General features: G+C 41.5%; 2 protein-coding genes and 1 pseudogene across 15 annotated transcripts; 1 reads left to right on the top strand and 2 right to left on the bottom strand.

Annotated features, from left to right (window-relative positions):
- The first annotated feature begins 27,291 nt into the window (after nt 1-27,291).
- Gpr151 (G protein-coupled receptor 151) lies at nt 27,292-29,063 on the top strand. Its single transcript, NM_181543.2, has one exon. It carries the CDS (start codon nt 27,333-27,335, stop codon nt 28,599-28,601), a length of 1,269 nt encoding a protein of 422 aa, NP_853521.1. The 5' UTR covers nt 27,292-27,332; the 3' UTR covers nt 28,602-29,063.
- A 2,095-nt stretch (nt 29,064-31,158) lies between these two features.
- Nucleotides 31,159-95,640, bottom strand: Tcerg1 (transcription elongation regulator 1 (CA150)). 14 transcript variants are annotated; one of them, XR_001782385.2, is made up of 24 exons: nt 95,359-95,557; nt 87,351-87,576; nt 83,878-84,030; nt 82,592-83,051; nt 76,054-76,314; nt 71,797-71,859; nt 70,566-70,766; nt 69,970-70,082; nt 68,888-68,976; nt 58,387-58,547; nt 57,050-57,106; nt 56,836-56,902; nt 55,784-55,834; nt 54,236-54,452; nt 53,447-53,536; nt 45,892-46,010; nt 42,711-42,861; nt 38,909-39,073; nt 38,334-38,516; nt 35,750-35,929; nt 35,037-35,120; nt 33,584-33,684; nt 32,691-32,784; nt 31,339-32,426 (listed from the first exon to the last, which is right to left on the bottom strand). XR_001782385.2 is itself a non-coding variant. In XM_006526111.4 (23 exons), the coding sequence occupies exons 1-23, from the start codon at nt 95,415-95,417 to the stop codon at nt 32,225-32,227; spliced, it is 3,354 nt and encodes a 1,117-aa protein (XP_006526174.1). In that variant the 5' UTR covers nt 95,418-95,640; the 3' UTR covers nt 31,339-32,224. The 14 variants fall into 14 exon arrangements, 8 of the variants coding, with proteins under 8 accessions (NP_001034563.1, NP_001276455.1, NP_001347810.1 ...); XR_386004.4 differs by having other exon boundaries at nt 54,317-54,452; NR_110344.1 differs by lacking the exon at nt 55,784-55,834 and having other exon boundaries at nt 31,159-32,426; nt 54,317-54,452; nt 76,054-76,296; nt 95,359-95,457.
- Nucleotides 119,289-119,864, bottom strand: Gm3631 (predicted gene 3631; annotated as a pseudogene).

Below are 131,562 nucleotides of genomic sequence, written 5' to 3'. Positions count from 1 at the left end.
CTGAAAGCTTTTAACTGTGCAGTCCAATGCAGACCTAGGATGCTTTCAGCCTCTGAGACTTGCTGTTCAATAAGCTCACCCCTTCCTAGCTATTTCTGAATTCTGGTAGGCAGGTCAACTCAGCTGTTCCGGCTCAAACTCTTCTCTTAGCTGACTGATTCGATCTGGCTTCTCTCAGCTTCTCACTGAATTGTTCTGCTTGGCCTCATACCAACTTTGGCAAGCTGTTCTAACCTCCCGGCTCCTCCTCATTCTCTGGCTTGTTCTGTTTTCAGCCTGTCTCTGTGTAACTGTCCCAGTGAAACTGCCTCCTCTCCTCTTTTCACTCTGTGCTGCTCTCTCTTAAGTGGCCTCTCTTTTCTCTCTGTTCTCATGAGAGTTGGGCGGATCCTGTTCTATCAAGTCTTTCTCTGATTCAACACCTCACCTGCCTCTCGTGTAGACATCACTTTCAAATATGGGCGCTTCCTTCTACAAACTGACTCTGCCTTCACTGTTAGTACATGGAGCATACTAAGGACATGTCTGTATTTCAGCCAGAGGAATTAAAGGTGGATGCCAAGACTTAGCCACACCACAACCAGAAGCAGGCTTTTTCCAGTAAACAACACAATCTCAGCATTCACAAGGTGATCAAATATCCCGCAACAGAAATTCAACTACCAGTAGGTTCAATGTGAGGTCCCCTTCCATATCCTTAGTAAATATCATTTGTAGCAGCGACTATCTCAACATATTGGCTATTTATTATGCTACTCTTAAAACATTTTACAAGATTAAAATTTATTTTCATGTAGATTAGCAAGATGACATTGTGAGTCAAGTATATGATATTATTGTAAGTCGAAATGTGACCACACTCAGCACAGATAATTCTAAAAGCCTAGAGGATCTTTAGGTCTAGATAGCTATAAAAATGCTAAAAAATCAATCCTCTTATGGAAAAATTGCTGCCTCTGTTTAATTAATTTAGCACCCTTTGTCAAGCACAGGAAGTTCTATGAGGAAACACGACTTGAATATTTTTATACTAAGATACTGTTGATAACTCCAAAGGATGTAAGGCATTACCACAGATGATCCACGACGCTGTACTTGTCTTTAGTGTGGTGACCATTGTAAACTGTACTGTGAGCACTGCCTCTGCTTTGAGGACTGTCAGAGCTTCTAAATCAAACCTTCCAGATGTCTCTACTAAGTTCCCCTATTAACTATGGGAACTACTGACCCGACTGCCGTTTCCTTTCGCTGTGTATGTTTATGACCTATGAGGTAGTATCCATTATGTAACTGTTGTGGTTGTTTCATCATGGACCAAAAAAAAAAAATTGTTAATTGCTGAAGTTGGAGTTATCTAAAGCATTATTCAAAAGCATGGCTAGATTTAATTGGTGATAAAGTTTCTGGAAACCAAATTTGAAAAGCCACAAGTGTCAGTTGTTACCAAATGGCATGTAGCCACTCCTGATTGCTGCTTGGATACAACAGAAACTATGCTCTATTACATGTGAAAAATCTTAACATCTGTGTATCAGTTTACAAAAAAATCATATACAAAGGTGCATTCTACACCATGCAGAACTTTCCACTCGTCTTAATAAACTCAAGTTGTAATCCAAGTTGGGATAGTAATAATACTAGGTCATGGTTATTAACCAATTGAACTTTAGTTAAGATTTAATGAAGCAGGAACTCATTCCCTCAGCCACGCACTATTTAGTGTCTGTTCCATGCCAGAAGCTGCACTAGGTTCTGGGAAGGTGATTAAGAGCAAAGGCAGCAGTTGCTTGGTGGTGGTACATGTCTTTAATCCCAGCACTTAGGAGGCAGAGGTGGGCAGATTTGAGTTCAAAGCCAGCCTGGTCTAGAGAGCAAGTTCCAGGACAGCCAGGGCTATACAAAATACCCTGTCTAGAAAACACAAAGACAGAAGGAGAGACAGAGACAGAGAGACAGACAGAGAGACAGACAGAGAGAGACAGAGAGCAAAGGCAGCTAGGACCTCAGACATTTTCAGGCTAAAGGAAGAAAAAAGCTGTCTGCAGATGCAAAGTAGCAAATGTTACCTGTGACAGCTGGAGCTACCCAGGGGAGAGGAAAGAGGCATGGCAAACACCCCAAAGTGGCTATGTCAAAAGGATGTGGCTGGAAGCCCTCCAAAGCTCTTAGTCCATGTACTTAGAACAGTGGTTCTCAACTTTCCTAATGCTGCAACCCTTTAATACAGTTCCTTATGTTGTGATGACCCCCCCACCCTAAAATCATTTCTGTTGCTACTTCATAACTGTAATTTTGCTAATGTTATGTTATGAATTTTACTGTAAATACTTGTGGTGTTTTGGTTTTTTGTTTGTTTTGTTTTTTGTTGTTGTTGTTGTTGTTGTTTCAAGTCAGGGTTTCTCTGTATAGCCCTGGCTGTGTTGGAACTCACTTTGTAGACCAGTATGGCCTCGAACTCAGAAATCTGCCTGCCTCTGCCTCCCGAGTGCTGGGATTAAAGGCGTGCGCCACCACGCCCGGCTTTGTGTTTTCTGATGATCTGAGACATCCCCTGTGAAAGGGACACAGACTTCCAAATGGGTCGCGACCCACAGGTTGAGAACCATTACATTAGAAGAATGATGCTTTATTCAAAACCTAGATGCTTGCAGAATCCTGCGACCGCTGAGTGGGATCTAAAGGCCACCCTTAGGCTTCTGAGAGATATATAAGGACTTTTTACCAAATACTCCTAACTGGCCTCCTCCCAGGGACACTTCCCATGTGGAAAGGAGGATGAACGGCAATCCTGTGCACTGAATTCTTTAGAGTAGATGAGATACCGTTTTTCAGACAGAGCATCTTATTGCCCCTGCACCTGTGCTTAGAGCACAGCGCAAACCTACCATCTGGGTCAGTGGCTTTCAACATGTGGGTTGCAGCCCCTTTAGGGGGGGTCAAACGACCCTTTCACAGGGTCGATATCAGATATCCTGTATATCAAGATGTTTCCATTGCAACTCATAACAATAGCAAAATTACAGTTATGAGGTAGCAACAAAAATAATCTTATGGCTGGGGGTCACCCCAGCTTGAGGAACTGTGTTAAAGTGTCGCAGCATTAAGAAGGTTGAGAATCACTGAGCTAAGGTTTCCAGTAGCTTGTTAGCACGACCAAACCTTTTCAGTGCTGACTAAAACAGGTTCAGACTCCAGGATCATACACTACCCCAGCCATGAAGATACCAGACTAGTGCTGTTTCCATGGTTACCACCACTGCTGAGACCACAGCTTTCCCACACCGTGAAGCTAAAGAACGAACAGGGAACATACAACCCAGCTGCTGCCAGTATTCACATGGACAGACATGACAAAAGTCAGAGGGAGAAAGTGCCCTCTGCCTTCCCTTCTGTCTTCCAAGTCTCCAGAGCTTTCACTCACCAGAAGGTAAAGTCACTTCTGAAATCCCAGTGACCAAGTTGCTTTTAGCTGAAGGCACGTGAGGGCTGCAACGGTGACAGAAACAGATGCTGAATGCCAACACATAAGATCTAGTTCTTTTTTTTTTTTTTTTTTAGATTAGCATAAAAAATAAGGAGTTGAAGCATGCTCCAGGGACCTTTGTCTGCCCACCCCAGGAAGGGGAGCATCTCACCACGTACCAGCCATTTATCGTCAGAACCTCGGGGTCTGTGAGGTCTTCAGACCCAGTGCATTCCAAGGCCCTCTGCCCCATGTCAAGGGTGATTCCCCCAAAGGATGAGAAAAAAAAATTACAGTAACTCCTACAAGAAAATGACAATTTTGACGTTCGCTGTGAGTTTCATAATTTTCACAAAGTTTAGTCATATCAAAATTATGGATCATGAGGATTCAGTGTGGAGTTTACAGAAAAGCAAAAACCCAACTCCTTAGTTGTATAATAAGAAAAGTGAAGCAATGTGAGGGTTATGAGTTTTTATGCAGATTAATTTTTTTTTAAGGAAACAGACAGTTGTATGAGAGCCATAGAAACCAAACGAGGGAGCCGGAGAAATGGTTCCGCGGTTAAGAGCATTTGCTGCCCTTCTAGAGGACCCAAGTTCAGGGGCCAGCATCCCCAGCAGGCACCTCACAGCCTTCTGTAACTCCAGCCCCAGAAGAGCAGTGCCCAGGCCTCTGCTGGCTTCTGCCTTCATGTGTGTATACTCACATGCAGTCCCACACACACCTATACAGAATTTAAAATCATAAAAATAAATCGTTTTAAAGATTAAGCCAAATGAATTAGAGGGGCAGGATCCCATGTTAAGGGCTAGCCTTAACTATATATACTGCACTGGGATTACAAGCATGGACCACCATATGTCTTTTCTATAATGCTATAAGTGTTCTTGAAGGCCACGGTAGCAAATCAGTCCCAGGGGCCATGCAGGTAATAAAGAAGAAATAAAGAGTCGAACCTGGGGCCTCAAGCATACTAGGTTAAATATCTACCAATTGAACTATACCCCTCACCCATGCATGCTCTTAACTAGCAAGCATGAGCATCCCTTGAGTATATCAGTCTACAGTAATCTATTAACATTTGAGCTGATGCTTAACATTTGGGAAATTTCACATTAAAATGCCATATATTGTGTTTCTGTGGCAGGGGGAGGAGGGAGGGGCTCTATAGTTCTTCATATTTGTTCCCGTTTCAGATGACAGTAGCCGGGCCCTGAGAGCAGCTCAGACTCTTACCTCCCACTACACACCTGCCCAGCCCCCAACATCCTGTCCAGTGGTTGTGGTCCTGTTTGCCACAATCCCTACACATCATCAGGGGTCTCCCGGAACCTCACTGCAAGGACTGATGGCCACTTATCACCATGCCTGAAATAATCTTTCTTTGCACAGATTCTCATAACCAAATTTGATCAAAAGTGACAAAACAAAGACCAATGACGATGTGTGAATTCTCACACCTTCCCATTTCATTCTTCTTTATTGCCTGCCTGGCCCCTAGGGACGATTTGCCACCATGGCCTTCAAGAACCCTACAGAGTTTCTGGCCGATGAGCTCCTTTGCATCATATGGCTTGAACTCCAGCTGAAGAGTGCCCCCACCTGGCCAACTGTAAAATAGCACCCTAGAGGGCTCGCTGTTGTTATATTTCTATTCTGGCAGGCAGGACAGTTAAGAGTGCTTTTCTATTCAGGATACCACAGCGCTGTGTTTGAGGTAATTAGTTTGGCTCTAAAATTAGCAGTTACATAAATGTTAATGAACAGCTGTTCCCAATAAACAGGATAAATTGAAATTAATAATTGCCATATTCATTTAACAAATGAATTACCCACTTTTTAAATACACTGACATAACACGTGTGATCATCTGCCAAGGGGATCATACTAAAAATTTTATTTTAGTGACAAAGAAGGGCAACGTGGGAGCTAAATGGGCATGTGCCCGGTCCACCTGCTCTTGCTCCTTTAACTATAAAAATAAACACCTGACTGTGCCCAAAACACCTTAAGAGGAATGGAATTTAATTTTTCCCCAGGGTGAGATGAAGCTAGATCGAGTATTTTTTAAAATAGATGGTTGATGACACACCTCACACTGTTCACAGCCTATTTTTTATTTGGGATATTATTCTTTACAGATATTTAAGGCACCCAACCTATGAAGTATTCCTGAGGCAAGACACTGCTGGGAACACTAGATGATTAAGATCATGGGAAGGGCATGAGCCTTAGAGGGGCAGATGGTGGGGGACAGGCTCTGAGAACACTAGAAAGAAAAAGACTCCAAGGAACCATGCAGCAACATATAAAAAATAAAATATCTAAAACTGCCTTGAACCGTAGCCAAAACAATAGCTTTGCCTCTTGCAGCTCACAGGTTCATGTTCTTGTACAACTCTTTAGATGAGTGCTGTCAAGGGAGAAGAAGACAATGGGAGAGTTGCTGGTGGCTTAACTGCAGAACCAGAGACATTTGTGAGGACAACTTCCAGAGCACAATTTTAGCTGGCACCTGGTGGTGATTGTAAGCCTGCTGTGAGATGTCCCAGGAGAACATTCTGGAAAAGGGACAAATGTAAAGATACTTAGTAGGATAGAAACTGGCGTGTTCCAGCAAGAGGTTCAACATAGTACAAGCTTAGCAACATTGTAGCAACAGTATCTGGCTTTTGTTTTAAAAAAAGCTCCTGTGCATGCCAAGCCAAATAAAAGTGGAAGATAAATTAGGAGGTTCTTACAGATTGTAGCTTCCTAGTACATAGTCTCTGCCCAGACAGGGGATCCTCCCATCCTATGATTTCCAATAGCATGTGATGTTGATTGTGAAAGGCACGGTCATTATTGACTAGGCAAGCCAGACATATTGCTCAGGTGAAGACCTGCACCTTGAAGGTAATGAGTATGCCAAACGTAACAACTTAGCTCCTCTCCATTGCCTCCTTTGTCCCTTTGTCCCCATCCTTACTTGCAACAATAGAGAGATTGCTTTGCATAGGGACGGATCCATTATTTGTGATGAGCCTTGATAATCTGTGATATTTCTAGGACAACCTAGAACATTTACTTAACCACCTGTGATGGCTTGTATATGCTGGGCACAGGGAGTGGCACTATTAGGAGGTTTGGCCCTGTTGGAGTAGGTGTGTCACTGTGGGTGTGGATTATAAGACTCTCATCCTAGCTACTTGGAAGTGAGTCTTCCTCTAGCAGCATGCAGGTGAAGATGTAGACCTCTCAGCGCCTCCTGTACCATGCCTGCCTGGATGCTGCCGTGTTCCCACCTTGATGATAATAGACTGAACCTCTGAACCTGTAAGCCAATTAAATGTTGTAAGAGTTGCCTTGGTCATGGTGTCTGTTCACATCAGTAAAACCCTAAGACACCACTTTTATGTGTCAGCTTTTCATGTCTGGATATAGGAATAAGAATTTAAAAGACTTCAAACGATCTCTTACGGAGAAACAACTGAACAAATTATACCTTTATGCTATGCATGCTGGGTAACAGTGAGTGAGATAGGAACTACATGTACATATGTTGAGATGCAAAAGCATATTAAACTGGGGCAGGGGGCAGGGAGTTCCAAAATTGTATTTTATGTAACAAAAGCAATACTGGGCCCTTCTATGCACATTTTCATGATGGATTCATTGTCTTTTCCCTTCTCTATTTAATAATAGAAACATTATTTGTAGGAATTACTTAGTGCCCAGCATCTCTTGTAGCTACGTGTGGCTTTATGACTGAATTATGCTCAATGAGATGTAATCAGAGGTGGGTATAAGAAAGAACCTTGGGTTTTTTGGTTGGTTGGTTGGCTTTTTGTGTTTTGTTTTTTTCTGCTGTATCTGGTCTGGTAGACAAAAGGAACGGCTAGATCTTTTATCATCACATTGGACCAGGTGACCTACGGGATGGAGACAACAGATACAGGATGACAACCTGAGACCTCCATTCCTTATAACAAGAGGGAGCTACCATCTAACCCTGAACCTCCGGCCTCCAGATTTTCCTTCCATCTAGCAGAAACTTCTAACTTGCTTGAATTATGATTATTTGAGATTTCCCAACTCCTGCAGGCAAATGTAAACAAAAGTAACAGAGTAGGTAAATCTCTCAGTCTGCAAGGATACACACTAATCTATATCAGTTGTAACCCCTGGGTACAAAAGAGAGAGATGTAATTACAGAAAATACCGAGGGAAAGCAGCTGTCTTTCATTGTTAACTTTTAGGAGAATTTTTTTTTTCAGAGAAGGCGATTGTCCAAATAAAAACTAGTTTTTGAAGGAAAAAAAAAAGCAAAAACAAAAAAACAACTTCTGTTAAATGAAAGGGGATGATTTTTTTTTTTTTTTTTTGAGACAGGGTTTCTCTGTGTAGCCCTGGCTGTCCTGGAACTCACTCTGTAGACCAGGCTGGCTTCAAACTCAGAAATCCGCCTGCCTCTGCCTCCCGAGTGCTGGGATTAAAGGCGTGGGCAACGTGGGGATGACGTTTTTAGCAGCAGCAGATGGGACTTATGACCTCCAGACCCTCCAGAGCAGCATTTCCTCAAACTCTACAGCAGCCGTGTGAGGGCCAGGCAATTTTAGCTAACATGGCTCCAAAGAATACGAGCAGGTTACTCCCTTCAGGGACACTTCGCCTGTGGATTGACCACCTGGAGCCATCTAGCAGGCAACATGGCTTCCTCTAGACCAGTGGGTTCTCAACCTGTCATTTATGAACCCTTTAAGGGTCAGATAGCTCTTTCACAGGGACTGCCTAAGACCATCAGAAAACAGATATTTACATTATGATTCACAATAGTTGCAAAATTACAGTTATAGAAAAGCAGCAAAAATAATATTATAGTTGGGGGTTAAAACATGAGGAACTGTATTAAAGGGTTGCATCATTAAGAAGGTTAAAATACACTGTTCAAAATTGGAAATGATTTGGGATAGCATTGGAAATGTAAATGAGGAAAATACCTAATAAAAAATATTTAAATAAAAAAAAAGAGTTGGAAAAAATAAAATAAAATTGGAAATGAATCCAGCTGAGGGATTTGTGCAGCTTTGTAGTCTTCTAGTCAGGAGCCCAGAACTCCAGAGCTGGATTGGATAACCTTCCCTGTCAAAGTTCTTTTCTCACTCGTAATCATATAGATGGGCCGTGAGGAGGAGGGTTCCCAGTAGGATCTCTCCTGTGCAGTAAAGCAAGTGAGGCCATCCCACCCTGTGATAGCCACGGGCCTGCTAAGGCCTGCTTAGCTTCACATTCTGATGGTTTCATGCTATCTTTCAAATAGAGACACGGGCAGGTTAGAGGAATAGAGGGGTGTGAGGTAAACTGCTAAAAGCTCAACTACAAACTCCAGCCACATTCACATCTTTTCACGCACAAGAAGCCCACCTGTATCAATGAGACAGAAATGGGAGGGAGAAATCTTTCCCTGGTGACAAAGCACCCTGATTTGTTAGCCCCAACAGGCCCAACCACACCCCTCTCCCTGCCTCAGCTGGAGAGCTGGCACACCAAGCAAATCATAGGCGTGAATTGGCTGTTGTTGGAAGTCAGTGTGGTAAATGGTGACTCCTGTAGGGCTCACTCAGAGGGAACTGCACTGTTAGGAGGTGTAGCCCTGTAGGCATAGATGTGGCCTGGTTGGAGGAAGTGTGTCACTGAGGGATGGGCTTTGAGGTTTCAGATGCTCAAGCCAGGCCCAGTGTCACTCTCTGTCTTCCTGCTGCCTTCAGATGCAGATGTAGAACTCTCAGCTCCTTCTCCAGCACCTGCACCATGTTTCCCTGCGGCTGCCATGCTTCCTGCCAGGACTACAATGGACTAAATCTCTGAACTGTAAGCCAGGCCCCCCAATCAAATGCTTTCCTTTGTAAGAGTTGCCATGGTCCGGTTCCTCAGAAAATTGGACATAGTACTACTGGAGGATCCAGCAATACCTCTCCTGGGCATATATCCAGAAGATGTCCCAACCGGTAAGAAGGACACATGCTCCACTATGTTCATAGCAGCCTTATTTATAATAGCCAGAAGCTGGAAAGAACCCAGATGTCCCTCAACAGAGGAATGGATACAGAAAATGTGGTACATTTACACAATGGAGTACTACTCCGCTATTAAAAAGAATGAATTTATGAAATTCCTAGGCAAATTGATGGACCTGGAGGGTATCATCCTGAGTGAGGTAACACAATCACAAAAGAACTCAAATAATATGTACTCACTGATAAGTGGATATTAGCCCAGAAACTTAGTATAGCAAGATATAAGGTACAATTTGCAAAACACATGAAACTGAAGAAGAATGAAGACCAAAGTGTGGACACTTTGCCCCTTCTTAGAATTGGAAACAATCACCCATGGAAGGAGTTACAGAGACAAAGTTTGGAGCTGAGACAAAAGGATGGACCATCTAGAGACTGCCATATCCAGGGATCCATCCCATAATTAGCCTCCAAACGATGACACCATTGCATACACTAGCAAGCGTTTGTTGCAAGGACCGTGATATAGCTGTCTCTTGTGAGACTAGGCCGGGGCCTAGCAAACACAGAAGTGGATGCTCACAGTCAACTATTGGATGGATCACAGGGCCCCCAATGGAGGAGCTAGAGAAAGCATACAAGGAGCTAAAGAGATCTGCAACCCTGTAGGTGCAACATTATGAACTAACCAGTACCCCAGAGCTCTTGACTCTAGCTGTATATGTATCAAAAGATGGCCTAGTCAGCCATCACTGGAAAGAGAGGCCCATTGGACAGGCAAACTTTATATGCCCCAGTACAGGGGAACGCCAGGGCCAAAAAATGGGAATGGATGGGTAGGGGAGTGGGGGGTGGGGGGGAGACTTTTGGGATAGCATTGGAAATGTAATTGAGGAAAACACGTAATAATAAAAAAAAAAAAAGAGTTGCCATGGTCACCGCCATCAAAACCTTAAGACAATCAGTCTCCCCAGTACTAAATGCCACTCTACTAAACCAGGCCTTAATCTGCCCCATTAGTTCAAAGCAACCACTGTGTGCCCCTTTTCGTTTGATGGACTCACCCCACATTCCATGAAGAAAGCGCAAGCCATATAGCAATGCCCGTATTTTGCCACTTCCCAATATAAATCCCTTCTGATGTTCAGTCTCCTTTTCTATATCTGCTTTTTATCACAGAATGGCTGTGTCCTCTTGCTTGAGGCTGAGCCACACACGCAAGGCCTGAATCCCCAATACTTTTCATTTTCCCATTTTTTCCCCTGGGATTAGATCTCAATCACGTCTGAAGATAAACCCTAAATTGGGGCCATGCATTCTCCTGGATGTCTAGGTAAAGAACATGGGAGAAGGAAGCTTTTGTTCTTTGCCTGCTTGCCCTCACTCTGGATTCACTGGCGTTAGAGCATACTGTCCCACACATACTAAAGACCTCCCAAAGCATCCAGCCTAGTGGATCAAACTACTAGATTCTTAAATGTTCTGTTAGCAGACAGCCATTTTTTTGGAGTGGGTAGACTACATACAGCAAGCCATTTTAATTTTAATAAATCCCATACACACACACACACACACACACACACACACACACACACTTTAAAAAATAAAATATATCTTTGTATTTCAACTCTATGCTGGGTATACTGGCATGCACCTGTTATCCTTGCACTTGAGAGATAGAGGAAGGAAAATCGGGAGTTCTAGGCTAGCTTGGGCTACATGAGACCACGCCATTAAAAATCAAAAACACAGAATGGAAAAAAAGAAAGAAAAATCAGCTTTATGTTTAACAAGGAAATTGCTGAGTCGGCTCAGCTCCCACGGTGCCTGGTTTTTCAGGGGTCTCCATTCTTCTTCTTGATTGTCTCCAAGCAAAACATAACCCAGGTCAAAACTCCTGCATCAGCACCACATGGCATCCTATTCTATACCAGCAATATCTGTGCCTGTGGTAGCTGAAGCTTCACCCAAAACCCTCGTGGGGTATGCCTAGAATAGGTTTGTCCCAAAGCTCTTAGGGCGGGGGCAGGGAAGAGGGAAGGCAAAAGGGTCTGCAGAGAAGAGAAGTAGTCATGGTAAATCAGGAGACACAGCTTCAGGCCAGTCTGTACAGAGTTCCACCTAAATTGTAGTTGGAAAAAATCGTTATACAGTATATTCTGACCATGCTTTCCTCTTCCTCCTATTCCTCCCAGGTCCTCTCTGCCCAGCCAACCCTACTCCCTTTCTTTCTTTAAAAAAAGAAACAAAACAAAACAGGAAACTCACATACACATACCCCACAAACCTACAAAAGTAGAAACCAAAATATACAAGTGTAGTGATTTGAATAGGGACGTCCCCCACAGACTCACTCAGTTGACTGAATGCTTGGCCCATAGGGAGTGGCATTATCAGCAGGTGTGGCCTTGTTGAAGGAAGTGAGTCACTATAGGGGGCAGGCTATGAGGTCTCCTATGCTCAAGCTACACTCAGTGCAGTACACAGTCTCCTTCTGCTGCTTGTGGATCAAGATGTAGAACTCTCAGCTCTTTCTCCAGCACCATGTCTGCCTAGACACTTGTCATGACAATAACGGACTAAACCTCTCAATCTGTAAGCCAGCCACAACTAAATGTTTTACGAGAGTTGCCATGGTCATGGTGTCTCTTCATAGCAATGAAACCCTAACTAAGACTACAAGCGAAACACTGGTAGACCAAACAAAGCAATCTGAGAGAAAAAGTTTACAAAAACACCACTGAGTTCATCTGGTGTTGGCTAACTAATTCTAGGCCTGGTTAATACACCCTGAAGTGTGGTTAACATACCCAGTGAGACTCCATTGGGGAACAGTAAGTTTTCCTTTGTCAGTGGGTACCAATTAGACATAGTTTCTAGGTTAATGGTAAGAGCCTGTGTTCACTTCTCCCTTTCAGTACTGAGAACCCATTGGGCTTGAACCTGTGTGAGGCAAGTCTTGTGTGTGCTGTCACAGTCTCTGCGACTAGAGTTCATAGTTTCCTTGAAGTCATCTGCCACCTCTTACAACTTAACTACCTCGTCCATCACATATTCCTGGGGGGGGGGGGAAGGGCCAGGGGGGATTTATGAAGGCATTCTGTTTAGGGCTGAGTGAGAGTTCCATCTTCATGCTGATACATGGAGTTGTGGAGGAGTTGGGGGATGAAGGGACAAAACATGGAGGCACAAAAGACTCGGCCAAACCTGAGTGTTGAAAGATGGCCTGGTTGCGGCATGGAAATACAGACAGACCTTTCAGGGGTGACACAGCCATGTGTGAGAGCAAACCCGTGGAAGACGCAGAGGTTCGCTGTAGTCCCCCAAATCAAAAGTCAAGAAAGCACACTGAGAGTGTGCACGCTGGAAGCAAGGCAGAGCATTTAAGTTAAAGCACCTGACGAAGGCTGGAGGCCATGGGCCCTCCCCATCCGTCAGCAGGCACAGTGACACGTATAATACCTGCCCACAAAATAACATGCTCTTGATAAAAAGTTCTCATCCAACAGGCAGGCTAGATTCCAAGATAAATCCATCATCATCTTGAAATTTTAATCCCAGTGGAGATAAAGTTACTCCACCCCCCCCCCAAAAAAAATAATATGCTGAAACACTGCTCCCTTTGTCTTCTGTGACCTCGTCTTCTCCATGAAACATTCCATTATAAAGAGACAAGCAGCTTGAAACGACCACATGGCAGTGAGCAGGATGTTGGTACGTTATATACACATGCAGAGGCTATTATATTATAAAATAATAGTATATAGATATACTAATAAATGATTAGAAACTGATTTCTGTGGAGGGACAAATTCAGGCCATATTCAACATCTCCAGGAGGATGTAGATCTTGGCAGACCACAGGACAAACTCAATACACTAGCATGGTTTTGTTTTTAATTCTTAGCCTTAGAATGATGGTGGTTTTTTTTTTTTTTTTTTTTTTTTTTTTTTTTTTTTTTTGAGCAATGCTTTTAAATTAGATAATCAAATAATGTGATGCTTTTTTCTGTTAGTGCATCAGAAGTACCAGCAACTCTGGGCACCCTTCCCATACACAGTCATCAACTCCAGCCAAGGGAAACAGATCCTCTTAGGCTGGCATCTCCTCCTACCTCTAGGATGCTTGCACAGCCTTGGCCTTACCTCAGCTAGGAGCAGAATTGACTCTCCCTCTGCTGGCCAAGTCCCTGCAACTGCAGAAAACTACCAAATTTCTCTGGCCTGTAAGCAGCAAGCAGATCTTTGCTACTGGGGGGGGGGGGGGGGGGGGAATCATCTCTGTTCCTGACCTTTCCCCAGAAGCAGAGGAGGTGACACAAGCCCAAGAGATGCAAATGAGAATTTGACAGATCACTGCTTCGAAAATGAAAGGAAGTACTGGATGCTAAATTCTCTCGTGCTATGCTGTACATAGGCTCACCTAGGAATAAGAACTGCTTGCAAATTTTGCTTTCACCCCAAACATTTAAAATATTAAATAATTTCATCACCATGTTTCTAAATATGATTAAAACATTTTTTGAGACAAGGTCTTACTGTGTAGTCCTGGCTGGTCTGGAACTTTCTACATAGACCAGATTGGCCTTGAACTCAGAGATCCAACTGCCTCTCTGCCTCCTAAATTCTGAGATTAAAGGCATGTACTATCATATCTAGCTGATTAAAATATATTAAGACAGTCCAGAAGTGCACAAGAATTATCCTGTATTTATCTAAGATTGCAATATTAGACTCCTTATCCCAACATGGTACTCATGGTAGCCATAGCAGAGGCAAAGAGAAGAGGGGGAGGAAGAGGAGGGCAGAGGTGGGGAGGGGAGAGGAGAGGAAGAGAGAGGAGGGGAGGGGAGAAGAGAGGAGGGGAGGGAAGAGAAAAGGAGGGAAGGAAAGAGAAAAGAAGGGAAGGAGAGAGAAAGGGAGGGAAGGGGAGAGGAGGGGAGGAGAAGAGAAGGGAGGGGAGAGGAAGGGGGTAAATGGAGAGAGGAGAGAAGAGAAAAAAGAGAGAAAGGAGGGGAGAGAAAGGAGGAGGGAGGAGAAGAATAGGAAACAAGGAAAAGGAAACAGATAGCCAGCAACTGGGAGCACTCAGGAGAGTCACCATCACTGAGTTTCTTCGAAGGAAACCATCCTGGCTCACAGATCAAGCAGTCACGACCTCATGGGCATCCCTAGTCTGTCTGCAGAGATCTTATAACCACAGCAATTCCACTCGAGTTGCCCAGCGTATTTTGACAGCTGCATTCCTGCTCCATTTTCAGACTCCCCATCTAGTTGCAGGAGCAGCCCAGGACAAAATGCACCCTGCATGTTTTCTGCAGCCCAACTGGACTGCACCCAAGCAAAGCCTCTCGGGGCATCTGACTAGTTCAGATCAGTGAACTGTCATTCCTACACAAATTCTGCCTCAGTCATTTCAAACACAACCCAGAACCCCAGCAGAGTTCTCGCCCACTAAGCAATTCATGCAAAAATAGGAATGGTTTGTGTTGGGTATGCGTGTGTTTACAGTGAAAAGTGTCTTAGTCTTTTGAATGCCCTTAGAATTTAAAGGCAGACCCCTTGGGCCCTTCCAGGGAAGTTGCAAGATAAAACCATTTCCTAATACTAGCAAAATCATCTCTGCTTTTTTAAAAAAAATTTCTCTCCTGCATGTGCATTGGAATTTCTACAGGTTGCATGATCTGTGGTCTTAACAACAGAAAATGCTGTAGACAGGCTTTTTAAACATTTGCAAGAATGCAAAACAATTTGACTCCTCAATATCTTGTCTATTTGTCCTCAATATTTGTCCTCGATTTGAAAGTCTATTGCTTACTCAAAAAACTCATTATCTGTGTTACCCTTGTAATGGGTGACTTGTTACTGTTGGTTGGTTGGTTTGTTTTGTTCTGGATTTTCAAGATGGGGTTTCTCTGTTTTTCCTTGACTATCCTGGAATCACTCTGTAGAGTAGTCTGGCCTTGAACTCAAGAGAAACACTTGCCTCTGCCTCCCGAGTGCTTGGGACACATCAGGCTTGGTTTGTTGTTGTTGTTGCTATTGTTGTTTTGTTTAATTTTTTAAACCGCATATTCATATATGTCTGAGCATTCACTTGTGCAGTGCCCTCAGAAGCCAGAAGAGGGCGCCCCATCTCCTGCAACTAGAGCTACAGGTGGTTGTGAGTCACCTCCCTAGGGTGTTCTTCTAGAATGTCTCACACTCTTAACCACTGAGCATCTCTCCAGCCCTTTGGGTTACTTTCAAGTGAACCAACACCTCCAGCGTTGGCTTCCAATCAAATATCAGGGGATGTAACCTAAGCTAAGTGTAGAAGTGGGAGCAGAAGACCCAGAGCTGAAAGCCATCTTTGGCTACATAACGAGTTTAAGGTTATATGAGACCCTGCCTCAGGAAACAAGAAAACCAAAAGCCCTCATTTTCTACAAGAGCCCAAACACGGCACCAGCCGTGGATAAAGTACTGTGGTATCACACACAATGGACTGCCCCTCAGCCAGAGGAAGAATAAAATAATGTCCCCTTCAGGCAGGTGGCTGGAACCAAATGTCATCAATGTCAATTGAAGTCAGCCCAATAGAATAGCCAGAAAGACAAATTTGCCCTCTCACGTGAGAAATCAAGATGTAAACATAGCCACCTATCTAGATTTAAGTTAATAAACACAAGACACGAAAGCAGAAGGGAACAAGGAGTGTGTGGGAAGGACCTAAGGGCATGGGAGAAACAGTAAAAGGGATTTGGAAAGGGCAGACAGGCAAAATATTGCACGTTTTCTTTCGTTAATCTCACCCATTAATATGGTGAAAATAAATATACACATTTATGTTTGTATATGAAGCAAAAGCAATCAGGAAGGGAAGGGACCAGTGAAGACAGAGAAGGAGTACTAGGAAGGAGAGTGGAGGCGAATGGAAGCTAAGCACAATGATATGTACTAGGAAATATTGTCATCTATTATTTTGTATGCTAACTGGAAGATAAAACTATTGGGAGGGGCATTGGCTAAAGTAAGCACTAATTAAAATACCAAACTAAGAAAGTGAAAATGCTTCAAGCATTGTCTAAGATGTAATAATCCCCCATTAAACCTTGAAGACAATGATGGGGTGGCTGTCTGCCAATAAATCCAGACGCTAATACTCATCGCTCGCAGTTAAGAAAACCGAGGCACACCTGGTACCCAGTTTCCCACAGCTGGTAAGCAGAATAGAGCCCGAGCCAACACTAAGTCTAGAATCCATGCAGCAGTCACTACCGCCGTGCTGCGCCACACATGTGAGTGCTTGAGCTGATCAAATTTGGGCTCTAAACTCGGGAGACCTGTGTGGGCCTGAGATTCTGTTTATCTAACAAGCCGCCGTGCTAGGCTGCTCCTCACCCTCGAACCACAGTTGAAGATTGTACACTTCTCCTCATGGATGTTGTGATTAAAAAAAAAAAAAAATGTGAAAGGCATGGAAGGGATGTGGGTTTGGGGGTTTGCGGGTGATGGTGGAGGTGGGGCTGTGGGAGTGTGGGGGTGTGAGCCACACTTGTCACAGCTAACTCAAGAAGCCAGAGGAGAGCTTTTGGAAGGTGATTCTTTTCCTCTGCCATATGGGCCTCGTTTTTAACCCATGTGCTCATTCTCCTGTTTATAAATATTCAAACATTCTCATGCTAATTTAAAAGTTCTTCAATAGCTCCATTCATGTCCCATTCCGTTGTCCCTTGTCTTCTCTGGACCCTACTTCTGTGCCACTCACTCCACTTCAAGCTGCCTTCTGTCCCTGCTCGGAAGTAGTATTTTAAATTGTCACAAGGGGGCGCCGCTCACCAATCTCTTGCTCCACCGCAGGGCTCTCTAGGATGCCGGTTGATTGTGTAATTACTTGAACGCAGTAACAGTGGATGGAAGCTGGGAAAATAAAAGGGAGAATGCTACATGAGTCCTGCCAAGAATCTCGGGCTGCACGCCCCACTGTTTCGCCGCTGCCTTTTATTTTCCTCCATCTTTAGAAATGGCAGAATCATTGAGATCGTGACAAGGAGGAAAGAAAAGCTACAGCAAGCTTTTAATGCCAGGGCATTGATGTCTTAACATCATTTGCTGTTTGGGGACCAAGATGCTGCTCTCTAAAAATAAAAAAACAAAAACAAAACAAAACAAAAAAATTGCTGTTTCTGTACAAGAAATATACCCAACACTGCTGTGGATGGTTTGGCTTACATCAGTAAACATAAGATGCTTAAAGAATACACTCATGTTCCCTGGCCTACCTTTTGTCCCTCACATTTAGGAAAGAGAACACTGGCCCTTTAAAAATGTATGTCAATATGGACAGCATAAAAAATTACTTATGTTGAGTGTGGTGGTACACACCTGCTGTCCCAGCACTTGGAGGAGGAGGAGGAAGAGGAGGAGGAGGAGGAGGAAGAAGAAGAGGAGGAGGAGGAGGAGGGTGAAGAGTTCAAAGTATAGCAAGTTTGAGGCTATCTATCTCTTTTTTAAAAAAAGAAAAAGGTCATCTATGACATAATAGAAAGAAAAAGAAAATCTTTACAACTCTATTAAAACAAGATAGAAGGGAGGGAAAATTGTGGGACATATGGAAAAGGGACCTTCTCCAGTCTGTTTGAACCATCAGGTAAGAAGCAAGAATTCCAGCATGATTAAGTACTGTGAAGACTGCAGACCCAGAGGCAGTGAGTCATTTTATGTGTTGATGTGTTAAAGCAGCAATGAAGCAGGCCTGTCTGAGATAGGGTTATCACTGCTGTGACGAACTACCACCAAAAGCAACTTGGAGAGGAACCGGGCTAAGTTGGCTTACAGATCCGTAGTCACCGCTCTTTGAGGGAAGCCAGGAAGGAATGCAAACAGGGCAGGACCCTGGAGGCAGGAGCTGATGCAGAGACCCTGGAGGGGTGCTGCTTACCGGCTTACTCAGCCAACTTTCTTATAGAATTCAGGGCCACCAGCCCAGGGTGGCCCCATCCACAATGGACTGGGCTTCCCCCCCATTAATCACTAATTTTAAGAAAATGCTGGGCGGGCAGTGGTGGTGTCCCAGCACTTGGGAGGCAGAGGCAAGTGGGTCTCTAAGCTGGAGGCCAGCCTGGTCTACAGAGTGAGTTCCAGGATAGCCAGGGCTACATGGAGAAACCCTGTCTTAATCTAGATAGATAGATAGATAGATAGATAGATAGATAGATAGATATAGAAAGAAAGAAAGGAAGGAAGGAAGGAAGAGAGAGAGAGAGAGAGAGAGAGAGAGAGAGAGAGAGAGAGAGAGAGAGAGGAGTCCCTCCAAGCTTGCCTACAGCCCCAGTCTCATGGAGGCATTTTCTTGATTGGGGAACCCTCCTCTCAGATGACTCTAGCTTGTGTCAACCTAAAGCTAGCCAGCACCACTAACCCCTTGTCAAGTCAACCTAACACACAAACGTATCATTAAGTCATAACCTGTCCTCTCTAGTTCATCTCTACCATCATATACCAATAAAGATATCACAATACAAAACATTTTACAAACATAAAAAGTCCCAGCTGTACAAAGCCAAACATTTTCAAAGTCGCCTCTTTTAAAAATAGCCAGTTTCTTTTAAAATCCAAAGTCCCTGTAAACCCCCAAATGTCTTTTTTAAAAGTTTAAAGTCTCTTAACTGTGTACTCCTGTAAAATCCAAAATACTTTCTTACTTTAAGAAGGAAGAACCAGGGCAGAGTCAAAGTTAAAGCAACCCGCACTTTGTAAATAACTCAACGCCCACTATCTGGGATTCATTCGTGATCTTTGTGATCTCCGGGGCTTCTCCAAAGGGCTTGAATCACATCTCTGGCTCCATCCTCTGCTTCACACAGAGCTTGTCTTTCAGGCTGCGGCAGGCTCCACTCCACCAATGCTACTGTTCTTGGTAGTTATCCCATGGGACTGGCATCTCCAAAAATGCTGAGATCTTGATGACATCAACTTTTTTCTACAGCTCCTGGGATCCTGGGCCTTCAACTTCTACTGAGGCTGAACCTTCTCCAGTGGCTTACCCTGTCCTCTCACAGTGCCAAGCCTCAGCTGCTCTTCATGACTCTCCATGCTTCCAAAACTGATATCAACTGGGTGAGTCTTACGGTACCACGTTCATATGCCAGTGCAAGGTACAACCGTGACCAGCTATGGAGCCCAGCTGTAAGCCAACTCAAATACTTCCCAAGCTACACCTCAGTGATGCTAGTTTCTCCTCAATTATTGTTAATTTCTTAGCTTCAGCTGACCAGCATCAATGGTCCCAGTAAAATAAAGGCTTTCCTTCAGTGTTTCTGGTCTCTTGCTAATCACAGCAAATTCTTTAGCCCCAGGTAACCAGACCCACTGATTCTCAACTCAAAATAACCAATAGCCCTGACAAGAGTCTTTGTGTGACTCTCAAGCTTCCCTCTGGAACTTCACAAGCAAGATATCTGTTGTCTGCATTGCTCTCAGCATTTGCATCTTCCAAGTTCCCACAGAGAAACTCACCAAGCTGTAAACACTCAGTGGCAATTCAAGCCCAAAGTTCCAAAGTTCTTCCACAAATCTTCCCAAAACCGACATGGTCAGGTCTGTCACAGTGATATCCATTATCCTGGCACCAATTTCTATCCTTTTACTATCTATGCTATGATCTATGAGGAAATACCTTGACTGAAAGTAACTTAGAGAGGGAAGAGTTTATTTGACTTACACAGTCCATTAAGAAAAACAAAAGTACAGGAACCTGGAGGCAGGAGCTGATGCAGAGGCAGGAGCTGATGCGGAGGCCGTGGAGGAGTGCTGGCTTGCTCCCCACGGTTTGCTCACCTGCTTTCTTATACCCAGTACCACTAGCCCCAGGGATGGCACCACCCACAGTGGCCTAGGTCCTCCCACATGAGTCACTAATTAAGAAAAATGCCACTGGGCCTTGGTTCCCGCCCAATCTTACAGGAGCATTTTCTCAATTGAAGATCCCTCCTCTCAGATGATTTTAACTTGTGTCAAATTTGGCATAAAATTAGCCATCACAAGGCCTGAATGTAAAAGGCTGTGGGCAGGGCCTTGTCTCAGGTAGCTTTTCTTATTGCAATAAAGCATCAAGACCAAAATAAGCTTCAGGGGGGAAAGAGTTTAATCCATCATACAACCTGGGGTCACACTCCATCACTAAGGGAAGTCAGAGCAGGAACCCGGAGGCAGGAACCCGGAGGCAGGAACCCGGAGGCAGGAACCCGGAGGCAGGAACCCGGAGGCAGGCGCTAAAGCAGGGGCCATGGAGGGGTGCTGCTTACTGTTTTGCTCCCCATGGCTTGCTCAGCCTGCTTTCTTATGCCATCCAGGACCACTGGCCCAGGGGTGACACCACCCCGTAGGATAGGCCCTCCCATATCAATCATCAATGAAGAAAACGTACCACTGGTTTGCCCACAAGCCAATTTAGTAGGGGCATTTTCTCTATTAAGGCTCCCTCTTCCAAAAGAACACTATCCTGTGCCAGGTTGGCATAAAACCAGCCAGCACAGGGCCCCTTCCTCTCCCAACCCACAAGCAACAAGGTGACTGTTGACAGTAAAGCCACCCAACGTCCCTGCTTCCCTCTGATCTAGAGTTTTACCTTCCTGATTACATTCATGTCTGTTGGCCTTCAGGGAGTGACGTGAGACCTATTTTAGTTTCCTTAGCAACCTTTTGAAGATAACTTCAAACTCTCCAAAATGGTCTCTGTGGCCCTTGTAAAGTCAGTGAGGTGCCACTGTCTGAGAAGCCCAGCCCCAGGCTCGCCAGGAGACTTTACTTCCTGAAACCCTGTGCTTCAAAGCTCTGTTTCAAAGTGTCTTTTAATAACCTTCAGATCTACTTCCTACTGGCTTGACCTGAAATCTCCTTCTGCATGGAAGCTACGGACCTGGTTTTATGAGTCGGGGTCCCTGATTTTAAGGAACTCTTCAGGCTTATGAGTGACTGCTGAGCCATGTCTCTGTCCCTGCCACTTCCAGCAGTACATCATAGGATTCAAAATCATATACAAGGGTAAAATGTATTTGAAAATATGCAAATGGAGAGATGAAGAAGGCTTCATATCTCACCGTTCCCACAGAGCCTCTTCTGATAGACTCAGCTATTCGCCTGTCTGTAAGCATTTAAAATTCTGTCTCCTTTGTATTTTATCTTTAAATCATTTTGAGACAGGTCTCATCTACCTCAGGCTAGAACTTGTGCCTCAGGCTTCTAAGTGCTGGGATTCTAGGCTTGTACCACCAGACTTTTCCAGAGTCCATGATTCGTTTGACCCATTAGAGTTTCACAGAGGGACTTCAGGGCTGCAACAGTAGATGAGTGGGACTTTAAAAACAGGGACAATGGATACACACACACACACACACACCTGCTTCATGTTGTCTAGACTCCCTCCCCACATCTGCTTCATGTTGTCTAGACCCCCCCCCACATCTGCTTCATGTTGTCTAGACTCCCCACACACACCTGCTTCATTTTGTCTAGACTCCCCTCCAACACCTGCTTCATGTTGTCTAGACTCCCCACACACACACCTGCTTCATGTTGTCTAGACTCCCCCCCCACACACACCTGCTTCATGTTGTCTAGACTCCCCCCAACATACCTGCTTCATGTTGTCTAGACACACACACACCCCTGCTTCATGTTGTCTAGACTCTCTCTCTCTCTCTCTCACACACACACACACACACACACACACACACACACACACACACACACATGCTTCACGTTGTCTAGACACCCCTGTCACCCCCCACATCTGCAAATTTTATCTGGGCAAGAAAAAAATGGCCTCAGTTCAGCATCTAAGCAGTTTTGTAACTATAAGTAGGTCATCAGGTCTGAGGCACTTCAGTTTCTTCCTCCTTCTCCCCCTCTCCTTCCTCCCCCTCTTCCTGCTCCTCCTCCTCTTCCTCTCCTCCTCCTCCTTTTTTAAAAAAGATTTATTTTATGTATAGATGAGTACACTGTTGCTGTCTCCAGACACACCAGAGAGGGCACCAGATCCCATTACAGATGGTCGTGAGCCACCATGTGGTTGCTGGGAATTGAACTCAGGACCTCTGGAAGAGCAGTCAGTGCTCTTAACCACTGAGCCATCTCTCCAGCCCCCACCTGCTCATCTTAATGTTTATCACCACCTCCTCTAGTTGAAAAGTTATGAAATAAAATTTGGAGCTATTTCGATTTCTCAGTTGTGTGTGTGTGTGTGTGTGTGTAGAATACAGCACAGAGTAAAAGGATGTTAGTGAAACAGCAGGACTTTTGTCTGTTTCCATGCACACCTGTATAAATGAGGCGAGGTATTTCAAAACCTGCTTTGTTTCGTTGTACTCAGCAAAAACAGTGTGTAACCCTTTGTTCCCTGGTAGGAAACATTTAGCAGGAGTTTCTACAGTTTTTTTTTCTCCATCAGAGTAGCCATTCTGATTTATTCCTGCCCCCACCCACCGCCTCCCTTTGTTATTTTGCCAATAACAAAAATAACATTTTGTTATTGGCAGTGAGCATTGAAAAATAATTGGCATTCCTTTACCTACTCAAAGGAATGCCAATCAGTAAAAATAGTTCTGAAAAAACTTATTCATGAGGTGGCCACAGGTAGAGAGCATAGAGTTTAGGCCTATATCAGGCCTTGAAGAACCTTGTCAATTGATATCCATCGTCTGCAAACCACCAATGGTATCTACAAATCATAAACGGGATGCATAGTAAGTCTCAAAAGAGGCAGCGAGCTTCCCTTCCTGCACCACCAAGAAACCAAGGACGTGAACACGCAACACTTTCAGCTAGTTATGTCTAGGGATGCTGGGATTGTGTGTCAAGATACCATGTGCCCCACAGGGTTTTGTAACCATGGAAACAGTTCCAGTTTGTCGAAGAGATCATCACACAGACTGGCCCCTCTAGCTAGGAAGAATAGGAAAATGAAACATCACCACATCTGGAATTACACAATGACTGAACTCTATAATATGCAAACTATAACTCAAAGGAAAATACGGCAACAGTTATTATACAGCAGTCATATCAATGGGCTTTTGGAATTCTGTGTGTGTGTGTGTGTGTGTGTGTGTGTGTGTGTGTGTGGTGTTTAGCGAGATCTTGCCATCAGGGCCAGCAAGATGGCTCAGTATTTATAGAAGCTACAGCCCAACCCTATGCAATCTCAGTCCGACCCTCAGAACCTACAGAAAGATAAAAGTAGAGAGCCGACTCCAGGAAGCTGTCCTCTGGCTTTCACGCACGCTCCATAGGACTCAGTACCCACCACCACACTAAGAGTAAAAACTAAAATACATTTTGAAATTTAACTTAAAAATACAAATAAAAATATTTTAAAGGGGATGGTGAGATGTCTCACGGAGTAAATTGCTCACTGCACAAGCCTGAAAACCTGAGTGGAATCCATAGAAGCCACATTAATATGAAGGGAGAGAACTCGACAAAGTTACCCTGTGAACTTCACACTTGTGCCAAGGCATGCTCAGATAACACACACACACATCATATACATATCATACAACATACACATCTCACACACATATACACACTCACACATACACACACCACACACATATCACAACACACATATATACACACATAACACATGTGCACCTACAACATACAAACACATCATACACATGCATATACATACATATATGCATATCATGCACACACAAAGTGAAACCCTCAGTAACAACGGCCATGACAGGCATGCACATATGAGGTCTGCACAGAGTTCTGTTGAATGGAGCAAATGAAAGGAAGTTTACCTCCCCATGCCCTACCCCAGACATATACAGATTTCTTATTCTTGTCCATTTGATGATGTAACTCCTTTCAGTTTCTATTTTAGCTTTAAGACAGAAGAAAGGGCTCAGATTTGAAAGGAGCTGATATGAGTAGGGGGAAAGCCAACAAAAGAACAATGTACTATGAGAAAAAAATGTGATTTTTATGTTAATAAATGTTCAATTTTAAATTCAATGTCAAAAATAACAAGATTTCATGCTCTAGCCCAAACCAACCTTGAACTTGTAATACTGCTTCGGCCCTAGGGGTGCTAGAATTCTGGGTGTGTGGCACCACATTGCCCTAGAAGTGGATTCTTTTTAACAATTAGATTGACCTCCAAATGACAGAATGTGTGTAAGAATACAAAACTAGGACACCCGTGTCCAAGGATAAGTTTATCAGGTATAAATCAGGACCATTCTGGGCCCATAGAAAGATCTTGGCATTTTGCTTCCTGAGAGGGTCCTAGGACAAGTCCACAAGAGAGACCCACCTCTTCAGGGTAGATAAACCATCTCCAAACAGGAAGTGCTGCTAAGAGCACGGGTTTTTCATATTTTACCACCACTTTGTAATTTTCAAGGGTGCCTCTCAGCAACACAGAGGTAGGTCATAGAAAAGTCACAGGGGACCCAGCTGAGAGAATCTGGGAGCTTCAGCTTCAGGCTAGGACCCGAGCATGAAGTAGGCACAGACAAGGCCTACTGCAAAGCCAGAGAAGCCAGGCAACCTGCCCACCAACTCCCTGCCTTCTAGGTCTGTCTTCCTGCTCCTACCTCCCACTGCTTCTGAGTAAAATGCACCTCCGGCCTGGGGCTGCTCAGCCATCTAAGAGCGTGGAAATCTCATCTTTACCTTATCTTAACTCCAATAACTGTATTCTTGAAAATAAAAATAAAACAAGCTGGGTGTGGTGGCAATTAATCCCAGCACTTGAAAGGCAGAAGCAAGCAGACCTCTGGGAGTTTCTAAGCCAGTCTGGTCTACAGAGTGAGTTCCAGGACAGACAGGGTTAAACAGCGAGACCCTGTTTCAACGATAAGCAAAGAAACACAAAACAAAACAGAATAAAAAAGTCAAGATATTATTCACATTAAACTAACATGTTCTGAATATACAAGCAAAGGTAAAATGGTACATTTAATTGCTCAGAAATCCCCACAATACAATTTTTAGAATATTTTCATTCTCAAAAGAATACCCATTGTGCCTTATAGCTCAAAAGATCTTTCCATTACTAGTCCCTAGGACCAAGGTCTACCTCCCATAAATAAGGGCAAGGAAGCAGAGATCAAGGAGGCCCAGCACCATGACTAGCTCTCCAAGCAGGTTTGGTTCTCTCTTCTCTCCTCTTTCTCTTCTCTTCTCTTCTCTTCTCTTCTCTTCTCTTCTCTTCTCTTCTCTTCTCTTCTCTCCTCTCCTCTCCTCTCCCCTCCCCTCCCCTCCCCTCCCCTCCCCTCCCCTCCCCTCCCCTCCCCTCCCCTCCCCTCCCCTCCCCTCCCCTCCCCTCCCCTCCCCTCCCCTCCCCTCCCTCCCCTCCCCTCCCCTCCCCTCCCCTCCCCTCTCCTCTCCTCTCCTCTCCTCTTCTCTTCTCTCTTCTCCTCTCCTCTTCTCTCTGTCTGTCTGTCTGTAAAGATTTGATTATATTTTACATATGTGGGTGCTTGCCTGCATGTATGATTGTGTTCCAGAGTTTTTAATGTGCCCTCCTTTCCCTTCCCTGGGAAAAACTGCAGAATTAGGACAAAGACCTAGAAGTGTGCCTCACCACCTGACCATTCTGATTGCCACACTAGAAGCATAGATCATCAGTCACACTCAAGCCGGACAGTTCTTCCTGCTCCCACCTGCCACTGCCCTTTAGACCTTGGACATTCTAGATAAATCAGACTCGGGATAAATTCTACCCTCTACTGGTTATCCAAGTCTCAGCGATACTGGCTCTTCTAATGGCCTCATTTCATCTGTTTCTTTTCCCCCAACCTGTTCCCTTTTTTGTTACTGGGTTTTGTGCTCTCTCTCTCTCTCTCTCTCTCTCTCTCTCTCTCTCTCTCTCTCTCTCTCTCTGTGTGTGTGTTTGTAGAGGCATGTGTGTCACAGGGCCCGTAGAGGACAGACGACAACTCTAGGGAGCCAGTCTTAAGTCATTAGGGCTTACAAAGCAACAACTTTTTAATCAGCCGTGGCACTTGCTGGCTTTTCGACTTTAAAAATGATACTTTCTTTCAAATCTCTTAAATGTCTTCAACATAAAAATTCTGAAAAGCCTAACCTATCATTTCGCCTCATCACTGCCATTCACTGAAGTCGTACTAGTATATAAACCAGTTCAGAGTACAGAAAGTAACTCGAAAAATTTTATAAAAGACTCAAGTCATCCATATTTGGATTTAAAAATACTCTTCCAACCTTTTCACTATCCAGCTGTGCCAGTTGTTCCTGGAACTGATGTGGTAGTGAGGGTTGGGAAGAGGAATGCTCCTGTCTGCAAAATGAAGAGGACAGAGAGAGCACTGGTTCTTCTTAAAGTGTGGTCTTGCAGTAGCAGCAGCAGCACCCCATGAGAACTAAGAGAACATACTCTTGGGCCCCGTCTATACATTAAGCTAGGAGGAGATCCTGATGCATATAAAAATTCAAAGGACTTGAATCAGCCTTAGTCTACTGAATTAGACCGGTCTGTACTTAGAAATCCACTCAAGAGTTTAGGAATAATTGAAAACGATCCTCCCCTCCCCTGCCTCCCCTCACCCCAGGGGAACATCCTACTGACTTGTTTCTCCTCATTTATCATTTATGGGAATGTGTTATCTACCACTTTATGGGGCTGGTACATAGTATTAGACTTGCTAATGAGTCATAGCAATACACTCCTGCTGCCTGTCATTCCGTGCACTTACAGACACTGTGAACAGCAAAAAGGCTCAGCAGCCAGCTTCCCACTGTCAGCCAACCAGCAAAGGGAGGGTCCAGAGGTGTCTTCAGTGTGGATGACGACAGAGAGAGTGAGAGAGACCAACCTAAACAAGAAGCTACCATCTGCAGGGAGGAGCTTGATGGGAAAGGCAATGCTGAGAGCTGGGTTTGCCGACACCAATTCCAGCAACATGAACGAGTCGTTTGCTCGCCTCCACTTTGCAGGAGGCTACCTGCCGTCTGACTCCAAGGACTGGAGGACCATCATTCCGTCTCTCTTGATGGCCGTGTGCCTGGTGGGTCTCGTGGGAAACCTGTGTGTGATTGGCATTCTCCTTCATGGCGTTTGGAAAAGAAAGCCATCCACGATCCACTCCCTGATTCTGAATCTAAGCCTGGCTGACTTCTCTCTCCTGCTCTTCTCTGCACCTGTCCGAGCGGCAGCATACTCCAAGGGCGTTTGGGATCTCGGCTGGTTCATCTGCAAGTCCTCTGACTGGTTCACCCACGTGTGCATGGCAGCCAAGAGCTTGACATTTGTTGTGGTAGCCAAAGCATGCTTCGCGTATGCAAGTGACCCAGCCAAGCAAGAGAGTATCCACAGCCGCACCATCTGGTCAGTGCTGGCGGGCATCTGGGTTGTAGCCAGCCTGCTTCCCCTGCCAGAATGGCTCTTTAGCACCACCAGACGTCACGCAGGTGTGGAAATGTGCCTCGTGGATGTGCCAGCTGTGGCAGAAGAATTCATGTCCATGTTCGGTAAGCTCTACCCTCTGCTGGTGTTCTGCCTTCCTTTACTTCTGGCTGGCGTTTATTTCTGGCGAGCTTATGACCAATGTAAGACACGATGTACGAAAACTCGAAATCTGAGAGACCAGATGCGTTCAAAGCAACTCACAGTGATGCTGCTAAGCACTGCAATCATCTCTGCTCTTCTGTGGCTCCCAGAGTGGATAGCCTGGCTGTGGGTATGGCATGTGAAGGCTGGAGGGCCGATGCCACCACAGGGGTTCATAGCCCTGTCTCAAGTTCTCATGTTTTTCACCTCCACAGCAAACCCTCTCATTTTTCTAGTTATGTCTGAAGAGTTCAAGGCAGGCTTGAAAGGCCTATGGAAATGGATGATAACCAGAAAGCCAGCAGTTACTTCAGAGGTTCAGGAGGCACCTGCTGGAAACACAGAGGCCCTTCCCGGAAAGGCTCCATCACCAGAGACCCAAACATGCATCCTAGACACAGACGGACGTGGGTCTCCTGATGACAGCAAAGAGAAATCTGGTAAGGTGGTGGCTCCCATCCTCCCTGACGTGGAGCAGTTTTGGCACGAGAGGGATGCTGTCCCTTCAGCACAAGACAATGACCCTATACCCTGGGAACACGAAGGCCAAGAGACAGAGGGCTGCAATTAACAGACTTGAGTTTCAAAGAAAAGCAAATTGTCGTTACTGTGTTTACTTGTACCACTGCTTAGCAATATTGATGAAGTAAATTGCCATTAGAAATTGCAAAGATTTCTGCTTTCAAACTATAGAACCTGGTAAGTAGAAAGGCATGTAGCAATTAGGCTTCAGAACTAAAGTCCGTCTAAAGAAATCAATTGAAGTGCTATGTAAAGAAAACTTTCAGTGATTATAGGGCTCACGCTGGCTTTCCCCCAGGGTATCCCTTAAATCTAGCCCTGTTCTGCAGTGGCTGGAGTAGTTTATCAGACTGAGCCAATGTACTCTGTTTCTTCCTGAAGCTGCTACCCTCAATGTACCAGCAAGTTATATTTCACCTAAGCATAGCTCAAAATCTCTATCTCCTTTGGCTTTTTAAAACTATAAATTTCACTTGTAAATTCTCTTCACTTGCTTAATAAATGTTAATTGACAAAAAGTTCATATAATTTTCCTGAGTAAAATTTAAAAACAAACAATGAATGCTTTCTTCTATTCTGCACTAATTTCAAAGCATAGCTATATGGGGCCCAAGTTTGAGTAAGTCCAAGTCTTACCTAACAGTATAAAAGCTGTCTCCGTCTTTAAAAATCCTCCTGAATGGGCTTTTTATCCAACATCTGAGAACATTAGCAACCTAACATGACATTATCTATTGTAATGGAAAACTGTCAAACATCCCTTGTCTTCCAAAATGAGAGTATTTCTCTACAAGCTGAAACGTATTCTCCTTGATCTCTGTTCTCTCAAGACTCTAAGTGGAAGCTAATGATACAGCTATTAGCCATTGATTAAAGGCAAGCATAAAGGAGAATGCTGGGGGCTTTCCTTAAGTATCATCAAACTTGGAACCCTCAACTTTAAAATATTACCGGCGTAAAGCAATCAAGCCTAACAAAATGTGGAAAAGCACGCACACAACAAAGAGAAACCCCAGCAGACAGCTGACTCGGGACTTAGGTGAGAACAGAATGATCACAAGGACAATGCGGAGCAAACAGCAGTAAGTAAAAGCATTCTGAGTTCCTAGATGTGGAAAACTTGATAGCAGAATGCAGCACACGCAGTAAAATGTGACCATGCATTTCTCACCCCTCTGAACATAAAAGGCATCACACATATACATGCGCATGATTCTTAATTGCTTGTTAATGGTATTCTGGGAATTCCCACTGCTCAGCTAAGAAAAAATGCAAAACAATGAAGAAATGCAGAATATTCTGTGCAGTACAAAGAACCGCCATTTATAATGTTCCGTCTTGGAATTATTTTACTATAAAAGATTGTAGCTTTTTTTTTTTTTTAAAAGCTGCCTTCTTTTTCACTTGCTTTGCTAGAAGTTGCATTTGAAGATCTCACATTCAAATAGTTTAGCCCAAGAATCCAAAATAACTGCTTTGTTGAATCCAGTTACATGAGGGGTTGCTGTTGAAACGGAAAATCAGAGGCAGCAAGCTTTTGTTTTCTATACACATACAGCGAGTCCAGTGTAAGCTTCCAGTCTATGACATAAAGAAGTAAAAGCAATGCTTTATTTCTGATTAGACACTTAATGCTGCTTGTGTCTGGAATTAATCATCTCCAAACCATCACACAGAACAAGAGGGCTTTAAGAGGTGGCCAGATGACAATGTCCCAGGTTTCTGGGTAAACTGCAGATACTGGAACAACATATTATAATGAATCATTCATTAAGAACACGAGAGTCCTGATCTCATCAATCTCCTTAAAAATCTGCACGGGAAAAGTTGACTCACTCCTATGAAAATTCCCACACAGCCAACTGATGTCAGAGTGGGAAAGAGATCTCCAATCTCTGCACTCTTTTCTACTATGGCAGGATGCCACGAGCACGGAGACACTACCATGTGGAACTCAGAAAATAATGAAAGGCTTTAGGGAGATCAGAAAGCTTCCAATTTGACTCCTTTATAAAAGTAAATTTCTAAGTGTGGGTGGGAAGATACAAATAATGTTTACAACTTTCACACTTTCAACCCTAGTCTGCTCCATTAATACCAGTCTTGAACATGTCATGTAATTTCTATGACACTTAATAGATTTATACTAGTAAGTAGTATGGATATGAATGTTATAGGTAACAAATACAGTTTGGTCAGTTGGTATTCCTCTTTCTAGGCTCTGTGGCCATCATAAAGGGTGGGAGACAATGGGGAAGATAACTAACATTGGGATCTTCCTACACGCCTTACTTATTATGTGGTGCTTTGCTAAGGGCAACCTGTGAGAACAACATAGGATTTATACACACTCACACCCCAGGCACTGGGAAGGGGTGTAAAGCCAGAAAAACTTGGCTGAGCGTCAGAGGTAAGTAAGTTCACGGCATGACATATGACAGGTAGAAAGGACGTCTAAAAGGTGCAAACCTTTGATATGCTAGAAAGACAAAGAACTACAATATTCTTGCTATTAATTAACAGGTAGAATTAAAAGACTGATTAGACACACATATAAACATACACACACATACAGGCACACAAAAGAAAGGGAGAATAGGCTTTCTACAAAATTTCTTGTCTTTTATATTAGAAATACAGCATTATAGTCAAGCCTTTAAAACCTATATTCTAAGATTTTGTTGTCTCAAATATCACATGCTTTTTTCAAAACAAAACAAAACAAACAAAAAAAAAAACAATGACCCAAACAAGAAAGCAAACAAAGAAAAAATAAAAAACAGGTCTACGAGTTTTTAAAAAATATATTGTGTAACAATAATCATTTACAATCCACATATATAAAAGGGTTGGTTTATTGTAGTTCAAATACATAAATTCAACATTCAAACATCTTAAACTTTTTAGAAACAAAAGTTCAAACATTCAAACAGGAGTAGTTTACAGGAACACCCAGAAAGGGAGTTTTGTTGTCTAATTGAGAATATTGGTAGAGATCATTCAATGGAGAATAAAGAATGTTTAAACCAGGATTCCACTCTGGCCAACATGTTAGTTATGAATGTGGTTCATACCTGAGAAGAAATTACTAAATACATCTTCTCCTGGGGTAAACAAGACTTGGCCTATAACTCCGGAGGGGAGAATCAAAGCACATACGTGAACAAATACAACTAAACTGCTCTTTAGAGACAAAGGTAAAAGTACGTCCATTATAATAACCATAGTCTCTGGAAGAATTCAATTCAGTGTTTTCTCTTTTACCCGCTTAAAAAACAAAATCAAAAACAAACTCCAACTTCAGTTTTCCTGGAGTCTGTGGTATTTCCAAGCTCCTACCACAAACTCTCCTGTCTTGCTGAGTAACACTGCTAGTAAGAACATCACCAAGTCACTGGCTTCCACACCTTATAAAAGGATGACTTTTAGCTTCGAGATTTTAAATTTACTAGAGACAGCCTATATTTGAGTATGTATGTCAGTCATGCCACACAAAGAAAAGCATTAACTATTTTCAAAGTGTTCCGTTCTGAGACTGCCCACAACCGCTTCTCCTTCTGTTCGTCAGGTGATTTTGCAATAGGTTGACTAATGCATATATGTAAAAACCTGAAAATCTGGCTCATGCAAGCATTTTCAATTAACAGCGAGCCCGTGGAAGGGTATTTAGAATTATTTTGTTGATCGTCTAGTGGGCTCTGATGCTGTGGGAGGTGGGGGTGGACCTCGGCGATCCAGGTCATCAACATAGGCCACAATTAGTTTCCTCCTCTCCTCGGGGACACAGTCCAGTACTAGATACCGTTTGTCATTCTGCAAAATCTTTTCTACATCTTTCAGGTGCTGATCAGATTCTTGGATTAACTTTTTGGATCTGAAATAAGAGAAAAAGCACAAGAATTACTGACTGCTGTTCGCTGGTCTTGCAGAAATGAGCCGGAAATGTCCATCTAGTTCCTAATTGTGTTTCCACTTTTTTAAAGAAAAATTTCACTGCAGCAGTCACCTTTGTAAATCGCCTCAGCAAAGACTCCAGGGAGTGAAAGGGCCTCAGAAGCTGAATTACCCTCCCACCCCTACTGGTGGTCCCTCCAGATCAGGGCTGAGGGTGGGTAGGTAAATCTTGCCCGTGCTGTACCTGTTCTGTGGATGAACAGAGGACTTCAGTCTGCGGGGCTGCCAATCCCAGCATCTTTCACAAGCTTTCACTTTCACATCTTTCACTAAATTAACTATAAAAATGTAGAAAGAAGTCTTACTTCACATCTAATTTAAAAGCCCAAGCTGATGCAAAACATTAAGGATCCTGACCAAAAAATCCAAATGACAAAACACCTATGAAGCACACCCTCAGCACTATCTATCCTCCCGGGCACACCCTTCCTCCTTCGTCAAAGCTGTCTTCTAAAGGAGGAAATGCTGGCGCATGAAGCCTAACTGCTCTCCTGCACACAGACTGTAGGCCATGCCAAAAACGTTTCCTGGTGAAAGGTTACTAGTGGTGATGGACCACTGGGTGTGCAACACCAAAACCTTTTTTAAAGGCTCTGCTTTTTAATCTTTTTAAAAAATAAGTGTATCCAGCAACTCCTTTCCTGTTGGAGGAAAATTATGTTTCTGCCTTAAGAAGATGAGTTCAGGCATTCATGGTCTAACCCCACTCAGCAGTCTTCAGAGGAGGCAAAGATAAGTTGTTATAGTGAAAATTAATTTAAAGTCTCTTTGTGAATTACAATTCTTAAAGAGTTGAGGGTCCTCAAAAAAGAAAAAAAAAAGCAGTGAAGTAAAAATAAAAGTGTATTTTAAAAACTGGATGTACATAACACAAAATGTGAATTGACATCTGGGCCCTTTCTTTAAAAAAATAAAAAGTACTGTGGAATGGCCTGTATCTGCCCGTGAGGAAAGCTGGCATCTTCTGACTCCTAAAATGAACACTGTCAACATGTGTGTGAGTGAAAAGTATGCTCTGGCCATTAGAGTACAGGCTAGGAGACAGCAGCTGCCAGTGGGACACCGGAGTGCACCTACCTGTATGTAATGAATTTGGTCTCTTTCAAAAGTGTCCTGAAGTCAGCTTTGGCAGTGATGTATTTGTCTCTGATGTATTCTTCAAACTCCCTTTGTTTTTTCTGCAGGGATGGGAAAAGGTAAGATTAAAAGGGAAGCTCACAAACTAAAACAACTTCTTTATTAACGTCACAAACCATGGAGTCCTGTAATAAAACAGAAAAAGACAAGGCAAGGATATGTCCTTTCTGTAAAACTTGCTGTAGTGTATAACATGCAAAGTTCATCTTTAAGGAAAAGTAAGAATATGAAATATTCTAGCTGAATATGAAAGCTTGCTATGTGTGTGTACTCCACTGTTCAATGGTCTACAGGGTCATCTCCTTCAGTCTCCATAATGTCCTCAGGAGGGAAGCACGAATGAGAAACTAAGGATCAGGCACTCACTTATTTCCTATAGAATATCTATCTATCTTCAAGCAAAGAACAATAAGACACAGAGTGTGGACATACAAAGCAAATCCGTACATACGGAGCATTTAGCTTCTGGTAAGGAAATGGTAATGACTGTTAGGTATTAACTATACACACCTTGCTATCAATTCCCTACAAGTTGTGGGGTAAATTAGAAACTGACAGTGGGTCTCAGCTATCAGTCTATCACTCTTTCCCAGCCATACATATTTTGTAGTCCACACATTAAAAATTCAACAAAATAATAAGTAAAAGCCAAAGGGATAGAACAGATTATAGTAAGCTTTTTTTGGTATTATTCTATATATCAGATATTAAGTAAATTTGTTTCCTATACAGAAGTCAGAGTGCGAGAAATGGAATGTACTTTTAACATCTCATGCGTTAAGAGATTCTGCTACACTAAAGTCTCCTCCCCAAGAACTTAGGACCTCTTACTGTTTTGCCGGTGACTTAACAGGAAGGTGCTGTGATAGCTTAGGACCAGCTGAAACCGACTGACTACAGTCTCATTCAACCCCACCCTTAAATTCTAAGCTTTACATTACTACTTCCTCACGACTACAGGGAACACAATTTAAAAGTCAGACATGTGATGCATGCCTTTAATCCCAGTGCTAGAAAGGCAGAGGTAGGTGGTTATCTGTGAGTTCAAGGCTAGTCTGGTCTACAAATCAAGTCCAAGGACAGCCAGGGCATTTACAGAGAAACTCTTGTCTTGAAAAACAAAACAAACAAATGAAATGTACTTAAAATCCTGGTCTACATTTCATATACTTTAATGTAATACACTTAAAATGGCCAGTTTCTCGGTTGGTCAAGCCACTAGTGATGAGTATGCTGCACCTATGGATACTCATCAAGTTCAAAGCAGAGTAGAGCACACACGTCTGTACTCAGCACTCTGTAGGCTAAGGCGGAGGTTTATTAAGAGGACAACCAACACTGCACAGTTTCATGTCTGCCTAAGCTCCACAGGAAATAGGACAAATCCCCTTACCCTGTCACTGGAGGAGAACTTAATGCACCGAGGATCTTCCTTAATTATTTTTTTCACTTCTTTCCACGTGGATGTTAAGGTAATCTTTGAAAAAACAAGCGAAGAAAAAACATAAATATCATTCCCTTTTCTGCAGGGAGTCAAACTGCAGCACATATGGTACATAATATTCCACACTGACCTGCAAGCTCTTGTAATGCCCAAGCGTAAGTGGACTAGTTAGGGGCAGGGAGCAGCTCTAATGCAATCTCTTTTTGCAGCTTGCCACAAGTTATTTTCATGGCCATACTTTCAAGGTGGCCTAAGACAATCACCTGCAAACCCTGTATTTACATGGGCAAACATCATAACTTCTGAAGAAACCATCACCAAAAAGAGCAAATAAAGAGGAAGAAAACCTGGATGACAAAGTGTACGACCTGCCAGATAAGGGGCTGCAGTGCCACACTGCAAGGGGAAGGAGGGGAGCCCACCCGTAACTCACAGCTAAGGGCATTCACCAAAGAAGCAGCTGCGAAAAGAACTAAGTCCTGACTAGGGAGAACATCGTGACATGTTTAAACAGAGGAGAAAACGCAGAAGAGAACGTCATAAAACCTAAGAATTCAAATAACAGGTCTAAACAAAACACTAAAAATCACATCAGTATTTTACATCAAACTATAAATGAAGATTCTGGAGGAGGAAAGGCGGGGACAATAAGGGACTCTCACCGCAGAGGTTTCGTCCAGAAGCTGCCTAAAGTGCTCCCTTTTCTTTTTGGTAAGCGCTTCAATATGTTCATTAAAAAGTTTCTCTTTCTCCTCTCTTTCCAATAAGGACCCAGATTCCCAGCGGTGGTCTTTCCGGAGGGTCCTCCTAGTATCAGACCAGGACACATCTGAAGAACGTACCTAGAAAATAAAAAAGGAACCAAGTGAATTTTGTATATTCCATAGTAAGAAGCTCAACACTGTAGTCAGGAGGTAGTCACATTTAGAAACTAAAAAATATTTCCTGAAAAATAAATAGATCTCTTCGACTAAACTACATCATAAATAAATCCTATGTTAACAGATAGGACCACTACTGTCAGCGAGTGAGTTTCTTCAGGACACAAGCTCACCATCAAGTTAACTAACAACCAAGCAATGTTCATTCCCAGTATCTTAAGCGAAAGGCTGTGATAATACCATTTTAGTTCAGAAGTCTCCTACAATCTACTTTAGAGCACAATCTTAACTCACACTGATCAGTTTCTTGATGAAATAACTACTCAGACTTGGGGAAGTTGACAAAGATGAGCAGCAGATTTCCATCAGTCACAACCCATAAGAGGTTTAAACTGTACTTTATATCTCTAAATGCTGTGTCATTTAAAAGTAATGTTAATTTTGTCTTCTTCCAGCACTAAATATCTCCTCCCCAAACACAGTACAACAAACCTTGTTTTGCAAGATGATTCAATAAGTAAAAGGCACTTGCAGCCAGGCTCAGGGACCTGATTGGAGTCACAGGAACCCACAGAGTAGGACAGACTCCTGAAAGTTGTCCTCTGAGGTCCACACATATTGCACAGCCCAAGGGCATACATGGATTCTTACACAAATAAGTGAATGAAAGAAAGTAGTTTTTATAAACTCAATAGACTGGGTATGGGGAATGGAATTCAGCGCAGTAAAGACCAGCCATGATGAGTTATAGTTCCAAAAGTGAGAAGTTGAACATTTTCTTCTATGACATGAGGTATTATGATAGCCACCCTCAGATCTCCTGCGCATCTAAACGGGGGGCGGGGAAGTTTAAAATGTCTCTAGGTGCTGATAGCTTGATCTTATATATAAGATCACGAAGACTCCACTGAAACACTGTTAGAAACAAGCACTTTAGTAAAGGGTATAAAACCGCCATACAAATATTAGTAAAATTTCACAAGCAATCAACATGTAAAGTATGAGAACAATCTCACAAGCTCGGAACAGTATCAACACTCCACCTTCAAAAGATAGTCAATATAAATATAAAATTAAGGAGTGAATTACTTGCATGCTAAAAACTATTAAACACTGATAAAAACTGAACAAAGTACAATGTGACTGATATTCTGTGCCTGCTGATTAGACAAAGTTCTTATATGCCTATGGCGTCACAAGATCCTAAGCACCAAGGCAATCTTGAGCACAAGAAACAAAGATGGAAACATCACATTCTCTAATTTCAAGATAATAATACTAACTTTGAAAAAAAAATATAGAGCACATCACGGATCTGGCTGGTTCACCAACACCACTAATAGCAACTAAAAGTTGTCACACTACAGACAATGATAGGAAATGGGAGAGAATGAAAAGACAGAGAGGAAAGAAGAAGTATACAAATACAGAATTTCTCTAACATTTAACAAACATCTAAATATGTGCTTGACATTGGAACTACAATTGTTTCTTTCAAAGAGCACACTTGTATTTTTGAACAGGACAATGTGGTAAGTGTTACAGTACTGTATACTGAACACCCAGATGTGGCTGCAGGCAACCTCAAAGGGAGGTCCAGTGTGCCCTCTTCAAGACTGAGAGACTGTGACACTGCAATGGGAAGGTGAGTAGTTGCCACAGACAGAAGATTGGCTTCATGTTCAACAAAGCTGCACACCAAGGACCAAGGAGAGCAAGGATGGCACACAAGGACTGAATGGTCTTTCCTTTATCCAAGGTGCTGAACTAGGTATGGTGGTACACTCTTCAAGGCAAGAGAATAAGCACTTGAGGCCAGCCCAGTCAAAGGAAAACCATATCTCAGAGCAAACAAAGAAATTGACTTTTAAAACAAAGTAAAAGCAACAAGAGTTAAATTTGACTGGCACACAACTGCTGGGTGTACGGAGAACCTTCACCTCTTTCAGGAGAGACAAAATGAGGTTTGCTGTCCCCTAAACCACTGCAACTGTAATTATAACAAATTAGGGGAGTGCCAGGAAGGAGAGTTCAAATTACTGAAAATGTCAAGAATGCAGAGCTCCCCCCTCCCCCAACTCCCAAAGCAGCAGAAAGAAGAGGGAAAAAAAAGTAAAAAAGTCTCAAGCGTCATCTCTTGTCAGTCCCCCACCAATCCTGTATCTCCTATCGTCCACAGTGTAGCCACCATCCAGAACGATAATGACCCTAAAGCAGCGTTTTCAACCTGTGGCTAAGAATCCACTAATACCAAGAACTCAAGTTTTAAATGCTCTAGAAATAACAAGTTATGTCATACTTCATTACAGAACACGGGTAAATACAATGAACGTCCAAAGTCCAGTAGTCAGAGGAAGAACTGTACCATGTCAGACAGAAGAGCCTTGAAGTTCTGGATAGCCTCCTCCCGTTTGTGCTGCTCTCTCTCCCGATCGATCTCTTTCGTCTGCTCAGAGCGCGCCTTCTGAACTTCTCTTTCCCGTTCTCGAAGGCTTGCCTCAATGCGGGCTTGCCTCTCCAGCTCTTTTTCTTTTTCTGAGTCTAAATTCTGTAAAAATAAAATGACATTATCCTCTTTACCAACTTCATTAAGATTTTCTCACAAGCTGGGTGGTAGTGGCAAACACCTTTAGTTCCAGCACCCAGAACTAGATAAATCTGAGCTCAAGGCCAGCCTGGTCTACAGAGTGAGTTCTAGGACAGCCAGGGCTACACAGGGAAGCCCTGGTTTGAAACTAAAACAACAAAAAATTTTTTCCATAAAATATCTTGTCAAAAGTATTCAAGTACTTTTCCCCAGAACATTTCAAAATATGTCTTCCCAATCAACCATGAGACTCATAATTTCATCTTCTTAGCCGCAGCATCAAAGCAACACACACTCTGAGACAACAGTAACAATGTAACATAGGGCATAACAGCAGGAGCGGTAACAGTTACCTTGGCTATTTTCTCGATGTACTGTTTGAAAAGGTCTTCTCTCATTGATGAACTATCCACCGCTTTATATCGGGGGTCACTTTCTACTTTGTCTTTTACTTTGCTCCATCGAGATTGACTATCCAAGTGATGATTAGATAACAGTTCAAAGAAATCTGATTTAATCTAAAACAAGTGAGAACAGGATGATGCACTATGAGAAATTCTCCATGTTTTGAGTAGTTAACAATCCAGTAACTTACTACACTGTAACAGACAGCACTACACAGACCACAGCATTGAGGTTGATTACAGCCGTTGTGCTCACTCAAACTGAGCTGCGCATAGCAAGAGCCAGGCTTATGAAGTAACAATAAAATACTCTAATAGGAAGATGTATCAATGGCTTATTTTATAAAAACTAGATGAATAACTTTTGTTCATAAAAAGTAAGAGAAAATTTCAAAAATCATTCAACACATATAACAAGTCTTTATGACTTGATGACAAATGCCTAAAATAAAAAGATAAAAAACTAGCCGGGTGTGGTGGCCCACACCTTTAATCACAGTACTTGGGAGGCAGAGGCAGGTGGATTTCTGAGTTTGAGGCCAGCCTGGTCTACAAAGTGAGTTCCAGGACAGCCAGGGCGACAGGGCTACATAGAGAAACCCTTTCTCGAAAAACCAAAAGGAAAGGGAAAAAAAAAAAAAAAGCTAAAAAACTTGTTACAGGGCAGTGGTGGCGCACACTTTTAGTCCCAGGACTCAGGAGGCAGAGGCAAGAAGATCTTTTGTGAGTTCCAGGCCAGCCAAAGCTACACAGAGAAACCCTATTTCAAAACCAAACCCCCAAAACAAAATAAAAACTTATATTTGCTTTTAAAAACACAGTATTTATACCGACCTTCATAAGAAAACTAATAATTCTGTAATTATTAACCATTAGTTTAAAAAAGTATTTCAGTGTCTGTGACTTTTAACTAGTTAAGTATTTATTCTGCTATAAACTCAGGGAACGCATCTGTCACATCCTAGCACACATTTAGTGTCAAAGGCCCTGAGTAATACTAAACTTAGCCCCCCAGTCCAAGAGCAGTCTGTTTAACAGAGAGGAAATGTAGGAGGCACTTGTCTCATGACTCTCCAGTGAGTCTGAATTATGGTATTAGGGCTACAGCAGAAGACACCCAAAGTCCAAAGGATTCTGGCCAAGCATCCCTTTACTACTGGGATTAAATATTTTTCCTTGCTGTCTGACCAAGGAGTGAGGAGTTAGGAAGCAAATTAGAATTTAAGATGTGTGGCACAAGAATTGTGCTTCCTACCTATTCCCATTACTCCCTCCTCTCAGAACTGTACTTTCCCCTCTCAGACAATTATGGGAGGCTATGTTCTTTTTGAAAATCATTTGTAAGGTTCTAAGACAAAAAATTTCACAAGCATTCTGCTTCAGAAATATTTTTAAATATCAGCTATGGATTTTTCTGTTATTAAACTTGAACCTTAATTAACCTTTTTATTAACCTTTATATTAATAAAAATGCTCAGAAGCCCAGTTTTTCAAGTATTAAAGTATTTGATGTAATAGCACGATTTTTCTATTCACCTTGCCAACTTTGTACCTAATAAATATCAATCGTAAGTGTGTCTGATAACTAGAAGGCAAAATTACACTAAATAGTATATATACTCTATGTCAAAAGATTTGTTCTAAGCCATGAGAATTTATATTAACTTAAAAGTCTCTAAACATGTGAACTATATAGTTAGTCTTTAATGTGTGTGATACTTTAAATAACCTCTTACATCATGACATACATGCTAGGGCTGCTAAGCACAACAAGTAGTCAATACCTGAATAAATGGAAAAAAAATGAAATTTACCATGAGCTTAATTCACAGTCCTGTTTTCTATCCTTACCACAGCAAAAATACTTACACCACATGGCATAACATTTTAATTAATTAATTAGTTAATTAATTAAAACGCCAATTGTCTAACAGGGTTAACTCCAGGCCTACAGCATCAAATGTGTGGTATGAAGAACGAAGTATTTACAATGAGTAAATTGCAGTAAATAAAAGTTTCAATATTGACTTTTGCAAACAAAGTGCACATAAGCCAAATAAAAGCAGACCAACTCTAGGGAGGTGGTTTTCATAAACTGGAAAGCTGCGCAGACGCAAACCTCACTACTCACACAGTCAATTACCTCCTGCTGCTGCTGCCAGTCTCACCACTAACAAGGCTACAATTATCTTCTAATTTTTTAAGTGTAAGATTAGCAGAAACAATACAGAGAGAGTGATAACATTTTTATTAACCAAATACTTCACAAAATGTGAACAAGAGATCTACTTAACCCTTATAAATTCTCTCTGGTCTAATAATCCATTTTGTATTTTTGAAATTAGCTCAGACTTTCAGTCTTTTATAAGCCAGAGGATAAAGAGGTCAGGGGGAAAAGTAAGACTAGTAAGTACCAGAACTGCGGACGTTAAAGCAACAGTACAAGTAGGAAATCTCTAACAGTGCACCAGTGATGAGCAGCTCTTAAAACTAAATTAGAAAACTGCAAAGACTAGCACTTATTATAAAAATAAAATCCATGTTATCTCAAACATGTTTAGAAAGTTATGCCATAAATAATCCAATTTGTAAAAGTGCAATGATAGACTATCAAATGATCATTTACTTGGTTTTCTTTAATTGAATATGTTATTCTAAAAGTCAAAGGTAGGGGATGGAAAGATGGTTTAGCAGTTAAGAGCACTAGTTTCTCGTCCAAAGGACCAGAGTTCAATTCCCAGCACTCACATGACAGCTCACATTAGTTCCAGAGCTTCTGACACTCTCACACAGACATACATGCAGGCAAAAGACCAGTGCACATAAAATGAAAACTAAATTATATACTTAAAAAAAAAATCAAAAGCAGCAATTTATGGGATTTTAAATGAACATATGAGATGTGATTTTTTTTGTTCACATGATTTTTCTGTATGTTTAAGAAGCATAATAATTTTAAGTCACCTGTAAAATAATTGTATAAAAATTTACTTTGAAGCCATCAGATAATCAGAATTCTGCTATTACTGTCAAAAGCTGTTTCATCTAACTAGCACTCTTACTAACTTAATTGAAAGAGGCGTCTTAAAAGTGAGCCTTCGGATTACTGCCCTAACAAGGTTTCTTCACAGAATCTGTAACATTTTAGCTTTCCACGGTAAGCAGCAATTCTGAATGTCAGGCGTGATTAGGCTCCAGACCCCCTTCCCCTATTACAAAGAGACCGGAACACTGAGGAGAGTGACTGTTTTGATGGCTGGGCACCACTGGGGTCATCTGCCCGCTGTTCTGCCTCCACAGTGCTGAGCTCTCTGTTCCTGGCATTGCTATCAAATGACATTTCAGATGCATTAATCTTTAATAGCTGACCTTTAATTCTGATAAGCAATAATTTATATGTAAGATACGTTTACTAAAAGATTAGAAACTAGTTTACTAAAGTTATATTTTTATAGAATACAAAGAGTAAGAAGTCCTTTGAAATTCAAATGTTAACATCTAAAAAGACTTCTGAAATCTTAACACACTTTAGTGATCTCAGAGCATGCAGTTCTAAAACCCAGTTCCAGGTTGACAAGGCACCTTATTTATCAGAATTTAAAGCAACTGTATATAGTTTGCTTACGTTCATAAAATAAGCATTATGAAAAGAGGTGATTATAAAGTGATTATAAATGTGTATGACAACTGTGCACATCCAAGGAACACACATGCAAGTGCTCCCCTCCCGCCTACAACTAAGCCGCCTCACCTTCTCCCCTCTCGTCTTCGAATCTTCTTTTTCTTTCTTCCTTGCAGCTGCCACAAACTCATTAAACAATGCTTCTCTATCTTTCATCTTTTCAATTGCTTTGAATCTTGAATCTTTAGCATGTTTGGCAGCAAATTCACTAAAAGTAGCTCTGTAAGAAAATGGTCAAGCATGCTAACTTTAATTGACTATTTCTGTTTCTAAAACAAGCATAAAGGAATTACCACTTTCCTAGCAAGAACATATACCACAGACATTCGGGTCCCAAATTCAAACTGACCCACAGGAAGGAATAGAAAGAGTGACGGACTGAAAATGTGGTTAGTGAGTGTATGCTACCAGCCCAGATTAGGGGAATATAATAAATTACTTTTTAATAAAGGCCAGGAATGAAGAACACGTGCATCTAGAGACTTAATGACTCATCATGACACTCCAGGGTGTAGCCAAGGCTTGCTTCAAACACAGTGGAAAATCTTTTCTGACTACTCTTCACAAACTAGACAAAGGACGTAGGGCAACTTATTTAAAGCAGATGACTAGAGATGAGATGACAGTGAGTTACCTGAAGGAGAGAACTCCTGAGGTACACCCTACTGGAATTCATGTACAACACAGGGCTAGAAACCTGCAAGAGTTTGGGCACTGAAAGAGCAGAGAAAACACGAGTCCCCAGAAGACTGACTGAAGGATAATTCCCAGTGGGGCCTCAAACACAACCCACGGTTGAAAAGCATGGCATAACCACTTTCTGTCACCAGGATTAGAGTAAAAGAGCAGGGCTGAAGAAATGGCTCATCAGTTAGGAGCACGAACTTACTACTGCCCTTCTTGCAGATGACCTGAAGTCGGTTCCCACCACCTACCTCAGATGGCTCACAAACAACTCCACTTCCAGAGGAGCCAACACCCTTTATGACTGTTACAAATGGAAAATGAGGCTTATTTAATCTCTTTTAAAATAATTTTAATTAGAAAAACTAAAATGCATTATCTATGTTAAAACAAAGATTATTTTAAATAGGATTGAAAATCTTGCCTAAACAATGTGTGCAACCATAATAAAATTTGAGTTATTGAGAATGAGTATCCCAGAAAAGTCAACCACATATACTCAGTTAAATGTCATCTTGTTCATGATACATCAAGCACCTTACTTTATAATTTCAAACTAGAAAAATAATGGTTTAACAATATTTTTAGTTTAAAATCAAAATTTTAAAGAATTTATTTGAGATATTTATGATACATAAAATACCTGGCATCTTTTACTCTAACAGACTACAGCGAGCTTTTTTAAGCATTAGATTCCTATGAAGTTTTGGGGATAGTGGCTTTGTTTTGTTTTGTTCATAATTTATTTCTCAATTTTCCAAAGCACTATTTTAAAACAGCAGATGGGGGGAAAAATCCTCTGTGGGAAATAGGTGGATAATTGGTAGAGAATAGAGAAGTATATTTTGGCCATAGAAAATACATTTGAAATTTTCATTATAAAAATGAAGCTTTCATTAGTTTACATACAGAGATATCTATGATACGTTTTCATTCTTTCCTATTTGGAACAATCTACAGTATTTTAGTACTAAAGAGTTTTGTTTTGCTTTTTTATATTGGTCTTCTCCAAAATAGTTCAATAGGTAATATCCTCTCACATTTAAGTTATTCTCGTTTTCTTCTATTTACTTGATAAAAGTGTTATTTATGGGCCAGAGTTACAAGAAGTCAATGAAGCAACATAGCACACCTCAGACATCTTACCTTTCCCCCACAAAATAACCTGCCGTGTACAGATACAAGCACTTTGACACTTCTATCTGCCCAGAAAGCACACTGGAGGGACCAGAAATACAGTGGGATTTACTCACCTCTCTAAGAGCACCACTACTGTTGCTTTTACAATTCTGATTATTCCCAGACCAATGAGGGGTTTGTTTAGTTGGTTGGTTTTTTTGGTCAATGTAATTTTTTGCTATTATTGTGCATACATGTGCGTGACGTGTGGCTGGGTGGGCACAGGTGGAGGGAAGAATAGTCTTTGTGGGAATCAGTTCTCCCCTCTATATTATGAGGGTTGTAGGGCTCACACTCAGGTTGCCAGGTTTGAAGAGTGCGCACCTTTACTTAGTGAGCCACCTCCTAAACTACCATTAAGGAGTTTTAGTCAATATCATTTTACTAATCATAATACTAAATGATTTTACTAAATCATTTGAATATACTATGGGCAGAAGCCTTAACCTAAGAACTTGTCAGCATATGGCTCCTTTGTTCTTCCATAGCCATATAATATATTAATATTCCAGAGAAATACTAATCTAACCTATTCACATTCAGAGTGTCTCACATATCCCAGAACGTCTCTTGTAAGTCAGTCTTAGCTATGACCCGTAATGTATGCTCTATGAAAAAGCTCAAGCCTGTTTGTAGTATGAAATTCTAACCCCCAAATGTTACACTCTTCAGAGCCACAAATACTCAATAGTTTCCTATACTTTGTACTAGTAAAACATTTCTTTTTACACTGTGGACTTAAAAAAAATTACATTAAATATACTCTAATCACTCTTCCATAGAGTTGTTTGTACCAAAAAAAAAAAAAAAAAAAAAAATTGCTTAACAAAAATAACGTGTACTGTAAGTGTCATTTAATCCATGAACCCATGCTTCCAGCCTCTCACTGTGGAGCCCCATGGAGCTGGAGTTGTAGCTGAGTGGTATACTGCCAGCCTAATGTAGAGCTCCCAGTTCTAGTCCTTTTGTTTTTCCATATAATATATTCTGACCATGGGTTCCAATTCTAATACCTTAAAACTTAAAACATATAAACACTTCCACAGCTACGCATGCAGTACAAATCTATAGACACACTACTTGGGAGGCTCAGCAGTCTGAAACACTCTTAGGCAAAATAGCAAGAGACACTGTGGCAGAAACAAAAAGAAAATAAAAACAAAAATCCCCCAGGTCACAAGCAACCATGAACCATTCTTCCTGTCTATACTACTCTGAGCAATAGCAGAATGAGGAGAGCTCCTGTCACAACTGCCTCATTTCCTTGCTTACTTTCTTTATCTATTAAACAGGTCTAACCTCATTACCCCAATCACCCTGTCGTACATCCACACTTGAGCTCAGGGAGAGCTGACCACACTGAGAGGTGACTACAGTAAACACATACCTTGGATTAAACTTTGCTTCTTCCATCATTTTTTTGAAATCTTCCTTGGCTTGCATTATTTTGTTTTTCTTTTCCCTGCGTTCTTCCTCTGCTCTGGTCTTGACATACTGATCAAACACCTATTCCAAAAAAAAAAAGTAATTTGATAAATCAGTCTTTTTATTAGAGAATTTCAAATTGAAGTCTCCATAGGAACCGTATAGTCGGTGTCAATCACTAACCATAGATTGATTATCTCCAGCAAGTCTCACTCTAAACCTTCACCAGAACAGTACAGAAGCACACAGCTCTCCAGAACCAAGGAGAAAAGAAAAGCCCTGTAGTTTGTCATTTTTCCCCAATAATATACTACATATTTCAAATCTAGAAACATAAAAGCTACAGTCTTCTTGAATTCATTTTAGTAAAGTCAGTAACACAGAACCCATAATTTAATTCACCTTCAATATTTAAATCTATGCTACAGCATTTTCCTCTACTTAGTACTGTACAGCTAAGATGACAAGTTAACTGAAATGTAAATGTCTGGTCTCTAAAATGTCTATTAAGCCTTATTTTCTTTGTCTATGGAGCATCTACACTAAACAGCAGATGTGGACCACAAAACCCCACATATCATGTGACCCTTAAAAAGCTTGCTGATCCGTTAAAAAGGGCAAAACAAATATCTCAGATAACTTGATTTCTGAATGCAGCATGCCAGACTAAGTTCCTCAGAATTGAGGCAGTTCTTTCTGAACTATGAGGGGTTCAGAAACCTCAATTAGGCTAATCTAAATAACCCCTCATAAGGACTTGCAGGGGCTCATCTTCCTGTAGAAGCTGCCTGAAAAAGACCCGTATGAGATCAACCCAGTGTAAGGACCACAGACAGACTTTAAGTAGCTCCATTAAGATGAAGGTTTTTTTGGTTTTGTTGTTTGGGTTTTTTCAAGACAGGGTTTCTTTGTACAGCTCTGGCTGTCCTGGAACTCACTTTGTAGGCCAGGCTGGCCTCAAACTCAGAAATCCAGTAAAATGAAGATTTTTAGCAATTGAAGACTGCCAAGTAGAAAGGCCACTGAGTTGCCTGTGTTCTAGTAAATGGCACTACATACAGGCTGGATAGCACCAAACTGGCCATGGTCTGAAGACATGAGCAAGGAGGGAAACTCTCAAGGGAGGGTATGGGAAGTTTGTAATAACAATAACAACAGCAAAGTAATGAGAGAGAATTTTCCATAACTGAAAGATAGCAGTTTTCGTATTGCACAATGCAATCTTCTACTGGGATGTATCTTAGAGGAACATCAGATCACAGAGGACTAATAGAGACTCTTCATAGGTACAATGTCTGGGGGGATTCAAAAACAGATGACACTATAGCATCAAAAACATCTCTGAATGTTTAAAACAAAGCAATACTTTCAAAACCCTTAAGAAACAATGCTTAGCTAGTCACACAATCAAAAAAATGCACAAACAAGGCTTCCTCAAATATGTAAAATGTAATAGTTATCAACACCCATCTCCACGTAAAAGCAGCAAAAACCTCCCACAAAAACAACCTCTGAGTAGGCTCAGAGGAGGTGGAGGGGCCACAACTCTGAAAGCAGCCCAAAATGTAAACACCAATAATGAGCTCCGTAGCAGAGCACAAAGAGCACCCTGGGCTTCATCTGCAGTACTAACTACCCCAATAAATACTGAGCAAACACCTCACGGGCTGAACAGCTGACATCAACCCTATACATGGCTGAAAAAGGGCTTCTAGATAATGGCAAGCAAGCAGGTGAGTTCAGAAAGCTCTGGGGGAAACGCTGAAGGTAATGAAGACAGCAAGGCTATACTATATACTCCACCATCAGTGTCTATAAATCCATGTCAGCATGTCTGCATGAGATAAAAGAAAATGTTTCCTAAAAGCGCCTCTCCAGGTCAGTCTACACACAAAACATCATCAAAGCCACACCCTGCCAGAGACAGACAACACTCCTTCAGTCACAGGAAAGCTTCCTTTCTCCCACTCTCTTCCTAACTCATTTCAGTGTTACGTGATCTACGAAAGGTCCTGTTTCCTGAGGCAGAAGCCTAAGTATAAAGCCTCCCTGCCTGCCTCCTGAGTTTCAGGACTATACACACACAAACACATATACATACACATACACAAACACATATACATACACACACACACACATATACATACACACACACACACATATACATACACACACACACATATACATACACACACACACACATATACATACACATACACACACACATATACATACACACACACACACATATACATACACACACACACACACATATACACACACACACACACACACATACACACACACACACACACACACACACACACACACACACACACACACACACACACACACACACACACACACACACACACACACACACACACACACACACACACACACACACACACACACACACACACACACACACACACACACACACACACACACACACACACACACACACACACACACACACACACACACACACACACACACACACACACACACACACACACACACACACACACACACACACACACACACACACACACACACACACACACACACACACACACACACACACACACACACACACACACACACACACACACACACACACACACACACACACACACACACACACACACACACACACACACACACACACACACACACACACACACACACACACACACACACACACACACACACACACATACACACACACACACACACACACACATACACACACACACACACACACATACATACACACACACACACACACACACACACACACACACACACACACACACACACACACACACACACACACACACACACACACACACACACACACACACACACACACACACACACACACACACACACACACACACACACACACACACACACACACACACACACACACACACACACACACACACACACACACACACACACACACACACACACACACACACACACACATATCTACACACACACACACACACACACACACACACACACACACACACACACACACACACACACACACACACACACACACACACACACACACACACATACACACACACACACACACACATATACATACACACACACACACACATATACATACACACACACACACACATATACATACACACACAAACACATATACATACACACACACAAACACATATACATACACATACACAAACACATATACATACACACACACAAACACATATACATACACATATACATATACACATATACAACAGAGACATATACAGGACATATACACATATACAACAGAGAGCAGCCTTCGTAACGTTTTTCTTTCAAGGTACTAGAAAGAATTAAACATGCCCTTCTTTGAGGTAGTCCAGATCAATGTTATGAATTACTGATATGAATTACTGGATTTCTTTTATTTAGAAATCCCTCCTTACTCCTGTCATGCTCTCCAATATACTTGGCTGAATGTTTCCTATTTTAAGCAACCAGTTTCTTTTAATTTCAATTCAAGAATGCAACAGTTACAGTCAGATTGGATGAATTTTAAAAGCAATTCCTAGTTATGTTCTGTTTATACACATAAGCAAAAATACATTATTAAGGGATAACTACTACCTAGGCCTACCTAGGTTCTGGTATGCTAGTAATAGTTCTTGAACTTGGTAACTTACACTCATCTTATAAACAGTCACTCATCATTTTGCAATTCTATGTGTATCCTTTTCTTCCTAAGTTAAGTTTCTGGGGCTGAAGACTTGGCTCCATCAATAAAGTGGAAGCGCAAGTGCCTGAGTTCAGATTCCCAGCACCCACAGAAAAGCCAGGAACAATGGTATGCATCTATACCTCGGCAGCGGAGGGAGGAAGGGGAGACAAAAGAATCCATAAAATTTGCTGGTCAGTCAGGCTAGCCAAACCAGTAAATTCCAGGTTTAATCAAAGATTCTGTCAGAAACTAAGGTGGACAGTGAGGAAGACACCCAGTGTCAGCCTCTTATCTCCACTTGCACACACACATTATACCAACAGAACACAGACCTGTTTACTGAAACATGAGACAGAAAAGTGTCAAGTCAACAACACTCATGCTGGAGCTGTGATCTTCTAAAGCTCTGTCTATCTTCTAAAGTTCTGAGTATCACATTAAAATAAAAGACAACCCATCAAAATATCAGAATTATCTGTACCAGAGCCAAAACTCCTGCACACAAACTATTCTGTAAAAACACTATTTTATAACATATTTATATTTATAAAACTATTGTCACAACATACAATAAAAACTTTGACCCTAGCCAGGCATGGTGGCCTACACCTTTAATTCCAGCACTTGGGAGGCAGAGGCAGGTGGTTTTCTGAGTTCGAGGACAGCCTGGTCTACAAAGTGAGTTCCAGGACAGCCAGGGCTACACAGAAAAACCCTGTCTTGAAAAACAAAACAAAACCCAACAACAACAAAACAAACAAAACTTTGACTCTTTAGGCTACCTTTTATCCAAAGCAACATGAAAGGAGACAAGTCATAAGCTAAAGTGACTGGTTAGTAACAAAGGATGTAATGTTAGATTAAGACATTAAACAACTTGGATTTTTTTTTAATCAAAATACAAACTTTGATAGGAAATTATATGTGCAAATGTTTAATGAGTATCTATTTGCTTTCTCCTCAACTTTTAAATAAAAATAAAACCAAGTCCTTAAGATATTTATCCTTGAATGTCAAATACGGATTTCTCTTTCCTCTCAGAACATAACTAGTTTATTTTTAACTTTACAGATTTATTTATTTTTATGTGTATTCATATTTTTTGCCTGCATGTATCTCTCTGTGAGAGTGCCAAATCCCCTGGAACTGGAGTTACAAATAGCTGTGAGCTGCCCTGTGGGTACTGGGAATTGAACCCAGGTCCTCTGAAAGAGTAGCCAGTGCTCTTATGTGCTGAGCCATCTCTCCAGTCCCAACACTAGAGTTTAAAGATAACTTCCTTAGAAAGAATCACCTCCACACAGAGGCTCTGTCTGAAACGTAGTCTCTTTGTTGTACTGTAACTCTAACAAGGAGCTCAATTTCTACCAAACTGGCAATGTTCTGGAAGTTAAAGAACTTGAATCCAAAGCATAGTTCTTAGATTTCACTTAGAAATTTTTAGCAACATAAGAATGCATTATAAAATGTTAAGTCTTCCAGAGTTTGTATAACAGGGAATGATCCAAACACCACAGACCAAGGAACAAAACTGCTGCAGGAGTATATATAATATGTACATATGTACGTATGTATGTAAAGAATGTGTGTGCACATGTATGACACAGTACATGTATGGCCTGCTTAGACTGGCTGTTTTCTTCTTCCATCATGTGGGTCTTGAGAAAAAAAACTCAAGTCAGGTATGGCAGAGGTTCCTTTATATGCCAACCCACCTTGCTAGCTGCAAACTCTTCATTTCAGGTGAGACTTATCAGTGCTATTTAAAAACCATACCAAAAAGCAAAGAAGATAAACACAGACTGGCCAGGCAATGGAAATGACAAGCACCAAATGTGCATGCCTTATTTAAAGGCTGTTGGTGTGACTATAGTAAACACAAGAGAAGAACTTTAAGAGGAATGACTACATATAAAACATTCCATGTCTAGAATCTGTTCTCTCTTAACTGAAATGAGATGCGTACTAGACAATTTTAAGAACAGCAACTTAATCTGATTTCTCTTAAACCTTAATTAAATTCTCTGGCTACTGTGTAGAAAACTTGAAACCACAGAAGAACTAGAATAGAAATAAAGGAAAAAGGAGGAAAGGGGACTCCTGAAAAGAAAACCAATAAGGAGCTGCAAGAAAAGAGTCCACCTTAGTGGCTTAGGGCAGAGTTACTGGTAGGGAAAATAATGAGTGAGAGGCTAGTTACATAATGTTTTGGAGGTTGACTCACTGACTGACTAGAACCAGGGAAAAGAAAGACTCAAGTTCATTCATGGCTATAATCCCAGCATTTGGGAAGTAGAAACATCTAAAACCTGGCCGGTTCATGTTTTAGACTCAGACAAAACACAACAGCAAGGCTGATTCACGGCCTGCTGACAGCTGATGTTGACACAGTATGTTACTGACTGTTACGTGCCGAGAATGAGATGATCACATCTGGACAGTTTAAACAAAGTATTCAAACGTAACAGCTACAAAGCTTAAAATGAGCATGCAAACATACTTGGAAAGTCATGGTGTTCTATTATGAATATCAAAGCACAGACACTACAAATATTCTCTCTTCATTAATGTTCACAAGTAGGTCTGCTTGCAAAATGATAGGACTGTTGAGAATTACTCCAATCGTTACACTGTAAATATTCAAAATGAATAGCACTGCTGCCAAAAGAAAGTTCACAGCTCAAGTGTACTACAGGACATGACTCAAGTACTCACCAATAGACGGTACAGAGAATTTAATTATTACATAAACTGCAAGCTTGCAATGCTTTGGAGCAAGAAGCAATTACCATGAGGTGATACTATGCCGAACCATCAGGAGAACGACAGCTAGCAGCGAGGAGACTACTTACTGCATGCACCTCTAGTTAGCAGACACCTTGAGGAGACCTCATTTCTCTACAATTATCAGACAGTTACTTTAACAAATCCTTAGTTGTTGGCATGCATGAGATACAATGCCAGGTGCTACACCTTCACAGTATTTATATAGTTACATGCATAGACATGTTGGCACACTCCTTTAAAAGGCAATAAACAGTGGTTATGTCTACTGGGAATTATAGATGAGTGCTTTTCTTTTTTATAAAAACTGTATTTTGCTATCTTCTACTCTAATAGCACAAACTGATAAATGCATTAGAAATAACTTTTAAAACTGCCACAGACATAACTTCATTAACTTTGAAGCCCAAGGACAACATGTTCTTATAAAAATAACAAAAATAAGCCGGGCGTGGTGGCGCACGCCTATAATCCCAGCACTTGGGAGGCAGAGGCAGGCGGATTGCTGAGTTCGAGGCCAGCCTGGTCTACAGAGTGAGTTCCAGGACAACCAGGGCTACACAGAGAAACCCTGTCTCGAAAAAACAAAAACAACAACAAAAAAAGTAACAAAAATAATCTGGTTTCTAAAGAGGGAAAGCCTGTGCACTGACCCACTAACTAAGCACTAAGATACAAAAGTATACCGTGAAGTGTTCTTAAGAAATAAAGTATCAGGTCTTCTAGAAGACCTGGGTTCAAGTCTCAGGACCCACATGGCAGCACCCAATGTCTAACTCCATCCAATTCTAGAGGAGCTGATATCCTCATACCAATGGACATTAAAAACAAGACAAAACAAAACATCGCGACAGTGGCTTAGTCTGAATAGTATGTTTTTACTGCAGAGAGAGACAAGGGCCAGAAGGACTGCCAGGTTAGCCAGCCTGGGAGTTTCGGTCTCAACACTTAAATACTAAATTTCAAAATGGTAAATTTTCACTGTTATAGCTCCTTTTACCTGTTTTCTTTCTTTAGGATTGAGAAGCAAGTACCGAGGGTCAAATACTATCTTGTGCAACTCTTTCTCCCATGTTGAAAAAGCAGACACCTTTAAAATAAAAAGAAAGCATTGCCTCATAATTAAGATACTCAACTCCAGAAAGGTCATAATTTTGCTTGAAATCTACAGGGCATCTGTTTGTAAAGGAGACATTAAAACCATAGTGAAGTTTCCATCACTAATAAATTAAAAGCAGTGGGAGGCTAGCAACAGCAAATTTCCACATTAATTGGCTCTGACCATTTCTTTGTTATAAAGAAATAACACACACTTCATTGCTCATTAAAAATAACCACTACTGTGCGACATTTTAAACTTAATACATCAGAAAAAGCCTTGAAGATTTGCATTTTGATTTCACATACTAACTGCAATCTTGTGACTTTAAAATTTAACAGTTTACTTGTTCAAATACATTTGTGAATACAACCAAAAAGTTTCTTTCTCGGTTAAGCTTCTAATATCATAAGTATCAGTTATTTCACCAAAAGTTGTTCTGAAGATATTGGAGAAATCATATATACCTTACCTATCCGAAGTAGTCCGCAATTCTGTAATGTTAATACTCATATGTGTTACCGAAATTATATGACCCAGCAATGTTAAATGCTACTTATACTTTAAAGGACAGTAAAATGCCACTTTGTTAAATATAATATGATAAGCCAAGTAAAAGGCCACTTCACAATGTGTACAATAATTTAACAGGTTCCCTTATCCTTCCCACCCCACTTAATGAGCACTAACCTTAGATTTGACCTTTTAGCAAGACATATTTATATTACTTATATAAAACAGAAATATCTCCCCCAAAGATTGTTTTCTGACCCCTCTCTCTAGCAGCATGTCCTTGAACTGCTTCATTCGAGCCTCCAGAGGGACAATGGCCCTTTCTCGGGCAGCTTTAATTTCAGCTTCCATGGCAGCTTCTTTCTCTGAATCAATGTCTTTATTATCATCTCTCCTATAAAAAATAAATCATAAGGAGATATTAATACAATGAATACAAATCTTACTAAGTTCTTAAAAATCAGTGGAATTTTCAAGGAACTAGAAGCAGCATATTTTTGACATAACAAACCATCCTGAGGATGTCATATAAATTATACGGTACAACTTCCATTCTAATAATAATAAAATTACAAAGCTTCTAATGTTACAATGGCTACATTGGTTAAGAAAAAATATATATATATATATATCTTTAATGTGCTTTCTCTCTCACTCCAGTGGTTCTGTAAGGTGAACTAAGAGAAAAAGGCTTCTCTGGCATTGCTTACAAAATATGTTAGAATCAAATAGAACAGAATATAGTTTTAGTTCTTGAGACAATATTTTTTAAAAATTAGCATTTCCCAAACTATCTTATTATTAATTCAGGAAATATTTTAAGATACATTAAAAATTATAAAAAAGTCTTAGTAATTTCAAATCTTTATCTTAAGAATAAAATTAAATAACTTAAAAGAAAAACACTGTGGCCAAGTGTATAGTGAGATAAACGCCTTACCTAACGGACACTGTCCCTCACCTTCTGGTGACAAGCTGGTGACAAGCTGATTTAAGTTGAAGGGCAGGTCTCAGAGAACAGGGGCACAAGAGTAGTTTGGAGGGAGTACTAGGAATTAGGATGGCTCAGCAATGACTTAGCCTACTTCTTGTTTATCCAAAACTACACCTCAGGGCTAAGAAAGGGCAGACTTATTGCTTGTGTCTACACAAGAAGACATAAACAGGAAATCATGCTATGTCTCAAAACATATACATTATTAAAAGAAGGCCTATATTTGTATAACTAATCCAAGAAATAAATCCAATGTACTCAATGTATTTGAACAAATCTTCCTTCTTAAACATGATCAACTACATAAAACTATTAAAGCTGGTTTATATTCTTGACATAAGTTACTGGAAGGTCAAAACCATTCTACATAGTAACCCAAGAGCTACAAATGGAGCTAAGCCTAATTAATAATGAGAGGAAACTGGCAATTGGGATGGCACAAAAGAAATAGAAAACACAATCCATGACCCGCAGGAGCTTAGGGAGATAGTCTGTGACCTAAGACATGCACAACATAAACAGGTAAAGCCATCTGCCAAGCAATATACTCTCTTTCTTTACAGAGGAACTACTTAAATAGTTAGAGGAGCTCAAAGACAGCTACGAAATATGATAAAAACAACCTTTACAGAATTACACTAAATGTCACAATACAAACTATCACTATCTATCTCAATAAAATACATAAAAGGAAAACTTAAGCCAGGAAAAACAGGCTTTTAGCTTTGTACCTAAATAGAGAAGCTCGGGCAATCCACATAAAGGACTTCTTTGACATTCTCCTGATAAAAGCAGTTAAAAACCTTACAGAGATGTCTATAAGAACAAACAATGAAAAACAACCTAAAAGTTTAACATCACAGAAATATCTAAAATTATGGTACATAAACAGAATGAATATATTTACAATTAATTATTAAGACAAATGACTTATTTTACAATTTTTAAAAACAAAAAAAAATTAGATAGCCAACAACTAGTAAAACTACATTTGATTAAGGAATAAAAAGGTCAACTATGCAAATGAGAACAGCTGCCTCAGTTACAGGATCATGGTAACTCTCTTTAATAAGATCTTAATTTAACATTGTTGCCAATAAACAAACAGGTATTGAGAGAAACCTCTCTTTACTAGAGTCATCCTACTCATCTTCTCAGCACAAGCAGGCTAAAGTCCACCTGTCCTCTTTCAATCAGGACTCTTATCAAGCAGTCCCTAACACAAACAGCAATCCCATTCCCATACACCCTCAATTCCAACTTTACTCCCCGCAGTAAAAGTAACCTCACATCTTGCCCCCACTTGCTCCTAACCGTTCTCTTCCCGTGTCTCTCAGTACTTTCTAACTGGTGAGTCCACTCCTTCCCAGGGAGGAATGAACAGTCTCTAGGGACAAGCAAGTCATAAGATAAACACTATAAGAAAAAGGTGTCCATTTTAATGACATTCCTTGAATGGAGTTTTTGAAGGTTGATATAAGAGAAATTTTATTTTTAATAACCTCTAGACCTATTAAAGTCTACAGAAAATTAGTCAATTAATGCCTAAGTTTCAGCTAGCTTCATAATATCTATTTGTATGACCAAGTATTCCTAATTTTAAGGACAGACAACACCATCTCTACATTATAAAAGCTAATTAATATCAGGTCCAAGAAAGAAATTATGACTACTGTTTCTTAATCACATAGATACTACACATTCCCTTCCAATCACAAACTGATAACCTCATCAACTCCATACTGGAAATCTACTGGAAATTCACAAACTATGCATTACTTACTTCCGCTTTTTTGCTTTAATAGGCTCATCTTCATTCATTTCTTCCATTAACTCTTGTTCTTCTTTAACTGTAAGATACAAATTCATTAAAACCCTGAGTAAAGCATACTCGGGCATTAGTGAATTCCCAGCCACTGATCTTTTGCTAACCACTGCTGGAACATTAACATTCCCTTCGATGCATGAGAGGTGCCGTTTACAGTCATGTCACTCACTTGCGCTCATTGAGAACTGCCACTTTTGGATGGACAGCATTGTCGGAGCCGGGTGCCCTAGCAAAGACAATTCAAACACTGTCATCAACGGTTACGCACACATATTCACAAGCTTTCTAAAGCTGTAGTTTGAATAAAATATCTACCAAACAATTCAAAATGTAGTATCAATTTGGTTTCATGTTTCCTGCCCAGCCCTTATCTTTAGAATGTGTGAGTAAAATTTGCTAGTTTTAACTTTACAAATAAGTAAAACTCCCAACTCATAACTCATAGAACATTTTTTTAGAATGAATGCTTATGTAAAAAATTTTACTCAAATATAAAGAAAATGTTCCAAAAATACCCAAAAGCAAACCACATGCTTTCTTGGCACTGTTTCCTATGATTATAAAGTGTCATCATCATACAATATCATACAAAGCAAATATTACTCAAGTTGAAAAAGAATGACAGCACGGCACCAGATAGGCAGTTACACTGACCCGCACAGTCCTGAGAAGCACTAACACCAGAACCGCATCTATGTGCTCCATGTAAACTTCTTGGTCACTTTAAAGACAGTACTAAGATTTGTTACATTAGAAATGTTAAATGATTTACCATATTTCTACATTACATATGAGTGTTTATTGCCATCAAGAATTATACAACAAAAAATTATGCACAAGTGTTTGTACCTGATATTCTGAAATACTCTCAGAAGAGGCAGTAGATTTTAAAATGTCTTAAAAGCTAAGGATTTCTATATTCAAGAAGAAAGCTATTATCTAGTTCAAAGGATTTTTGTTTTTCTGGTTGGCGGGGTCTTATTATGTATATGCAGCCTTGCTATTCTAGAACTCATTAAGAAGACCAGACTGGACTGGGTTCAGAGAGCAACCTGCCTCTATCTCCCAAGTGCTGAGATTAAAAGTGCGTGCTACCACATCCTACAGAATTCATTTTTATAGTTTTATGAAGTTTTGCATTTTGTAAACTATAAAATTTTAGAAAATATAAAAAATATCCTGCATCGTTTGATTATTGCAAACTGTATTACTACTACAAAAGGAGGTGGAAGTCTATCTAAGGGTTTCATTAGCATTAAAAGCATTAAGTCAACAGCAACAGTTCCAGCATCTCAGACTAACTGAAAATATTAGCAACAAAGTTAAAAAATATTCTATAAAATAAACTATTATTCAAATTCTTTACATTTTTATTTCTTATTGTATCCAAACCAGAATAGCAGTCTATTTTTTTAAATTAAATTTATTTCAAATGGCCTTTATACTATCCATCAAATAGTGAAAGGGGGTTAAATTCAGAGGATGAATTCAAAATTTGAAACTTACTTAGCTTCTTCATGTCTTCCAATCCTTTCTTATGAGGGGGCTCTTGAATAATTTTGTCAACATCCGCCCTTCCAATCAAATCATCAGGCCGGTCCCACATAGAAAGGCGGGTGGTGGGATTGTAAAAGAAGACCCTCTCATCACCAGTCCAAACAACACACCTAAAGATAATATAAAACACCATTTTCCTGTGTTACAAAAAACTTTGATAGATATTTAATGTTAACTCTAAGAGGACAAAAGGACAGGCAAACAGTAAGAAAGTGATAGGTCCTAATTAATAATGGTTTTCATAACAGTTTTCAAAACAAAAGAGATGAAAGGTTTCAGAAATGCAAATTCATCTGTGGATGGAGTTTAAAATGCCTAGGAACTGAATTCAGTGCAACCAAGCTTAAAGTGTAAGTTCAAAGACAACAAAAACACTACTAATAACTCTGAAGCTTAAAAGCAAACCATAGTACCTAATAAGTTCTTGTTATTCCTTAATAAACCAACATCACATATCAAATGCAAACCTGATCTAATGATAGAAGATGTCAAATATAAAGGCGTGCACTAGAACCCCATAAAGCACTGCACCCCACTACTTGTACAATTAGAAAACTAAAGAAAGGCATAACAAAAACCAAGTGTATGAAAAGGACTTGTAAGTTTAGCACTAAATATATAAAAGTACAGTGACTCAAAATTTAGGGAGGCAACTATAAGGGAAGGAATGGATGTTCCCTTCACAAGTTCTTCTTACAGCAGACAAAGTCCAAAGGAAAGCAGATCTCTATGTCCAGACAATTAGAAGTCAATCAACACTTTTAAGCTCAAAGTAACCTAGATACTGAAATGAACAAAGGATCCTATATTCAAAGAATCTAAAACAAAAACTTCATTTCATGAAATTACACGCGCACGCACACACACCTGAAACTACTCAAAAGATAGCATTTTCAGAATAGAAATAGAAACAACTTAAAAGATAAACAGAAAATTTTAAAACTTAAATAACTGATATTAGGGTTTGAGCGCTGGCTCTGAATTTAAGAATACTGCAGAGGCGCCTGGTTCAGTGTCCAGCACCCACATGGGAGCCCATACTGTAAATGCTTTGTCAATGGATCCAATGCTTTCTTCTGGCCTCCCTGGGCACATGGTACATAAACATACAGATAGGCAAAACACTCGCACACATAAAATAAATACTTTCAAAGGCATAATAGACTATTTCTCAGTTTGCTGTATGAAGTATAGATCAGTAAACCCCTAAAACATAACTCCAAGAAAACCAGACTAGACACAGAAAAAAAATCAGCCATGAATAAAAAAATAAAGGACAAAAATTCGAACAACAACTAAGGATTGAGGAGTGGAATGGCAAAATGTATACAAGGCAACTTTATTCCTTAGTAAGAGCCTCACAGGGTAAAGTACAGAGAAACATCTTAAAGGTTCTGGAAAAAAGAACTTCACATCCTTCAGAAACAAGAGATGGAAAAGTATTTTCAGATGAAGAGAAGCTAAGAGGTTCTAGAAGACAAGTCTAAGAAAAATGGCCTCCATGTTGAAATAACTCAACAAAACCCATATTTTTAGCAATAAGTAAAACACAACAAACGGTAAATATAAAAGAATTTTTCTTTTTAAGTTCTTTGAAATTCTGTCTATTGGCATTTTAATGCACATAGCATTGATGTGTAAGATAACTAGGACATTAGTCAGTGTGTATAATACAGGCTTAAAGGGGCCTGTCTAGCAGGTTTTTACATACAATAATCATTCATTCATTCATTTAAAACAAAATGGAGATTAGGTATGGATATTTTCCTGAAATAACAACTGATGACAAGAGATGTCCTCAAAAAGTCAATAAATTAAGCAGAATGCTAAAGAAATTAAATAAACTGCAATTATGATAGAATAGAGGAAAAGGCTAGAAAAGATAAACAGTAAATAATTATATTCCAAATCCAACAATATTAAAACTTATATTAACTGTTATTAGGATGAAACTATTATGGTTGAAGTGTGGGGAGCGGGTGTGGCGGCAGTCCCAAAGGCGCCAGGGACTGCAGCTAAGTCATATGACTTGCACCTGACTTCCTCATATAAGACACAAACATCTTGAGTGCTGCGCAGGTGTACCAGGATACAGGTGAATCCAATTTGGTGGAGATTTGCCCCTGCTGCCCTGATTAGCTGAAGCTGCGTGCCTGGTGAGGTGTCGTGGCCTGCTGTGCGTGGATGGGAACTGAGAGTATAAAAGAGTGAGAGGCCCAGGGTTCGGGGGAGATATAAAAACAAGGGAGATATAAAAACAAGGGAGATATAAACAAGGGAGATATATAGAGAAAGAAGAAACAGGACTGAATAAACGTTTGCAGAAGGATCCTGTTGCAGCGTCGTTCTTCCTGGCCAGTTGAGCGCGCGCAACAGTTGAAGAACATACCAATAAAAGCAAAAACTGACAGGAGATAAAAACATTACACTAAAAGCTGTTTCTAACAAACACTTTAAATATAAAACCATAATAATGTTGAAATATAAAAATATAAAGTCATAGTAAACAGAAAAATAGAGCTGGGTGTGCTGATACACACATCTAATCCCAGCACTCAGGATGTGAAATCTCAAACCCTGGGGGAAAGCCAGGCAGTGGTGATGCACGCCTTTAATCCCAGCACTTGGGAGGCAGAGGCAGGCCTGGTCTACAGAGTGAGTTCCAGGATAGCCAGGGATATACAGAGAAACAAAAACAAAAAGCAAAAAACCCTGGGACAAATGGAGAAGGTACCCATTCAACATATCAAAGCAGAGCTGGCCACCAGGTTCTCCCTGGAGCTGGGCTGCTCTTTCCTATATAATTTTGGTTACCTGGCTTTTTCAACAACCCTTAACCCTCCTGGCCTCTTGGTTTGGCTTGCCCCTCTCTTCTCCCTTCTCCCATGGCCCAGGGTCAAGTCCACTCCAAACTTTCCCAGACATCCCTGCCTCAGGCTATGCTCTCCCTTTTATCTACAATAAACGTTCTCTCCGACCACACCTAGGAGCAGTCACACCCTCATTTCTTTTGTTTTCTTTTTTCATTCACAGGAGGTAGAGAGTGAATGAAATTGAGTTCAAGGCCAGCCTGATCTACAAACTGAGTTAGTTCCAGGAGAGTCAGAGCTATGTAGAGACCCTGCCTCAAAAAATAAAATAAAAAAACTGAGGTATATACACCACCAAACAAAGTAGAAAAGAATGGCTGGGCTTCAGTTATAAATAAAACAAGCTTCGAGACAAAGAATACGATGAGAGAAAAAGGGAGAGGAGGTCAATTCATAAAACAAGATGCAACAATTACAAAATGTGGACAAACTTACCAATGGGGCCTCAGAAAAAGCAGTCAAAAACGAACAAAGTACTTAAGGTGGCATGTGGACAAACACTACAAAGGAATCCTGGTTTGAAAACTTACATTAGAGCAGAACTTTACTAATGACCTAAGACATAAACAAAACATAAAACAAAAGAACATGACATCAATCCAATGCAAATTGACACACAAGCGACAAGGCAAGCAACATTTATCCAGGAAATGCAAAGCATTCAAAGTCCCCGGTAACTGATCATTTAAAAAAGAAAAAATGGGGAGCCAGGTGGTGGTGGCACATGCCTTTAATTGCAGCACTTGGGAGTTCGAGGCCACTCTGGTCTACAGGGTGAGTTCCAGGACAGCCAGAGCTACAGAGAAACCCTCTCTCAATAAGGGGAAGTTGGGGTTAAAAAGAATCAGATTTGTTTTCTAAATTACTAAAATAACAAGATAGCCTTTAAAGCTGATAAAGGCTTCTGGAAAAGCTACAGCTAACATCTGAAAATAAAAAACTGATTTGGTCACGGCAGATGTGGCTCAGTAGTTGAGAGCTTTTACCATGCATAAGGTCCTAAATTCAATCCCTATTAAAATAGAAAGGAAGGGAGGGAGGGAGGGAGGGAGGGAGGGAGGGAGGGAGGGAGGGAGGGAGGGAGGGAGCTGAGAAGGTAGAGAGTGATGATATACACTTTTAATCCCAGTGCTAGGGAGCAGGACAGAAGAACTCTTGTGAGTTTGAGGCCAGGCTGACGTATATGAGTTTCTAGGACAGCCAGACACTATCTACTTAAAAAAAACAAAAACAAAAACAAAAACGAGCTGAATGCTCAGCACTGGTACAGGGAGAAAGGCAAGGTTGCACTATAAGAGAATCAATAAAAGAGGAAAATTAATGAAAGACATAGAAGAAAGGCATTTTCATTTGTAGACGACAGTTTCAAGTAATCCCAGAGGTCCCTAAAAAGTTGTCCTCTGACCTCCAAATGTGTGCCATGGCACATGTGCAGCAGTAAACAGTATCACAATGCCTAGGACTATGTCTAGCAAATCATGGTCAACTCTACAGTGAACACTGTCATCAGATTAAAGGCCTAAACTGGCAGTCTTTTCATAAATTATCTTCACGAATCAAGAAAGATGATGTTATTCTCTCCAACTTCCCTTCTGTGAGCTCAGGCTGCTCTCAAACTCATGAAACTCCTGCTTCAGCCTCCAGTGTACTACGATTGTATGCAAGTAACATCACAGCAAGCTTCTCTCTTCCACTCTTCTCTAGAGTCAGGGCAGAAACCACTTATGTGTATTCACAGAGAAGCTGTCAGAGAACCTCTGAATTAACCAAGAAACACAAAAACATTCATCTATAGTACTAAGAAGAGATAAATCACTGAGTGAGGTGTACTGTAACTTTCTAAGTGTAAATAAAGGCCAGTGGGCTGAAGGACAAGCAGGTTAAAGCAAATATGGCAAATTAAGAACTAGAGACTCTCAGTGGTCACTATACACACACTGTATGTACTCAGCAGAGAACTAGAGACTCTCAGTAGTCACTTGCACACATATACTCAACGTAAAACTATAGAATCTTGATGGTCACGAAGCACATGTTGTATAAACTCAACATAGAACTACGAAAACTCAATGGTCACTATGCACACACTATATAAATTCAATATTGAAGAATTCTTGACATATTTGCAAATTTAAAACTTGCCAGAACGAAATACTGAGAGAATTAAAAAAAAAAAAAAAAAAACAGAAACAAAAAAAGAAAACAGAAAAGCTCTATACAATTTTCAGTAAATTAAAAAAAAAAAAAAGATAAACTCAAAAGGCTTTTCTATGACATTTCTGTTTAAATGTATATGCGGGAATAAGAGGGGTTATACGTAAGGTCAAAGACCACTTCTGGAGTCAGTTCTCTCCTCCTGCCATGTGGATTCCAGGAACCCAACCCAGGTCATAAAGCCTGGTAGCAGATGCCTCTATCTACAAAAGTATTTAATAAGTGAAGCACACAGGACCTGGAGTGATTGTGGACCACTTGGGAAGTAGAAGATGAGGAAGGAGCGCATGGTCTGCTCAGCTACAGAACATGCTCAAGATCTGCCTGACGTGAAAAAACAAAAAGCCACAGACTAATAATGAATCATGGAAAACAAAAGCAGTCGTTACTGTCCACTATAGTATAGGACTATTAAGGTAACTATAAGCTAAACTCAAATAATAAATGGAAAAGTTATAGTAAGTCTGTGTCCTTAAAAATATATATGAGAATTTTCAAAACTTAGAACCAAAAACTCATTGGTTCCTAGAGAATAAGAATACAGGGCTTCTAATTTGACCCAAACAACCACATAATGAATCACAATTGTGGGTAACTCTAATTCCAAGAGATCAGGATGCCCTCTTCTGGACTCCAGACACTAGTCAGGCACATGATGCAGTCATACACACAGGCAAAACACCCACTTTAAAATCAAATGAAATAAATATTAGTTCTATGGTACTAAGGATATGACCCAGACCCTCACATGCTGCTCAGCAAGTAGTCTACCACTAGGTACTCCACTAACCCTAAATAGAAAGTGTATACAAGGTGCCAAAATAAAACAACAGATTCAGATAAACTGGATACATGTAAAAGCAAAAGGGTTAAATAGCAATATATAAAAAAGATAATATATTACTTTTACAACCAAGCAACGCCCCCCCCAAATTAGCAAACACTGCAGAATATAGCTAATAAAGATGAAAGCACCCAACCTCATCAGCATTCTAAGAGAACAGTAGCCCAGATGGCCACAGTGACAACGACTGCAATTCTAGCACCCAAGACACCAAGACAGGAAGAAGTTGGCCAACCTGAGCTACACAGGAGGATGTTTTGTCTCAAAAATAAAAGTAAATACACAAACATTCCTTTGTCAAATTATCAAGGAATTGTAAAATTTCACAACACTGGTATAAACAGCTGGTGAGCTCAAGGCTGCTGTCTGAGAAAACTGGCAGAATCCTTAAAGTCCTCCAAACTCTAATTACCAAAATTTTAAATATCTATTACCATTTGACTCAGCTTTTTCACATCTAGGAATCAACACAACAAAAACAGTTGAGTATGTTCACAAATGACCGAACCAAATAGTAACTTTTATAATGCCAGGGACAAATGGGCATTAAAAAAAAAAAAAAAAAAAGAACAAAACACAAACTGGCAAACACAGAGAAGGAAAGGAGAGATGCAGGGAAGGAAGGAAGGAAAAGTGAGCAACCTTACCAATCCCGCTGTAGAAAAATTATGCATTATAATACAATAACTCTATGACAAAAGACATATTCCAAAACTGATCATTTCTGAGACAAAATTAGTAAAAAAAAATTTTTTAAATATATTAAATGTGTTAAATAATATTCCTCAAACACCCACAAAATATACCAAATACAACCAAGTAGAAGGTCTAGGAAAGTCTTATGTGCACTAAACAGCAGAGGTTTACTATAGGTCAAATTCTCTAATTTTAAACCTCATATACACTTTATTATATGCTGGCTTATAACTTTCTAGACTGCTTGTTACATACAATCAAATTTCAAACTAAACACCTCTTTTAAGCACAAGCGCCCCTCAGACCTACCTCAACTCTGGGCACCACACCAGCACAGGGAACAGGGCAGAGCAGGGCAGTCAACTTGAGAAATGCTGACCTCATGCTAAGGTAATGCTGACTATGAATGGGAGTATTGGATGTTTCTGCTTGTAAAATACTGTTTGATGGATACACAAAAGCTTCAAACAGGCACTCTGACAGCAAACTAGAGGCTGCTACCATCTAGGCTTACAGAACCAGAAAAGTGTAAGGTGTAAGAGCCAAGTGGGTAAACATCAGCCTATCTATGTTAAAGGGAACCTCATAACAAAGGTATGGGACCAGGCACAATAACTAAAACATATACCAAATTTTAGAATAACAGTTGAGAGGTATACCATGAATAAATTAAATAATAAAAGCCTTTTAAAGGATCAAAGTGTAAAACCACAGACAGTTCATACAGTTTCATTATAAGACTTTTAAGCTGATATTCTCGATCAAATTAAAATGGTCATTACTGTTACTTAGCAACAAGGAGACCAGAAAGGTGGTATATAAGATATGTATGTGTTGAGTGGCCCAAAAGGCTGGGACTGGGAGTAGGTGAGATAGATGGATATCAGTGGCCTGGAGTAACAATCCATTTAAGGCAGAGGTTGTCAGCCTTCCTAATGCTGTGACCCTTTAATACAGCTCCTCATGTTGTGATGACCCCAACCATAACATTATTTTCATTACTATCTCATACCTGTAATTTTGCTAGTTATACATCATAATGTGAATCTCTGAGATGAAGGATATCTGATATGTAACCCCACAGGTTGAGAATCACTGGTTTAACAGATTTGTTAGACTGCTGATGTGGAAGTCACAGGCCCAGAAGGCCGACACTCCTCACTCATTGCTTTGCTTTTTACATCTGCCCCGCTGAGAATATCAGATTGGGAAGGCATCTTCAGCCCTCTTCCATTTTCAACCCATACCTCTCCTTAAGGAAAAAAAAAAAAATCACTACATAACTTAGACGGTCAATGATGAAGAAAAACCTAAAGATAAAAATCATAAGAAGGACAGGAGAGATGGCTCAGAGGCTAAGAGCAATGACTGCCCTTCCAGAGGTCCTAACTTCAATTCCCAGCAACCACATGGAGACTCAAAACCATATGCAATGGGATCCGATGCCTTCTTCTGATGTGTCTAAAGACAGCTATAGTGCAGACATACATTTAATGAATAAGTAAAATCTTCAAAAAGAATTCATAAGAAATACAGTTAAGGGCGTAGAGGGAAGACTAGATCCAAATGTCTAGGCATCAAATTACAACACAACTGGTCCAGACCAGGAAAAGAAAGAAGTAATAATTACACAGTCTAAAAGAACATGAAGCTACTCTGGCCAGGTCCATATGTGCAACATGAGACCCAAACAGAATCAGGTGTGAAGCTGCTTAACAATTCTTCATGAATACAGAGAAGTCAAACTTAGGAGGAGCCTATGTATTCAACACAGTCCAGATGATTTTAATAGCTCTGACTTTATATCAGACACATATTTTACATAATTAATTTAAACAACTTTATCAAGTAAGTGAAAAACATACACAGAAAACTATACCTAGGGTCTTTAAAATGCACTTTTGCTACAACCCTTAGTGATATTCCTTACACACAAAGATAAGTAGAGAACGGCTTAAGCAGCCTTAGCAACTCTCTCAGAGGCAGTGTGAGCGCTGACGCTGCGATGTTGATGTGTAAGGAACGCAGACAGGAGTCACTGAGGAACAGTCATTTTCACAGGACAACAGACATTCAAAGATGTGAGATGATATAGCTCAAAAAAATGGCAGTGTAAGCCTCACTGGCACAAAACAGCACCAAGTCTCACTGTGCCTTTAAATGTGAGCACTCCATCTACGTCCACGGCAGTCTTTTAAACTAGTAAGAATTCAATAGCAGCACTGTCCCTATATTCAATACTGTGACCTGTAAACGCAACTTTTCATAAAAAGGACCTTGGAAAATCAACTGATTCTCAAAATGGAATGCACAAGACAAGCCTCAACATCTTGTCCCAACAGAAAAAAACAAAATTATTAAAGAACCGGAAGATCAGAAATATCTTTTTTTTAAGATTTATTTATTATACGTAAGTACATTGTAGCTGTCGTCAGACACCCCAGAAGAGGGCATCAGATCTCATTATGGATGGTTGTGAGCCACCATGTGGTTGCTGGGATTTGAACTCAGGACCTTCGGAAGAGCAGTCAGTGCTCTTAACTGCTGAGCCATCTCTCCAGCCCCAGGAATATATCTTACGAGAGCCAGAAACAGATATATCTTATGAGAGGCAGAAACAAGACAATGAGCTATCAGTGAAGATATAATCTCTCTACCAGCCAGAAACATAAAGACATTTAAATCAACTATTGTGGAACTGGTAAATCCTTCCTAATACAATCTGTCCCTTTAAGATACCAATGCTGAGGATATCTCTCCACAAATATTTCAGTTAATAAAGTAAAAAGAATTAATACAAGGACACAGCACGTCAACCCTTAATAATTTATAGGAACTAGTCTAGGGATTTACCACCTTGCACGAAAAAGCATGCTGAGAATATAACTTCTATACTTAGGGAGATGTGCATGGTAAGGCATTGAACACAACTGCCATAAATTTATCTACTACAAGCTATTAACAATTTGCAGTGTTTTTTTTTTTAATTAATTTATTTATATATATGAGTACACTGTAGCTGTCTTCAGACACACCAGAAGAGGGCACTGGATCCCATTACAGATGGCTGTGAGCCATCTGTAATGGGATCAATATCAGCCACTAACATCACTCATACACACAAACAACTATAAGCCTTTTAGGAAACTCAAAAGATCAAGCTTTTATCTGATCACACGAGAGATCTGCTTGTTATTTTGTAGAAAATCCAGAAACAACATTTTCTCAGAAACATGGTTTTTAAAAGAGATGCAGGGCGACTACTGGAAAAAAATGGGGGTTGGGGAGAGCAAAGGGGGAGGGGCAAAAGCAGTAAAGCAAGGAAAAGCTTTAGGAACAGACACGCCGGTGTTTGTGCAGTCGGTAAGGGCTAAACAAGCAAGACAAGTCATAGAAGAGACACCAATGTGGCAGAGGAAGAGCAGAAAAACTAAGCCCAGGAAGAAATGACAAGATTACTCCGTAATTAAAGAAAAGGTCATATTTACAGAGTGCTATAATAATTACAGTGAGAGCCTACATATGCATGTATACACTTACATATAAATTAATTTACAACATTAATAGCAAGAAGCAGGTTTAAGATCTCACAGTAGTTCAAACAACATCAGTTCAGGGCCATGAAAGGAAGATTTATGCATGATAATTATAGAAAATACATATCGCAATTGACTTCTAAGTCTAAACACCCCAACAAAAATCAAAATAGCCAATAGTTAAAAAAAATGTATCTGACCCATACTTCTACAAATTTTTCTTCCTACAGAAATGTCATCTAGACAATCAAGTATAATAAAAAAGTAAAACTGATCAGTTAAGTACATACCATGGAGTACCAGGAATAGGAGTAGTAGCTACTGGCTTTGCCTTCTGGGCAGCCTTTTCTTCTTCAGTCATCTCTTCTTCTTTGGGCTCCTAAGGGAAGTAATATTATATCAAATTAATAACACAAGATAAATAAGAAATAAACTATCATTACAAATACCTCAAGTGAAAAGCAACCCAAGATCTCTTATAAGAACTCCAAGGACAGGTTCTGAGTAGGATTTTCTCAAAAGACTACATCCCTGCCCTACAGTAAGAGCTGAATCACACATCAGCAGAAACAAGCAGCAACAACTGGCCCTATCTTAGACATACTAGCTATGCACTTACAACTGAAATAACTAGTAGAGAAAATTAGAAGACCTCTTCCTTTAACGTTGGTTTTTTTGTTGCTTTTGTTTTTTTTTTCTGCTAACTTCTATAGTACTGAAACATGGCTATCATTGCCATCTTAGAGATTAAAAGCACCTCCCAAAAATCCTAACTCTGGTGTTACAAAAGGACCATTCCACACTGAGACAGAGAGTGGAGAGGGCAGATGAAATACACTCAGCTCATAAGATGCACTTCTACCTTTAACTCACACTAGTTGCGTTGCAAGGCAAGAAGCCCAAGATCCTTCTTTCAATGTACCTTGACTAAGTATAAGAAGGAAAGGGCTAGGGAGATGGCTCAGCTGTAAGAGGTGTGTACTGCTTTTCTTGGGTACCTGAGTTCAGTTCTCAGTTCCCATAAAAAGCAATTCCTAACTGCCTGTAACTAGAGCTCCAGTGGATCTGATACACTGTTCTAGCCTCCAGGGATACCCACAAATACTACAAATACATGCAATGAAAACACACACACACACTTTAAAGTAAAAATATATACAAAATTAATGAAATTTTCAAAGAAAAAGTATTAAAAACTAGAACTACCTTTAAAAACTAATGAAACTTCCACAGGAAAAATTATTAGAAGTTCAAACTTTCAGAAGTCAAATGACAACTATTTTAATAGAGGGCAAACACATGTTCAGTTGTGTGTGAACCCTGGCAGGCGACTCAGGCTGAGCCCACAGGCTAGCAGGCCTTGGCCCTTTACCTCCTTTATCTCCTTCACAGGCTCTTCCTTAGGATCTTCCTCCTCAGTCTCCATTGGCAATGGCTCTTCAGAGGCCTCCTTAATTGGTTCTTTAATCTTCTCATCTAATTTTTCTGTTAAAAAACTAAGATGATGTCATTCACAAGTTTTTCTGTAATTTTTAAAAGAATTTCTATGAAATAAGCAGTTGGGATGTTCTATTTCTAAATGTTAACCATAAATATAAACTGCCCTTCTTGGTACTGTCACTAAGATTACTGGAAACCTCTTTAACCTGTGATTTCAAGAGAACATATTCTCAAGTCACCTGCATTGTGTGCAGCAACCATCCGTAAAATACTAACTATGTTGAGAAGCAGGGACTCACAACATAGGACATTATGAGTCTGCCTCATACTAGGCTCCAAAGACCTAAATTTTGTTGTCAGTATCATAAATTTCCATAACAATATAATTATATAGTACCTAATAATTGAAAAATTTGTTACTATACATGAATATTTTAAAACTTACTTTTAACTTACGAAGTAGGAATTTCAAATAGTAGGGTATTTATTATAGTTCATACTATGTCCTTAGTCACAAAACAACTCTACCTTTCTCCTTCAGTTCTTGGGGCTTCTCCCACGTGGATTCTAGTGTTCTATTATTATAATAGTACGTCTTCCCATCTGCTGTTTTATATTCAGTCCACTCAGAAACTGCTGTTGCCCCAGCTAGGGTAGCAGGTGAAGCTGCAATAGCAACCTGGGGATGGATCATGGGTACTATAGGAGGGGCCATTCCTGGTAGTACACCTAAAAAAAGTAATACAAAGTTAGGTCTAAGTATTAGAACATAATATAAAATAAAACCACAAGTGAAATCTTCCTAGTAAATAGTAAACACTTGGAACAAGAATAGTAAGTAACGGGTGATAGAAGTATTCACTCTCCTTCCCTAGACTGTTGATTCTAATGCCTAAATTCAAATGGATACAAAACTGGATCCAAGAAATACCTTAAGAACAGTCAAAAGTTTAGGTGTCCTCTATGACAATGTCTAACTACCATGATATACTAAAAACAGAAATACACGTTTTAAGTTCTAAAATTCTAAAGAAATGATAACAGTCACTGAGTGTAATTCCTAACCCAAAATTATTTTCTACTTCTAAAATACTTAAAGGGGTCAGAATAAAAATTCTTAGTTTTAAAGTAAAACAACTATTACCAACTCCAAATGATAAATATGTGGACTATCAGATTACCCTTTCCCTTAAAAAGGCAGATCTATTTTTAAGACAAGCCTCAATTTTTGTTTTTTATAATGCTAAATAAATACTGTTAATATAAGGATGGATACAAGAATGCAAACAGAAAACAAAATCCTAGAATCTAGGTTCCAGGTAGTCTTATTTTGGTAAATTTAAAATGCAAATGTATGCTATATACAAATATCACACACACATAGTCACTTGCATGCAAGCGTAATCACATCATTTTACACATGGAAATGACATTTTATATTTAACTTAAAAACATACATCAAAAATAAAATTAAATGTTATGAATATGAGAATGAAGTTGTTTACACTTATTACATAAGTTAAGATTATATAAAGTGATCTGACCTCATTTGCTTTTGTGAACCATAGAAGCTAATACTACAGGAAATTGGGAAATTAAGTGTTGGCCAAATATGACAACTGCATTTAAACTGCTCATTAAAAGTATTTTTTTAAGCTCCACTCACTAGGGCAAAAATAAATAAATAAAAGGATAAACAACAACATTCACTACCATGCCAACTTACAGACAAAACAAACTAAGATGGTTTTAAAATTACCGGTCTTGGTGGTAGCGACTGTCTTTACATACGGGCAGCTGACTATTTGCATCATTGCTACACCTGTAAAATGGATAAGCAAGCATTGGTTGGAAAGCTGCCATTGTATGTCGGCTACCACTGGGATTCAGGGAAATAATTTACCACTACAATTTAGAATCTATTTCCAATGAGAATGACCAAGGATGGAATAAAAGAGTTTTACATTTTGTGGGAAGTAGTGCCAAATCAAGTGTTGCTATTTCTAGCTATAACACCAGTTACCTACCAGCTCTCATGTTTGAAGGAACCTCAACATTTAAATTCAACAAAAGAAACCCCCTTTGTTACACACTAATATATTCTTGTGTGGGACTTTTTCCCACCAGACCTCAAACCCAGCTGTGGATGCTTACATGTCAGTAAAAGGCACTGCCCTCAGCACTGTCTGACAAGACACTTGCTATGCTGATGCTCATTTGAAACCACATGAATGGAAGGTACAACTATGCAAAAATAGAAAGGAAAAGACAGGGCAGTGGGGCAGGGGGAATAAGAAAAAAATTAAGGCATAAAATGGGTTCAAATATTCCACTGAAGTGACAGTTAAACAAAAGCATAGGTGGAAAGAGCGGTAGCATTACCTAACTAGTGTCAAATATCTGTTTAGTGCCCGCCACATGGAATGGCACAGCAGAGGCAGGCCAAAACTTTACACTTGACCCTCTGAGGTTCTTAGACACGGTCTGTTGTCACTTAGGCTGGCTGAAGGAGTGTGTATTAAGAACAGATATTACGTACAGTTTGAGAAGGAGGAAGACTCATCATGATGTATTAGAATGATGATAAAAGGTGAAAACAAAAGCTGGAAACTGAGGAAATTCAAAATTGAATGTGGATTTTAAAATGTTTTAAAAATAGAAATCGGAAGAATCGTAGGGAGGTAATTTTTACTGTTTTGTACCTGGAAAAAACAACTTAAGCTTGGTACTGCAAATTTTAAAAAAATGTAAAATACTGAATTAAAAATAAACTTTCCCGCTGAAGGGTGAGAAAAGAAGTCTCTACTGATTGATTTCAGAAAGTAAAATCAAAATTAAGCTCTGCATTTTCAAATAATTTAAACGATGTTCACACACACACACACACACACACACGTCCAAAAGCACCAAATTTTCACGTGCCTTCATTCCATTACCATTCACTACAGATTAACACTAACCTTCCTCCTAGCTTTAAACCAAAATAAAATCCCTGAGTTATAGAAGCACACGGAGGGAAGAAAGCTGTGTGTATTGTTTTATTTCCCTAATGTTGAAACAAAGCAAAAGATAAAAAAAATTCACTTCATAAAAGAAGTTTCAGGCTCTAAGTTTCAGTTAATATAAATACTGCCATCTACAGGATCACCAAACCTATTAAGCCACCACTTTCCGTAGGATAAAACTTTCTTCCAAAGTCTAGTCAAACTATCCTCCAAAAAAATTCATTATGTAACTTTAAATGAATCAAATGTCTTCATATTCAGACATAACTGCCAATGATAAAAATCAACTGAGCCAACTACAGTATCTACATAACTATTAGCGTATGCTTCTTCTCAACCTAAACAGAGAAATCTAAGGCTTTCTTTCCCTGAAGATATTACAAGCATATTATGAATACTCACAAAATAACTACATATCTAAAATACTAACCTTTTTTTTAAAGGGGAAGTTTTTGCCCAATTTTCCTACAGATTATGCTGTCCTCAAAATATGCTCTATTAGGAAATTAGAAAATTCCACTTAGCATTTTGGATTCTGATGTCAATGACAGTAAGTTTCTTAAAACTGCAAGTAAGATTTCAGTTTTAGAAGCAGATACCTCTATTCCTAATCTGTTACCACCCTCAATTCCACCTTGTAGTTCATTTAATTCTTCTGCTACTTTCCTTCAGTTTAGTCATCTCCTACTTAGTCATCCTTATTATAAGCAGACAATGCTATTACAAATACAATTTCAAGCTGCAAAATAAGTAACACAAATATATCCTTCCAATTCACCGTAACACAAAATTGACATAAAGAAGAGGGAAAGGTAGGATCTAACTGTAAATAATGACAGACAAAAATTTGGGGAGGAGAAAATAAGTTTTTGTCTCCCCCCCCCCACTAAAATACCTTGTAGAACTTAGTGAAAAGGTTAATGAGGAAAAAATGATTATCAAATCAGAAATGCCTCAGTACCAACAAATATTACTACTACTTTCTATAAGACACCTTCCAATGAAATCTTGGTAGCTTAGACAACCCAACTGCTACTGTTGGAGAATTCTTGAGTGTGGAGTACAGCTCTGGAGTATTAACACCTGCCTACTCTGCACAAGTCCCTGAATTCAAACCCCAGAAGTGCACAGGTGCATGCACGCGGGCACACACACACACACACACACACACACACACACACACACACACTCTCACACACACTCACTCTCACACACACACACACACACACACACACACACTCACTCACGAGGGGGGATCAGTTTTCTTCCAGTTAACCTACAAAATATTAGTAGTTGCCATTTTTTAAAAGTGTCTTTTACTGCCAAATGTCACAAGCATCATCTTCGTTTTGTGGTCAGTACCACCTATTTCATAGTAGAAGGTATGAAAATGAGGAATTGGACAGACTTCCACTTTCCACAAATATTTGCTAATAACATGTAGCCTTTGCCCTTTTTCTCTGCTCTAGTAAAAGCATACAGAACACAGTGAACATCCCTTCAGAAGACAATAATCTTTCCAAGTATTTTTATAGCATCCTCATGCCACCTCTGTCTGTTCTCTACAAACTAAGCTCAGCATCTTCACACTCAAATCCTACAGCTGGCCTGGACACTGCCCGTGACTATAAAGCACTGTATCATTCCAAGGCTGGACGACTACACAAGTGATTTCTAAGTTAGGCTGGGCTACACAGCAAGACACTAAATAATAATCATAATAATTAGTTTTTAAAAAGAAAAAGGGGTTGACAAGTGTCAAACTATTCCACACTTGTTACTTTCCTACAAAAATAAGATGCAGAGGAAAGTACTCAGATTGCCTTAAATATAACTCAAGAAAAAAATCATTAGTACCAAACAACTTGATTTTTTAAATGACTAGAGATTCTAACATTCACATATAGGGCATTTTCTCTCTAGCACTTATCTACCACTATATCAATAATGTATAAAAGACTTTTTAATCCAATAAAAAACACCAGTTCTTAAATTTTTGGTTCTTGCAAATTTTTACTATTTAAATGTACTCACATCATACCTCTCCTTTTACACAGAACCCTATCCAATAAACAGCAACAGCCTTAGGAAAGTGTGAAAGTTAAAGACAGAAGCCAGGGTCGTCTTCTTCATCCTTACCCCAAGCTAGCCTGGTAAAACTTATCTACGGTAACTATATTCAACTACAACACATAAGGAATGAATCATGGATCAAGGATTAAATACACTCATTTGACAACAACAAATGCAATCAAATTAGGATGCCCAACAATACCATTATGTATTCCCTAATGGAAAACTTCTCCACAAATCTTTTAATTCATTCTCTACTCTTCGTAATTCCCTGTACAATAATATACACAAATCTGCCCTAAGAAACTTTTAAATAATGTAGATTATACTCTACTTCATAAATGTTGTAAAGAAACCTTCTGATTTCTGTCTTCTATCAATCTGTTCACAATTAAGCGACTCACATTCTTCCTAGTACATGATTAGTAAGAGTTTGGTACCTGGATCTGGAGGCTAGATCAAATCCCTAAAACTGTCCCTAAACTACGTGACACTAGACAAAAAAATAATTAAACCTGATTGCAAATCTACCTAAGATGGTTGCAAAACTTAAGACTGAATGCATATGATGTGTTAGAATGATATACAGTGTTTAACCTGTGCTCGCTGTTATAGCTTGTAATTTATTAACTTCATAGAGTCAATATTTATATATATATATATAAAAAATTACATTCAGAACATATTTACAAACAAAGAGAATTTAGTTGAGATTATCCAAAATAAGTGTATTTTTAAATGTGACTAATTATAAGACATGTAAACAACAACAAAAAAGGACATTTACCAAAACTTAAGAAAAAATATCGCAGTTAGCCATGAATCTTTCAAAACCATCTCAAACAGGTGAGATTCAAGGCAATTTCAAATGCAACAGACACATGAGAACAAACTGACAATGAGAAACAGCTAGAACATCAAGTGTGATCTGAGTTTACCTGGAAGTGGGATTGGCATGCCAGGCAGGGGCACACGGAACGGAGGCACCATTACTGGTGGGAAAGCAGGTATTGCTGCTGCCGGCTGAGGTACCGAGTGAGGAACAGCAGGAGGTAACGTCTGTGGGTGCGGCTGGGGTACGGTTTGCACAGGTGTGGCTGTAGGAGCAGGAGCTGAAACACTAACTGTAGGTGTGGCAACTGAAACAGCAGAACTTGGGGTCTGGTCTTGTGTTGTGGGTGCTAATGAAAAAGAAAACACTATGCATCACTCCTCATGACCCTTCTCACTGTACTCTGCCATCACTCACCCACCCACCCACCCGCCCGACCACTTGCCCACTCACTCACCCACCCACCCACTCACCCACCCACCCACCCACTCACCCCACCCACCCACCCACTCACCCACCCACTTGACCACTCACTCACCCACTTGCTCACTCACCCACCCACTCACTCACCCACCCACTCACTCACCCACCCACTCACTCACCCATCCACTCACTCACCCACTTGCTCACTCACCCACTCACTCACTCACTCACTCACTCACTCACTCACTCACTCACTCACTCACTATTTAAGGGCCCATCATCTCATGAACTGCAAGAAATGTGTTACAAAATACATCTTCAAGAAGCTTAAAAATAGCCACATGAAATTTAAACAAAAACAAAACAACAGTAGGGCATAAAATAGAAGCAAGACCTAGTCTGTTCAGATATAGGGAGGATACAGAAATCCTTACGTTGAGATATTAAACCTCAACGAGTCAAGATTTCAAAGAGGAACCCAAAGAGAAAATAAGCAAATATTGAAAGAAGCCTGGGTAAAGCAAGGGGTGGAGGAGCAGTGTTCACAAATCAGAAGTTCACAGTCAGCTCCTAAGACATGAGGCACACACCAACAAGCCTGGAGGAAGGGTCAGCAAGGTTCTACTCTGTTGGGCAGGGAGAGGGCAGCGCTGACGCAGAGAAACTACACGGGGTAGGAAACTACATGTCAGTGCATATCCCAGTGTACTCTCACATTATTGGCAAGATTTTGTAAATGTAAATGAAGGTGCGTGTGAGTCAACTGGGTAAGTACACAGGAAGGAGAGAGATCCATTACAGTACTGGAACTGTCTAAGCAAGAAAGCACAGAGTGAGAAAGGATATGCACACAGCTAACGTCTGGATAGAAAAGAATGGAACAGAAACACCTCAATTATTTCAAATCTTAAAAAAACATTACAAGTGCTTCTTATAGTGTGAACGGGTGAATGTAAAATTCAGCGTAATTTGGATTCTGCTAATATATTTTTAATTATCAAAAATAAAACACTTCATCTGTAGAAGTCATATTTAAAGTAGAAATGATCAAAAATAAAATCTATACTTCACATTTTAAAGGTTCTAGCTCGCATTTAATAAAACATGTAATTTATTTATAACTCACCTAGTTCCAAATAAAATCCAGTCTAATTCACTAGCTTTTCAGAGATTTTTTTTTTTAAAAGAAAGTATCAAACTGTACCTGTATCAGACTAAAGAGTAGAGCTGGCAAATTACTAACAGTAGTCTCAATCTCTAAGCAACTTTAATTTTTAATAAAAGCACAGGATTGAATACAAACTGTCCAACTGTACTGTCCACCTGCAAACAAAACTGTCCACTCCCATCTTCTAGCTTCTAAATGAAAAACTCACTTATGCTAGAAGGATGTGAGTGATTTCATACTTGTTAATGAGGACTCACCTTGGCTAAATAGACAGCAGGGCCAAACAAGTATCTTCAGGGGCCCAGGAGTGAATTGTTGGTCTAGCATAAACCTAGCCTTAGGGTACAGTATCATATTAATATAATTTGTAACAGTGTGAAAAAGACAAAGTACAAGCAACACTTGTCCAATCCCATACATACACCATTCAGCAACTGTAGACTACTAAACTGGCTAAAGATATATTTGTTCTTCCTGATTTCCCTGGGAAGTTGACTTCAGGATCAGTTTCCATACACTTGCAAAACAAAACAAACAAAAACCAAAAAAGCTATGCTCAACTTCAAGTAAAATAAGTGGTCTGAATGTTTATTACCATATAGCCACATATCAATATTGTAGTTCACAGAACTAAATCTTAAAATATTGTGTTCAGATTACTACAACTATGGTCCAAAGGACCAATGCCAGGAAAACGAGTTTATAGGAACATATAATTTTGGGTGGAAAAGATTACAACCAAGGAGATGGCAAAAAGTATTTACTCAACTCACTCCTACATTCCACAACAGAGTATTCTAACCTTGCTTAAGGGTAATGAATCTAAGGAAAAGGATAAAGGCAATGAAAAGAGTCACAGGAGAACCTGAGAGTGATGCCAAGGTAAGTTCCTACTAGTTCCATGTGCTCAAATTACTGCTAGAGTGCTATACCGTAATCCACACTACTTAACCCAGTGTGGAACTCTAAAAAAGACCAGTGGCTATGTTCAAGTAGAAAAATAGTAAAACTAGAACCACAGTACCAGAATATTCAGACATATAGTATAAAAACTGGTACTCAAAAGCAATGAAGAGAGCATGATTTTATTATGTTTAAAGGTCCTTTAAACAGCAGGAAAGAGAGGGGCACTCACTGATGATGGGTTTATATACAGAAATGGAGCACACATAGGGCAAATGAAATAGCTACATAGCCATGCATGTCCCTTAAAGAAGTTCCTCCCTTCCCAAGCCATCAAAGAGAGACCTCAAGCAACAAGAGCCTGCACACGGTGCTATATTGCTGCTTTTAAGGCCGTGCTCCCACCATCAGCACCACATACTCCATCAATCACTGGTAGGTTTGTGCCTTGACACTCAGCATGAAAAACCATAAACTGAAGATCACAATCCAGTTAGGCAGCACAATTTTCCTTCCATTTATACCTTACTCTTGCAAAACATCTAGTACTAAATAATATCTGTCTCCAGCTGGATTCCAAGTGCTTGCCTAAAATGCATAAGGCCCTGGGTTCATCGCCAGAGCTGGGGGCAGGAGGGAGATTCACACATCTATCTGTGTACACTCATTACATATACCTTACTTCTTCAGCTGGTTCTTCTGTCAATAAGATACATTCACATTTGAATCCATGGATTATATCCCTTCAGTATATATTTCTTACGCTACTGATTCCCAAATTTCTAAAGCTACCGATCATTAAAATATAAGGAAATCCAGACAGTGCAATGCATTAACAATGATCACTTCAAGATCAGTCAAAGTTTACAGAGTTAATACCACTGTCTTAAAGAGTTTGCTGTGATGGGCCCACATGACCAAGGCAACTCTAAAAATGCAAACACTTAACTGGGGCTGGCTTATACTTTCAGAGGTTCAGTCCATCATCAAAGCAAGAAGCATGGAAGCGTTCAGGCCTACATGGTGCTCGAAGAGTTGAGAGTTCTACATCTTGATCTGAAGGCAGCAGGAAGGGACTGTCTTTCACAGGCAGCCAGGAAAAAACTGATTCTACACAGGGTCTAACTTGAACTTATATATGAGAGCTCAAAGCCCACCTCTCCACAGTGACACACTTCCTCCAACAAGGCCACACACACTCCAAAACAAGTCATGTGTTTGGCCATTCAAACACATGACTCTATGGGCCATACCTATTCTAACCACCATATTCCACTACTTCCTGGCCCCCCATAGGCTTATAGCCATAACATAATGCAGAATACATTTAGTCCAACTTCAAAAGTCCCCATAGTCTATCACAGTCATCTCTTAACTGTAATACCCTATAAAATCAAAAGGCTGATAAAATCATACTTCATGATATAGGCTATACATCTCCATGTGTGATATACAGCTCTTTTCAGCTTTGTTGACTACAACACAATTCTTTCCCTTGAGCTGATGCTACTCCCTGTTTGCAAATTTCCTCGGCAGGCAGGTATCCCCTCAGCTCTGGCATCTGTGGATCTTAAGGTTGCCAACTTAACAACTTCTTGATTCAATGTCTGGGACCTATGCATGATCTTCTAGGCTCCTCCAAAGAGCTTGGGTCACTTCAGCTCTACCTTCTGTGGCACACTCCAGGCTCCGGCTGACTCCACTCCACTGCTATTGCTGTTCTCGGTCATCCCATGGCACTGGCATCTCCAATATGCTGGAGTCTTCTGCAACTAGGCTTCACCAATAGCCTCTCACAGGCTCTCTTCATGGTGCCAAGCTTCAACTTCTTTGACCCTCTTCAGTCCTGGGGCCTTCAATTGCCACTGAGGCTGCACCTTCACCAATGCCTTTCCTGGTCTTTCACAGTGCTAAGCCTCGGGGATTGTCCATAACCCCTTCATACTTTAAAAACCAGTACCAACTGGGTAATTCTTACACATTACCAAGTCAGCACAAAGTCTCTCTCTGGAACACTGCTTATTTGTGCTCTCAGAAACATTTCCCAGATTTCTCCTCAGTGATGCTGGTCTTTTCTTAATCACCGTTAACTTCTTAGCTCCAGCTAACCAGAATCAACTGTCCCAATAAGCCTTCTATTCTTGCCTGTTGAGCCAGAGCCGGCCAGTTCTGCTTGCCAGGGCAGGAATAGAGCTCCTTGCTCTATTACATCTTCACCAGCTTTCTATTTTCAATGATTTCTTTCACTGCCTAAGCTTGGCTGTCCTTGGAACTTGCTCTGGAGACTGACTTTGAACTCAGAGATCTGGCTGCCTGTCTCCTGAGCACTGGAATTAAAGGCATGTACCACCATGCCTGGACCTAAGTTTTTCTTTAATTCCTTTCACAAGATCTTCCTAAGTATGGCCACTATGGTATGCCCTCCATTTCTGAATAGTAATTCATTCCAGATATAGCAGAGTTGACAACCGAGAATAGCCAGCACAATCCATCCTTTGTCAGTATGACACACAGTCATATCTCCTTATGTCCAAATGAAAACAATAACGAAGTCATAATAACACATAACATGATTTAACTATCCCTCATACAACTGCAAACTCAAACAAAAGCTTAGCTAGGTGGGATCTTGCCCCGAGGTCACCACATCTTTAATTCCATTTAACATCTTGGAACACAGGATTTAGTTCCTTTCTACTAACTGGTGCTCCTCTAACCTTTGGACCAGATTTTTTTTTATTTTTCCTTTCTCAGTTTGCTACATCTGAACAAAAGGTTCTTCAATGCAATTAATATAAATCTCTTCATCTTTGCCTCAGGCAGACTCTTCAAATGAGGGCAAAATGCAGCCACATTCTTTACCAGATATAACAAGAACCATCTCTAGGCAACATACTAAAATTATTCTCCTCTGAAACCTCTAGAGCCAGGCCCCAAAATTCCAATTCACCCTCAGTACAACTGTCTTCCATGTTCCTACAAGTATGACCCATTTAGCCCAAAGTCCCCACATCCACCTTTCTCCAAACACAATCAGTCAGGCCTATCACATCAATACCCCAGTCCCTGGTACTAACTTCTGTCTCAGTTAGGGTATCATTGCTGAGAAGAGACAACAAGATCAAGGCAGCTTGTATAAAGGAAAACTTTTAACTGGGGCTGGCTTACAGTTTCACAGGTTCATACCATTATCATCCCAACAAGCATGGCAGCATGCAGGCAGACACGGTGCTGGAGGAGCTCAGAGTTCTACCCTCTTGATCCAAAGGCAGCAGAAGGGGAAACTGTTTTCCATAGGCAGCCAGGCGGATTTAACCTGAGCTTCTATGTATGAGACCTTAAAGCTCACCTCCACAGTGACACTTCCTCCACCAAGGCCACACCTTATCTAACAAGGCCATACCTCCTAGTAGTGCCACTCTCTATGAACCAAGCATTCAAACACATGAATCTGTAGGAGCCATCCCTACTCTAACCACCAATATACAGAATAGATGTTTAAAAAACAGAAACGTCCTTCTCCTCAGCCCTTACGTCTGGTATTTATACTCTCACTTCTATTGTTTTCAAGTTCTCAGTCTTGGGACTGTGACTAGACGCTTGAAAATTCTTTCCTTTCTTAGTGTCTCTAAGCCAATACAAACAGTATTTGTGTATTACGTATTCTGGGGCCCACTTTCTCTAAAAGAGGTTTACAGAAAAACTTTTAACAAAGTCTTCTGACTTCAATATCACCCAGAGGTAGAACCTGAAGAACATACCAGAACACCTGCCTGATTTTTAAAGCTATCCATCTCCTGGGCGTGTTCTTACTCAGTCTATTGAGCAACTGTCCTGCCTCAGAACTTCCCTAGCAATCCCATAAACTACATCACTTCTCATTTTGTTCAACCCTCAATTAGAAAACTCTATAAAATAGGACCCGGCACACATCTGTAATTCCCACAGCATTTGTCACTAGTGTTGGTCAATTAAAATAACTGTACTTCTACAGCTTAACTTTACAAACGATACTTGGGAAAATAATTTACTCATACAAATGTCTCCAACATCAAGGGTAATGCCAGAAATATCAGAGCCATTTTAGAATACTGTATTTATTTGGTTTTCAAACCCCCTAAATACAAACACACACTAGGCCAGTACTTACTTGATACTGTCTGTGCAACTGAAGTAGCAGTTGTCGTGGTAGCTGTGGTGGAGGATGGGGTAGATGTCGGAGTTGACGTGGACACTGCAGGTGCTGGGCTACTGGTGGTAGGGGTGGGAGCGCCTACTGCTTGTGCTTGGACTTGTGCCTGGGCCTGAGCCTGGGCCTGGGCTTGGGCCTGGGCTTGTGCTTGCGCTTGGGCTTGGGCTTGAGCCTGAGCCTGGGCCTGGGCCTGGGCCTGAGCCTGGGCTTGTGCCTGAGCCTGGGCCTGGGCCTGGGCCTGAGCCTGGGCTTGTGCCTGGGCCTGGGCCTGAGCCTGTGCTTGGGCCTGGGCCTGGGCCTGGGCCTGAACCTGTGCTTGGGCTGCAAGCATGGGCGTCAGTTCTGATTGCTGAATAACCTTAACTCCATCTGGCTTGGTCCATGCAGATTCACGAGTCCGAGCATTGTAGTAATAAACCTGCAGAGGAAGTCAAAAGTGAAATCACAAAATCTAGCATTAAAAATGTTAGAATACTCTGTCCTAAAATATTTTAAAGAAGTCTTAGAAAGGGTTTTAAAAAATTCATAAATTATAAGTCTGTTTCTATCAACAGAAAAGAAAAATCAATGTCATATTTTGTGCAGGAAGTTAACAAAGAAGGCCTGACACTACCTTTAAGAGAGGATCTGGCTGGCAAAATTGGCCTCTGACTACCATGTAAGAACTATACCTGAGAAGATTACCACCACTCTCTTCCAAGTTAGACTGCATACTATGCCTAAACCATGGAGACAAACAATGCCCCTCATGTTCACAGTTTGTTTTCTTTCTGGAATTATGGAATTTTAGAATATGCGGAACGGGACTATATGACCAATCTCTAATGATAATCCCACCAAAACCATCTAGGTTCCTGTGAGTTTACTGGTAGAGAACACTTCCCGTGTAGGTTATCATCTGAAGAAATTCACCATGCAGTTTCACTCCTTCCGAGGCCTTTGGGAAGCCGCAGTCTCGGCTGCTTCATATCTGACCTCATGCACCTTCTCCTCTGTGTTCTGTTTCACTGTCATCTCACCTATGAGCTCAACTACCTGTTGATCCCTGCTAATGTTCCCAAGCCTAGAGGTGGTCTTGAGAATTTGTGGCATCATTTAAAATACAGCCCGGATGTGACCGTCTAACTGCAACAGAGTCAGACCCTTGCCACTGCTTGAGCCAAATGATCCACAATCTCAAGCCACCAGAGCTTCACTACTTTGCCACCATAAAAACAACAAGTTGAGTATGTTCTATAATTTACCTTCCCATCTGGAGTTTTATTTTCTACCCATATCTCCTCAGTGGGAGGCAGTGCTGGAGCACCAGGAGCAGTCCCCGGAGGCATTCCTGGTGGGAACATCATACCCGGAGGAGGAGGCATAGCTCCCATGGGTGGAGGCATGAAAGGTGGTCTCTGTGAAGTCAAAAAGAACAATTATTGCCAATCATACAATCATACTCTACACAAAAGTAAACAACTATAAAAGCAAACAGTTACATGTTCAAATAGATTCAACTACTGCATAAGAAAATGATTACTCTGTGATAAAATGATTAATAACCAGAATGTCAAAATATTGACAGGAGCTAATTTTAGGTTATATAATCATGGATAAACTTTATGTTCTTCATATTTCATTGCACTTTTCATGCACTAGACTACTTTAAAAGAAAATTGATGCTTTTATTTTTGTAGTGATCAGGATAAACCCAGGGTCTTATACATGCTAGGCAAGTATTCTATTCCTGACCTACATCCCAACCCCTTATGCTTTAATACTAAGTTTATCAATGATTTACAACTCTTCACTAAGTACTAATGATAAACAATATTCTACAAAAACCACACAGCAAGATCCCCTCACTGTTTTTTACTTCAAGCAAAAATATAGTTTAAAAGATATTTCCCATTCTATTTTTCATGCAGTGATAATAACACTCATCATTCTAAGTGTCAGTGAATTTCACAAATTCAGAAAACAATTGTCCACTTCTTCAGGTTTCATTTGTTCGGCTCTGGTCTTAGTACTGGGGACTGAACTCAGCCCTTGCACAAGTCTCTTAGGGGAAAGCTCAGAAATCAACCAAACATAGGACACCACTCTTGTGAGTCAACAGAACCTGAAAACTCCTCCACTGTCACTTGTCAGTAACTACTAACAAGATCCCATGCCAAGCTGTGTATGGTGCCAGCAAAGCTGCAGCTGCAGCTGCCTGTGTCTGGTAATGTTAAGCACAAGGAGAGACTCTTCAAGAATACGTTTAAGAGCCACATGTGGGGGTGCACTCCTTTAACCCCAGCACTCAGGAGGCAGAGGCAGGTGGATCTCTGTGGGTTTGAGGCCAGCCTGGTCTACAGAGCGAGTTCCAGGACAGCCAGGGCTACACAGAGAAACCCTCTCTTGAAAAAAAAAGAAAGAATATACTTCAGAAGTAGTGAATATTGGGACTGTCATTTTGGACAAAGATTAAAGAGATGTTTTCTATAATTTGCATGTAATATAAAAATTCAATTACCTAAAAGCACCTTAAATTAGACAAGATAGCTGGATCCCACTTTCCTCTAAGTTCTCGCTGCACCGCCCTACAAACCGCCTGCTTTGTTGAACTTGTTTCTGTTACTTTTGCAGGCTCTTGTCATTCCAGCACTAACACAAACTCCATTTATAAAAGATCTACCATAAATGTGTGTGTGTGTGTGTGTGTGTGTGTATGTGTATATATATATATATATGTAGTAAACTTCTAGTCACTAGATAAAAAACTGGATCTTTCCAATCTTCAAGTAAATATAATGCCACATCCCTCACAGATAAGCTTCCACTTAAAATCCAAGTTTAGCCAAGAATAATGGTGCATGTCAACCATCGCGGCATGCAGAGGCTAAAGCAGAACTACTCACTGCATGCTCAAGGCCACTCTGGGATACATGGTGGATTCAAGTCCAGCCTGTGCTAAACAGCAATTCCCCATCAAATTAAAGGTAAAGAAGGAAGGAAAGATGAAAAGAAGAAAGGAAGAAAGAAAGGAAGGAAGGAAGGAAGGAAGACAGACCGACCGACCTCTCTGTACATCCCAAGTTTTTGCATAGAAAAATATAATAAATCTTTTTCTAATAGTAAAATATTTGGAGGAAGAAAGAAAAGAAGTATTATCCAAATCTCTTTTCATTCTCCAAGTTCTACCCTAGACATCATTTCTAGAAAGAATTACTGAAGAATATATATTATATATCTGCACCTACTAGATACTTTCTAACAATATAAACCATGAAAGATAAATATCCTCCACTCAGTATATTAAAATTTGAAAGTCTTTTTCCCAAACAGAAGACAGTTTCAAAAGATAATTCACAAATTATTAAAGATAAATACAAACTAGTATATTAAAGCCAAGTTTTTTTCAGTAGTTTTCTGTCACCACTTAAGTTTCTGATCTGATTCCCATATTAGTAACTTAATATATGCAGATATCTCCTTAGTAAATTCAAAGTAATTAAAGTTGAATGTCTGCTAAAGTATCTCACACCTACAATCTCAGCATTTAGGAGCTAAGGCAGGAGTATCACAGTAAAGTCAAGGTCAGCCAGAACTACAGACTGAGAACTTGTCTCAAAAAATTAAAAAACAGGAACTGAGTCAGTGGTTAAGAATGTTTGCTCGAGGGCTGGTGAGATGGCTCAGTGGGTAAGAGCACCCGACTGCTCTTCCGAAGGTTCGAAGTTCAAATCCCAGCAACCACATGGTGGCTCACAACCATCCGTAATAAGATCTGATGCCCTCTTCTAGTGTGTCTGAAGACAGCTACAGTGTACTTACATATAATAATAAATAAATAAATCTTTAAAAAAAAAAAATAAAAAAATAAAACAAATTTAAAAAAAAAAAAAAAAAGAATGTTTGCTCGAGCCAGGTGTGATTGCGCACGTCTTTAATCCCAGCACTCGGGAGGCAGAGGCAGGCGGATTTCTGAGTGAGTTCCAGGACAGCCAGGGCTACACAGAGAAACCCTGTCTGGAAAAATAAAAATTAAAAAAAAAAAAAAGTTTGTTCTTCTTCTAGGGAACCCAAGTTTGGTTCCCAGTATCCATGCCCAGTGTTCACTACTGCTTGTTAACTCCAGCTTCAGAGGGGATCTAATGCCCTCTTCTGGCCTGTGCACACACATAATATATATGTGTGTGTATATATACACACACACAACTTTAAAACATAAAACATGGGCTGGAGAGATGGCTCAGTGGTTAAGAGCACTCATTGCTCTTCTGAAGGTCCTGAGTTCAAATCCCAGCAACCACATGGTGGCTCACAACCATCCATAATGAGATCTGGCGCCTTCTTCTGGAGTGTCTAAAGACAGCTACAGTATACTTACATATAATAAATAAATAAATCTTTAAAAAAAAAAACATAAAACATTTAAAAACTGAAATAGATCTTTAGGAGCTAGAGAGAAGGCGATTTTCAGCACCCACACTGTGGCTTTCAACCATCTTTAACTCTAGACTTTAGCTCCAGATCAAGGTATTGGGTGCTCTCTTCTGGCCTCAATGGATATCTGGCACACCTGCTGTACAATTACATACATGGAGGCAAAATTCATACACATAAAATAAAAACAGTAAAGAAAAATCTTTAAACACAAATAAACAGAATCAGGATTTTAAGGCAAAAACCTATGCATAAAATTGATACTAACACTAACCAAGAAATGGCAACCTCTATAATTCTTTACCTGTAGGTGAGGTGGGCCCATAGGTGGAGGTATTCCTCCTGGAGGAGGCATTGGTGGCATATTAGGATCAAAAGGAGGCCGTCCAAAGGGGGGCCTGGGTGGTGGAGGAGGGCCTCTCATCATGCCGAAAGGAGGAGGTGGTCTCATGAGAGGTGGCGGGCCTCGCATCACGGCATTTGGTGGGGGAGCTGGGCCTCGGAACCTCAAGGCCTGCTGTTGAGCCATCCTGTGGGAAAGAACAGTGAATAGAGTCTCAAATTACAAAAGTTGCAGCTCCAAGGTCACATGGAGGTCTGTATTACAAATGATGTCACAAATTCTCAAGACCATCTCTAGGCTTGGGAAAATATTGAATTATAGAAATTCCCAAAGGGGTCAAATGCAAACAAGAGTTGGAAAGCATTATTTTACAACCACTTGGTAAAAATGAGGTGAGAATGGAGATGAGGGAGAATAGTTAGATGATTTTAAAATACCTTCCTGCAATAGTGCCTATAGTCACAAGACAGAATGAAAAAAAAAAAAAAAAAACCGGGCTGGAGAGATGGCTCAGCGGTTAAGAGCACTGACTGCTCTTCCAGAGGTCCTGAGTTCAATTCCCAGCAACCACATGGTGGCTTACAACCATCCATAATGAGATCTGATGCCCTCTCCTGGTGTGTCTGAAAACAGCTACAATGTACTTACATATAATGAATAAATATTAAAAAAAAAAAAAAAACCACTAATCAGAAAGTGAAGCAATGCCAGATTATTATAATTAATGTTGTCTATGTAAGGCTAGATGATTAAGTATGACTGAGAGGGATACTCCACACAGTTCAACCAAGACTATACAGCCTCTAATAATAAATATAGAATGTTCTTGAACAGTCAGAAGACTCAACAGGTAAAGGCACTCACCACCAAGCCTAGTGACCAAAGCTTTGATCCCCCAGAACCAAGTCACCCGTTACTCTCTAGCCATCATATTTGTGTGGTGGTTTATACATATACACGTACACACACACAAACACACTTTTAAAAACTGAATGTTCTGGAGGGGTGTTATTCAGGAATATATGTGTCATAGAAAAAGTTAAAGGCGGCTACAGAACACCATGTCTGGTTTCTCCAACAGAGGCAGTGCTACATAAAAGGTAGCAGGAGCTACTGTGCAGGGAAGAAGCAACTGTCGACATGGATACCAAGGCTACTTCTGTAGTCACAGAAAACAGACACAAATGTATTTAGGGGGAAATGCTCCAACTTTTGGTTTGTTTGTTTTGAGACAAGGTTTCTTTGTGTAGCCTTGGCTGCCCTGGAACTAGCTCTATAAACCAGGCTGGCCTCAAACTCAAGAGAGGTCAGCCTGACTCTGCCTCTCCTGCGGGGATTAAAGGTGTTTGCCCCCACTGTCAAGCTCTCTCCAAGTATCTTAACCATAAGCAGTTCAGAATTTAAAAGAGCATTCATCATACAAATAAAGCAAGTCTCCCATTTTATACTGTTTTAAAGTCTGAAATATCTTTTGTTTGTTTTTATTTTTTTAACAGAGTCCCTACATAGCCCTGGCTGTCTTAGAACTCACTATGTATATAGTCTAGAATGGCCTCAAACTCAGATACCTCCTCGCCCCCCCCCCCCCACTCCCTGAGCACTGGAATCAAAAGCATGAACAGCTTTTAGAAGACGGAAGAGGGCTGACTAAATTGCTCAGTGGTAAAGATGCTCGCTGCCCTGACTGATGACCAGTGTCATCCCTGGGATCCACACGACAGAAGAACTCCTCAAAGTTGTCCTGACTTTCACATATGCACTGTGGCACACAAAAAAAATATATTATGCAAAAAATAATTTCTGATTAGAAGAGAGAAGATATAGTTTAAGCATTTCAAATATCATACGTCTGAAGGAGAAAGCCTTCCTTCACTGCTCTGGCCAGTCTTACTGTCTCCCCTCCATGGCATCTGAACAAATAACTGTCATAGAGCATTATTTACCTTTGCCCTAAGTGATTAAAAGAATCACCCTTAAAAGCGCTGAGTATGTGCCACGGAGAATACTATGCTCCTTTCAAATACTGCGACTTAGTAACAGTTCTATGAGGTTATGAGGTGAACACTATGTCAATCCCACTTCACAGGTAAGGCACTAGGGTACACAGAAGGAACTGCTCTGTCCAAACACTCAGAGCTAGTTCAGTGGTAAAGCAAGAATTAAAATTCCAGTGTCCTGTAAGCCCCTTCAGAGAAAAATTTTGTTCACTCATTAATCTCCAGTACATTGTAAGGTCTAGGGCCCATGAAATACTCCTAAAAGGTGCTAGACAGGTGGCTCAGGGGTTAAGCGCAGTGGCTGCTCTTACTTTAAGAGTTCTTTAGGGGGCTGGTGAGATGGCTCAATGGATAAGAGCACCTGACTGCTCTTCCGAAGGTCCGGAGTTCAAATCCCAGCAACCACATGGTGGCTCACAACCATCCGTAATGAGATCTGACTCCCTCTTCTGGAGTGTCTGAAGACAGCTATAGTGTATTTACATATAATAAATTAAATAAATAAATAAAAAAAAAAAAAAAAAAAAAGAGTTCTTTAGGGTTTTGTTGGTGATGGTGGTGGTTTTTTTTTTTTTTGGTTTTTTTGAGACAGGGTTTCTCTGTATAGCCCTGGCTGTCCTGGAACTCACTCTGTAGACCAGGCTGGCCCCAAACTCAGAAATTACTTAGAGTTCTTATAAAGAGTTCACTTTCCAGCACTCCATGGCAACTCACCACGGTCTGTAACACCGGCTCTAGATCTGATGCCGACAGACGTACAAGCAGGCAAAACATCAACACACACAAAATAAAAATAAGTAAATATTCATATTCATGGCCAGGCATAGTGGTGCACTTGGGAGACAAAGGCAGGCAGATCTCTGTGAGCTCTAGGCCAGCCTAGTCTACATAATGAGTTCCACGATAGCCAGAGCTACATAGAGAGACCATGCCTTGAAAACCAAAACAATGTATATAAATAAACCACTACCTACTTTGGTGATACTGTCTGCAACAAACCTACCACACAAGGACAAGACACAGAACTTTTAATAACTACTTCTATTATAGCTAGGCATGATGATTAATGGCAATCCTAAGTATTCAAAGAGAAGTAGGCTGGGCATAGCGGTACACACTTTAATCCCGGTACTTGGGAGGCAGAGGCAGGAGGATCTCAGTTCAAGACCAGCCTGGTCTACAAGCAAGTTCCAGGACAGCCAGGGCTACACAAAAAACTGAAAGAGCTATATATATAGCAAGACCCAGTTTGGAGGAGGAGTATGACAGGATGATGGCAAGAGGCAGGAGAACCATAAGTTTGAGGTCACTCTAGGCAACCCAAGATCCTCATCTCTTAAAAAAAAAAAAAAAAAAAAAAAAAAAACAAATTAAAAAAGAAAACATGCTCGGGCTGGTGAGATGGCTCAGTGGATAAGAGCACCCGACTGTTCTTCCAAAGGTCCAGAGTTCAAATCTCAGCAACCACATGGTGGCTCACAGCCATCTGTAACAAGATCTGACTCCCTCTTCTGGAGTGTCTGAAGACAGCTACAGTATACTTACATATAATAAATAAATAAATAAATCTTAAAAAAAAAAAAAAAAAAAGAAAACATGCTCATTAAACTTCAACTTGCCAAAGTCAATTAGAGCACCTACCTAGCTCTTCTGGGAAGCTAAAGTCTGTACATTACACACACAAACCACATTTCCATATTCAAAACTCTAGATTAACAATAATCTTCTTATACATATCTGAAAATAATCAGGAACTGGGGGGATGGTTCAACCACTAAAGTATTTACACCTGAGTCTGTTCCCAAAATGCTTACAAAAATGTCAAGCGTGGTGGTGTACTCAGTGCTTTGAAGGCGAAGGAAGATTCCTAGCACTTGCCGGCACCAATCTAGTCTAACCAGTGAGTCTGAGGCCAGTGTGAGAACCTATCGCAAAGGAGGCGATAGGTTGTCTTCTGGCCTCCACATTATGACAACAGGCAGGCACAGACACACAGATGCACTTTTTCTCTGTCTCTTCCACAGGCACACACAAACACACAAAATAGTACTACAAGCTTTCCTCATCACTCTGAATCCTGTGCAACTTTCCTACATTTTCCAACTCTGCTTACAATTACCCTTTATGCTCTGAAATATTTCACATCACAGTTCAATTCTGCTACCATCAAAAGAATTCCAAATTAACTAACTAAAGTGCCTGTCAGGCGAACAAGAGACCAAAAAACTACTATACCAAGTATATTTAACCAACAAGCCTATGCTGGTCCGAGTAGGAGTCAAAAGCAACCACTGACTGTAAGTGGGAGGGTGTGTCTTCTGGCAGCCAGCATTACTTAAGGAATATTACTTTTGGGGGTGGGCAAATAGGGGAGGTACAGGGCAGAAGTAACATCCTGGAATACCTTCTAAGCAAACTTAACCAGAAAAAAACATTGTTTCAGGCTTAGTTTAAAAGTACCTTAGCCTAGCTGTGGTGCACATCTTTAATGCCAGCACTCAGGAGGCAGAAGCAGGTGGATCTTTGTGAATTCCAGGCTGCCTGGTCTACAGAGCAAGTTCCAGAACAGCCAAGGCTACATTCACAGAGAAACCCTGTCTTGGTGAGAAGAAAGGCAGGCAGGCAGGCCGGCCTTAATCTTAGATATCCTTTTGGGTCAGTCTTCTTCTTCAAATAAAAATCTATATTAAATATTTCTTTAAAATTTCATCTTCCTGCTTCCAACTCAAAATTTGGCCAGCATTTTTGGCCTCTAGAACCATTAAGCCATACCAGCTCTGTTCTTTATCAGGCTAGTTACATAATTTCCAAGTCTAAATTTCCTACCATGTAAATGAATGAAGATTTCAAATAAAAGCTACCTCAGAGTTCTGTTCAATGAGATAATCCCTGTCAATTTAAGGTAATAGCCAGTACACAGTAAATCATGCTATCATTTTCAATTACTCCTAATGCTTCAGAGTGCTTTATCTATATAAGGCACTTAGTTAATTTTCCAGATTTCTTTTTAAAATCTGCCATTAATATCCTGCTGCCATAGCCTAACTATTTTCTGATTTCAATTATATGTAGAACAAGTCCTGAGGTTATACACTGCTTCCGACATTTCCTCACCAAAACCTGCAGTGAGGACTAAAAAAACAGATAAAGCAGCTAGAACAGCAATACTTTGTAAAGTTGTTATTACCCAACTATTATCAGGCCTCATTTTACCCAGATGTTGTGGACATTTGCAGCTTCCAGTATGCCTGATCATCAAATACATCAACTTCGTATGCTGTAGCCTGTGCTTGTGGTTCCCTCTGCCTGGCATGTCCTTCCCACATCTTCATGATCATCATTCAGACTCAGCACAAATGTCATCTCAACCTGTTCCTCTGGTGTCTGTCTCACAGGTCTGAGTGTTCAAGCACTACAAATGCTATAAAGCACTCTATCACTTGCCTTTACCCCGTTCCTTTTAGTATAGTGGTCAGGTACAATACTGTTTATTAATGATCATGAACCCTGGACAATTCCTAGTTACACAGGCTAGTTAAACAGGCATTTTCTATACACAGTTCTTACACCAACCCAAAATGAGTTTAATGCCATTTTTTTACAAAGGAAAAACAACTTATTGAGGCAGCTAATCTCTAGTAATGCCAGAGTATTATCATTCCTGTTTTCACCAGGAAAGAAATCCAGGTCTGAAGTACCTTGTCATAGTATCAGCAGTAAACAAAGACCCTAGGAAGTAACTTCAAAAGATACTTCCCGGCCCTCAACAAGAGGAGATGAGTGACTTTGGATCTCTGAATTTCAAAGCGCTTGCAGGGGATTTGAGATCCTATGTCCTACACTTCCAACACTTCTGAGGAAAAGAAGTCTATTTGCATGAAGAGAACTTGCCTTTCTTTTTTTCCCCCCAAAAGAAAGACCAATGTATTTTTCTAGGAGTAATCTATCCAGATAAGCAAACTCCTTAGAGAAAATCCTTTAGTTGAATAGGCAAAAAACTAAAGAAGCTACCTACAAACACACAGGAGGCAAATCATCATGGGAGCCTAGGATTTAGTCCAAACCCAACCAACAATCTCCACAGTGCTTCACGCCTGCAGGCTTATTTCCTCATTTAATGGGGTTAGTATAGTTTCAAATTTGGACCAACCTCAATTAAACTGAAAAGTCTTTAGGAACAAAGGACTTCTCCCTTTATAACCAGGACCTACCCAGTAACTGTCACAGGATGCATAATGAGCAGTAAGACAATAGAATGTCCATTTCTCAATACTGGTTTCTTTACCACACATCTACTAAACATCTTATCTCTCAGATTCTATGATAGACCTCATTATGAAACACCTATGGGATGCAAATGCAAACCAAAGCTCAGTTTCTGATATCACAACAGCCACATAAATAGCCCATTTATTATAAACTCTACAATGTGCTCAGCAAAGCGGAGACAGTCACTCACATGTAACCAATGGCCTGAAATTTACCACCCTCCTGCCTCAGCTTCCTGAAAGTGTGCCACCATACATAGCTCCATAAGCAACTCCTAAGACCAGAAGCTAAGGGACAAAATACTTGCAGCAGGCCATCTAACTAAAGCCTCCCTGGAGCCAGTTTTGCAGATAATGTCTATAGAGTCTAGACTGTCAGGAATAAGTCTACAAGGCTACTTACGCTAAGGCTGAAGACACACTCCAAAGCTCCCTAGGACCCTGAGACTAGCTAAAATAACCTCTTGAGATCAAAATTAACTTTCTATCTCGAATACTGGGAGACCCGGAAAATGTACTCCAGTCATTTACTACACATGTATGGGAGTGAAAAGATTCAAGATTCATCTCGGAAATACGACAAAACCTTGCTCCTGCCAAAGAAGGAATTTCTGTGTGTGACTTTCTGAACCTGAAAGCCATTAATTTCTTCTAAGCAAGAGTACTCTCCTTTTCCTTAGAAAATTTTCCTCCTAACTCTAGAAAACACGAGTCCTTAAAAAATCAACACTGCTGTCTTCCTCTTAAACGGTGGAAGGGGCACAACTCAGAACGGGTCCTGAGTATTTGAAATGGCATTTTTCCCTTACAGGGAAATTGCACCTACATAAAATAAGTGACCTCTTTTTCTCCTCAAAGGGGGGGGGGGGTAAAAAATCGAACAAAGAGAGGGCACTTCCCTCTCTTTGATCACTGTGATCAAACTTTAATCACGAACGGCAAAGGCACTGAGTGAGGAGGTTAAGGAAAGAAAGGTCACTGCCTCTGTGGGGCTGGGGCGTGGGTAGAACGGGACGAGGTCGCACAGGCTGGGGACCTGGACAGATCGAGCCGCTTCCTGGATTCCCAACTCCAACCTTTGCTCGATCTACGGCCTCGACCCCTCCGACAAGTCCCCTCGACTCCTGGGGTGGGCGAGCGAATGGCCTGGCACCGCCTCTGGCCTGCAAAAAGCGCCTACAACTCCTCCAGAGCCGGGCGGCGAGGATCCGGGAAGGGGAGCCGTAGAGAAGCTGGGCTCCGTGGCCCCGCGAACGGTCAGGGCTGCGAATCTTGACAAAAGAAAACGGATCGGAAACGGGGGCCGGGGGAAAGCAGCGGGGCCGGGGGGGAAGGTGGCGCGGGAGGCCGGGCGGCGCGAGGCCGCGGAGGGCGTGGAGGAGGCCGTGGCGGGTCGGGCAACGGAGCGGCCAGCGGGGCCCCGCCATGGCAGGCGGGCCGCGGCCTGAGGCTGAAGCGCGCCGCCCGGGGCTGCGGGCCCCGCAAAGGACCGGGATGCGCCCCACCACGCGCAGGAGGCCGCAGCCCAGCCCCAGCCCGGCTCTCATTCAAGCCGCCTTCCCTTCCCCCTTTCGCCAGCCCCACGCGGTCCGGCCCCGGACTGCCGCCGACTCCCGTTCCCTCCGTCCCCTCGGGTTTCCGAAGCCAGCCCCAGACCCTGGGGCGCCAGCACGCTTCGATGTGAAGGAAGGTGGCGCCTTTTACCTCAGCTCCCCCGGGTTGAACCGCTCGCCTTCCCCTCCGTCCCCGCCACGCTCCGCCATTACAGACAGCCGAGTTCATCCACCCGCCGACCCGGCGTTCCCAATTGGTCGGGGGAATCGTCAATCCCACGCACATAAGGTGGGACTAGCGGAGAGCTATATATTGACTGGTGAAACTCGCCATCAATCTTGACGTTGGGGTGGCATATGCTTTGCTATTGGACAAAGGGCCCGCCGACTTTGAAAGCGGTATTGAGACTGTCAGTTGATTGGCCGCTTAGAGGCTTTATGGGAAATGGGACTTTGGCAAGGAGGAACAAGTGGCGCCCTCTTGCGGAAAGAAAAGCTAGGTCCTCCCAAGTTCCGCCCAGCCTAACGTAGCCACGTGTCCGGGCGCCTTCCAGGAGCCAGATGTGGAGCCATATTAGCCACTAATAGCGCAAGCCGAGACCTTGTGCGTTAGGCGAACCAATCGAAATTGAACTGGGTCACGCCTAAACCAATTAGCCGGTAGCTAGGGAAAGCGGTATTTCTCATCCTTGCAATTAACAAGAGGTTAAATCACTATGCTGTATATGCTTGTTCTTAAATAATTACAAGCATACCTGCCAGCTCACCTAATCAACTGCAGGCTAAGTGTTATATAATTTACTGCATAAATAAAATAAGTAAATATAAAATAAGTAAATTGGAGAAGGGAAGCCTCTACAATTTATAGCTTTTCTCCTTCGGTTTGCATTTCTCCTTCAATCTCAAAATAAAGCTGTCTAAATCAACTCACCCTGATAACAGAAGTAATTATAAATATAGTATATTTTTAACTTAAAATAAAAAAGGTCGGGCCCAGGGATTTCAGTGGCATAGTGAAAATGACCACTGTCATTACTGAACCCAAAATGATGATAAATTTTACTCAGACTTTATATATATATATATATATATATATATATATATATATATATATATATATATGTATGTGTGTGTATACACTACACAGTATTCTAAACACTGGCTATTGATTGAGATACACGTTAAATTACTTGCCCAATATATGAAGCTAGTAAATTCCTTAAACCCAAAGCAGTGTGACATCAAAGTCCCACTGTGGTCCAAAGTAATTCTACCAACTCAAAAACTTGTGCTCCAATAGCAATAAGTACCATTATTCATAATGTTTAAAAAAGGGGGATAACAGTCCTTTGCTGGCAAATAGCTTTAAAATGGGTAACCATATGATGGAATTTGAAACACCCCCCCACACACACACACACACAAAAAGGGTGGACCTTGAAAGCAGTATACTAAGCAAAAGAAGCCAGACACAAAAGGCCACTGCTATATTGCTCTATTTATATGAAATGTCCATAAGAGGCAAGTCCAGAGAAAGAGAAAGAAGATTCACAGTTAACACGAGGAAGTGAATTGGAGGAACTGAAATTCTTTTTTGATGCTGAAAATGTGGGATTAAATCATGGATATGGTTGTGCAGTTTTATAAGTATACTAGAACTCGTCAAATTTTGCACTATAGTAGATTTCATTGTGTATGCATTCACGTTTAATTAAAAACACCGGTGCTTGGTTGAACTGCAGTGTCTTAGTCAGGGTTTCTACTCCTGCACAAACATCATGACCAAGAAGCAAGTTGGGGAGGAAAGGGTTTATTCGGCTTACATTTCCATACTGCTGTTGATCACCAAAGGATGCAGGACTGGAACTCAAGCAGGTCAGAAAGCAGGAGCTGATGCAGAGGCCATGGAGGGATGTTCTTTACTGGCTTACTCAGCCTGCTCTCTTATAGAACCCAAGACAACCAGCCCAGAGATGGTCCCACCCACAAGGGGCCTTGCCCCCTTGATCACTAATTGAGAAAATGCCTTACAGTTGGATCTCATGGAGGCATTTCCTCAACTGAAGCTCCTTTCTCTGTGATAACTCCAGCTGTGTCAAGTTGACACAAAAACTAGCCAATACATGCAGTTAAATGTTCAAACTCAATTAAGGATAATAACAGCAGGATAAAGGCTAAAGCTTGAGCTTGGGGAGTTGGGGGAGGCAAGGATCAGAGGCACTGAGCAAACTGTAGTCTGAAGGAGCAGGGAGGTGGGTTCAGTCTCCTTAACAACAGCAGCATGAAGCCTCAATACCTAGCCTCAGAGTTCTGAAAATAACACTAAGTAAATGCCTCACTTCACACTCATCCACTGTGCTGACAATAACTCCTAATGGAGACCATTGGCATGTGTGTGTGTGTGTGCATATATATATATATATATACATATATATATATATGTATGTATATATATATGTATGTATATATATGTGTGTATGTGTGTGTGTATATATATATATATATGTGTGTGTGTTTTTATTATTAAAAACTAACATAGTTAGAGCTGGGAGTGGTGGCGCATGCCTTTAATCCCAGCACTCAGGAGGCAGAGGCAGGCAGATTTCTGAGTTCGAGGCCAGCCTGGTCTACAAAGAGTTCCAGGACAGCCAGGGCTACACAGAGAAACCCTGTCTCGAAAAAAAAAAAAAAAAAAAAAAGAAAGAAAGAAAGAAAGAAAGAAAAGAAAAAAACTAACATAGTTTTTATTGTTTGTACCAATATTTTTTAAATTGCAGATAATATTATCTTTTAAAAAATGTATTTGTTTCTAATTAAGTGTAGCTGTGTAGCTGTGTGTGGGTATGTGCACACAATCATCTGTGCCCAGGCCAGAGGTGTCAGATGCCCCCAGAGGTGTGGTTGCAGGCAGTAGTGAGCCTTCCCATATGAGTCCTGGGAACTGAATTCAGTCCCTATACAAGGAAGAGTGTGTTCTTAATTGCTAGGCCCTCTCCCTATCCTGTATTCTCCACTTTAATAGATTAAATATATGTGCACGTGGGGCCAGTGAGATGGCTCCACAGATAAATATGCTTACTGTGAAGCCAGAATGTGGTCTTGAAGTGATCTGAATGAATATGGCCCCCACAGGCTCATATACTTGAAAGCCTGGCCCCCAGTTGGTGGAACTGTTTGGAAAGAATTAGAAGATGTGGCAGTACTTTCCTAGACTGGTAACTTCAATTGGCTTATAACCTAATTGTGGAATTTAATACAAGAAAGTCTTACTTCCCCTTGATGGTCTCCTTCAGACCTGAAACTACGAGACAACTCAATCGTTATGTAGCAATGGCACCTTTTTGTTGTAAACTTTTGGGGAGTTTTGTGTTGGGACATGGTCTCATTCTGTTGCCCAGGCTAGCTATAGACTCACTACATTGTTTAGGCCGTCATCAGATTCTGCAGTGATCCCCCTGCCTCAGGCTTTCAAGTGTTGAGATGATAGATGTTAAGCACCCCCGCTGACCAACACATGTCTCTTTAACGGTATAGTTAGTCTGCAGGTAGCTTCTGGAACATGCCCTTGTTAGGAAGAGTATGAAGCAGTATGTGCGTGATAGTCACCTACACCCACCTCACACACTTTCAGTCCGTACAGGTTGTAGTCTTAAAACCAACACAGGAATCCACTCTAAGCAAGCTGTTGTGACCACAGGAAAGAATTCCAAGTTCACACAAGTAAGAGTATGTACCGGTGACAAAGCTGAGAATGTATGCGGTCTACTGGCACGAGGACCTGCTGCTCTGCCCTCACAGGCTCTCTCTGTGGAGTTCATTGTAACATGACAGTGTCACTCAGCCCCGTCTAAGAAGAACTGGATGCTAGAAACCACAGCCTTCTGTAACTTAATGGCAAAAACAAAAACAAACAAACAAACAAAGATTTCTACTCTCATTCTGTTCTTTAGAAGCCAAATGGTAAGTCCCGACCTAGCGCTGTGGGCCACACTCATAGGCTGGAAAGAAGGAGTCACACAACAGCTGGGTTTATGGGTATAGAATCAATGCCACAAGGCTCTCCAGGGCCCACGTTATATGCCAGTTCCTCTAGAAAACACTCTCCAAAGAGAAAACCCAACCTGATGGCCCAGTTATCTAGACCTTAACACTAGCAATGTGTTTCTACAGTGGCACATTGAACATTATTTACGTGACATTTTCATAGTTTATCTCAGGTTTTCCTGTGAAGTTATTTTATTATTTATTTATTTTTGTTTTTTGTTGTTGTTGTATTTTGGTTTGTTTGTCTGTTGTTTTATTTTGTTTTGTTTTGTTTTGAGAGAGTTTCTCTCTGTAGTCTTGGCTATCCTGGAACTCACTCTATATAGACCAGGTTGGTCTCGAACTCAAATATCTGCCAGCTCTGCCTCTCAAGTGCCGGGATTAACAGCATGTCCCAACACTGCCTGGCTATTTTATTGATTTTACTGCTGAATTAATTTGAAGCAAATCGTGGACATCCCAACATGCCCCAGTGTGTTGAATAGTTTTACATCAACTAGAGTCATCAGAGGGGACAGAGCCTCAACTGAGAAAATGCCTCCATAAGATCAGATTGTAGGCAAGCCTGTAGGGTATTTTCTTAGTTATTGATGTGGGAGGATCCAGTCCACTGTGGGAAAGGCCACCTTGGACCGGTGGTCCTGGGTTATATAAGAAAGCAGGCTGAGCAAGCCATGGTGAACAAACTAGCAAGCAGCACCCCTCCATGACCTGTGCATCATCAGCTCCTGCCTCCAGGTTCCTGCTCCATTTGAGTTCCTGGCCTGACTTCCTTTGATGACGAATACTGATGTGGAAGCAGAAGTGTAAAACCCTTTCCTCCCCAAGTAGCTTTTGGTCATGGTGCTTCATCATAGCTGCATTATTAGCCCTAAGACACCTCCTATATATTTCAATAAAAACTCTCATAGTGTTCACTGGGCAGTGGCGGTGCACACCTTTAATCCCAGCACTTGGGAGGCAGAGGCAGGCAGATGTGAGTTTGAGGCCAGCCTGGTCTACAGAGTGAGTTCTAGGACAGCCAGGACTACACAGAGAAACCCTGTCTAGAAAAACCAGAAGATCAGGTAGGCTGCCTGTGGCCCTTCTCCACTCAGTGTTCCCACAGGGTCTTCCCTAGTGCTTTAACAAAACACCAGCTGCAGCCTGTCTGCTCCACTGTCCACGCCTGTGTTGAATCCTACAGACCACCACACTTCCACCCTCACCTTCCCTCAAACGCCAACACAGCAAGTACTCCCCATGAACACACCATGCTAGCTGGCCAGTAAAACAGGCGACACAGAGCCAACACTCTCTCTCTGAATATCCAGACAGAAAGCAGAAACTATGATATTAGTTAGAGCCACAGAATTTATGGAATGAATGAATCTTCTCTCCCCTCCCCCCCTCCCCTCCCCTCCCCCTCCCCTTCCCCCCTCCCCTCCCCTCCCCTCCCGTCTTCTTCTCTCCTCTCCTCTCCTCTGCCCCCTGCCCCCGCCACAAAGGGGATTTGTTGTAATGACTTACAGCCTGCAGTCCAACAATGGCTAGCTGTGTACAGAAAGTCCAATAATTTAGTAGTTTCTCAGTCCACAAGGCTGGTTATCTCAGCAGGTCTTCTTTCTATGCTGGAATGGCAAAGAAGTAGGCTGCAGTGCCAGCAAAGGAAGAGATGTCCTAGCAAGACGAGAATAAGCAGGCAAAGACCCAAAGCTTCCTTGTCCAGGCTTCTAGCAGAAAGCATGGCCCAGATCAAAGCTGTTGTCTTCCTGCCTCAAGATCAGGATCAAAGGTTTGTCTTCCTACTCAAAGGTGCACACTAGAAGTGGATTCACTCGCTCCAAACTGAGCAGAAAAGTCTCACATGTGTGCCCTCCATGTCTGAATTGTAGTCTATTGCAGATTTGGTCAAGTTGACAACCAAGAATAGTTATCACAGAAACCAAGGAACAAAACACCCACCCAACAAAGACAAACCCAGAAAGCAGCACCTAGACCTATAAAAACCCCATATCCAGTTTCCTAGAAACCAGTCTAAGAACACAGTTAACAGTCAAGGCAATATGTCTCCACCAGAACCCAGTTATCCCATCACAGCAGACCCTAATTATTCCAGCAACTGGAGCATAAGCAAAAGACCTTAAAACCAACTAGATGAAGATGGTAGAGTTATTGAAGAGGGAGTGAATAAATCCCTCAGAGAAAGCCTAGATAACACAAACAGACAATTGGAGGAAATGAGAAATCCCTCAAAGAAAGCAAAGAAAAAAAAAAAAACAGCAGTTAAAGGAAATGAATAAAACTTTTCAAGACCTGAAAACAAAAATAGAAATGATAAAGTAAACACAATAGGGAACTGGAAATTAAAATAATACAAATTCGAGCAGGAACTACAGAGGCAAACTTCACCCTCAGAATACAAGAGATGACAAAAGAGACTCTCGGGTATGGAAGATATGGTAGAGAAAATGAATACATTGGTCAAAGAAAACGTATGTAAAACAACTCCTGACACAAAACATCAGGAAATCTGGGACACTCCAAAAAGTCCAAACCTAAGAGTAATAGGAACAGAGGAAGGAAAAGAATCCCAGCTTGACAGCCCAGAAATTATTTTCAACAAAATTATAAGAGAAAAATTTCCTAACCTAAGGAAAGAGATGCCTATAAAAGTACAAGTAGCATAAAGAACACCAAATATATTGGACCAGAAAAGAATGTTCCCTCGCTATATCATAATCCCAACACTAAACATACAGAATAAAGTAAAAATATTAAAAGCTGCAAGGGAGGGCTGGAGAGATGGCTCAGTGGTTAAGAGCACTGACTGCTCTTCCAGAGGTCCTGAGTTCAATTCCCAGCAACCACATGGTGGCTCACAACCACCTGGAATGGGATCTGTTGTCCTCTTCTGGTGTGTCTGAAGACAGCTACAGTGTACTCATGTACATAAAATAAATAATTTTTAAAATAAAGTTATAAAAAAGAAATTTAAAAAAAGCTGAAAGGGGAAAAGACCAAGTGTTAGGGTCCAAGAATCGCTGAAGGATGATACCCCAGACTCAAATAGTATGAAAAAGCAAAGAGTGTTTTTTCAGCTGAATTTCCTGCATGCAGGGGTCTCCCCATTTGGGAATGGAGACCTCTAGTAGACTTGCAGGCCCAGCTTTTATTGTCAGTTAGGGGAATTCCTGGGAGGGGTGTGTGACCTTTATACCTTGATTGGTTAGGGTTAACTCTATTTCTAGGGGTCTGACTGATTCTACAGTTGGTCAGGCTCTGGAGACTTCCCAGGGAGTTGCTTACTTAGTCTAGCTACCTATACTTAATTCAGGCCAGACAGCTGTGGTTGGCTGACGACCACAGGTTCCTGGATCCAGGTTTTCATTTCTGGGAGACAGAAACTTAGGCCTAATCTCCCCAACTGCCAGTTTGTAGTCTGTCATGGAGTCAGCCTGGCTCTGGCTCTGGCTCTGGCTGTCTCAGTCCTCTCACAAGTAACTTATGAAGGCAAACCTATTAGAATTGCATGCAACTTCTCAATGGAGACTTTAAAAGCCAGAAAGGACCACAGATACCAGCCCAGATACTATACCAAGCAAAACATTCAATCACCATAGATGGAAAAAAAAAGATATCCCATGATAAAGTCAAATTTAAACAATATCTATCTACAAACCCAGCCCTACAGAAGGTGCTAGAAAGAAGACTCCAATCCAAGGAGGTTAACTACACCCATGAAAACATGAGAAATTACAAACAAACAAACCCTCACACCAACAAAACCAAAAGAAGGACAGCACACACACTCACACCACCACCAATAACAACAACAAATTAAAAATCATCGGTCATTGATATTTCTCAATGTCAATGGTCTCAAATTCCCAGTAAAAAGAGACTAACAGAATGGACGTGAGATAGGATCCACCTCGTGCTGCATACAAGAAACACAACATCAAGGATCGACATTACCTCAGGGTAAAGGGTTGATCAAATGGATCTAAACAGTAAGCTGGTGTCACTATGTATATATATATATATGAATGACTTCAAACCAATTAACCAAAAGAGGTGGAGAAGGATACTACATACTAAAGGGAAAGTCAACAGAGGTGACATTTCAATGCTTAACATCTCTGACCCAAATACAAGGGCACCCACTTTTGTAAAGAAACCACAACTACAGCTTTAGAAACACATATTGCCCCTCACACATGGCTAGTAAGAGACTTCAATGACGTACTCTCACCAATGCACAGATCTCCCAAATAAAAACTTAAAACAGAGAAATGCTGGAGTTAACTGACTTCATACACCAAATGGACCTAAATAATGTTTACAGAACATTTCACCCAAACACACAAAAATACACCTTCTTCTCAGCACCTCATGGAACCTTCTCTAAAATTTACCACATACTTGGACACAAATCAAACCTCAATAGATAGAAGAAAATTGAAACAACTCCCAGAATCTTTAACAGACTGTAGTGGATTAAAGCTGGATTTCAACAAGAACAGAAAAAACAGAAAGCCTACAAACAAGGAAATTGAACAACTCTTTACTAAATCGGAAAAAAAAAAAAAAAAACTGTGTCGAGACAGAAATAAAGAAAGAAATTAAAGACTTGCTAGAATTCAATGACAATGAGTACACAATGTACCCAAGCCAATGGGACACAATGAAGGCGGCGCTAAGAAGAAAGTTCATAGCAGTAAGTCCTACACAAAGAAAGAGAGAGATCTCATACTAGCAACTTAACACACACCTGAAAGCTCTAGAACAAAAGAAGTAAGCACACCCAAGAGGAGTACAGGGCAGGAAATAATCAAACTGAGGAATGAAATCAATACAATAGAAACAAAGAGAAACATATGAAGAGCCAATAAAAAAGAGTCGATTCCTTGAGAAAATCAACTAGATAGTTAAACCTTTACCCAAACTAACTAAAAGATGGAGAGAGAATATTCTCATTAACAAAATTAGAACTGAAAATTGGGACATAATGACAGACACCAAAGAAATCCAAAGAATTCTACAAATATGTCATTCTACAAAAACCTGTACTCCACAAAATTGGAAAATCTAAATGAGATGGACAATTATCAAAGTTAAATCAAGATCAAATAAACAATTTAAATAGACCTATAACGCCTAGTGAAATAAAAGCAGTCATTAAAAGTCTCTCAACCAAAATAATAATAATAATAATAATAATAATAATAATAATAATAATAATAATAATAATAATAATAGCAGCCCAGGGCCAGACAGTTTTAGTTCAGAATTTTACCAGACTTTCAAAGAAGAGTTAATGTCCATACTCCTCACATTATTTCACAAAACAGATACGGAAGGACCATGGCCCAATTCAGTTTATGAAGGCATAGTTACCCTCATACCTAAAAGACATAAGACTCAACAAAGAAAGAGAATTACAGAACAATTTCCCTATGAACATAGACACAAAAATATTCAATAAAATACATGCAAACTGAATCCAAGACCACATCAAAAAGATCACCCACCGTGATCAAGCAGGTTGTATCCCAGAGATGCAGGGATGGTTCAACATACGAAAATCAGTAAATGCAATCCTCTATATAAATAAACTGAAAGAAAAAAAGATCACATGAAGCCGGGCTGTTGTGGCGCACGACTTTAATCCCAGCACTTGGGAGGCAGAGGCAGGAGAATTTCTGAGTTCAAGGCCAGCCTGGTCTACAGAGTGAGTTCCAGGACAGCCAGAACTATACAGAGAAACCGTGTCTCAAAACAAACAAACAAACAAAAAAAATCATATAATCATTGCATCAGGTGTCAAAAAAAGTGTTTGAAAAAACCCAACACCCCTTCATGATAAAAGTTCTGGATAGATTAGGGACACAAGGGAGACACCTAAATATAATAAAGACAGTTTACAGCAAGCCTACAGCCAACATCAAATGAAATGGAGAGAAACTCAAAGCAATCCCACTAAAATCAGGAACAAGACAAAATGGCCCACTGTCTCCATATCTATTTAATATGATACTTGGAGTTTTAGGTAGAGCAGTAAAACAACTGAAGGAGATACAAATTGGAAAGGAAGAACTCAAAATGCCACTGCTGGTAGATGACCTGATAGTATACATATGTGACCCCAAAAATCCAGCCTGACAGCTGAAAAATACTTTCAGCAAAGTGGCTGGATACAAGATTAACTCAAAAAACACCAGTAGGCCGGATGTGGTGGCGCACACCTTTAATCCCACCAGTAGCCCTCCTATATATAGATGAGAAAGAGACTGAGAAAAATCAGGGAAACAACACCCTTCACAATGGCCTCAAATAACATAACTCTAACCAAGCAAGTAAAAGACTGTATGATTATAAAAACCTCAATTCTCTGGAGAAAGAAATGAAAGAAAGTATCAGAAGATGGAAAGACACTTTCAGGTCAATAGGATTAACAGAGTAATATGGCCATCCTACCAAAAGTAGTCTACAGATTCAAATGAATCCCCATCAAAATCCCAACACAATTCTTTACCAACCATGAAAGGACAATTCTCAACTTCATATGGAAAAATCAAGCACCTCGGAGAGCTAAAACAGTACCTAACAATAAAAGAACTGCTGGAGGTATCACCATTCCTGACTTCAAGTTGTACTACAAAAGTATAATTATAAAAACTTTGTGATGTTGGCACAAAAATAGACATGCTGATCAATTGGATTAAAGACCCAGATATAAATCCACACACTGACAGACACCTAATTCTTATTGAAAAAAGCCAGAAATACACACTGGAAGAAAGAAACTATCTTCAACAAATGATGCTGGATCTCAAACTGGATGTCTGCATGTAGAAGAATACAAATAGATCCATATTTATCACCTTGCACAAAATTCAATCCAAGTGTATCAAAGACCTCAACATAAAACCAGACACACTAAACCCGATAGAAGAGAAGATAGGAGACAACTTCCTGAACAAAATACTAATAGTTCAGGCACTAAGATTAAAAAACTAATAAATGGAGACCTCATGAAACTGAAAAGAATCTGTGAGGCAAAGGACATCATCAATAGGATAAAGCAACAGTCTACAGAGTGGGAAAATATTTTTATCAACTCCACATTTGATATAAGATTAATATCCAAAATATATTTAAAAACTAGATAATCAAAAACAAACAATTCAATAAAAAATGAGGTACAGATCTAAACAGAATTCTCAATAGAGGAATCTCAAATGGGTGCAAAACACTTTTAAAGAATGTTCAACATCCTTAGCCATCAGGGAGACGCAAATGCAATTCCATCTCACACCTACCAAAATGGCTAAGGGCAATAATACAAGTGATAGCCAGGTGGTGGTGGTGGTGCACACCTTTAATCCCAGCACTTGGTAGGCAGAAGCAAGCAGATGTCTTCAAGTCCAAGGCCAGCCCAGCCTGGTCTACAAAGCGAGTTCCCAGACAGTCAAGGCTACATAGAGAGACTCATCTCAGAAAAAAAAATAATAATAAACACAGTGACAGCTCATGTTGGTGAGGATGTGGAGCAAGGGGAACATTCCTCTATTGCTGGTGGAAATGCAAATTTATACAGCCACTGTACTAGTCAGAGTTCTCTAGAGTCGCAGAACTTATGGAATGTCTCTCTATGTTGAGGGAATTTATTGAGATTACTTACAGCCTGCAGGCCAACTAACCCAACAATGGGAAGCTGTGGATGGGAAGTCCAGGAATCGAGTAGTTGCTAGTTGTTTCAGCAGGTCTTCTCTAGAAGTAGGTTCTAACAAATGTGCTTGCAAGTAAATGCAAGTAGCGAAGACAAGCTAATCCTCTTTCCAATGTCCTTATGTAGGCTTCCAGCAGAAGGTGTGGCCCAGATTAAAGATGTGTACCACCATGCCTGAATCTGGGACTTGCTTTGTTCCAGGCTGACTTGGAACTCAGAGATCTTGCCTCAGTCTCCTGGGATTAAAGGCATATACTACCTTGCTTGGGACTAAACTTTCATGGCCAGTATGCCTCAAGATCTCCACGTCAAGATCCAGGTCAGAAACTTGTGTCTTCCAGCCTCAAGATCTGGATCACAGGTGAGCCCTCCAATTCTGGATTGTAGTTCATTCAGATATAGTCAAGTTGGCACGCAGGAATATCCATTACAGCCACTATATAAATCAGTATGGTAGTTTCTCAGAAAATTGGGAATTGATCTACCTCAAGACTCAGCTGTAGCAATCTTGGGCATGCACAAAGAATGCTCCATTCTACCACAAGGACACTTGCTTAACTATGTTCATTACAGCTTTACTCATAATAGTAAAAAAATGGAAACAACTTAGGTGCCCCTCAACTGAAGAAGGGATAACGAAAATGTGAATCATTTATACAATGGAGAATTGCTCAGCTGTTAAAAAATGACATCATGAAGTTTGAAGGGAAAAAGATCATCCTAGGTGCGGTAACCCAGACCCAGAAGACAAATATGGTATGTAATTACTGATAAGTGGATATTAGCTGTTAAGTAAATGATAATTAAGTTATAGTCCACAGGCCCAGAGAGTTTAGGTAAAGAGGAGAATGCTGGGTGGAGGGGAGGAGAGAGAGATGCATGGAACTCCCTGGAAAGGGGAAATAGAATAGACTTTACAGGTGGACTATGGGTGGATGGGGACGGGAGCAGGAGGAATCAGGGTTGTGTGTATGGGGTAGGGGGGTAGAAGAGAGTGTGAGGAGAGATGGGTGGAATTGGGTGGCAACTAGGGGACAGTCTGGAGACCTACTGCAGTGGAAACTTCCTGGAATCTATGAGGGTGATCTTAGTGAGGACTAGTAATGGAAAGCTTGGAGTCTGAACTGGCCATCTTTTGAACCCAGGCAAAACTGGTGGTGTGCCTGGTTGTACTTAAATTGGTGGCCAAGGGGACCTTTTGAAATCCCCAAACAACCCAGGTTGATGCTAAGGCACAGAGTCTGTAGTAGTTTCAAGAGGTTTGACCCCCATTGACTCATGTGTTTGAAAGCTAGCCCCACGGGGAGTGGCACTATTTGGAGTTGTAGACTTGTTGGAATAAGTGTGGCCTTTTGGAAAGAAGTGTATCCCTGTGGGCTGGGCTTGAAGTCTCCTTCTATGCTCAGGATCTGCCCGGTGCAAATGATGGTCTATTCCTGGCTGCCTTCAGATCAAGATGTAGAACTCTTGGCTCCTCCACCACCATGTCTGCCTGCATGCTGCCAATGCTTCCCACTATGATGATAATGTACAGAATTTCTGAAACTGTAAGCCAGCCCCAACTAAATGTTTGCCTTTATAAGAGTTGCCTTCGCTGTCGTGTTTCTTTACAGCAACAAAACCCTAAGACAGGGTCACTCTCTACAAACAGACAACAGGACCTCATTGCTGAGGACCAATCCACGAAGTTCATTAATCCTATAAAGGCTGAGCTGGTGCTTGTGTGGAGCCTTCACTCCTGCCTTCTAGTCTCTGTGGTGTGAGAAGACACTCTGCAGACTACTGAATTGAAACCTGAGCACCAACCCAGCCACAAAACCTTCAACCTACCTTCTGTCCTGCCTGCAAGTTGCACTGGAGCAATGGTAGCACAAAACCAGTGGGAGTGGCCAACCAACATCTGGTTGAACTTGAGGCCCATGCCACGAGAAGGAGCCCATGATTTCTTTCTTTTTTTTTTTAATTTATTTTTTATTAGATATTTTCTTTATATACATGTCAAATGCTATCCCAAAAGCTCCCTATACCCTCCCTCTGCCCTGCTCCCCTACCCACCCACTCCCGCTTCTTGGCCCTGGCGTTCCCCTGTACGGGGCATATAAAGTTTGCAATACCAAGGGGCCTCTTCCCAGTGATGGCCAACTAGGCCATCTTCTGTTACATATGCAGCTAGAGACACGAGCTCTGGGGTACTGGTTAGTTTATATTGTTGTTCCACCTATAGGGTTGCAGATCCCTTCAGCTCCTTGGTTGCTTTCTCTAGCTTCTCCATTGGGAGCCCTGTGTTCCATCTTATAAATGACTGTGAGCATCCACCTCTGTATTTGCCAGGCACTGGCATAGCCTCATACAAGACAGCTATAACAGAGTCCCTTCAGCAAAATCTTTCTGGCATATGCAATAGTGTATGGGTTTGGTGGCTGATTAAGAGCCTATGATTTCTAACCACACTGGCTCATACTCTTAGATAAGTCCCTTGTCCAGTCATCAGAGAGGCTTCCTCTGGCAGCCGAGGGCAACAGCTATGAAGACCCACAGCCAGACATTATTTGGAGACAGAATCTAAATGAGAGGTCTCTGTTGGGTCCCTCTCCTCCAAGGTCGGGGAACCCTGGGGAAGAGAGGGAGGAAAGACTGTAAGAGTCTGGGGGAATGGGGGATACCAAGAGAACATGGCCCACTGAATTAAGTAAACAGGTCTCACATGGGCTAACAGAGACTGAAGTGGAAAACATGGGGCCTGTATGGGTCTCTAGATCCTCTGCGTATATGTTATGCTGCTATCTTGGTGTGGGACTTTTAACAGTGGGAGCAGGCGTATCTCTGACTCTTCTGCCTGTTCTTGGGACGATTTTCCTTCTATTGGGTCTGATATGAGCCTTGATATGGGGGCTTTGGCCATGCCTTATTGTATCGTATTTTATTTGGTTGTTGTCTCTTGGAGATCCTCTCTGAAGGGAAACAGAGGGGAAGTGGATCTGGGGAGAGGGAGGTGAGGGGCAGTTGGGAAGAGTGAGGGGGGGGGGGGACTGTGGCCAGGGTGTATGGTATGAGAGAAGAATCCATTTTTTTAAAACTCATGTTTTCTACATAGTAAAAAAAAAAATACCTAACAATTATCAGTAATACCAAATCCAACTGATTTCCACGACTGCCTCCAAAATGTTCCTTCCAGCTGCTTTGCCCAAATCAGGATTCAATTTAGAACCAAAGACTAGATCTGGGTGCTATGTCTCCTAAAAGACACTTGCAACCTAGAGCAGTCCTTTTACTCTAATACTGACTCCGTGAGGACAGGACCAGTTTTACCTCTGAATCTGTCTGATTGCTTCCTCCAAAACTTGGATAGGACCTTGTTGTTTATTTGCTAGGTAGTATTCTGAAAATAGGGCTTTTCTGTGAACCCAACCTGACCTCAGATTCTCTTTTAGTTCTTTTGCCTCAGGTCCTGAATGAGGAGATTGCAGGTGTACAGCACTGCATCAGATGTGTAGTGAACATTTTCGCTGGCGGCTGAGGGGTGGAGAGAGGGATACACGCTTTTAATCCCAGCACTCAGAAGGCAGAGGCAGGTGGCTTTCTCTGAGTTTGAGGTCAGCCTGTTCTACAGAGTGAGTTCTAGGACAGCCAGGACTACAAAGAAACCGGTCTTGAAAAATCAATATAATAATAATAATAATAATAATATATCATAGTAGTAGTAGTAAAAAGTCAAACATCTTACTAAGGTAGCTCATTGATTATTGTGTATTTCTCTGTGTCACATGAAGAGACAAATATCTGGTTGTTTCATCCTTCGTGATGCCAAGATTGACACTGGTAAAAAGTGATGGCAGCTTAAACCTTCCACTGTAGCTAAATCGTTTCCCACATAATATTATCTTGGCCTTACCCAAATGCTTTTGTTTTTTTTTTTTTTTTTACTATGGATAGTGTGCACATGCTCATGTGTTTAAGCACTTGCTCCTCCACTCCACCCCACCCCCACCCCCACCCCGGCTATTGAAAAACTAAAGGCTGGATGTGAAGCCTTTAGTTGGCTGTGGAACCTCTGAGAGATGGAGCTCTCACAGGAAGTGAATCTTTTAGTAGTAGTCTCTGAGGGTTAGAGCCCAGACTTGCTTTCAACTGACTCTTCTCTGGCTTGGTCCACTGAGATGTGAGTAAGCTTCCCCACACTTCAACACACACAAAACCAAATCTCCAATCCTTCCGGGCCATGATAAATTATAGCCCCTACAAGTCTGAGCCGAAGTAAATCCTTCCTCACGGTCTTAGTCAGGGTTTCTATTCCTGGACAAAACATCATGACCACGAAGCAAGTTGGGAGGAAAGGGTTTATTCAGCTTATACTTCCAAATTGCTGTTCATCACCAAAAGAGGTCAGGACTGGAACTCAAGCAGGTCAGGAACCAGGAGCTGATACAGAGGCCATGAAGGGATGTTTCTTACTGGCTTGCTTAGCTTGCCAAGACTACCAGCCCAGGGATGGTACCACCCACAATGGGCCTTTCCCTCCTTGATCACTAACTGAGAAAATGCTCCACAGCTGGATCTCATGGAGGCATTTCCCAAACTAAAGCTCCTTTCTCTGTGATAACTCCAGTTACTGTCAAGTTGACACATAAAACCAGCCAGCACACTCACTCACTAGTTTCTGTCAGGTGTTCTGTCACTCTGAAAAGAAAGGGATCTAAACCCCCTTGTCACACAAACTTCACCTTGGGAGGAAAGTGGGTATCAATAATCACATGTGGACAGCAGTCATCAACTGGGACCCTCTCGGGCAAAATGAGATAGATGGCCTGCCTAAATATCAGCCACTTTTACTTCAGTCATTAAATATTGTACTTAGGGGCAAAAAACAACAAACAAACAAACAAACCCAAAACCAATCAAACAAACAAAACAAACGACAACAACAACCCCCCTGGTTTTCTAGTTTTAAGTAACCTGAACTTAGCGGGCAATCTTCTGTGATTGGATGTTTCTTTTAAGATCAGGAGCTGTTTAGTGAGCCTAAAACAGTTTCTATTTAAAAAGTAAATAAAAGCCTAATTCTTCCCCCTTCACTGATTTTCCAAATGAAATGCTGATTTGACAACCAATGTCAACTATACTCATTAGTTTTGTGGTTTCCTTCTCCTTTAAGTACTAGTGTAAACACAGAGTCACTTTTCAGTAATTAACAGGGTGTGTCCAACTGTAATAAATCATTTTGATGATCAAATCTCTCCACATTACCCAAATGCTCCTTATAACAACCATATGAAATATCACTATTGTGCCTTTTTACTTACCTGTGATGAAACTAAGACAGAGATCAATTTTTTCTTTTTGGTTTTTTTTTTTTTTTTTTTTTTTTGTTTGTTTGAGACCAGGTTTCTCTGTATAGCCCTGGCTGTCCTGGAACTCACTTTGTAGACCAGCCTGGCCTCGAACTCAGAAATCGCCTGCCTCTGCCTCCTGAGTGCTGGGATTAAAGGCGTGCGCCACCACCGCCTTTCATAACTTGAATTTGTCAACCTAAAAACATCTCTTAAGATCATAAAACATTTTTTAAACCCTAGAAATCTGTGAGACTATACCTATTTAGTCTTCAACCCCATTTGAGACTGGAGAAAGATAAATATTACCTGAATAAACAGGAAGTGCAGAGCAAGCAGCTTCCAAAACTATAGAAATGACAGACACGGCTTGCCACCTGGACAGTCGTCATGATTCCTGTGCAATGTTGAGCATGCATCTCTTTGGCCTACTGGCCCAGAATATTTGACATATTTTTCTGTGAAACAGAAATTATGAAGGACTTTGTTTCCTTGTCCTGGCAGAGTTTGGCAGTAGACTTTCTTCGTGTGCTCCTTGTTCACAGCTTGGATAGCAGACTGTTAGCAGTTGAGACCAGGGCAGTTTCTTGCCCAATGACAGCTTGCCACATTTGAGGCAAACTCCCTAAGGAAGTTCTTTGAGGCTATCACCTTCTTTGAAGTAGAGTGAGGGTGTTGCCAGGACCTGACATGTCTCATTGTCAAAAAGTTTTAAATTAATAAAAACATTTTTAAATGCCATAGTCTGTAGATCTCTGAGGTTTTTGAAGATCACCTATCTATCTCAGTATATTTGAATAGGCCAACGATGCTTGTCCCTAGCTATTTCCTATCTGACTGACCAGGCTGGCCTTGAACTCAGAAATCCACCTGCCTCTGCCTCCCCAGTGCTGGGATTAAAGCCGTGTCCCACCTCTGCCTGGCCCCAATGCCATTTATTTGAATTTTCAGCTTTGGTCTCTGATTATTTATAGCAGTTTTCTAAAATACTTGTTTTCTCCTCGCTCCTAAATTTTTTTGTTTTATCCATTGAAGCTGGTCTAACTTTGATTACATCTAGAACAGGGCTGTTTTTAACAACAGGCATTAAATCTTTTAATTGCTTTGTGGCAGAGTTTCTTCATGGTGACAAAGAATGATTGAGTCAAATTTGATGGCAGGGTTGGTATTGGGAGGCCCTATAGGGTATTTCCCAACTGCAAAGGGTTACCTTGCCTATCTCTTGTTGGTCTGCATTCATTAGTGCAATGCTGGCCTTTACCACACTTTCTGCATACTCCAGAAGGCTGGGGCCTTCTTTTTGGGTTATGTCTAGAGAAATAAAAAAGAAAAGAAAGAAAAGAAAAACCATTGCTTCTGTGAAAGCCTTACCCACAATCCCTTTTCAAATGACCTTGATTACCACAATTAAAACTTCTGCCATTTTTATTTTTTCTTAAGATTTTTAGAAACTACTTCTCCTGCCAGAGAAGCATCATAAGCATCATAAGCAGGAGATCTGATATCAGCCATATCTTTAACCTCTTCCTCTATCGGTACTTATCTTGCCTTTAATGGTCTAACCATCCCTTTGCATTCTGAATTAGCAGTTTCAAAAGCCAAAAGTTCAATTAGTATTTGTCTGACTTCTGAATCTGATATTATATTTACAGATGATATCAATCTTTACAAAAAAAAAAAAAGAAAGAAAAAGAAATCATCGAAGTCTTCTTTGGGGCCTTGTATAATTTCAGTAAATGACTCAGACCTCTTTCCTGAGTCTTCAACCTCATCCCAAGCATTTAAAGCTGCTTAATGGGGCTGGTGAAATGGCTCAATGGGTAAAAGCACCGACTGCTCTTCTGAGGGTCATGAGTTCAAATCCCAGCAACCACATGGTGGCTCACAACCACCCGTAACAAGATCTGACGCCCTCTTCTGGTGTGTCTGAAGACAGCCACAGTGTATTTACATATAATAAATAAATCTTAAAGCTGCTAAATGGCGTAGGGCCAAGGTGTGTCCACCAAACTCAAGCTGGCTTTATTACTCAGCATATTGACCTTCACCTAGCAACTGATCCTGGGAAATATCACTGCCTCTAGCCTGGTTTTGTTGTTCTATGGCCCAAGCTTCCTCTTTCTACCATATTCACCATTGTAATTGAGGACCAGCTTCTAATATGGCTGTTGCCAAATCTTTTCAGTCTTGGGGATAATTCTATTCTGAGTTGCCCAATGAATTTAACATCTGCTTCACACAGGACGTGAGAGGCCAAATCTTTTAAGTTCAGACTCCATTTTAGAGAACTTGACCTAAGTTTGAACTCAGGTCAACTAACATGCTGGTACCTAGCGTTAGTTTCCAAGTTGTGCTCCACCCCTCCCCAACAAAACCTGAGCCTAGTTCCAGTCTCTAGACTAATCCCCAACAAGACCAGCATCTCCAGGTTATTACCCGCAACAAACCTTCACCCCTGGTTACGAGTCCACCCACTGCCTAAGGACCACCAAAGCAGAGGGGAACAGAAATTAAGTTTATGATATGACTCCCAGCACCAGCCAATTAAAGGCCACAGTGACTTTCCAATTGGATGCTGCTTACTATAAAGCCTCCGCACACACACCCAAACTGTCCTGTGTGATGGCGGTGCATTGGAGGGGCCTGAGCTAGCTCCAATAAAATAAAGACCCTGCTCTGAGTTACATCAGATCAACCCCTGTCTGTTTTTGTTGTTGTTATTGTTGTTTGGGGTTTTGTTGTTGTTTCTTGTTTTTCCTTCTTGTTGTTGTTTTTTGGGGTTTTTTGTTTTTTTTTGGGGGGGGGCGGTTAGGATCAAACACTTCCTTGGCACTACAGGTGAATGCATACCATAGGAAACAATTGCTTCCTTAAATCTCCTCAAATCTAAAATGTCTTGGGATTCCATTTTATTTCTCTATAACCTTGGGGGTACTTACTGTCTGCTGGCATGGCTTGTGTAGTTACTGGATAAACTAAGGGAGTTTAGTTTTCTAACAATCTTGGGCTTCCCCCTTTCAGTTTCACTATGCAGTGTTGTGGTAGGCTTTTGTCTAAATTCCTCGGTCTCTGAGTATTTTTTTCTCAGGTCTTTCTAAGGCTTGTCTTAAATTCTTCCGTCTGTGTCTGAGGATTTTTCTTATTCTCATTTATAAATCTTCTCTGAGTTCCTTCTAAGGCTTGTATCCTATCAATCCAGTTTTTTCTCTGAGCAGGTACAGAAAACCATTATGGCTATTAAGAATAAAGTATAAAATACCAAAATGATAATAATTATAATCAGTATTGAGCCAGTTATAGTTAAGTCATCTAGCCTTTCATTTTCTGCTTCTATTTACAAGCCATCTAGAGGAGCACTGCACAGGGACCTAAACAGTCCTTCTATTATGGTACTTCTCATCCTTAACTCTCTCCTTGCAGACTTCCCAGATGTCTTAACAAATCTGATGGCTTCTCAGTTTGTTGGCAGCTGTAGTGATCTCTCTGTCTGCGGGGGTCTTGCCACCACTTGGAGCACTAAAATGTCTTAAAAAACAAAAATCCCAGCCATTTGATTTTACCAATGAAGACTCAGAAGCCAGATGCTGGGGTGAACAACTGCTAGCTCAAAGAGAAGGATAAAGCACCCAGATGACCTTTCTCTTCAACTGACATCGCAGAAAGAAAAACTCCTTCTCCTTCTTCAAGCTGTCTTAAACACCCTTCAATGCAAAGACCCTCCTTTCTCTTTCCTGGGTTTTCTTATGTTCATTCCCGGTCAGTTGGTTGTTTGCTCCATCTCTTGGCTTACCCATCATTGATTTTATTTAGCTCCTGTTTACAAAGAGCTCTTGGGTTAAAGGTGTATGCTATGGTTGAGGCACACCATAACTACTTGTTTACAATAAACAGAAAACTCTTAGATGAAAGGTGTGTGCTAGGGCTGAGCCATGCCACAACAAGGTTTTTCTGGTTCATAGTCTTGGAGTGAACAATGTGATTAAATATCCTGCAACAAAAAGATAATGGACTAAACCTCTGAAATAGTAAGCAAGCCCCAATTAAATATTTTCTTTTATAAGAGTTACCATGGTCATGGTGTCTCTTCATGGCAATAGAACACAGAGTAAGACACTGGGACAGGGAAACAGTCTACATTTCCATCAACTGGTCCCTGAATAATGAAAATGTAATACCTATATACAATGGAGGTTCCATTCAGCTGTAAAGAAAAGCTAAATTAACTTTACAGGTAAATGGCTGGAGCCAGAAAGCATTCTACTGTGTGAGGTAACCCCAATCCCAAAAGGTGAACATTTAGAATATTGATATCTGAGTGTTGACCTTGGAATACCTGTAGAACCTAGGCTCTAGAGAGGGAGGAGGAAGTGAGCTCTTACAGGACTGGGTAAGGGTGGTGTGAAGGGAAGGGGTGAAGAGATTTATAGAGAGAGGCATTTAAGTGTGGAGAAGGATGGGAGGGATGAGAGAAGGAATAACTAAACATATATAAAATTTTTATTTATGCTCCTACACACGCAGGGATTATGTTCCTCCTAGAACCAGTGTGTTGCCAGATTAAATCCCAGTACCAGATGTGGAACACTTGCCCTTACCCTTGAGCTGCTGATTAGAGCTATCCCACAGAACACCCAAAACTATACAGACTATTGCTATTGATATAGCGTGCCCACCATAACTTAGTGATAGAACAGTATTGCTAAAGAAACCATACATATTGGTCACAGGACATGGAGAAATCCAGTTGGTGCTGACCAGGACACCACTGGCTGGATCAAGCTACAGACAACAGCTGGTGCTCTCATGAGGTGGCAGGGCCTGCAGTATGATTTCGTAGAGCACCTGAGATCTCTGAGCCACAGCTTACATGGCTGGAGAATGGCGACCTGTTTGTTTCCGTAACTGTCTTTTTTAGTAAGGCACCACATGGTTGTTTAAGTCTCCACTTATTAAATGACATGGTAAGCACATTCTGTAAAGAGGTCGTGGTTCCCCTGTGATAATTAACCACATATTTATAATCTCGTGGATTATTAAAAAATAGATGGCTATACTAAAGTCAATCGCGTAGGCATTTTCCTAGTTTACTCTGAGAAACTTTAAATTTGCCCTAGTGAATAACACGTTTGTAGCCTGAGAGTTTATTAACGTAAACACTTGGTCAGACCCACCACTTAGTCAGTACTAATTCTTCCACGGAATGTCATGAGAAAAGAGAATGCTTCTCTCATTCTCCTGTAACCAACAGCAACCTCTTTATCCTCCCTTCTAGATCTAACATCACACTGTTAAAAAAAAAAAATTCTTGTTTCTCAGAATTAAGAGCAATTTGCTTCTCTTGTAAATCTCATACAATGATAATACTTAATGATAATACACATTATAATTCAATTATTTCACTTACTACTTTTTCGCTGTAATTTCCTCAAAGTACCATCTTAAGAAGTTACAAAATGCTCGGTTGAACTGCTGGAAGGAATCTGCAAGGTTGCCCTGTCCACCATAGCTCAACAGATAAAGAAATGGACTGTGAGAGCTTAACTGGGAAGTGAGGAGGAGAGGACAGAGCCAAGAGCTGTTCTTCAGTTGCTGTCACCTCAGTTTTTGAGACAGGATCTCTCCCTGGCTTGGAACTTGTCAAGAAGTTCAAGCCTGTGAAAATAAATCTGTCTCCACCTCCCCAATCCTGGGATGATAAAACCAGACCACCGTGCCCAGTGTTTGTTACACATGAGGACTCAGGTCTTCATGATTCAAAGGCAGGCACTTTCCCAATGAAGCTGTCTCACAGACCCAAGATAGTCACTTTATTTTTCTGGTATAAAAACCCTACGTGGGGCTGGAGAGATGGTTCAGTAGTTCAGAGTGCTGACTGTTCTTCCAGAAGTCTTGAGTTCAATGCCTAGCCACATGGTAGCTCACAACCATCTGTAATGGGACCTGATACTCTCTTCTGGTGTGTCTGAAGACAGCTACAATGTACTCATATACGATAGATAGATAGATAGATAGATAGATAGATAGATAGATAGATAGATAGATAGATTTTTTTTCTAAAATTTATTTATTATAAATTCTTCAGCCGCGCCAGAAGAGGCGTCAGATCTCATTATAGATGGTTGTGAGCCACCATGTGGTTGCTGGGATTTGAACTCAGGACCTGGGGAAGAACAGTCAAGTGCTCTTAACTGATGAGCCATCTCACCAGCCCCAGATATATCTTTTAAACAAAAACCCAAAACAAACAAACAAACAAACAAAAATCCCAATGTGGTAGCCATTAGGTCCCGAGCCCTCTGATCTGAGACTCTAGTTTGTGTTTTTACAAGATGATCAGTGAAATTCTGAATAGATAGAATTGGCAAATACTGATCCTTTCCAGAGATTGGGAGTTTCAACACAGTCAAAAGAATGATGAACAATGCTTTGGGGAACTATGAGAAGAGGCACCAGGAAAAAAAGCAGAAAGCCTTTTACCTCAAGGGCATTTTGTTCCCTGAGTTGTTCTTGGATCTGATTTCATGGCTCCTGTAACAAACATTTATGTTTTCTTATAAGACATGCTTATTCTTGCTGAGTTTCAGGACATAGCTATAGAACCCAATCTAGTGAAATGATACGTTGAGTGATGTGCTCAGTATATCCTCAGTCTGGATATGGCCTTCTTCAGTCTTGCTTTCATGCTTTCTCAGATATAATCCATATGATATGGCAGGTGTTGTGTTTAAATTGGTTTGTCCTGAGAAACTTCTGGGACATGGCTGCTCTGTTAAAGTTTAGTACACAGTTGCTGACATTTATTTACATGTTGTTCTGAACTCAATCAATCTTCCTTGGACCATTGCTCTCTACGTTGCCTTCATGAATAAATGCACACTAAAGCTAAACTAAAGTTGTCCACAGCATTTGCCTGTCGTCTGCCCCTTTCTTTTCAGGTCCTTGGATCCCAGACCTTGAAGATACGGAGCTGTATAGGTTGGGGAAAGTCAAACAGGAGGGTGTCAGGTAGCTGTAGGTCTTGGAGATGGTATCTAAGGTGGCCTTGTCAAAGTCATCCAGGGTGGCAGTGCAGCACCTGGTTGGTGTGTAGCAGTCATCTGTACTGGCCAACAGCAGCAGCTTCTTGGACACAGGAGCAGAGATGATGCTCTTTGGGGGAGGGGTGAGACACAACAGTACTGGCACCTTGTGTGGAGCTGTGTGAGGCTTGCCAATCTTATTTCCCCAGTTCTTTTCTACACAAATGATGGCACTGGCTATCTCCTCGGAGCACTTAACATCAAGATCAACACGACCACTGTAGTCCCCAATACTGAAAAAAATCCTTGAACCTGGTCTGCCAGGCCGCCAAATCTGGGTCTGCACTGGCGTGGTCCTCATCCTTTAGGGATGCTCATAGGAAAAAGTCGATTATCATGGATTCCTCCTTATTGGGCAGGGACTTCATCTTCATGTCATTGGCCAGGTGGCATAGCTTGATGACAGGGATCCACTGTTTGTCTTCAACTTTGCCTCCACAAGTCCTGTGGCCCTGACCACAGCCACAACTGATCGACACCTGCCCCTTTTCCCACAGAATCTAGTGTTGTCTACTGTGTCGATTTGTATATGCTTGGCCCAAGGAGTGGCACTATTAGGAGGTGTGGCCTTGTTGGAGTGGGTGTGGCTTTGTTGGAGAAGGTGTGGCCTTGTTGGAGTGGGTGTGGCTTTGTTGGAGAAGGTGTGGCCTTGTTGGAGTGGGTGTGGCTTTGTTGGAAGAAGTGTGTTGTACTTTAACAGACCCTCCTCCTATCTGCCTAGAAGTCAGTCTTCTCTTAGCTTCGGAACAAGATGTTGAACTCCCAGCTCCTCCAGCTCCATGCCTGCCTAGATGCTGCCATCTTCCCACCTTAATGATAATGGACTGAACCTCTGAATCTGTAAGCCAGTCCCAATTAAATGTTGTCCCATATAAGGGCTGCTTTGGTCATGGTGTCTCTTCACAATGATGAAACTCTAACTAAGCCATCTACCATTTGGACTCTCCCCAATGAATGAGTTTAACTTTCTAATTGGTCAGCTAATGGTGGAGCATGAACTAGAACCCCGATCTTTACAACTCTTCAACTGAATTAGGCTGCAAGCTCCATTAAAATTATTTCTTACAGCTTACCAAGTTCAATGCCTATACTGTGTCATCGGGAGCCACTCTGGACATGAGGTGAAACGATAATTCTTCATTGTTATAGAAATAACTCTTTTTTTTTTATAAAAAAATTTATAAATTTTCCTAAATCTTCTTCATAAACCAAATATGTTATCAGCTGTTCCACATTTGTCATCAGAAGACAATCCTCCACCCATTCATTTGTCAATTTGTCAAATTTTGTACTGTTGATTATGCTTCAGTAAATACCATGCTTGCTAAAGCCAGAGTCAGTAAAGCACAGTCTAACAGAAGGAGACAAATAAACTAAATATTGGCCAAGACTAAAGATTAGTATTCACTAAATAGTTAGCATACACAAGATCTTACATGACAATAGTGCACGATAACTACTTGTAACCATTTCACAGACGAGGAAGAGGGAGCTTACGAAGGTTAAGCATAATTCAGGTTACTGTAGTCAGGCAATCTGGTGCTACCATGTTTTTCTCTGGATCCCAGTGTGATACAGACACAGGGACTGTATGGAGAGAACGCTTCCTGTGGAAAACGAGGAGACAAACAAGGATAACTGAAGGATACCTTAGAGGCAGCATTTTCAAGTAATTCTGGGAACAATAGCAATATTCCCACTAAAGCACTGATGTACAGGGCAGAGGCAGGACAGAGGTTGTGTCTTAGTCAGGGTTTCTATTCCTGCACAAACATCATGACCAAGAAGCAGTTGGGGAGTAAAGGGTTTATTCAGCTTACATTGCCACATTGCTGTTCATCACTGAAAGAAGTCAGGACTGGAACTCAAGCAGGTCAGGGAGCAGGAGCTGATGCAGAGGCCATGGAGGGATGTTCTTTACTGGCTTGCTTCCCCTGGCTTGCTCAGTCTGCTCTCTTATAGAACCCAAGACTTCCAGCCCAGAGATGGCACCACCCACAAGGGACCTTTCCCCCTTGATCACTGTATTAGTCAGGGTTCTCTAGAGTCACAGAACTTATGGATAGTCTCTAGATAGTAAAGGAATTTATTGATGACTTACAGTCGGCAGCCCAATTCCCAACAATGGTTCAGTCTCAGCTGTGAATGGAAGTCCAAGGATCTAGTAGTTACTCAGTCTCACACAGCAAGCAGGCGAAGGAGCAAGAGCTAGACTCCCTTCTTCACATGTCCTTATATTGTCTCCAGCAGAAGGTGTAGCCCAGATTAAAGGTGTGTTCCACCACACCTTTAATCCCAGATGAAAGGTATGTTCCTTAAACTCGGAGATTCAATCTTCTGGAATCCATAGCCACTATGGCTTAAGATCTCCAAACCAAGATCCAGATAAGGATCTCCAAGCCTCAAGATAAGGGTCACTGGTGAGCCTTCCAATTCTGGATTGTAGTTCACTCCAAATATTGTCAAGTTGACAACCAGGAATAGCCACTACAATCACTAACTGAGAAAATGCCTTACAGTTGGATCTCATGGAAGCATTTCCCCAACTGAAACTCCTTTCTCTGTGATAACTCCAGCTTGTGTCAAGTTGACACAAAACTAGCCAGTACAGGTGGGTAGAGGTGTACTTTATTCTGAGTAGTAGAACATTAGGATTTAATCAGGCCAGTGTGAACACAGTGAGAATGGAGATTTAGAGTTGAGCGAGCTTACTTTAGAAAGCTGGAACAAAGCTCTTAAAATTGAGCTTGGTTAGATGCCAGACTGACAGCAAGGAGGGGAAGACTTAGGAGTTATTTCAAAGTTAGAGTCAATAAAACAAGGTGATTGGATGGATGGCTCTGGAGTTAAGAGCACCGGCTATCCTTCAAGAGGACCTGAATTTGATTCCCAGCACCCAGAAGGCAATTTGAAACCATCTGTTAACTCCAGACAGAGAGAATCCAATACCCTCTTCCAGCTTCCTCCGACACCACATACATGTGGTGCACAGACATACATGCAGGCAAAACATGCATACCCATTAAAAAATCCATTAAAATGTATGGAGAGTTTTAAAAGATTTCTATAAGTAGAGCTAACTTATCCAGCATACAGACCTAGTGAAAGACTCCCGAAGGGAGACCCTCACTCAGGCCTCGGGACAGCCGCGTACCCAAGAAGACACTGAGACCATACATAAAATGTAGAAGGTAAGATTTAATAAAGCAGCAACATGAAAGCACATAGACCAGAGCTCTGGGGTCGAAACTCATACACCTAGTGGTGTAGAGGAGAATCGACGACCAGCCAAAATTTTCACAGGCTTATATAGTAAAACTCAAGGGGGGAGAACTGGGCAGGGAAAGTACAAGTTTACATCACTAGGGGGTTCTGCTAAGGGACAAGGGGTTTTGCCAAGGGAATCTACGTAACTAAGGGGTCATGTCCTATCATTTGGCATTGTACCCGGTTTATTTTGAGGTTGTTCCAGGAGGCCCTTATCTGAAGAATGTTCTTGGAACAGTCTTTAGTTGGGAGGGTTCGAACTCTAGGGTGAGGAGTTCAGGAATGCATTCTGGGGTGAAGAGTTCAGGAGTGTTCCGGGAACAATCTCTAGATGGGAGGGGTCGGGTTCTGGGGTGAAGAAGAGTTCAGTAAAAATTTTTATTCTTCATTCCCCACTTCTTTTAGGAGATAGCTCTAATCTTAGAGCGAGTTTTTAACCTCCTGAAGGACCCGATATTGTTGCCTTAGTACAATAACTTGGACTGCGTTTATCCTTTCTCTAATAAAAGCTACTAACTTATTAAGGATGCATGGGCCAAAAGTAAGCAAAAGCATGAGTGTAATTAAAGGTCCTGCTATAGTGGAGAGGAGAGTGGTGAGCCAAGGGGACTTATTAAACCAGCTTTCAAACCATCTTTGTTGGCTTTCTCTTTCTCTTTTACGTATATCTAGGCGTTCTCTAAGTTTAGCCATAGAATCTTTGATTACTCCTGAATGGTCAACATAAAAACAACATTCTTCTTTTAAGGCAGCACAGAGTCCTCCTTCTTTAAGGAATAATAAGTCTAATCCCCTTCTATTTTGCAGCACCACTTCGGACAGGGAAGTTAAAGATTCTTTTAATTTGGTTATAGACTGTTCTATAGTTCTAAGATCAACATCTATAGCTGCACGTAGTTCTTTATAGTATTGGGGGGTCTTAATTAAGGCAGCGGTTCCTGTACCTACTCTAGCCGCTACTCCTAATCCTAATAGAACTGCCAAAGTTAGGGTAACGGGCTCTCTTCTCCAGCGGACCCGATGCTCAAATTTGTCTAAAAAGGAGCTATAATCATGATACAGGAGTCTGGGAATAAGCTGAACCAAAATGCAGAAATTTTTGGAACTATTAAAAACAGACATAGACACACAAGGAGTGAGACCGGTATTGCAAGCCTATACTGTGTCTAAGGGGCTCACTAGATACTGACCACTTTTGCTAGACTGGATGTTCTGGGTCTGATTACAGAGGTGCCCTTTATCCTGAGGTACCTGGCCCAAGCAAAGCCCTCTTCCTGAAACTGCTGCTAGAGTCAACTTTCTGTTTTCTCCCCAAAGACATTGAGAATGATCTGAAGTGATATTATAAGTTCTGATCTGAGCTATTTCTTCATAATAAGGGGGGCTAGAGGCATAGCATAACCAGCATGATTGAGTCATATTAGGGTTAGTTCTATTTAGAACTAAAAAAGCTCCTTGGACTAGACTGACCAGACGGTCCTCTGTTCCTAGGGGCGGTGGGGAAGCCAAGGTAGGCTTTATGGGCTGTGGAGTTGGTGGAGCTGGTACAGTCGGGACCTTTGGGGGAGCCAGTACGACTGGGGGGCCCTGTTCTATAAGGACCTTGTTGGGCCCTACGAGTGTCACTGCCGGGTCTCTCACTGTCAGTCTGATCGTGAAAATGAACCCAGGATCTCTTAGTGGAATGTATACTCGCCAACCCCACCTATTTTTTTTAAGCCAACTTAGACGGTGTTGTTTTCCGTTCTCGGTGAACCTTATACGTAGGGGGTTGCAGTATTTATTTTTGCATGGTCCTGAGGGTGCTCTGTTTTTAAAAGCGCACCCACTCTCTTGATATTTATAGGGGTTTCTTTCTCCTTCGTTTGACTTATCATAGCCACTACCTCGTTTTACCGTGATTAGGTCCCATTTAGAGGAGGGCTTCCAGTAAGCATCCCCTGTCGTTTTACATGTCCATTTACCACAAAAGTAATCTGATGCCCCCCCCCCCGCATTCTTGTTGAAGCCTTTTGCTCTGACCCTGACCAGGGCAAACATAAAAATGGGCAGCTCTAAGATTAGCTCGGTAGAACTGTCCCGAACACCCATATGTGCTCTCTATCCCATTTGGGACACACCGCTCCTCAGGGGGTGGGTTGCTAAGATCAGTATGATCTGAGAGGTCCCAATTGGGGGATCCTGCCGCTAACTTACAGATGTCAGGCGTGAGATCAGGCCACCAAGTCTAGAGGGGATGGACTGCTGTGGTTGCCCATACAATGTTTCCCTTTTCATTAAGCACCTCCCAGGACTGTTGAATTGGAGCATGAGGGTTAAGGTTCCCTAGGTCTAGAGTGGCGCCTGCGGCACAGACGAAGCTTAAGAGAATTGTCAGTGGCTGCCACTGTCCAATTGTCGTCGTGGTTTTCTTCATCTTGACTGGCGGCCCTCTTGACGTGGGAGGCGTGGATCCAGGAGGTGATTCCGTCAACTTTTACCGCAGTAGGGGTTGTCAGTAACACCAAATAGGGTCCCTTCCACCGTGGCTCGAGGCTGCCGGTTCGATGCCGTCTGACCAAGACTTTGTCTCCAACTCGGAACCCGTGGGGTACTGCGGTGGTCCCTGGGGTATAGGCTGCTTTCAGTTGGTCCCAAATCTGGGTCCTAATCACTTCTAGGGCCTTTAAATGAATAAGCAAAGAGGAGGGTAAGACAGGGTCAGAGTCGGAAACTAATGTTCCACCAGCTTTCATCAAGGGGGGAGGTCCTCCATACAGAACTTCAAAAGGAGTGAGCCCGAAACGTCCAGGGGTGTTTCGGGCTCGGAAGAGCGCAAGAGGGAGGAGAGCCACCCAGTCTTTTCCGCCTGTCTCAATGGCTAATTTAGTCAAGGTCTCTTTTAAGGTCCTATTCATCCTCTCTACCTGTCCTGAGCTTTGAGGGCGGTAAGCACAGTGTAATTTTCAATCGATGCCCAACTGAGTGGCCAAGCCCTGACTTACCTGGGCAACAAAGGCTGGTCCATTGTCGGACCCGATTACCTTAGGGATTCCAAATCTTGGCAGGATTTCTTCAAGGATCTTCTTGGCCACAATCTGGGCAGTCTCTGTTTTAGTGGGAAACGCCTCAACCCATCCTGAAAAGGTGTCTACAAATACTAACAGATACTTGTTACCATACATTCCAGGTTTAACTTCAGTAAAGTCTACCTCCCAATACACTCCAGGATGGTCTCCCCGTTGTCTCTTTTCAGGTTCTCTGTAGGCTTTAGTTGCATTAGTGAATGCACATGGTTTGCAGGAGTCTATAATCTTTTGAGCCACTGACTTCAGGTTGGGGACTTGGTATCGGGAATTTTTAATTAGTCTCATCAGTTTTTTAACTCCCAGGTGGGTGAATTGGTGTAGTCCTTTCACAAATTTTATTCCTTTTTCGGGAGTTAATTCTATTTTTCCTTCAAAAAAGTATGGGAGGGGATCACTGGTCCACCATAGCTCTTTTATGTTATACCTCCCATCCTCAGGGCTTTTGGGCGGATCACCTTTTTCAGTTAAGATCATGGCCCCTTGAGCAACTTGTTTTGCCACTAAGTCTGCCATTCGGTTGCCCTTGGCCACCAAGTCTTCTCCTTTTTGGTGGCCGGGGCAGTGGATGATGGCTACCTTTTTAGGTGCATGTATGGCTTTTAACAGGGCCAGAATTTCTTCTTTGTTTTTAATGTCTTTACCAGCCGAGGTCAATAGCCCTCGCTGCCTGTAGATGGCCCCATGGATGTGTGCGGTAGCAAAAGCATATCGGCTGTCAGTGTAGATATTAACGATCTTACCTTTAGCCTCTCGGAGGGCTTGTATAAGCGCTATAAGTTCAGCCTTTTGTGCCGATGTTCCTTCAGGCAAAGCGCTTGCCCAAATTACCTTTTTCCCATCTACCACCGCAGCTCCAGCCTTTCGCTTCCCCTCTATCAGGAAACTGCTGCCGTCCGTGTACCAACTGGGAGCTCCAGGCCAGGGTTGGTCAGTCAGGTCACTTCTGGTCCCAGTTTCTTCAGCGAGGATGTCCATACATTGATGTACTGGGACGGAATCATTTGTTAGAGGGAGAAGGGTAGCTGGGTTGAGGATGGCAGGGGGCGCAAAGGTTACACGCTCATTTAGCAGCAGGCTCTGATAGTGTGTCATTCGGGCATTTGTCATCCATCTGTCAGGTGGCTGCCGCACGATACTTTTTAAGGCATGAGGGGCCACAACAGTCACCTGTTGTCCCATTGTCAATTTGTCAGCATCTTTGATCAGCAGGGCCACTGCTGCAATAGCTTTCAGACATGTGGGCCATCCACTAGCAACAGGATCTAATTTTTTTGACAAATAGGCTACAGGTCTCTTCCAGGGTCCCAGTGCTTGTGTCAACACTCCCCTGGCTACACCCGCTCTCTCGTCCACATATAGGACGAAAGGCTTAGTCAAGTCTGGTAATGCTAGCACGGGGGCAGTCATTAGAGACGACTTGATAGCCTCAAAAGCTCTTTGGTGTTCTTCTTTCCACTCGAAAGGAACCCCTTCCTTAGTCAAAGGATATAGAGGTGCTGCTAGGGTTGCAAAGCCTGGAATCCAGAGTCTACAAAAGCCAGCAGTCCCCAGAAACTCACGTACCTGCCGTGGGGTAGTTGGCGATGGGATCATCATAACAGTCTTCTTCCGGGCCTCTGTGAGCCATCTTTTGCCCCCTCGGAGGGTATACCCCAGGTAGGTTACCTCAGTTTGACAGATTTGTGCCTTTTTAGCCGAAACTCGATACCCCAAGTCACTCAGTTCAGCGAGGAGCCTCTCAGTTCCCTGGTGACACAGCTCCTTCGAGGCCGCCGCGACCAGGAGATCATCCACATACTGTAGTAGGGTAAGCTGAGGGTTTCGAGCACGAAAAGGCGCGAGATCCCGATGGAGGGCCTCGTCAAACAGGGTGGGGGAATTTTTGAACCCCTGTGGTAGCCTAGTCCAAGTTAGTTGACCAGTCTGTCCGCCCTCTGGGTCCCTCCATTCAAAAGCAAACAGGAGCTGACTCTTAGGGTGCAAACGCAGGCAAAAGAAGGCATCTTTTAAGTCCAGGACTGTATACCATGTTCTCTCAGGTGGGAGAGAGCTTAATAAATTGTACTGGTTCGGGACTGTGGGGTGAATGTCCAGGACCCTTTTGTTAACCTCCCGGAGGTCTTGTACCGGGCGATAGTCATTGGTCCCTGGTTTTCGAACCGGCAGAAATGGTGTATTCCAGGGGGACTGACAGGCCACTAAAACTCCTTAGCCTAGCAACCTCTGGATATGAGGCCGGATGCCTTCTCTAGCTTCCTTGCTCATGGGGTATTGTTTTACCGAAATGGGGGTGGCATCAGCTTTAAGTTCTACCACAACCGGAGGCACTTGTTTAGCCAACCCCATTCCTGCTTGTTCTGCCCAGACATTGGGGAACGCAGTTAGCCAACCTGAAGAGACTGCATTTTTGGGTTGTTCTTTATGCAACCGGTACTCTTCCTCTGTGTTGAGGACAAGGCAGGCAACAGGGGCCTTTCCCCAGCTTACTTGTGGGCCTTCTGAAGTAAATTGGACTTGAGCCTTTAGTTTGGTTAGCAGATCGCGCCCCAAGAGGGGAGCAGGGCACTCAGGTATCACCAGAAAGGAGTGGGTCACTATATTCTTGTCTATCTGAAGAGCTCGTTTGGTCATCCAGGGGTAAAATTTACTACCAGTGGCTCCAATTACCATGGTCTTTTTGGAGCCTAGCTTGCCTAGGGGGTTAGTGAGTACTGAATGCTCTGCTCTGGTGTCTATCAGGAAGTTGACGGGAGTACCCTCCACGGACAAAGTTACCCTAGGCTCAGGGAGGGGGTCTGAGCCCCGACTTCCCTAATCATCTTCTAGGGTCAGGACCTTGGATCGCTCCCGTTTTTTAGGTCAATCTCTAGCCCAGTGTCCTTTCTCTTTGCAATAGGCGCATTGGTCTTTTTCCAGTGGTATCTTTCTGCCACCTGGCGGTTTCACTGCCCTGTTGCCCAGGAGCCCTATTTTACCTTTTCCTGACTGTCTATCATTCACAACTGCGGCCAAAATTTTACTCAGATTTCTTTCCTGACGGTGATCCCGTCTATTTTCCCTTTCCTCTATTTTTTTCTTCTCTCTCTCCTGCCTCTCTTCTGTTTCCCTCTTATGATAGACTTTCTCTGCTTCTTTTACTAAATCTTGGAGCGTATGATCTTGGAGCCCCTCCAGCCTTTGCAGCTTTTTCTTAATGTCGGGAGCGGACTGACCAATGAAGGCCATGGCTACAGCGGCTCTCTGCCCCTCTGACAAGGGGTCAAAAGGGGTGTATCTCCTATATGCCTCCATTAGATGCTCAAGGAAGACTGAGGGTGGTTCAGTCTGCCCCTGCAAGACCTCTCTTACCTTAGCCAAATTGGTGGGCCGTCTAGCGGCTCCTCTGAGACCTGCCACTAGAGTCCGGCGATAGACAAGGAGGCGTCCCCTACCTTCCGCGGTGTTGTAGTCCCAGTTGGGGCGGTTCAAGGGGAAAGCTTCATCCACGAGGTTAGGGAGGGCAGTGGGTGTGCCGTCCTCTCCCAGAACATTTTTTCTCGCCTCCATCAGGATTCTTTCTCTTTCTTCAGTGGTGAAAAGAACCTGCAAAAGCTGCTGACAATTATCCCAAGTGGGTTGATGAGAGAACATAAATGACTCAAGGAGCCCAGTAAGTCCAGAGGGGTTCTCTGAGAAGGGAGGGTGGTTAGTTTTCCAATTATATAAATCAGAAGAGGAAAAAGGCCAGTACTGTAAAGGAATGAGATCATTAGGTCCTGGTGCTGGCCCTCCCACATGTGCTCTGAGTGGCAAGGCAACTGTTGAGTCTCCCCCCCTTCCTCCCCGGGGCTTTGGCCTCAGCGACTCCGAGTCCCCCCCGCCGGTCCCTGAGCCCCTCTCGCTATTGGTCCCTGTGGTGGGGCAGCTGCAGGTGGCTGTTGGGGCAGGGGGTAAGGGGGAGGTTGGGAGTCCATCCAGAGAAGGTTGTCAATCTCTGGATAGATCTTGGGGGGTGCTGATGGGCCGGACTTTCCGGCTGCATCAGACTGGGCAACCGCGACCGTCAGTTTCGAAGAGTTTGGGGTCCAAGGCTTGACCCACGGAGGTGGGAATTGGACGAGATTCTGCCAGGTCACAATGTAGGGGATCTGATCAGGGTGACCCCCTTCCTCCTGAAAAACAATTCGCCTGACGGCGGCGATTAGTGACAAGTCAAAAGCACCCTCAGGTGGCCAGCCCACTCCAAACGTTGGCCACTCGGAGGCGCAAAAGGTCTGCCACGGACCCTTTCTGACCTCCACCGACTGGTTGTGGGCTCTGACCCGCACCTCCTTCCAATGCTCCAGAGTCAGAGAAAGGGGAGTGGACACAGATTGTCCCATTTCTAGAAAAACAGTAGACACAACAAGAGCGGACACGAGACTAAGACAAAAAAGAAACCAGAAACGGCGGCGACTCTGCGTCGACCACAAGCAACTCAAAGAATCAGATGGCCTTTCTAAGGCCGGCCGATTGAGACCCTCTGCACGAGGTGGGACTCGAACCCACGATCCCGTGACCAAACGCGAGGTGGGACTCGAACCCACGGTCTCACAACAAGGCGCGAGGTGGGACTCAAACCCACGATCTCGCAACAAAACGCGAGGTGGGACTCGAACCCACGATCTCGCAACTGGGCACGAGGTGGGACTCAAACCCACGATCTCGCAACCCCAAATGGTCTCTTGGCCTCCAAAGGGGTCCACCAGGCGTCCCTGGTCCTCCCCTGTTCCTCCTGGGACGTCTCCCAGGGTGAACGGACGGTGGACACCTGGACACGTCTATCCTTATCCACCCTGCGTTCCCTCTCAGAGCGCGGTCTCACTGAGCGTCCGCAAAACCGAAACTGTGATCGCACCAAACTTAGAAACAGAACACAAACATCAGACCAAAACAGAACAAAGAATCTTACCTCTAAGTGGGTCTAGGACCTCTGGGTGGTCGCGCTGATTCCCGGCCAATGCACCAAAATGAAAGACTCTCGAAGGGAGACCCTCACTCAGGCCTCGGGACAGCCGCGTACCCAAGAAGACACTGAGACCATACATAAAATGTAGAAGGTAAGATTTAATAAAGCAGCAACATGAAAGCACATAGACCAGAGCTCTGGGGTCGAAACTCATACACCTAGTGGTGTAGAGGAGAATCGACGACCAGCCAAAATTTTCACAGGCTTATATAGTAAAACTCAAGGGGGGAGAACTGGGCAGGGAAAGTACAAGTTTACATCACTAGGGGGTTCTGCTAAGGGACAAGGGGTTTTGCCAAGGGAATCTACGTAACTAAGGGGTCATGTCCTATCATTTGGCATTGTACCCGGTTTATTTTGAGGTTGTTCCAGGAGGCCCTTATCTCAAGAATGTTCTTGGAACAGTCTTTAGTTGGGAGGGTTCGAACTCTAGGGTGAGGAGTTCAGGAATGCATTCTGGGGTGAAGAGTCAGGAGTGTTCCGGGAACAATCTCTAGATGGGAGGGGTCGGGTTCTGGGGTGAAGAAGAGTTCAGTAAAAATTTTTATTCTTCACTAGCACAGGTGCATTCTAGTAAAATCCTGCTTGAGGCTGTCTTACACAAACCTCCTTTCACCAGTTCCTATCTGCTTTTTCTTTTTCTTTTTTTCAGAACAAAACAGAAAGTGAAGGATGTGAAAACCAAATTATTTACCCACATCCCAGTCTTATCAGCACGTAAAAACTCTATTATCTTTAAGTAAGAAGTTTCCAGACCCTCTATGAAAGAGCACAAGTCATTTTGTACAGAAGAACTTGTCAAGTGGAACTCTACAGTAAAATACAAATAACAAGTAGAGTGCTTACCTGTCATGTTGGGGACACTAGGT

This window comes from Mus musculus, chromosome 18 (assembly GCF_000001635.26).
Source record: "Mus musculus strain C57BL/6J chromosome 18, GRCm38.p6 C57BL/6J".
Taxonomy (NCBI): Eukaryota; Metazoa; Chordata; class Mammalia; order Rodentia; family Muridae; genus Mus; species Mus musculus.
The sequence above is the reverse complement of the archived record's forward strand: the minus strand, read 5'-3'. Positions and strand labels throughout refer to the sequence as shown.

Excerpts from the sequence above, each read along its gene's own strand:
- Gpr151 (NM_181543.2), top strand. The coding sequence starts at position 27,333 with ATGGGAAAGGCAATGCTGAGAGCTGGGTTTGCCGACACCAATTCCAGC.
- Tcerg1 (XM_006526110.3), bottom strand. The coding sequence starts at position 95,417 with ATGGCGGAGCGTGGCGGGGACGGAGGGGAAGGCGAGCGGTTCAACCCG. Across the intron at positions 56,903-57,049 it reads GCAGTTCTCAATGAGCGCAA|TTAAAGAAGAACAAGAGTTA; the intron begins GTGAGTGACATG and ends TGTATCTTACAG. Across the intron at positions 35,121-35,749 it reads TTCTGGACGAAACCTCTGCG|ATTACCTTAACATCCACGTG; the intron begins GTGAGAGTCCCT and ends GTTTTTTCAAAG.